This window comes from Lytechinus pictus, chromosome 16, assembly GCF_037042905.1.
Source record: "Lytechinus pictus isolate F3 Inbred chromosome 16, Lp3.0, whole genome shotgun sequence".
Lineage (NCBI taxonomy): Eukaryota > Metazoa > Echinodermata > Echinoidea > Temnopleuroida > Toxopneustidae > Lytechinus > Lytechinus pictus.
Window position 1 is genome coordinate 26,855,941 of NC_087260.1, and position 144,179 is coordinate 27,000,119.

Consider the following 144,179-nt stretch of genomic DNA (forward strand, 5'->3'; position numbering starts at 1 on the left):
TTAACATTTTGGATTTTGGTGTAGTATGGTATCCCTGGAGGGTTCTAATTCCTGAAATTCATTACGGAGAAAGTTTTCCTATTAAAAAAGCAAATGGGTAAATACAAAGGGATGAAATAAACTTTTGTCTTTCATTCTTATGAGACAATAACATAGAAAATCTCTTTGACTTTAGCAAATTTGATCTTAGAAGAGGTAGATAAGGATGACATATGTTTTATTATGATTTGCTCTGATAAAATGTTGTTGACTTATTGAAGGTTGACTTTAGTAGTCTACTGCATATTTTTCAAAATTATATTTAATTGACCAGACCATATCAGTTGACGAGTATACCCACCCGGGGGGGGGGGGGGCAGTCAAATAAATTGCTGTACACAGCGTGACCAAGTAATTTCCAAACACCCCCTAAACGAGTTTTTCTCTGTGTAAAATAACCCCCTATCGCGGGCTTCATTTTACACATTATAGCCCCTAAACAAGTTGTCGCCAAAATATGACATCGGGGAAAAAGCTTGGGAAAAAACATACCCTAAACATGTTTGGCTAGTCTTTAGAAAAAAGCTTTGGGAAAAAACATACCCTAAATACGTCTGACCCCGCGATTGACCATTGACCAGTCTTTCAAAACCACCCTTTTTCTTGAAAAATCAGTGTTTTTGATGCCCTTAACGAGTCCATGCGCGGACCGCGTCCAAAACTGAAAAAACACCCCTTTAAACACGTTTTTTTAGTCACGCGTGTGTACAGCAATATATCTGACTGCCCCCCCCCCCCGGGATACCCACACCCAATCTTACACTAAGTAAATTTCATAGAGAAACAAGATGGCCTAAAGTCACGCCGAAGAGGTTTCAGTCTCAACTATTCTTGAACATGTGCGACCAGAGAGAGAGTTGTTGAGAGATAAAATATGAGTGATGTGATATGTCAGCAAAAAATAAGAAAAAAAATTACATTTTCCCAGAGTTACAAGCCATGGCACGAATCAAGAGATTCATATCATGAATATTTCCTGAGTTTACCACAATATATTTGAGCCCCCCGCCCCACACACACACCCTCCAATGCTTATGCTATAGACCACTTGTTCACTGCTACCATTCTGCCTGTGGTGAATCTACAGGTAGGACTATGGTATGCCAATGCTGTACATAGCACACACTTTAAAAAATCATTAAAATATCACTTTTGTGACCAAAATTACTAATTTTCTCACAGTTGCAATTTACTTTTCATAAGTAAATTGGGAATAATTTTTGTATTCACCTGAGCGCTCAAAAACTTGAATATTGGGCATATTTTTGTGTACGCCCTCTATTGGTGGAAAGTAATATGGCAAGAAAATTTTCATTTTTCAATCTCTATTTTCAATTAAGAAAAAATAATTTAAAGAATCAAATTTACATTAAGAGCCAAGTCATATGATGAATAGCTGTAATGAAAACTGAAAGTGTAAGAAAACCAAGCATTTGTCCCATATTAAAAAGAGAAAATAAGCCAAACATTGCCACCCTTATTTTGCCACACATGGAGATGTAACTGAGAACAAGGTTATATCATAACCTTGTTCATTGAATGAGTGCTATAGACTGTTGCATCGATCCATGGAGGGGGGGAGGGGGTAATGTATGTATGTACAGGGGCGTCAGCACAGTGGGTTATCCTTTGTTCATGGGGGATATCTATTGTCGCTTCCCTCACCCTTAATCCCACCCCCCCCCCAAAAAAAATGATAAAAATAAAAGGTAATCCTCTGCTCTGAGGGGCTGAAGCACGGAAATAAACTGCATGCATACTGCCACAAATAATTTATGTCAAGCATTTATTTCCTTTATTTTTTGCTTTATAAGCGATACCAGTCATTGACATGTACAAGTTGGAAAGGCCATGTAAAGAAAGGTAAGTTTCGCTTCTAAAGTCAAATTTGACAAATTCTTCTTCTTCTTCGTAATCTGGTTTATTTCATAGTACTTTTATGTCATTTCATGAATATATTTTTGATGCATTTGTATGTCTGGAAACGATTGTATGCCTGTCTTTGTATACGCGACCTCTTGTTCATGTTGTTGGGTATCGCCAGCGGATAGCAAGCCAGCTCCCGGCCCGGGGCGGGCCGGGCGTCTCGCATAGGGGTGCGCGCTACATGTATTCGTATCACATCTAGCCAGGAGGCTCTAGTCTAGAGATTAATGTCATAATGTGCTTAATCTCCACTTAGCCAGGGACGGGATGCCATTGCTCTACATGCACTGAATATTTTTCCAACAATAATGTTGCTCCAAAATACTTGGTTTCTTTACTTTAGTTTACTTTAAGTTTAAGTTTAGTGGGCAACAGGGTGACCAGATTTCACAAAATGAAATACGGGACAATCGACAAAGCACGTTGCACGAGCGGACGCGGATCGACTGAGCCAGGCCTTCATAAAACGATCAACAAAGCTTCCAAAGAAGGCTACACAGTGTTAGACTTGTGAATTTAAAAAAAAAAGAATTGGAAGAGAGGGTGAACGAAAGAATGAAGGAAAGAACGAAAAGACGAAAGAAAAGAGATGAATTGAGAAGAAAAAAAATGAAGGGGAAAATGCAGAAGAATAAAAGGATGAAAGAAATAAAAGAGAGAAAAAAGGTTTTCATCATTCTATGAAATAAATATAGAAATAAAGAAAAAGAAAGGAAGGGATGATGAATAAATATGTAAAAGAAAAAATAAAAATTAAAAAATTAAAGGAGAGAAAGTAAAAAAAGAAAGTAAGAAAAAAGGAAGAGGAAAAAAGAATGAAGGAAAGAAAAAATGTTTCCTTCATTCTTTGAAAGAAAGAAACAAACAAAGAAAGAAGAAACACAGGAAGGAAGGAAGGAAGGGAAAGAAAGAATTAAAATAAGGGGAAAAATTAGAAGGAAAAAATAAAATAAAAAATGGAAGAAAGGATGAAAGAGGGAGGAAAGAATTATGAAGGGCGGAGAGAATGAAACAACAGGGCGCGACAAACCCGCTTGCCCGGGGCAAGTGAAAATGACGTGCTGGCAAGCATTTCTCAAAGTCAATTGCCCGATCGGGCAAGTGGTTGTTTTGAAAATGAACAAGATAAATTGACAGTAAAGTTTAATAATTTTTTGATAAATAGCAATTATTGGCCAATTATCACTCATACAATGTCATACCAGTAAAAAAACAGTGGAAACTTGTCAAATCAGCGCCAATTTACCGACAAAAGGCGACAATTTATCGCCAGCGGTCCCGTTCGATGGAGGCTGCCATCTTACTTTCTAAACTACAATGTGCGCATGCGCTATTAATCGACGAAGGAGCTACATGTAGCTGGGGAAACCCCTCTCTCGCCCTCTGAGCGCATGTACGGACGTACACGAGCGATCGCGATCGAGCCAGCCGAGTCTCGAGCTATCTAGATCGCGCTGAATGCATGCAAGCTTCGGACTGACTTGGCCAGGACCAGACGTCCCGTATTTTATTCATTTCTAAAACATTTTAGTTTTTTTTTTATTTCAAAAATATATAAAAGAAACACCAAATATCATTAGGATTTTTGTTATATGATTGGATTGTTTTTATTTGCTTGAAGTTTGAACTTTTTCCTCTTTCTCTCTGTTCATTTTCTTTCTTTCCTTCTTTCTCTTACTTGCCTTTATTACATTTCCTTTTTTTTTATTTCCTTCATTCCTTCTCTCTTCCACTCGTTTTTATTTTCGTTCTATCTCTCCTTCCATTATTTTCTTCTTTTTTTCATTCTGGCTTCCCTTCATTCCTTTCTCCCTCTCTTTCCTCCTTTCTTTCTTTCATTATTTATTTCATTTTGTCCTTATTCTTTTCCCTTATACTTTCTTTCCCTTTCTTCCTTCCTTCCTGTTTTCTTCTTTCTTTCCAAGAATGAAGGAAAATTTTCTTTCCTTCATTCTTTCTTTCCTCCTCCTTTTTTCTTACTTTCTTTTTGTCTTTCTCTTCTTTGTTTTGACTTTTACACATTTATTCTTCTTCCCTTTTCTTTTTTTTTCTTTCTATATTCAATTCAAAGAATGACAGAAACCTTTTTATCTATTTTTATTCTCTCATCCTTCTTTTATTAGAACTTTCTTATATTTTTATTATTTCCTTCATTTTCCCCTTCATTTTTTCTTTCTTCTCAATTCATCTCTTTTCTTTCTCTCCTTCATTCTTTCATTCACCCTCCCTTCCAATTCTGTACTTTTTTCACAAGTCTAACACTGTGTAGCCTTCTTTCTTGATTTTTTTTTTGTCGATTGTCCCGTATTTCATTTTGTGAAATCTGGTCACCCTGGCCAGGACTCGGCTTCAAGTTCAAACCAAATAAACAATGAGTCGTCAGACTAAAATAGGCGACTTTTGTCGTCGTGATCGTCAGCCAGAACAACTTGAACAAGAGTCAAGAAAAAAAATGCCAAGGGCAGCGCCAGTAAATCAAGTTCAGCCAGGACAGAAAAGAATAATTAAGAGCAAAATAATTTTTGAAAAAAATCGGGCAAGTAGTTTTTTCTATCGGGCAAGCAAATTTTTTTTAATGAATTTTTTTTTTGTAGAGGCCTGGAAACAAAAAGAAAATAATGGAAGGAGAGAAAGAACAAAAAGAAAAAGGAGAGGAAGGGAGAAGGAAGCAAAGAAAATATTAAGGAAAGAAAGAATAAAGGAAATTGAAACAAAAAAACTAAAAAGAAGGAAAGTAAGAGAAAGAGGGAAAGAAAGGATCAGGGAAGAAAGATAGGAAATAAAGATAGATGGTACAAAAGAAAAAGGGCAAGCAGGAAGGATAGAAGGATGAAGAAAGAAAGAGGAAAAAAGTTCAAACCTCAAGCAAAAAAAAAAAATCCAATTTATAAACAAAAATCATAATGATATTTGGTGTTTTTTAATATGTCTTAATTTTTTTTAAAACTTAAATGTTTTAGAAATGAATAAAATACCAAAGTGAAACATTGTCAAACTTAAAAAATTAGATGAAACATTGCGGCATTATACACAGGCATCTCTCCCATCCCATTTCAAGTTTGCATCGATCACAACAAGACTCAAAACGAAAGCTGAAACAACCAGATCTAGTTATGAATACTCAATAACTTGTTCCTCCGATTACATCTCCAAATCATTAATCTGAGAATCCATAATATAATTATAAAGGTTTCCCGCTGTTTTTGTGATTATTTTGGTGGAAAAACTGTTTATCATGTGAGATTGTTTGTACCATTGAGAATCTGCTCGGATTCCGATCTTACATGCCTAGCTAGTAGCCTGCCACACACAGGCAAGAGGCCAGATCATTTGCAATGTATTGGGTTAGCAAGAAAATCACTGCAGAACTCGCAAAAGTTTACAGTTGTCGATTTTATTGTTGTCTCTGCTTCGTCATCTGTTGGTTATTTGATGAAAATTCGTCACTTTTATATGTATATTTTGTTCAATATTCTGAAAAACGGGAAGGGTTTGTTGGAACGCCGGGACAAAGGAGCAAAATACGGGACGTCTGGTCACCCTGGTAGGCAATGGCACCAGATTTGTGCTGTAGACATGTGTCAAAAAAGTCAATAGGTGAATTTGCCTCAAATTTTAATTCTATATTTTGAGTGAACAATGTATGTAGCAACATCTTCACATTTTCTGGCAGCCAAGTTGATTATCTATCAATGTGACATGTTTCCATGGCTCCTCACAGAGGCTCAAACAGTCTAGGTCAGCATAAAGACTTAGAAATGCCTATTTTCAGCCACTAGTCCACACAGTATAGCCTATGGGGATGGGCCAAAATGCTGTATGCATTTCCAGACACATTTTATGGAGCATTTAAGCCTTATTTTTCACTATTTAAGAAGTTTTATGGTAAGTTTTGAGCAATGTCTTTGACAATAATGCTAATAAAGAATATATTAAGGTAATGCTTTTTAGTAGAAATGCCGTTTCGTTTTTTCGTTGTCCTACCTACTTAAGGGTTTTGAGCCCAAACTAAATTTCTAAAATGGGCTACAACTACAAGTACCGTATATTTACCCCCGCATGCACTAACTGATGGTGCATGTATTTATTTTTAAAAATTCAAAAAATGACAAAAAATAATTAAGAGCAGGGGCGTTTACTCACAGTCTGTCATTGTCGCCATCTTGTCTTCTTTGTTATGTAGCCTAGCTGCCAGACACGTATAGACTATAGAGGGCGGCAAAATCATGAGCGGTGCTAGATAAAAAAAATGTGTGCGTTTGCTGATAAATATCATGAATCTCACCTCGTTGCTAAATCCCGCTTCAACTGATCTAATGTGCGGGATATTTTTAGCATCGAGGTGAGATTCATGATATTTATCGACAAATACGTGCCCCCCTCCCTTATATATATTTATATGTTCATTTTTTCTGTTTTTTACTTACTCGGTATGTATGCTTTGCCCATTACAGGAGTAGTGAGACAAGGATGGTGATGGCAACATAGATATCATCATGATGAGAGCATTTGTGAGAAGCCCGTTGCGTCACCTACATGTAGACTGGTGTCGTTCCCATCTCCCTTTACGCTACCTTCATTCTAAAGAGGTCCTGAGATGTTCTTTTCAGGGAAAAAGTTGGAACCAGGCCTCTGTATCTAAAAGGAGTCCTTTTTTCACAACTCCAATTTTTTATGTGAATGCAAGTAAGTTCCAGTAGAGTCAGGTTATATTTATTCTCTTTATCTAGTGTGCATGAAAATATTATATCACCTCCAACCATTAGATTTATTTTGTACTTTGTTTGGTTTTAGTATGTACCTGCTATTATATGCTATTATAGAAGTACAAACCAGCAAAATGTAATATAGTGATATTTTAGCAGAAAGTAATTGAGAATTCCAGTTCAAGATCATTTCCATTGTCACTCATTCATAATATACATATCATAACAACAACAAAAATGATTAAAGCCTGTTTAATGCCTTGGTAAAATGTCAACAATGTGAACTCTATTCAAGTATCATCAAACAATACAATATTACAAAAGCGTAGTAGTCATTGTGTTTTTTTAATGATAATTTAAATATGGCAGTTTTCCTGCCGTTTTAAATTCAAAATCTAGCACTCTCTCAGTAATATTTTATTTGTATTTGATCTAGCCTTTTGAGAAGTTTACCATATATATTTAGTAATTAGATATAAGAAAGCACCTGATAAAGATATGTCCTGAATATTTCACCCAATTCCATGCTGGAGAAGGTGTTTTGTAAACAAAACATAAATATACAGATTTTCCATTTCGATTGGCACTCGATCGAATTAAATTCTTATTTAAATCTTGTAAATTTATCCAATACAATACATTTTTAGTTTATGTCCTTCCCACCACAGCTGTTTTTTTTTCATCTGCCTATTTCTTTTATATTTTCTTTGACAGCACCTCATATTGGTCACCTCTACTCGGCGTGTTTGGCGGATGCTGCTCACCGTTGGCAAAGGATTCTGGGAGCTTCCGACACAATCTTTGCGACAGGAACTGATGAGCATGGTCTCAAAGTTCAGAAGGCTGCTAAGGTGGCAGGAAAGGAACCTCTGGCATTTTGTGATGAGGTTTCTCATGAATTTAGAGTAAGCAAATTGTTTTCCATAAAATTATCAATTATTGAGGTAGAGTCAATTGCTTGATGAGGCAAAGACTTCTCTCAGAGGATGCTATTCCATAAATATAAATATATTTAGAGGTATCATAATGAGGCAAAACCTCCTCTTCTTGGGGCTGAGTTTTTGATATGGTTAAGTAGTTGAAAAAAAATTGGGATTCAGTAAAGAGATTGACTGAAAAATGCTATAGTTTTGTTATCAATTTTGTAATAGATCTGGCATGTGAACATGCACTTTTTTAACATAACAGACATGATATGGAATGGCATGCAACTTTCTCTACAAGTGTTCAATTGAAATTCTGTGTAATTTATTGAGTACATGTCATTGAATTTAATATGTGTCTGATAAACTCAGCAATGAATGCTGTAAATCCTAAGACCTGAAGTGCAATGCTTTGTAAATGTCTTATTTACAATGGAATTGCCCTCATCTAACATTTTGCTATCATTTTTGTTGATGCAGAGACTGTTTCAAATGTGCAGTATCAGCTACACAGATTTTATTCGCACTACCGAAGAAAGACATCATAATGCAGTTCATCAATTTTGGGTGAGTGATTTCCATCATGGAAATCAGATTTATGTAGATATCTCTATCATCATGAACATTTCCATCATTTTTGTTTTCAACCCTTATTATCAACAACATCATGAACACCACCATATTGTTATTCATTTCGATTGTCACCATCATCATCACCACCACCATCATCATCATCATTATCACCATCATCATCATCATCACCACCATCAACATCATCATCATCACATCATCATCATCACCATCATCACCGCCATCACCATCGTCATCATCACCATCATCACCACCATCACCACCATCATCATTTTCACCATCATCATCATAATCATCATCACCATCATCATCACTACCATTAGGAGTGGGCTATAAATGGGTGATTTTTGGTTTTACTGTGGGAACAGTTTTTTGTGTTCCTTTTACCTTATCTCAACATGAAATGACAATATTTTTTGTCTCGGGTCCGAGAAAAAAGTGTGCCGGGCCAAAATCCAAAATGGCCGCCAAAACCCCCCAAAATCACAGTTTTGGCCACAACTTTTTTATTTGGTGGTCATTTTCTCTGGTTTTGGTGTCTATTCATATGTTTTAGGGGGCAGGCAATTTGTTTTTCCTATAATTAGTACTTTTAAACCATTATTTGTAGAGTTAAAAGGTAATTATACCTAAATTTTCCCATTTTTGTAGCCTTTTTTCAGCCAAAGAGTGGGTTTTATCATCCTGTGGTTCTGGGATATTAGATGGTACGAGGTCAACAATAGCAAGCAGCTTCATGTAGCTATATTGCTTTTATTCCTCCACTTTGGGTTTTACGGATATTTGTGAAATATATCTTATCAAAATAAAAGAAAATGTCATTTATCCATAGGGGCTATACGGTGTACAATGCACTGTACATACTATACTGCATATATCCATGCATTGACCACCATGGCATATGACAAGGCCTGTATATAAACTATAGTGTCATAGAAATGAGCTTCAAAGGTTTAGAATTAGATTGTGAATTTGATTCCTTGTCAGCTGATGTACATGGTGAAACCAGCAACGTAAATTACACTTACTTGTAAATATCACATACATGTATATATACGTACATCATATTTTTAGCCATATCTTCTTCATTTGGAGGCTTTTTTTAAAACCTGGTTCTGGTGTCTAACTGGCCTATGTTTATGGGGCGGTCAGGTAACTACTAGTATCATGGTAATGCTGATCAACAGCCAATCAGAATAAAGGATTGCATGCAAGTTACCATTAAGTTAAGTTAACATAATGGTAAATTTTTATGCAATGGGGCCCAGAATAGCTACAGTGTAAATTACCTCTCTCCGCCCCCGGAATTAGCATATTTGACAAAACATGTCTTCAATTTCTGAGACAAAACATATCTTCAATTTCTGAGGCATCTAATTCTAAACCTGAGAGCTCATTTCTATGACACTATAGTTTATACAAGCCTTGTTATCTGTCATGGTGGCCAATGCATTTATGCAGTGCAGTATGTATGTACAGTACATTGTACATATGTATACTGTATAGCCCCAATGGATAATTGACATTTTTTTATTTAATAAGATATATTTCACAAATATCCATAAAACCCAAAGTGGAGGAATAAAAGCAATATAGCTACATGAAGCTGCTTGCTATTGTTGACCTCGTACCATCTAATATCCCAGAACCCCAGGATGATAAAACCTACTTTTTGGCTGAAAAAAGGCTACAAATATGGGAAAATTTAGGTATAATTACCTTTTAACTCTACAAATAATGGTTTAAAAGTACTAATTATAGGAAAAACGAATTGCCTGCCCCCCAAAACATATGAATAGACACCAAAACCAGAGAAATTGACCACCAAATAAAAAAGTTGTGGCCAAAACTGTGATTTTGGGGGGTTTTGGTGGCCATTTTGGATTTTGGCCCGGCACACTTTTTTCTTGGACCCGAGACAAAAAATATTTTCATTTCATGTTGAGATACATTACAAGGAATAAAAAAAACTGTTGTCATATTGAAATTACAAAAAAAGTATTTTTGACCAATGTATAGCCCACTCCTACTACCATCATCATTATCACCATCATCATCATCACCATTATCATCATCACCATCATCATCGTCATCATCATCATCATCATGATCATCATCATGATCATCATCATCATCATCACCATCATCAGTATCATCATCATCAACATATTCATAATCATTATCTCCATCATCACCATCATCATGCTCTTTTCTCAGCAAAAGAATGAGGAGGAGGATGCTTTTGTTAACAGAAATTAAATTACAAAGGGGCTCAGGTGAATTTGCTCCAAAATTCCCCCCTCCACCCCCCCCCCCTTTAGACATGGAAAAAAAGAGCCCCGAAATTTCAAAATCTAGCAACGTAGCAAATGTTGGATGTTCAGCTATAAAAAAGTAGCCCTGAAAACAATGTTTAAATCATTAGTATTCAAATAAGACAGATTATGTTTCATAATCTGTATGGCTACCCTGCTCTTCCATAATACTGTCCTGTAAGAATCGTATGCTGCTGAAGTAAATGTTCTGCCTGTTGCTGCAGTCTTTTAAATTTCTTGGTATTTGTTGGAGGTGTCGTGGTGGAGTGGTTCACTCTCTTGACTCTTAAACCAAGGGTCAAGGGTTCAAATCCCACCCGGCGTTAGTGTCCTTTGGCAAGGCACTTATCCACGTTGTCACTCTCCACCCAGGTGTTAAATGGGTACCCAGTAGGATATGAACATCAATGTGATTAGATTGACATGTGTGCACCGATAAACAGTTGCCTGGCCAGGATACTCCCCAGGGAGTGGAGATGGTGTACTTTATGCGTGGAACAGTGATGGATACTATGACCATAGGGTGATATTAATTATTACAATTTAAAGGACTTAGAAACCAATGTATGAAGCGCTATATACATGTAAATGTAATTATTATTATTATTTTTTTTTTATTATGATCAATATTATTATTTATTATTATTATTATTATTATGCTCTCTGTTATTTTCTTTGCAGACTTCATTGACAGAGAAAGGTTACATTTACAAAGGAGAATATGAGGGATGGTATTCTGTGACAGATGAGAGCTTCTTAACTTCCAATCAAATACACGAGATAGATAGAGGAGATGGTACAACTATAAAGGTATTGTGGAGGGAATAATCAATATTTGCTGCATCGGGGAGGAAGTGTCTCTCTTCATTCCAAATACTTCAATTATGTATTGAACCCAACAGCCAATGGTAGTTTTCAAGTTTGTAAGCGTTATTTTTGCAAATAATTGTAACTATCTTTTAAACCTTTTTTTTTTGGGGGGGGGGGGCCAATATTTATGCAGTGTCAATTTTTGTCACAATCACTAAGCAAGGATTATGTCATCAAGTTTTTGAAAAACCTTAACTCAGAAGTAAAAACAGGTAAACAAATTGCTCCAGATAATAGCTTGAACCACACTTTAGACCTATAAAGCTGCCGGTAGTTGTAATGATAACATTGACTGGCGTTAATTTCCTGGTGGTAACATGCATATATTCCCCTCAGTAGACCAATATTGCCCTTGTCAAGACTCACGCAACATGAGACTACTTTGGGAAATATCTCCGTAAAGCCAGTCAGTATTATTTAATTATAACCACTGATATTACTGATTTCGTTTTGAATGATAACAAAATGTTAATATATTTCTCATCTTTTTTTGCAGGTATCTTTAGAAAGTGGCAATGTTGTAGAATGGACAAGTGAGACCAACTATATGTTCAGACTTAGTGCATTCAGGGACAAGCTTCTCAGATGGCTTGATCAAAACCCTACCGGTAAATATTGCTTTCTTATTAATTTTTATGAAATGGTGATGTGGATCCTAATGAAATGATTGGCTGAAATCTATCACATGTCCAGTCATTTATTTTAGCTAATGATTGGTACTAATGGCTAGTTCTATTGACCGGTCATGGATTGAGATGCGGCTGCATGGTTAACTGTAAAATATAGTAGTTGCAGCAAACAATTATTTCATTAGAAAGTCTTTTAAATCAAGGTTAATTGTCAAAATATTATCATACATCAAGATCTGGTACATTAACATAAACTTGTCTTTGTACAATCATGAAATCGAAATTCTGATGACCACTAACACAGAAAAGCATATGTGGGACAGTGTATAAATATTGCTTCCAAAAATACCTGACATTTGATGGTTATTTTGCTAATTTCTCAGCAATTGCACGTTTTCTTCCAAAGCTATTTGGCACATATGTTTTATTCACACATACAAATACTTTGGTGGTAATTTCATTTGATTCTGTTCAAACTCATTTTGAGATCGTTACCACAACTGGTATTTATCTTTAATCAAATAACAAGTATACGCATCACTGTCTTATAAAACACAGACTAATTACAAACACTTGTTCCCTTTCAAACATTCCGAATAAAACTTCATCCAATCCTAAATGAATGCTAATAACGTGAAAGGTGACGATGTATTTATGCTCAATATGTTTGATAAAAGATGTTATGTAATCGTTTACATCCGATGAACTCGTACTTTAAAGCATTCTTGGTACAGTGGCAGATATAAATTTTGACCAACGCGAGTATTGTGTCATCACTATAATGCATAAAAAATGCGTATTGAGTATGTTCTTTTGTCGATAGTTATCGATATCGGTAAGATATTTTTAGCAATATATCAACAGAGAATTTTCTTAACAATAACAGCCCTATATCAGACTCTCTAAGAAAGAGACCAATTGCTTGTGTGTGTTGACCAAGTGAATATTAACCTTTCTTTTTAGCTGTGCAGCCTGCTAAGTTTCATGCCATTGTCAGACACTGGTTGGAAGAAGGTCTACAGGATTTATCTGTTTCTCGGCAGAGAGATCGTCTAGGCTGGGGTGTACCGGTTCCAGATGACCCTTCACAGACTGTAAGTATAGAACAGTCACTTTTTTTTTATTGCCACAGAAATTTATATCATTAAAAGAAATTAAATAAACTTAATCTGTTGATTACTGAATTGCATGAACTCTAGTAGGAGGATTGTATCATTAAGTGTTATTTTCCCATTCACCAACACCTATTAATAAATTTGCAGGAAAATGTGAACGCAACTTTTAAAAAAGTTACTACAAAAAAAATTTAGCATAAATCCCACATACACACTTTTAACCCCCCGGGGAGAGGGGGTACTCGACCAAAAAAGTAGTAAGTATGTGCCGCGGGCGAGACACAAAACGGGGGCCTTGGAGCGGGCTTATTGTAAAAAGGAGGGTCCTTGGAACGGGCTTCGGAACTACAAATGTTTGTGAAAACGGGGGTCCTTGGAACTGGTCGCCTGCGTGTGTGTGCGTATGTATCCCTATGGAACGTGCATGCAGCTAGCCCGCCGGAGCGGCCGCCCGGTGCGCTAGCGCAGAGGCGGTGGTCGGACAGCGCTCTGCAGCCCCTTTTCACCAAAATTGCGGCTCATAGCATATCAATGCGACCGGAACGGCGTACCGGAAAATATGCGAAGCTTTGGAATGGATTTCTTTCTTCTTTTTTCTCGATAAGAAGAAAATGCTATGCTTTGGAGCGGTTTTCTTTGTTCTTTTTCTCAATACGACAAAAATGCTATGCCTTGGAACGGAAATTTGAGTGTAAAAATGGGGGTCCCCTCCGCGGCACATACCCACTATGCATTATATACTGAGTGCCCCCCCCCCCCGGGTTTAACCCTAAAAGGACCCTCGACGCTTCGCGCGTTATTTCTAAAACGCAAAAAGATAGCACCGCAAAATTTTATGACTTTTTTCTTTGAATTCTGGCGCAACTTTTGAGACCAAATTCGCGACATACGGGTATAGCATTGCGACGTCACGTGACTTTTTACGAGACAATGTCATGCCGAAAATGGCTCATTTTTATACTTTGTGTACAAAGTCTATGGGAGATGAAATTCATAAAAGGGTGATTATTTTTCATTCTAATTGGTTTGATTAATTAATTTAGGGTTTAATTTAGTTATTAAATGGTCTGTAATAATTTCCATTGAAAAAAAAACAATGAAAAACAAAAGATGAAAAAACAAAGAAATACATTAGAAATTCTAAAAACAGAGAAGTACAAGGAAAAAATTGGCTTTCGCAATTTTTCTTTGTGGAAACCTTTGAATTAGATTACAAAGAAGAGGTCTGCAAAAAAAGAAGAATTTTAAAGTGAAATTGGGTGTTAATTATGCAAGTAATGTTTTTCATGAATAAATTTGCATATTTTATTCATAATTAATAATAAATAAAAAATAATTATTTTCATAATTTTTTATACTCTCTTGTAGTTTATGTGGTAAGGAATGTGCGTGCCGAACTTCGGCACGATCGCGCAAATCGCGGCCGAGATCAGATGGTTGAAAATGAATTGATTGAAATTAATTTTTATCATTCACTTGGTAGTGTAAGTACATATTCTTCTGTATTTGTATATTTTCAGATCTATGTGTGGTTGGATGCGTTAGTAAACTATTTAACCGTTAGTGGTTACCCTCAAAGGACACATCTCTGGCCACCTACTCATATTGTAGGTAAAGATATTCTCAAGTAAGTCACTGATATTATACAAATAATGCACGTAAGCGCGTGCATGCAGGGCCAAATAATGAACGCTGTGCGAGAAGAGTCAATGGATATACCGCACCGATATATCAATTTGGCGAGTCGAACACAGAGTTCATTATTTAGGTCCTCTATGCACAAGAATGCGTGTATTGTTTGTTTTATACAACCCCCCTACTGAGTTGCCCCGAATGCTACTAGTGTATTTGATCTAAATTCTAGATGATTCCAGAACTGGCACTAACGTCAGACTGCAGGATAGTGCATTTTGGATGCAATAGTGCAATTTGCTGAATATCATGTGATCCGATTTGGACCAATCAGATTACAGAACATTCTTGGGAGTTGTATAATAAATTATAATTAGTCTGCTAAAATCTGCAGAGGGGAGTCTTTCACAAAGATCTAAGTTTGACTTAGTATCACTTGGAAATTTTCATTTCCGTGTGGTGTGATGACGCATCACTACACTTGTCCTGTTACACTTGTGGAATCTCTACCGTATACTACCTAATGGCTCAAATTCACAAAGGTGGTTTTTAAAACCATCGGTTGAACACATGATTTATGCAGATTTTCTGTGTAAATTACGCTTATTTACTGTGTGTATTAAAAAATGTCCAATGCTGATGTGCGCTTTTGTCACAGTGCGCCAAATTGACACCTGTTACCATGGTTAAATATGCTATTTTATTCATGAGTCCACTGTTTGAAGAGTGGACTCATTCATTCAAATTGTGGACTCATGAATAAAATAGCGTGGATAACCATGGTAACAGGCGTCAATTTGGCGCACTGTGACGAAAGCATGCATCAGCATTGGATATTTTTTAATATAAGCGGGGAATAAGTGTAGGCAGAAAATCTGCTTAAACCATGGGTTCAACCGATGGTTTTAAAAACCACCTTTGTGCATTCGGGCCAATGAGATTATGTAAATGTATACAATATCATCTGCATGTTCACTGCATTGGCAGTTAAATCATGATGTTTAGTCAGCCTCAGTCTTGGGAAACATAGTTTGGTTACTTCTGTAAAATGCTTAGAAAAATCATTGATGGTTCAAAGATAAGGTTCACTTCTGAGAGCAAAACTAAATTTGGCATGGAAATGATTAAGAATAGTCTCATAATGTATGAATTTCATGTGAGAGATTCTTTTGTATCCCACTTATGACAAGTGGTGACTTTTTATGATCACATATCAACTTACTTTCTCTGCTACTTTACAGGCATGTGTGCTGGTAGTTCTTTCTACAGTTTTGCACATTGCAGCTTCTGGCACTTGTCACATTGAATAACTCTTATTGGTCATATGGGTACTATGATACAAACTTAATATTTGTTTTATTAATAAATGTATTTCAACAAATCCATATAGACTCAGTTTAAAACAAGGAAGGAATACATTACAGCAGTATTTTTTTTCATCGTTTCCTTTTAAGATTCCATGCTATATACTGGCCTGCCTTTCTGATGGCTGCTGACATACCACTACCAGCCGGTATTATATGTCATTCACATTGGACTCGAGATAGCTTTAAGGTGAGAAAAAAGAGTTATTGGTGGGTTGATGGATGGGTGGATGGACGGACGGATGGGATATTTATTTACTATTTAAATTGGACTTAGATAGCTTTTAAATTGAGAAGAAAAAGTTACGATTGGATGGATAGATACATGTATTGTAAAATGATATAGGATTGATGCACTGATCTATCAATGGATACAGTAGGTGGATATGAAGTTTGATGAATGAATAGGATGTTTCCTTACTGTGTAAATTGATTGGGAAATTAGTGAATTAATGAATTGATAGACAGATAGATAGATGGATGAATGACTTACTATAATTGATTGATTCGATAATTTACAAATCATTTTTTTATTTTTACTGTGTTTATACATTTGCCTTTTCTTTCCTTTGGCAATCTTATTCATTTGATTTGATTTGATTTCAGATGTCCAAGAGTAAAGGCAATGTAATTAACCCTTTTGATAGAGCTGCACACTTCACTGCAGACGGACTTCGCTATTTCTTACTGAGAGAGGGCGTGCTTCATTCTGATGGTGGTGAGTCTGTGCATGATTATTGTTTTAGAATAACAATAGTTGGACAAATACACATGATTCTGCCTGAGATCTCATGATGGCCTTTGCTATTCCGTACTGAGAGGGCATGCTTTATTATTATGGAATTATTATTATTCTTAATTTGTGGAATAACAAGAGTTGGACATATAAACATGATTCCACCTTACATGTAGATCTAATGATGTGTGTGTGTGTATTTGAGTTTTGTCAGACGTGTATCAATCAGATATGATTATTTACGTCTGGGACCGACCTTTAACGTCACCATCCGAAAGACGTGACCAGGGCTCGAACCTCGAACCTCTGCATCAATTTGTAACTTCCCCACATAGCTTGGATTACAGGCGCACGCCACAACGCCCAGTTGATGGCTCTTGTTATTTCTTACCGAGAGAGGGTGTGCTTCTTTCCGGCGGAGGTGTGTCGTTACATCATTATTGTTTGCAGAGTAACAAAGAGTTGGACATGAAAGCATGAATCGTCTATTGATCTCCATCACAATCTTTGGCCATATGCAGGAATATTGTTCCCTAAGGGACTGGGTGCCTGTTGCAGAAATGGTTGTTATCAAACGAAACTTGATTTTCAACTAATAAGACAGGAAAATATTGGGAGTGTCTGATTCAGTGCAAGAACTGTGGAGCATTTCATGAAAGAGGTAGTTCATGATTTTCACCGTCTAGTTTGCTCTGAGCCAATTAGATGCAGGGCTTTCAGTAGCTTATAACAAATAGTCAGTTTAGATCATTGACTATTTGTTTAATTAAATGCTCCTCAGATCACTTATTGTATTTAGAGTTACACGTGAAGTCATGCCTATAGTTGCCCTTAAAGTGGTGTGTAACTTTATACAAGCAGCTCTGTGAAAATCAACCAGATAGCTACTCAAGGTATAAATAACTTGATTGCACTTAAAAATTATATCTTTTCAGATTACTCTGACATGAAAGTTTCTGCCCTGCTGAATGCAGAGTTGGCTGACACATATGGCAACCTCCTCTCCAGGGTAGCTGCACCTACACTGAACCCTCAACAGGTCTTCCCTGTGCTAGATAGCAACCTATTCCCCAGCATGTCTGCTCAGAGTAGTACTTCCAGAACAACGGACGAGGATTATCTGTTGGTAGAGTCCGTCAAGAGGCTTCCAGGTAAATAGAACCAATGAATTTTTAAAAATATGTATTGTTTGTTAAAGCTAAGTACCTGTATTTGCACCATGCATGCATTGATTTTATTAGAATAGTCTTTAAATTTTACCAGAGTCACAGACTTTACACAACACACACACTGAATCAAGTTAATGGGACTACACATAGATGGTTGGTTCAACTGTTTCTGCTGATTGTTCTTGATACCCTTACCAAATGAAGTCTGAAGAAGGTATAGGATTCACAGGGTCAGTTTCAAATATCTATCTCCTCAGTGTCTGCCAAACGCTCATGAGACTTGACACACACCTTAGGTCTAAGAGTAAAGATGCATGAAACACATTTTTCCTGTAGAAATTAATCAAGGAAAATAATTCATGTGTTTCTTGTTGTGAAAGAGCAAGGATATTAATCAACATGGAGAGTGGGCTATACAAATTATATTTATTATTATTATTATTATTATTATAAGAACCAATAATGAATAAGAAGTACATTATAATGTTTGTTTACTTTTTCATTATCCTCTCTCAATTTTTCTTATTCAGATATCGTAGCTGGTCATTACGACCAGTTCTTATTTTATCGAGGCTTGAAGGAGATCATGACTTGTCTTCGCATGGCCAATGCTTTCGTTCAACGTCATGAACCATGGAATCTCACGAAGGTAGTGAATATAGACAATAAATATTGAATATGATCCTCCACCTAAAAACCAACAATATCAAGATGCCAAGCAATGTTTTCTTCAAGTAGTCAACATAATTTTGAAAATGTCCTAACTTTCTTATTTTACATCAGAACTTGATGAAATATTATGTGTTATGCTTTTTCATTTTTTTTTCTATTCAAATCAAATTTATGTTGGGGTGGACTTCCACTTTGATACATGAACACTCAATTGTAAAAGATGTGTTAGGCTCTTGTCTATGTCTTTGCCTTTAAGATTTACTTCTGTATTGAACTTTTTTGTCAAATTTGAACAAAACTTTTTTATTTATCAGCATAGACTTGTAATCATATGCCAGTATCATTGTCCAAATATTACATGTTTCATTCTGCACTCTTTTAACATTGTACAGAATCCAATTGACAGACCATGGCTGGATTCCATTATACACGTCACCATGGAAACACTGAGGGTTTGTGGGATACTGACCCAGCCGATAGTTCCTGACCTCACAGACAGGCTTCTAACCAAGATGGGAGTCGGAACAAAGGAGAGAAGTTGGGATCATCTGAAGTGCTTTGAAGCCCTGGAAGGGGACAGCAGAGAGGGGTATGGAGGGAGGAGGTTAAGCTCAAACTCTAGTGTGCTATTTACGAGACTCAAGACCGTGTCACGCAGATAACGAAAGCTTCTTTATGAGGAAGTAGCATGCAATCTTCATGCGATCGAGGAATACTGCCTTGATGCCTTATGCAGCTTGGGAAACTGTGAGCCTCTATAGATGTGGAAGTCTTAAACAAGCACACCCCATTGACTGCATCTATAGGGGTGATATGGGTGGATCTGTGGTTAAGTGCTCGGACCATGAATCATGAGGACCAGGGGTCAAATCCCACCGCAGCACTAGCATACTTTGGCAAGGCATTGATCTACCTTTGCCACACTCAACCCAGGTGTGAAATGGATATCCAACTGGAAGTGAACGTCAATGTAGCTGACTTACACTTCGAGTGCTACACAAATGCTAATTGGTAGAATGCGTCCCAGGGAATGGAGACTGTGCACAAATTGTGTGTGAGAAAACTGATATATTGCTCTAAACTCAACCTTGGTACTAAAAGGGATGCTCTGGGCTGAAAATATTTATATCTGAATAGAGTACAATTCACAGAGCAAAATGCAAAAATTTCATCAAAATCAGAAAACAAATAAGGAATTTTTTTAATTTTAAAGTTTAGCAATAGATTTTGAAAACATTTATATGCACGTTGTCATGAATATTCATTAGATAAGTTGATGATGTCACATCCCCACTTTCCCTTTTCTTATGTTTTTACATGAAATCATAATTGTTTCATTTTTTCATACATGTGTGAATGATATGTCTCCCTTATAATGAATATCTTATGCACTTAATCAGTTGTTATTCCAATATTTTTGGTTCTTGAAGGAAAAAATTTGGATAAACCTGATTTCATATACTAAAATACAAAAGAACAAGTGGGGATATGACATCATCAGTTTGCTCATTGAATATTCATAAAGACATGCCGAGAACTGTTTCACCGGAGTAATGCAAATCTAAATAATACCTAACTCTGTTATTTCTTGTCCGATTTTGATCAAATTTTCAGTGTTTTGTTTGTCTGATTTTTCTTAATCTGTTCAAATCATATTATTTTCAGTCTGGATACCCAAGAGGATGTTGACATCAGTGTAGACAACTTGCGTCACTCAAATGGTCATTAGTAGAATGCTCCCCAAGGAGTGGAGACTGAAGATGCAGTGTGTATGAAAGGATAACCAATAGGATGTGAACATGAATATAGCCGACTTGTACTTTAATTGCCATGCAGCTGCTCCCCAGGGAGTGGAAACTGTGCATACATTGTGTGTGAGCTAGTAAAAACCCCATGACTGGAGTAGTGATGTAGCTGTAATACCAGGTGGGTGTTTCATAAAGCTGTTCGTAAGTTAAGAGCGACTTTAAGAATGACTGGAGAACCTTTCTTACACGCTAAATAATCACCAAATGGTGAATATCACTTACCACAAGAAAGGATCACCAGTCGTTCTTAAAGTCACTCTTAACTTACGAACAGCTTTATGAAATGGTCCCCTGATGTTATAGGAGTTACGTATTATTGATAAGTCTCAATATAATAATTTATTTTTTATCACCTTCACCATCATTATAATCACCTGTGTCAGGGGGCCGTTTCATAAAGCTATTCATAAGTTAAGAGCGACTTTAAGAACGACAGGTGATCCTTGTGTAACAGGTCAAAATGAACTGTTGAATGGAAATTCATATATTTTCATAACTCTTAATCATTTGTCTGTAAGTGATAGATGCCTTCACAGGAAGTGCACAGGAAGTAGTAGAAAGTAGAAATATTTAACAATCTTCATGCTTTTGAAGAAGTATGATTCACACTCTTTCTGGGTAAGAGTGATGCTGAATGGTCTTTGGGTCAAAACATCACATTCCAGAGCTATGAGCATGTATGACGTAGATAATTATGGTCAAGGCTTAGCATCTGTGAATGGAGAGTGATAACTGCATAAAAAGGAGAGAAGATTTTGCTCCAATTCACTCCTGCACTGCACCCCATTCATGGGGCAGGCAGAGAGGCTTCTTCATTTTCGGGTCAGGATTATAGGTAAGATAATTATCTTATTTTGTCGATTCTGTTAGTTTTGAATAATAGTTTATAAAGTTAGTTCACAATGTATTTTCTATTGTTTTGAACAAGAGGTTAGGTTATATTAAAGAGCTATCTTTGCTAGCATAGCATGTTATCTGTCTTAATTAAAGGGGTTTTGTGAATTAAATAATTTATTAGTTATGCATCTGTCTTTGTTACTTCAGATGATTTTTATGTAATTTTGTTATATTTTGTATTAATCACTTGTACTTGTATACTTGATTGTAGTATGTAGTTATAAAACAGAATGTGTTCGGTTCTAATCTTATAGTGAAACAATTTAGTAAAATGATCTTTAGAGTGAAAGATTTTGGTTAAATTGATTTTGGTTATTGAATTGTTAATTCAATGTTTCAGTTTAGTGTTTTCAGAGTAAAGGGTCACGATGATTGCTTACTATGTGTAATAATTGTTATTTTCCTTTTAAAGGTATTTGACATGACATTCGTGTAGCGGGTGAGGCTCTCACCAGAGGAAATATGGTCCTCTAGGCCAGATTGCCAGGGTGAGTGGTTATCATTTATTAACCACTGTATTTCAATGTTAATTTGTTGGCATATTCTAATTGTTGTTTGGTAAATTTCACTTGATGGATGTATTTCATTTATTTGTTGGAAGAGTTATCCATAACGATGGAGGAACCGAATTAGTGATTAGATGAGTTGAATTCAGGCAATATTGATTAGGTTTTAATGAATGGATATAGACAACATGTTTATCATTGATTATTACGAGTCTACTTGACGTCATATTGATGAATGTTTTATCTTGGAGTCACAAGCAAATATGTGTATATTTCGATTTTGTGCATTTTCAAACATATCATAATTCTATTTAATTGTTTTGTTCTTATCGGTTTTTGCAGGTTTTTTTTATCTTGTGTTCTTGTACTTGGAATTTTGTATGTAACGATCCATCGATATTAAACGAACCGAAACACAAGGAATGGTGTCGTGTGTCATCTTTCTACATCAGTTTCCGCGTGTTACACTTGTGGTAAATGATATTCACCATTAAATCTTCATTGGTGATTATTACGTGCGTAAGAAAGGTTTACCAGTCGTTCCTTAAGTCACTCTTAACTTACGAAGAGCTTTATGAAACAACCACAAGGATATTCTTAACTCGAGTTCTCTTCAAGTGCAAAGGGACCTCATTTGTGATACATGTACTTCACAAGAAATGGTATCATTTTGTCTGGATTGAAAATTATGTACTCCTCCTACCCATATATTTTTGAGTGGATAATATTTACATGAAACTTTGCATTGATAATGGTATCAAAATTAATTTACACTAATATCACAAGACCCAGCTGAAATATATTAAAGGACAAGTCCACCCCAACAAAAAGTTTGTATGAATGAAAAGAGGAAAATCCAACAAACATAACACTGAAAATTTCATCAAAATCGGATGTAAAATAAGAAAGTTATGACATTTTAAATTTTGCTTAATTTCACAAAACAGTCATATGCACATTGTGATCGGTATGCAAATTAGAAGACTGATGACGTCATCCACTCACTATTTCTTTTGTATTTTATTATATGAAATATGAATTATTCTAATTTTCTCCTCATTGTCAAGTGAAACATCGATTAATTCCTCCCTGCACATGTGGAATTAGCATTGTTTATGACTATATGGTTCAGTCAAGTTGGTCTGTATTGTCAAATCTGTAAAAAATGAAATATTGTATTATTTAAACAATAAAAAACAAAAGAAATAGTGAGTGAGGAACATCATCGACTGTCTCATTTGCATGTCACTGAGTTGTGCATATCACTATTTTGTGAAAAATAAGCGAAACTTTAAATTTTCATAACTTTCTTATTTTACATCCGATTTTGATTAAATTTTCAGTGATATGCTAGTTTGATTTTTCTCTTTTTATTCAAATCAACTTTTTTCTGGGGTGGACTTGACTTTTAAGAAGTTCATTTTTCATAGGACTTGAATAATGATTTATAATGATGAAGTTTGTTCAGTTTCAAAAGAAAAACAAAGCCAGGATGCTTTTAGGTTTCTTGTTTTTTTCTTTTTCAAAATGAGTATTAACAAATAAGAGGTACATTAGAAACTATAAAGGCCACCCAACAACCTGGGCCTATTATCACCAAGTGTAAGCTGAATTGAAGGGTATTTATTTTTCATTGGTCATCTTGTGCAATCAACACCATGCTTTGTGTCACTGACCCCTTGTGAACCATTAATCTCTTACATGCAAGAAAAAAAATCTAACACAAAGATCTTACAAGATTGTACATGTTTTTATTCTTATATAGTGGCACTTTTGGTCGAAGTAAATTGTACTTTGCCGTGTACTTGCTTTATACATGGCAGAATAATATTTTCAATATGAAAATGAAATATATAAACGGACAAGAAACTGGCAAACTAATGATTAACATTAATGTACATTTGACTAATTTATAAACAGATCAATACCTTTGTGTATGGACAATGGCAACATTAAATTCAGCAACTCTGTGTCATAGAAAAATAGCATGTTACAAGGAGACATTTGTATGTTACACATCTATTTGAATTTTATGTACAAAGTTATACACACAAGAAAAATAAATTTCATTTTAAATCTCTTCACTTTACATTAAACAAAGTGCACTTATTTTCATATTGCAATATAAATATATAAAATGGAATGTGACCTGTACATGGTATTCTGATTCAGTTGCTAGTCATATGAAAAATATACATTTACATAGTCCACATTTAAATGTGTTTCTGTCATAGTGATATAATTTTCATTTAATTTTTGCAAAATAAATGATTTTTTGATATATTTTATGCCTATGTGATCTATTATTTGCCTGATATTGATTCAATATGCAAGTTACTAAATTCAACAGATCCTCATTCCTCAACCCTTTTATACAGGGTTAAGCCAATCACAGCTCATAATTTATTCCTGTGGTTCAATTATACATGTATTTTATTTCAGACCTGGCATATTGTTCGTTTCATGTGATGTCAAAAAGCTTCAGTATGTCCATGCCCATATCTAAATAATGATATCATTTTGGACTGTACTAGTTCTAAATCACTTTGCAATTCTCAATTATAGTACTAACTTGTCACTAACACTAATGCTACTACCATTTTTAACAGTACATTTAAAAAACTTCATAATAGTACTTGTTCTCCCTAATATTACAAAGATAATTACTACACAAAGAAATGAATATTGTAATCAGACTGATATTCAGCAAAAAATATTCATTTTTATTAGACTTTTTCTTCAAAAATATATTTTGAAAATGATAATCAATATAATTATATATTTCCTCAAGTGACAATTTACAGTGCTTTGAAAGAAAAAAAAGAAACTTATGTACAACATAACAATAAAAAACTTTTGTTTGCATGATATATTTCTTTTTCATTCAAATTATAATTTCAAATGAAAGTACTTTGTAAGTTTAACATTACAGGCCTCTTCTGACACAATGCTTGAAACTTCACAGATCTCTCTAGAAATCTGGATATCTTAATGGCCAACATTTTTGAAGCTGAGTGGCAGCCATATTTCTACCGCCAATGTACTTCCATGAACACATATTTTATTATCCCAGTTTTATCGAAGTACGTCACAAATTCACTTGCAAATACAAACTTGCAGAGTTTTACAAAACTTGATTTTTAAAAATTTCAGTTGGTAACTGAAACCTCCATCATCCCTATAATCATAAGAATATTCTGATTCATATTCAAATCCAGTGAGATCTTGCACTGTAAATGGTTATTATATGTACATGTAGATTACACTTTGCAGTGCTGGCAAAGTCAATGACATATTTCTTTCTGGACGGGACCAGGCCCATTCACACAATGATTCTGGGCTCTGTCTTACAAAGAGTTACGATTGATCCAATCAATTGTAACTCTATGGAAATCTATCCATGTCATAGTTTTTTCTACAGAAAATTTGCATAATGTCTTTTGTAAAAAAAGGAGAACACACCAAATTGTCAAGAAATTAATGAATTTATGGATATACATTTATATCTAGAATTTTTTTTTAACAAACAAACATTTTATATGTTGACGTTGTTGGCTTTCCATAGTTGCGATTGATCGGATCAATCACAATTCCTTGTAAGACGGGCCCATGTCGATAGATGGTGAATGGATATGTTGAACATGCACATAGATGTCTATTCCCATTTTGCATTTCAGTCTTGTATAAGTTTTATGAACAGCTTTGTGAAAACCTCCCCCTCCCCCATCTGAACTCTACAGTTGTCTACCGCATTGAACCAGAATGTGGCCTTCTAGAGAACCAAAGAGTGATGTAAAACACATTTTCTATTTCATTGTTATCTTGAAGGAGCATGATGAAAAACATCCACAGTCCAAATGTTTTTTCTTCAATTCGTCTAATGGCAATTCATCCAATTACCAACTCGTCTACTATCATTTGGTCTATCATCAGATCGTCCACTATCCACATGGTCTAAATGCTATTTCGTCCATTTACCATTTCATCTAATAATCAGTTATTCTAAGAGTCATTTAGTCCATATGCTTGTTCTAATTGGACAATGTGTTAATTAGGCTAAATGAATGAAAATAAAATGGATATTAGACCAACTGATTATGAGATGAAATGGTCATAGACCATTCTTTGGTGATTAGACGAGTGATGATTGGACCAAATGGTTGTTAGATGAAATGTTGACGGACGGAATGGCAGTATACTAAATGAAGGTAGACCATGTGGTGGGTGGTCGAGCTGACAGTAGACAAATTGGTAATTTACGGTCCAAATCTGATGTAAGAATTGGTGTGCATGTTGTTGAGTGTTTGCAGATACGTATCAATCAGAAAGACATGATCAGGGCTTGAACCCCTGTATCAATTTATAACTTTCCAAAGCTCGGATTGCTGGCACATGCCACAATGCCCAGTTAAACCTCATTAGCCCCATTGAAGTGTTTTATTGGCTTGGTATAAGGCCCAGGCAAAAAAATTACTGATCCAATTCCTACCAACCTTCATCTCTTAAAGGAAACCAAAACAAATTTTCAGATTATCCCCTTTATTTTACATATTTCACATCATCTCCTGACCGTTATGAGGCGCCGAATGTACCAATATTATATAGAACAATTATTTGTTATATAATCATTATTTATTAAATAATAACTATTATTTATATATAATTTCCATTTTATTTGTAAATAACTACTATTATATAAAATATCATTTCTAATTATTTATATATAATTCCAAGTAATACTTCATTATTTGTAAATAATAATAGTTCGACATTCCATTATTTATAAATAATGATTATTTGTTTTTCATTATTTATAAATAATGATTATTTGTTTTTCATTATTTATAAATAATGATTATTTGTTTTTCATTATTTATAAATAATGATTATTTGTTTTTCATTATTTATAAATAATGATTATTTGTTTTTCATTATTTATAAATAATGATTATTTGTTTTTCATTATTTACAAATAATGATTATTTGTTTTTCATTATTTATAAATAATGATTATTTGTTTTTCATTATTTATAAATAATTTGTTGAGTTTTCCATTATTTATAAATAATGATTATTTGTTAAATAATGAAAACGTCTACTTCATTATTTATAAATAATTTTTTCGAGTGCACCATTATTCTCATTATTTATAAATAATCATTATTTAATGTTCGAGTTTTCCATTATTTATAAATAAAGATTATTTGTTAAATAATGAAATATCTACTTCATTATTTATAAATAATAATTTTGTTTCAATATCCCATTATTTATAAATAATCATTATTTATAAACAATTTTTACAGTTTGCCATTATATACAAATAATCATTATTTATATACAAATAACCATTATTTATTAAATAATGCCATTATTTATTAAATAATGCCATTATTTATTAAATAATGGAAAACTCGCTATAACATGCAAATGTGGGATCGCCCATGATATGAATATTCATGATGCGATTTCCTTTTTCGTGATTTTTCTTCACAAATTTTTGTCCATTTCCTCTTCATAATGACATTTCTTGAAGCAATTTTCTAGGGATATGGTCTGATTGTAATATTCTTCATTTTCTATATAACTTCGTCTTCGTAGAAATATCAAAAAGTGTAATTTTATACGATTTTTCCTACAGTTCACAATCCCCATAGGCGCGCGTGTACGGTAGGGACAACCGGTGAATCGACGGAGTGCTCTTCATCGAAATACTACGTTGGTTGGTCCCCGGAAGTGGCGGGCGGAATTTAGCCCGAATCCTCGATGGAAGTCGATCAAGTGCATATGAGCTGAGAGAGTGAAATATCAGTGTACTTGTACAGGCCCTTCTACTTTTTATAAATATTTCTTGTTGCTTTTTTTGTTAAGTTAATTTTTCCTGGTGTAGAAATAAGTTTCAGTTCTAATAATGCACTTCAAATACATTTTGGAGTGTCTGTTTGAGGCGTTTGGGGCGATTTCACCCTGGCCCCAAAATGCTCGCAACGACAATACGGGGGCATGATGACCCCTAATTTTTTAAAAACTTATTTTTCTATTGAAAATTATCACAAAATTCACCAAAAGTGTGCACGAAAGCCTTCGTATTTCACTTTTAAAACTCCAAAAAGTGCCCAAATGACAAGCTTGGTCGCTTCGCTGTGTCGTTTTCAACTTGAGAACGTTTACGCGTCTGCTTCCCCCCCCCCCCCCCCCTCCTCCGAAAGAAATTCTGTATACGGCCATGCTCTAAAGAGCCTGGCACATTGATTTATGTATACTTCATTTTCATTATTTTTATCTCATTATCATCATGGCCTTACGCAGAATTTTTTCCGGGGGGGGGGGGGTGGGGGGAGCAGGACGCGCGTAAACTTTCTCATAAAAATCTTGAGAAAGCGAAGCGACCAAGCTTGTCATTTGAGCTTGGTCGCGTCGCTGTCTCGCTTTCAAGATTTTTTTGAGAAACTTTACGCGCGTCCTAGCTGCCCCCCCCCCCCCCCCCGGTAAAAATTCTGTGTAAGGCCATGATGATAATGTGATAAAAATAATGAAAATGAAAAGTACATATAAATCAATGTGCCATATATGCTCTTTTGAGCATGGCTGTTCACAGAATTTCTTTCGGGGGGTGGGGGCAGACGCGCCGGGCGTGTAAACGTTCTCAAGTTGAAAGCGAGACAGCGAAGCGACAAAGCTTGTCATTTGGGCTTGGTCCCGTGGCTGTCTCGCTTTCAAGATTTTTTGGAGAAAGTTTACGCGCGTCATACTCCGGCCCCGGCCCCCCTGGAAAAAATTCTGCGTAAGGCCATGTTGATAATGAGATAAAAATAATGAAAATGAAAGTATACATAAATCAATGTGCCAGGCTCTTTAGAGCATGGCCGTATACAGAATTTCTTTCGGAGGAGGGGGGGGGGGGAGCAGACGCGTAAACGTTCTCAAGTTGAAAGCGACACAGCGAAGCGACCAAGCTTGTCATTTGGGCACTTTTCGGAGTTTTAAAAGTGAAATACGAAGGCTTTCGTGCACACTTTTGGTGAATTTTGTGATAATTTTCAATAGAAAAATAAGTTTTTAAAAATTTAGGGGTCATCATGCCCCCGTATTGTCGTTGCGAGCATTTTGGGGCCAGGGTGAAATCGCCCCAAACGCCTCAAACAGACACTCCAAAATGTATTTGAAGTGCATTATTAGAACTGAAACTTATCTCTACACCAGGAAAAATTAACTTAACAAAAAAAGCAACAAGAAATATTTATAAAAAGTAGAAGGGCCTGTACAAGTACACTGATATTTCACTCTCTCAGCTCATATGCACTTGATCGACTTCCATCGAGGATTCGGGCTAAATTCCGCCCGCCACTTCCGGGGACCAACCAACGTAGTATTTCGATGAAGAGCACTCCGTCGATTCACCGGTTGTCCCTACCGTACACGCGCGCCTATGGGGATTGTGAACTGTAGGAAAAATCGTATAAAATTACACTTTTTGATATTTCTACGAAGACGAAGTTATATAGAAAATGAAGAATATTACAATCAGACCATATCCCTAGAAAATTGCTTCAAGAAATGTCATTATGAAGAGGAAATGGACAAAAATTTGTGAAGAAAAATCACGAAAAAGGAAATCGCATCATGAATATTCATATCATGGGCGGTCCCACATTTGCATGTTATAGCGAGTTTTCCATTATTTAATAAATAATGGCATTATTTAATAAATAATGGCATTATTTAATAAATAATGGTTATTTGTATATAAATAATGATTATTTGTATATAATGGCAAACTGTAAAAATTGTTTATAAATAATGATTATTTATAAATAATGGGATATTGAAACAAAATTATTATTTATAAATAATGAAGTAGATATTTCATTATTTAACAAATAATCTTTATTTATAAATAATGGAAAACTCGAACATTAAATAATGATTATTTATAAATAATGAGAATAATGGTGCACTCGAAAAAATTATTTATAAATAATGAAGTAGACGTTTTCATTATTTAACAAATAATCATTATTTATAAATAATGGAAAACTCAACAAATTATTTATAAATAATGAAAAACAAATAATCATTATTTATAAATAATGAAAAACAAATAATCATTATTTGTAAATAATGAAAAACAAATAATCATTATTTATAAATAATGAAAAACAAATAATCATTATTTATAAATAATGAAAAACAAATAATCATTATTTATAAATAATGAAAAACAAATAATCATTATTTATAAATAATGAAAAACAAATAATCATTATTTATAAATAATGAAAAACAAATAATCATTATTTATAAATAATGGAATGTCGAACTATTATTATTTACAAATAATGAAGTATTACTTGGAATTATATATAAATAATTAGAAATGATATTTTATATAATAGTAGTTATTTACAAATAAAATGTAAATTATATATAAATAATAGTTATTATTTAATAAATAATGATTATATAACAAATAATTGTTCTATATAATAATGGTACGTTCGGCGCCTCATAGACCGTGACATATGTAGGGTGAATTATATTTTCCCCATGACAGGTTATGCTCAGAATGAGGCAATATGCAATTTTAAAGATGATAGGGAAAATCTGAAAAAATGTGTACAAAACAAATGGAGAGTTGTCAACAAAATCAGCCTTTTTGGAGCATGTTTGCCAATTTGAGGATCCCATAGAAAGTACAAGACTTTTTAACACCCATAACTTGCTTATTTCACAACCAACTTTGATGAAACTAGTTTTAAATTGTTCCTCTTGTTTTATTTTTTCCAATAAGATTGCTTCTTATCTTTGGTTTTGGTTTCCTTTAATGCTTGTCATCATGCTCTTCTCAAGATATGATATTAAAAAAAGATGAAATGCAACAGAAAATGTGACATCAAATTAGATCTCTATTGTCATGTTATAGCTTTATTGATGGCAGGATTATGTCTGTGATTCATCGAATGTCGTCCAGACTTGAACGTTTTCCTTTGGAGCATCGTCCCCCGGGTGATCCTGATCCTCCGATTTAAAAAGGGCATTGCTGAAACTATTCCGCTTGGCTGTAAAGAAAGAACAGATATGTGCAAATTTTCAGGTAGAGGATAGATAGTGTAGCAAGCAACATTGTGGAAAATACAAACGGGTCAAGGGCATTTCAGACTGATATGTTTGAAATAGACTCTAAAAGTTGCTTTTACTGGGGTTGCTTCTAGGGCATTACGAAAATACACCGTTTGGGGTTTCACCGCTGTTGGGGTCGCAAACTGCGGTAATAGACCCCATTTTTTGTTTGAAACTCTCATTTCTCATTTGAACATTTCCAAGCCTCGATAAACCCATCTTGGCCAGGTAATCCCCGTTGTCTCAATTTCACCTCCACTGGCCAGTAAAGCCAAGGACGAAATGATAAACAACAGCTGTGCTATTACGTAAGACTTCTCTGCCTGAAGAAGGAACTTCGGAATTAAATTATTGTCTTCGATATTTAATCACGTTTTCAAAGGCATATTGTATTCAGACATCCAATATTAGTCCTTTTTCAATTTCGAACGAAGAAAATCGACCTCGAAATAAGGAAAATAAGCGAATAAAAATTAGGTTATGCTTTGCATGCAGGGACTGCCCTTAAAGCGCTGCGCACACGATGCATTCACCGCGTGTATACACGGAACTCCATAGCAGGCTCTTAGACACGTTGCAATCCATCGTGTGTGACCCCCTGCTGTGCTGGGCTGTCGCGTTATCTTCAGACCGAGGTCAAGAAACAGGTGTTTTGATACTTAAATTTCTTGCTTGGGGGCATGCAGTTCGGGATTATAGTGGTTGGAGAAGAGAATTGGTGAAAACGATCTGGGGTATAGCCTTCTCAAACGGAGGTATTTCGTCATGGATAATTTTGAACTGATAGAAACAGGAATGGTAGCACAATACATAAAATATTTATTTTAAATGAACTAGAAAAACATCTTTGACAAGATAGACTGTCAGTGAACTGGGGTGGGGGCAAAGGGCCTATTTCTTTGAACACTTCTCTTCATGTAAACTACTTGTGAAGCTGAAAATCCAGTCAACCAAAGATATCTAAGTCATGGGGAACATGTTTCATTATTGCTTGAAAAAGGACCGACATCTGACGGGAATGCGATGCTTATTTGCTAATTTCTCAACAATTCAGCATTTTTTTAAAATAATAATTTAGGGCTAAGCAGGCTTAGCTGAAATCACTGGTATATCAAGTTGCTTTCCCCAAAAGATGTCTCTATTGCAGATATTTCAAGTGTTTTTCACAAAGTCTGAAATCAGCAAATAATAATCCACGCTCAATTAAAGCTATTACCCATAAATAAAAACTGGCATACCCTGCGGTGTATCTTCATCTCCGTAAGTTGCTAAATGTTCCAGATCAAAATGATCCATCTCCTGCATCTGATGATATTTTCCATCTCCAACAATACCATCATCCTCATCATCAGTGTATTCATCGGGAGATGAACTGATGTTGGTTAATTTTATCATTGGAATGCTGAGGAGGCGAAAAAATTTGTATTGGTTACATTTCTTGCATTTGATGACAGTATCTAGGCTAGAGTATATTCACCACATCACCACCACATCCCCATTACCATAATCAACATCATCTACGCCATCACCACCATCATCTTCACCATATCATCTTTATCACCATTATCATAATCACCAACATCATCGTCATCATCAATATCATCACCATCAAGATCATTATCATCAACATCATCATCACTATACTAAAAGAGTTTTCACCAGCGGCTGACCTAATGTTTGTTATTGTTATCTTTATCAAATTTCAATATTTCAATATTTCAATCACATTGCCAGTAATGGATTTTAATGATTTTTCTTTTCCTTCAACTTATTTTCAGCAATAAATAATATATTTTTATGCAATAATAATGAGCAGAGTATGTACATATTTTTTTCACTCTTTTGGGGGTATTTTCTATGATTTTTAGGGGTCCACATAACAAAATCACTGGCCACACCACCAGACATCACTTTCCCCTGCAGAAATTCGGTGGATTTGATGGTGCGCCACCTATCGACTGCAGCAAACAGGCCAATTGTCTAACTTCGCGGTCGACAGTAATGTGTCTGTGATGCTTCAAAAATGTGGCAGGAATTCACCTAAAACGGTCGTTTCGCACAGAAATATGCAGGAAAATTTCAATTAACACACCTCCTGGGCAATAGTAAACAGTATATCCGGTCGAACCGTGTCAGCCAGTGCTGAATAATCGAATGCATGCATGCGCTTTAGTACTAGCACGTGCAACAGATGTCAATTTTTTTCCCATGAGGCATTGCAAATTTCGGCCTGTCTGCTGCAACCGATACATGGTGCACCATATTGTGAATCCACCGAATTGGCACTTTAAATAATTCAATAAAGAATGGGTTAAGAGTTAAGGTTAAAGAAAAAAAAGAAATATATATATACAAACTTTGTTAAGGGTTAAAGTTAAGAAATATATATATATATACAAACTTTGTTTGCTGTGACCAATCTGATGCTAGTAAATGCTGCTTCCCATTTTTTATTAGAAATAAGTTTATAAAAGTTGGTGAATGTGAATGGCATGGTAGAACATATAAGATAACAATTGTGCCTGATCAACCCTCAATCTAATTTGTCTATTGGAGCTCAAGTTTTATCATACATCCAAAAAACACTGACTAACCCACCGACCCTAATGTTTTCCCCGTTATTACGACAATCAAAAAAATTTCAATGCCTAATTTCTACTCACTTATCAGAACGTCGCTTCCACAGCACCACAACGATCACGAGAATGATAACGATCAAGAGGAAAAGAACAACGCAGATACCGATGACCACCCCATGACCCAATCCACCCTTTACTTCTCCCGTCTTCCTTCCCGGTGTATGGGGGTGCCCTCTTGTTTGTGTTGTCATGGTTACAGTACCTTTGCCATCAGTTACCATGATGGCAGGAGACGACTTGATGCTCAAGGTTCCTATGAGGAGAGAGTGATGGTACATGTATATTTCATCTGAATTATATTGTTCATATGCGAAAACTGATAGAGAAAGTGCTAAAAATGAATAGAGTACTGAAGTGTGACGTCATCAATTTTCACATTTTTCATATCAGCGTTTTTGATTCCATATTTTGGTAGAGCATGATGAATAACCCCCACAACCCAAATTTGGTGGGAATCGGATGACTGAAGCCAGTGCGTTGTGTGTAAATGTCTCTCCCCTGTTTCATAGATGCAGGCTATGTTCCAGTGGAAAACACTCCGTCCCTCGGATAGGACGTTAAATGGAGGCCCCGTGTAGAGGAGAATCACCACCTTTGCACGTTAAGAACCCACTGCACTATTCGAATAAGAGTAGGGGGAAACCCCGGTGTAGTGGTCCACCTGCATTCCCCAACCAGTTATCGGGAGGAGAGACCTGCGTGTCACAGTTCTGTGTGCGCGCCCTTCTAGGCGACCCAGATTGGCTGGCTCCTCCAATGCGCCTTTGAATGTCTTTGACAGATATATGGCGCTATACAAATGCTGTGCATCATCATCATCATCATCTTATTCATTGTTACACTTTTTTTTTAGAATTGCACTTCTGTTTGTGAAACAGACCCCCAGATTCACCTACCGGGTTGAGTGGTCTCCGATTGTGCATTAGAATCTGTCGGGGTCACTTCTCCGCTAATATCATCCCCTTCTGTTGTAGGGCGTGGTGACGTCACATCAGCAGGATCTGTAAATCAGTTCAATGATTGCTTGCTCATATAAATATCGATAATGATAATACATTGGATTGCACTTTTTAATCCTTTATATTACATCTTTTTTAATCTTATGTTTCTTATCTCATGCTTTAAAGTAGATTTGACTTCAAATATAATGGGGGAATTCCATACCTCTATAGCATGATCATAGATTAACATTCATTCTCTTCCAAATACAGTGGACATAATCTTTACAACCCCAGTTATGAATCAGCCCCCCCCCATCCTATTAGGGTTAAATATGCAAAACCTCTCTAGTCATGAATATCAATCGGATGAAAGGAGTCACTTTTTTTGGGAAATGCCTACTGACTGTATAAAGGTATAACTTCATCCAAGTCAAATCTTTTGAGATCACAGAAATCTGTTCATCTAGGGATGCTTTTTTTTCCTACGAAGAGGTATACAACACATGTTTTGCATATCCAGGGCTCCATCTTACAAAGGGTTACAATTGATCCAATCAATCTCAACTTTACGGAAATCCATCCACACCATAATTCTACAGGAAATTTGCACAGTCTTCTAAGTAAAAAAAAGAGAACCACACTGAATCTTCAAGAGAATGATGAATGTGTGCATATGCATCATATTTAGAAAATATTTTGAACAATGTTGCTGGCCGTCTGTAGTTGTGGTTGATCGGATCAATCGCACCTCTTTGTAAGACAGTGCCCTGGTATAAAATTTGCTTTGACTTGGGTGAATATTTGAATTGCGGAAGGTAGACATATGCAAGTTGACCTATATTCTTTGTCTTGCCTTGTATGGTAAAGTCATATTGTCTCCATGCTTGGACCGAAATTTGCCAAATTAAGTAAAGGAAATTTTGTGATCTGATTTTATGGAACAAAATGCTCAGACAACTGATCTCCAAATATTATATGGTACCATATTCTGTTTCACAAAGTCTATTCCTTTCAAAATATAAACTATGTTCAATAAAAGATAAACTTGAAGATCAACCAACTTTATAGTTTAAGAAAAAATTTTTATTATCTTTCCATGGCACTTTCAACAATTTGGTGGCTGTGAAGACAATTGGGGTTCACTGTTTATGCTGCCAGCAATAGAAATCTTATTTGCGATAGAATGGCATTGGTTAAATTGATAGGTAGGTACTGCGAAATGGAGTAGATGAAATGAACATTTATTTAAGATCAGTATCACATTTAGCTATTCATCATTAAACCACAGATTTATACCACATTTAAAGTTAAACAAGAGTTCAGAAGGGGGCCTTTAAGCCATATACTGACCTATACATGACCTTGAAGAGGAAGCTCCAGGACCAGACGTTGTAGTGTTACCCGAGCAAGGTTCACAGCCTCTCTGCCCTCTGTTCTCTTGGAAGGAACCTCGAGGACACTGCAAGCAGTCGGGTACAAGACCAAGGTAGGAGTACGTCCCAGCCAAACACATGTCTGAAAAGAAATTATTTATAGAATTTATATTTCCAAGAATTTACTACTTTGTCATAGTATTCTGTGTTGTTAGAAATACAGAATTCTGCATCTTGTACTTTCATTAGCATCTACTGGCAAGGCATAATTTTACACTTGACCACTCTACACCCAGGGGGGTGTTTCATAAAGCTGTTTGTAAGTTAAGAGCGACTCTAAGAAGGACTGGTGATCATTTCTTGTGGTAAATTGCATACACCAAAACTCTCATTGGCAATGGTTTATTAGCGCGTAAGAAAGGTTTACCAGTCGTTCTTTAAGTCGCTCTTAACTTACGAACAACTTTATGAAACGGCCCCCAGGTTTCATAGGCTTAGCAATAAGAGTCATGACAAGCCACTGCTGGGATACTCCCCTAGAACTAGTGCAGATTGTGTGCATCCACCCTATGCGAACAGACCTGTATCTAATGACTGGGGTAATAATATATCATCTGTAAACCGCTTAGATAAGTTGTTCAGGGCCCCATTTCATAGAGAATTGCTTTGATAGCTGCAACACTTGCTAGAATGTCAACTTTCACTGATTGATTGACTGAATGGTTTATTTATTTCAATATTCACTGAAAATAGCAGCCAAATGCTGAATTACATTCACTTTACCTTGGAAGAGCCAATCAGGGAGCAGAACTTTCACTGTTGCCACGGTAGTTGAAATTCAAGCACAAGTTTCTATCATATCAACTTTTTATGAAATGAGGCCCTGATGTGGAAAGTGCTATGCATTTATTCCTAGTAAATATTGTTACAAACTATACAGTTTTATCACCTTCACAATGGTCCGCACTGTATGCACCAGTAGCTCGGGTACTCTTTCCGTCAGCACAACGTATACAGGTCGTCTGCCCCATCAGACTCTGATAGGATCCCTTACGGCATCGCTCACAGACGGGCGCCCTCAAGTTCTTGAAAGTGCCAGGAGGACAGTATTCTGTAATGCAAAAAAGATAAGGATAGTTACAATAATAATAACAATAATAATAATAATAATGATAATGACTCAAAAGAGATCATCTTGTCTTCAACAGAAATTTAAGCCTGGCTCACACCTTTGCATTGTGCACTTGCATTCAGCTGCGGAATGCCTGAAGGCACACAAACAAAAGTCAAATGCTTCTCAACACAATGAACTCAACTAATACGAGGTCAATACGAGGCTTTGCATTCTGACTCGGTAGTTTGACATTTTTTCAAATACCCGTAACTGAACGCAAGCAAAATCCACACGAGCAAGGACGAGAAACACAAGCAGCTTACACAGGCAATAAAGCAGCGTTAGTGCTCAAATTACATTGACTACAGTATAAAAATTGTACTGCAGTCAAAGAGGCTACACTAAAAAAAACACCATAACCAGTCATTCAATGGATGTTGTTTTGATATGCAACAAAATATAACAGAGTCTGATTGACTACCGTGCTTTTGACTTTTGGGCCAATCAAAATTCCCTGATTTTTCCCTCATTCGGATGCATTTTCCCCTGATTTGAGGTATTTTTTATAAAATTCCCTGATTTTTCCCTGATGGAAAAAGTAAAATAATTTCCCCTGATTTCCCTGATGGGCTGGGAACCCTGTCTGACGAGCCCATAGGCAAAAAGTGTTAATGCAACTGAGTATTTTGCTGCATATAGTTAAGTTGTGATTGCAACTGAGTATTTTGCTGCGTATAGTTAAGTTGTGATTGCAACTGAGTATTTTGCTGCGTATAGTTAAGTTGTGATTGCAGCTGAGTATTTTGCTACGTATAGTTAAGTTGTGATTGCAACTGAGTATTTTGCTGCGTATAGTTAAGTTGTGATTGCAGCTGAGTATATTGCTACGTATAGTTAAGTTGTGATTGCAACTGAGTATTTTGCTGCGTATAGTTAAGTTGTGATTGCAGCTGAGTATTTTGCTGCGTATAGTTAAGTTGTGATTGCAACTGAGTATTTTGCTGCGTATAGTTTGCTGTGTATTGCTGCTTTCATCTAACGCAGCAATGCGCAGCTTGAAGCGTGAAGGTGTACGTGAACCAGGCATAAGGAAATCAAGATCCCGGGGGGGGCACTCAGTATATATTGCATAGTGGGTATGTGCCGCGGAGGGGACCCCCATTTTTACACTCAAATTTCCGTTCCGAGGCATAGCATTTTTGTCTTATTGAGAAAAAGAACAAAGAAAGCCGCTCCAGAGCATGGCATTTTCTTCTTCTCGAGAAAAAAAGAGGAAAAACTTCCGCTCCAGGGCTTCGCATATTTTCCGTTACGCCGTTCCGGTCGCAATTTTGGTGAAAAGCGGCCGCAGCTCGCTGTCCGACCATCGCCTCTGCGCTAGCGCGCCCGTCAGTTGTGCCGCCGGGCTAGCTGCATGTACGTTCCATAGGGATGCATACGCACTCGCACGCAGGCGACCCGTTCCAAGGACCCCCGTTTTCACAAATATTTGTAGTTCCGAGCCCGTTCCGAGGACCCTCCTTTTTACAATGAGCACGCTTCAAGGCCCCCGTTTTTTGTCTCGCCCGCGGCACACCCCTACCACTTTTTTGGTCGAGTGCCCCCCCCCCCCCGGGATCAAGATCTAGGCTCCAAGCAGCCAGGACTCAAGTTGTGGGTTGTCAGGAGTACTCCAGTGAGATTACCCCTGTTCACATTGATCACCGAGTACTGCCAAGAAAGAAAAAAAAAACTCACCACAAAGCTTGTTGACTTCGACTTGACCACGCCCACAGATGGGCATGAAATCCCCAAGCCCGGATCGGGCGGGGTCAAGGGTTGCTGTCACGCTATTCGGAAGCGAGAGCGAAACATCATCCTGACTCCACATGTTGTTTATGCTTGTGTCGTAGTTACTGAAAAAACTTGGAACCGATGATACATCACTGCATTACATCAAAAAAAGAAATAACATTCGAAAGAAGAGCAGGCACAACTATAAGGTTTATATAATAATATTACAATTTATATGCACATCCTGGCTTATATACAAATAATAGAGCTGGTGATGTCATAATCGCATCACAACTCGATATCCATACTAACTTTAAATCAATCCATCAAACAGTTCGAGTTCTTCAGTTATTGAACAAAAAGTTTGTGGATGGATGAATAATAATGCTTCCAACAACCATCTCAAGTGGGCAGAGGCATAAAAATCAAAAGAGAGTAAAGCCGTGCAAACTAACTCACCATGTGTTCTTCATTTAACAGGAATTATTCAAATTCAAATTCTGTGCAACTGCATAAAGCACATGAACGTACATACATTTTTATGTCCCTATAAAGTAGGCCTATGTCCCACAATGTATGTCCCTACAGAAGGGAACTTCCTAAAATGATCTATCTCTGTCTTACAGTACATGTGAAAAGCTTAAACACTCTGAAATTATCATGACTAAAGCAGTTCATGAAGCAAACTACATGTAAAGTATGGAAGGAGAAAACGGGGGGTCGGGTGCCCTAAAAGGTTGATTATATCATGGAATTGCCCATTTACAAATCATTAGTAAGTGAATACCTTGTCGTTGTCATCCTTAGAGCAAATGTAGCTGTATCTGGCGGTGGTGCGACGGTCCTTGGAGGACTCTCTCTTCTTCTTCTTCTCGGTCCTCCAGCAGGGACGGATGAATCTGAGCGGCAAGACACCGATATGTCGGAGAGTGCGCAGCTGACAGAGTTCTCACGGCTACATGCTTTCTGTTTCATGCAAAAGTAATAGAATTATTCTAATTAAGTTAATAGAATTACGTGTCTCATAATTCGTCAAGTAATTAAAGTAGGGTCATGAATCACAATTGATCGGTTACTAGGTTAAACAGCAAAAAATAAAATTCACAATTTTTTTTTCAAAATAAATTAATTACTGGTGGTGAACAGACCATTTAAAAGTTAAATTGATGTTTGCATCAAATTAATTTCTTTATAGTGTTTGAATCTAATATTCTGCTATCTAACATTTTGTTATACATGTAATTAAGGGTCATCATTTCATAAGGCTACATGTAATTACTTTTTGTTGGCCCCTGTTACTATGAAATGTTCAGAAGTATTTTTGTGAATTATTTATTATTACTGATTATGTATTACAAATTTGAACATAACATTGTATTTGTATGTTTTATATGGAGAATGAAATAAAATGAAACTGTGAACTTGTATAGCAATGATTGGCAGGTACATGTATGTATACATTGTACTTACAAACAGACTACTCGTTTGGAAGAGGGTCTCAAAACTTGTTTGGAGATCATTTCTTTCTGTCGGACAGCGTCCATCTAGGGTGAATACCACGTCAGCAGTCATATCCCATGTCACAGAAGAAGCAACTTGTCCTGAAATACATTACATAACAGAAACACTGTTAAAGACCTGTGCCGGCTGCACAGAAACGTTGATAGCCTAAGAGAGCGTTAACAGTAGGCTCACTCACATTTTTAGATTGTGAAGTATATAACTTCTGAAGGTTTCCATCACGAAGAAGAATAGTGTAGTAGGTTTCACGGTACACCATGTATCTTTCTTGGGAAAATGTTGGTCCTGAAAATGACCACCCAAACTCGATGTTTCGACAAGTGTGTTCTTCTTGTCTTCAGGATTGTGAAGTAAAAATATTTATTCATTATTATTATTATTCATTTGCCCATAAAAACATACAAAAATTGTACAATGTAAATACAAAAATACAATTTGAAATTGAATAATTAAATATGAAAAGTAGAAATGAAAAAAAGAAGAAAAGAGTACCAAAACGTTTTTTCCACGGGCCAGTAAGTAATGCATTGTTGTAACATTAGGCATCACTGCCACATAACCGGTTGTAACAGGGCCTCTGTTAGCGCATTGATATTGCTAACAACGTTTCTATGTGGTCAGTACAGGAATGTAACCAAAGCCGGCCTCAAGGCCACATTCCCAGGGGGGTCACTCTGCACATGGACTGCTACCCACCAACCTCAGAAATGCACCCTAAATGGCGTAATGACATTAAGTAAATTTGCAACCCAAAATTGCGTAACCCATGAGAAAAGCCACCCTAAACGGCGTGAACAGGGAAATCCCCTAATTTGATACCCTAATTGGCGTAAACATCAAAATCGATGTTATACCTGTGGGCGTGTAGGTAACGCATGCTGCCTAGTAAGTATAGAGACTAGCTAGAACTGTATGGGGGGTAACTCTCATCATGGATCTAATAGTAATAGGTCCATGCTCTCATAAGTGCTGCTCTGGCCGCGCCGGCGTGTGGGAGGATTATTTTGTATCCCTTAAAATCGCCTTTCATGGTGTTTATGGCTTATGTCTGCTCCTGGGTCTCCTCAAATTTGCACCCCTAAATGGCATAATTTCCCGCATAATTTTCATAACCAAATTAGCAACCCTAAACAGCGTGAAGAGAGAAAGAAAAGGTTACCCTTATCGGCGATTTACGAGCGAATGGTGCTGAAATGCAACCCTTTTTGCCAAAGACGTCGACGCCGCCCGAGTGCCTGAAACGGGACCCTTTTCGACGCTTTTTCTGGACGCGGGTGCATAGCAGGCCATGTGGAGAGTGACCCCCCGGGGCCACATTATGCCAGCCATATCCTGGCAAAAACTTGTCGTTTAACTATGGAAAGCCAACTGTGAAACATATAGCTACACATGTTCAATTTATCAGCTCTTTTGACAGTGAAATCATTCATAACTCTTGAAATGATGACCAACATAGTTTTCTTCACTATTAAATGTATGAGGAAAGAGCATAATAAACATAAACAAAATACAAATAATAAGAAAAAATCAGCTTCCCATAAATTTGGCGCACAGTTAGACCATGGCCCAAATTGAACTAGACATCAGAATATGGGCTGCCATTAACACATGCACTGACCAACTTAAGTGGATATTTAAATTTGACTTTCAAATTAGAAAAATTGAATAACATTTGAATTCATGGTCAAATTTGAATTTGATTTTAAATTGAGCAACGTTAGGATTTGAGAGTAAAATCAGTAATTGGGTTCGAAGAGATTAACATTGGCATTTGAATGTCAATTGAGTATCATCAACACTTGGGTTTGATTATTCATTAACATAAGAATTTGAATTAATTAAAATGAGCACATGATTTATTCATTTTTCTTTAACAGAAACATTTGACTTTCAAAGGAGTAACCTTTGAGATTTGAGTTAAATTTGACTTGAGTTCTATAAGCTCATTGAATAACTTTGGCATCTGATTTTGAATGGAGTGCCATTTACATTTGACTTTGAATTGAGTAAAATCAGAATTTGAATTTGAAGCGATTACCATTTGAGTTTGATTTTCAGTAGCATATTAAGCATTTGAGTTTAAACTGAGCAACATGTGAGTTTGAATTGAGTAACATTAGCATTTGAGTTTTAATTAAGAAGTATTTGAGTTTAGAGTGAGTGATATTTGAGTTAATAATATGTACTGAGAGTGCATACTGGTTTTAAACTGCTCAGTTTAAACTGAGCAACATGTGAGTTTGAATTGATTAACAGCATTTGAGTTTTAATTGAGAAGCATTTGAGTTTGGAGTGAGTGATAATTGAGTTAATGATACATACTGCGAGTGCATACTGGTAGGAAAGGATTCTTATCCCATTCTGTACTGCTATTCCACAATCCACTACTCTGGCAGCTGAAGACCATTTGGATATCCTCACTGGCCTGTATGAAACCTGCATTACACGCGAGACGACACACCGACCCTGACTCGTCACAGGTCAGTTGGGAGTTGGGCGGGGCTACCAGCTCAGGACATTCCGTAGCTGGAAATAAAGACAAAAATAAATACTGTTGAATCTGTCCAATTCATTCAGTTTGACTTGGAAATAGAAGATGTAAAGAACATGTTTCGCACATTCTGGTCTGAAAAATGCTTGATTATTCAACTAATCTACACATCAAAAGGTTTGTACTTACACTGTATAACTTCAAATTTCAGGTTGCAATTAGCTGTGTTGGAAGCGGTGTCCATAGCCATGAAGTTCAGTTCTGTGTATCCCCATTCAAAAGCAAAATTGTCTTGCCATCGATAGCGTGAATACCACTGCACCTTCCGTTCACTTAATTAAAAAGAAATGAGAACTTATTGAAATCCTTTTCATGAGGCAGTTTTATGCATAATTCTTTGAAAAATAGAAGATATTTAGACATAAAAAACCATTAAAAATTACAATTTGTGGAATCTTTAGGCCTACTAGATGGGGGGGGGGGGGGGCTGCTCACAAGTAACATCACAGAATCAAAAAGTATTAAATAGATAACTTGATTATTCTTCAATGGATGTACTTCAAATTCTCATTGATATTTTGTCTCACTTTCCTGCTTTCAATGAAAAAAACCTGAACGGCATCAGGCTAGACTTCCCCTATTAAAGATATAGCTTAATCAATTTGATTTTGTTTATGTGAGCTGCTAGGTCCCGTTTGATACCTGTGTCTATGATATGTTGAAAAATGAAGCCTGAAAAAAATTCCTTCTGAAAATCGTTATTCAGTCATTAAAAAAAAGTGGACCAGAAACACCATCCCAATTTTATTCCATATATATTAACATGTCTTACAGCTGGAGCCCAGATCAGAGAAATTAAATGATCATTTTTCAGTCACGGACATCATGAAATTGTCTGCAAGAGTGTGATATTTTGAAGTGGAGTATTTTATCCATATGAAAAATATCAAATACAATACACACCACAGCTCAGGATTTTTTTTTTGTAAACGAGACATTTGCAAGCCAATGTTAATCAGATGGCTAGGACTTACTGTGCAATGCCCACGTTGTCTGTAAACAAGGGCGCTGTATAATCCACCCGCACAGGAATCGCGTTTGCCTGGACGATGATCACTTCATCTTCACCAGGACAATTCAAAGCTACAGGAGGCTCAGCATCTGCAATGGGAAAAAAGACCTTGGATTGGTAAAGGATAGTAAACAATATTCGCATTTATTTAGAATCCAGCTTAAAGCTTTCAGAAGTCCAACATTTACTATTTGTTCTAATATAGTATAATGCCCAGTTAGTCTCACTTCCACTCCTTCTACTATTATTTTTTACTTTGTCAAAAGAGAATTTGGTTCATAAACATATCATCTAACCATATATAGACTAGGTAATGTTAGACCAAGAGGAAATTGGATGAAATGGACATCATAGCCAATGCTGAAAATTAGACAAAATGGTAAATTGGCTATAAGTGGCAAGTCAACCAGTAAACCAGTTGTAGACAAACTAGGATTGGACTTAGAGCGATGGAATGATTCAAAAGGGAAAGTAGACAAAGCAGGTGTAAACCAATCAGCAATTTAAGGAGATAAACACAGCCTGAACTCGATTGAGGTTTAACACTACCTATACAATGTGTCTCATAAGTCTCTGAACAACCGGTGTATTACTCAGTTGGTATAGCGTCTGTCTCACAACCGGGACTTCAAACCCTGGTCGCGTGGGACCAAAAGACGTAAAAAGATGGCAGTTGATGCTACCTTGTTTGGCGTTCAACATTTAAGGGATAGAGCCTCGTCGATCTGTCGCTGCACAGCGGCCGCCGGGCCCACGATCAATTGGGAAAAATGAATTTTCAGAATATTTCTGTTCTCAGATTTCCATTTCGAACAATGAAATATGGATTTTTGTCATTTTCATATTAATCTGTAAAGTTATGTTAAATGGCAGGATTAGTTTGCTTACCAACAACAGTGACATCAAAGCTGCATGTTCCTGTTAGGCCCTGTGCATCTGTAGCCGTGTAGGTGAAGAGCTCTGTGCCTGGAGCAAGCTGAACGGGAGGGAATACACCTGGTGACGTGGTATTTACAACACCTACAGAAGGAGAACATACATTCATATAGAATAATCAGCATTTGGATTGAAACAGGATTCATGGTATTTCACAGGGAAGCAATTCTTAAAGCAGACCTATTGAATAGATCACTAACCAACAGTGAAAAACATTTCTAGAAAGAATGGAGAAGGAATATTTGCATCTGGAAAATAATCAAGACAAAAAGGGAGTTAGACATACATTTAAGTTTTTGAAATGTAAATAAAAATGGAAAATTTTTGTTTTGTTCTCTCTGAAAGAAGTTCCGGGGGCACATGCTGATCCTTGAAACAGTTCTTCAGTCATCACAAGAACAAGTTATACGTAGGTATATGATCTCCTTTATGACCTCTGACCTCAAACCCCCCCACCACCAAAATTTTGATCACATCATCCCCCCTCCCATGATCAAGGATGACCCAAGTTTGAAGTTGATTTGCCGAGCAGATCGTCAACAGGACAAACAGTACAAAAACATCATGGGCATTAAAATTAGAAAAAGAAATATACATAGATGAGAAATGGTAGAAGGGTAATGATTTCATTTCCCGAATACTAAGTAAGCAAACTTTCCTAACAGATTCTGAAAAGTAAAAATAAATATAAGATCAAAATAGATGAAAATATAGAAAAAATTAAAAATGAATTATTTCTAATACTTTGTGGACAATAAATACCAGCTGAATGATGATTATATATCTCAAGTATAATATGATAAAGTTGTGCGTTATGATCGAATTAACGCCATTTTTTTTCTGACTGTACATAATATAAAGGCAGGTCAAAGATAAAACAAAACAGATGAAAAAGAATTTTTATTTCAGCACTTTATTTAACAATGTTGAGGAAAGAAGAGAAATAATCACAGGGTAGTGAGTTAATATCTTGAGTGGATAGTAAGTGCATTGTGTGCTGTGATCCAGTCAACACCCTTCTTGGACTGACTGTATGAAATATGAAGGTAGATACATGTATTACAAATAAATAGCTGGAAGAGAGAAAATGCAAACAATGAAAAAAGAAAAGCCAGAAGGATAGTGACTTCATATCTTGAGTAGATATTAAAGGCTTGTTATGAGATTGCATAACAAATCTTAGAATGGAGATTCAGCAATGTGGTGGGTTTAAAATTCAATGAGATATTAAGCATAAAAAGTTATGACGGAAAGAAAGCAACCTTCTATCATAAGACAATAAAAATTGGCCAAATGGTCTGGTCTACAAAATAGTAGCACAAATTAAACAGCCTGCCAAAGTTTTGTGCTGAAAAAATCTTGTAGCATCATTCAATACAACTTGTGGTGTAACAATGAGGTAATTACATCATTATGATGTCACAGGTTTGTGACATGAACTCATACATGTATAATAACATTATTGCAAGGCAGGTCAATAATGGTTTCATATCTTGAGTAGATAACTAGCAAATCAATTGTGTGGAGACAGTTAATGCCTTTCTGGTTTTAAATGAATGACATATGAAGGTAAATATTACAAAGAGGATAAAATGGATAAAGAAAAAAAATGATTCTTTGTTAAAAGTTCATAATGGAAGAGAAATTATGAAAACTGTATAATAATGATTTCATATCTCGAGTAGATAGCATACATTATTAGTCGGTGCCACATTTGCTCTGGGCTTTATTTTGTCTAAGATGTAGGGTTGCAATAGGGTTTTATGTTAGGTTTAGGGTGTTAAACCCAGGGTTGAAGTTGGTCATTCAATTAGTGTGTGGAATTTAGAGCAGAGAAATTGTCGCCAGAGAAAATGTAATAAAACCTATGAGCTAGTCAACATAAAATAAATTTTCATGTTAACTCACTAAATTTATTGAATAAAACACATATTTATTACATATCCTACTTCATACTAGAACCTTTTTTAGGGCATACATAACATCTAGTTAACAAGTGGAATGGTGACATACACTTTTTTTAGGGGGGTCCTATTAATGACAGTATTAGCCTTGTATATTAACTCAATGGGAGGTGTTTCACTATTGCTCTCATTTCGACATTATTCTAATTAATATAAATATCTGTTGGTGTCACCTATATTTGTATAAGCAGAATCCTATCTGGTATCAACACTATGCACATTTACCAAGTCTATTGAAATAGACAGGGGGGGGGGGGTCTGTAAGTATGAGAAGGGCCAGGTTCCGCGGGTTTGGATGCTTGAGGGTTAAATGGGCATGAAAGCATAGGAGTTAATCCCCTCCTTTCAACACTTTAGCCCTTCTGGCACTAAAAAGGCTGAAAGGTTCTTACCAACGTTATCAGTGGGGACAGGAAGTCTCCATCGAACCGCTGCCGTGTTGGCTCCCGGTTGGAGAGATACGGTCATTCCCGGAGGGCAATAGGAGTATACAGGATGGGCTGTATCTGAAAGGGGGGAAAAATGAAGAGGAATGAGCTAGGTACATGTAGTATGTTGTTTTTATTCTGTTTTACTCATTCTAAAGATATTATAAAATATGAAAGTAAACTTGGCTGCTTTGGGAGCAAATTGAAATACCATGGTCAGGGACCTTGAAATAAGATATTATATATATATATACAGTGCGTCCCAGAAAAAACGAAACCGAGATTATGCGACGATTTATCATAACTTAATCACAAATACAATAGACAAATGACCTACCAATGTAAAGCTTAGAATCTCCTCTTTCATTTGATATAACTTAGATTATTCCTCATTCACGCATGAGTGAGCAAAAACAATTTGAGGAAAGGATACCAAAAACTCATTTGGCGGGGTGTATCTGAATTTCAAAAAGAAAATCACATGCCAAAAAGTTCAATATCTGGTTATTCATTTGATACCTTAATCACAAAAAATGGTCAAGAATTAAAAAATGTATGTTCCCTCGAAACAATGCTTGTATTTCCATAATTTCATGAAATAAACGTGTTTTCACCGGTTTCCCACAGAAGCTATCGCATGGTTAACAAAAGACTTAATGCATGGCTGATCGTCAACAAAACGGAGTGTCGAATGAGTTTGAACGCTAGCCTGTAAAACCTCTTCATTTTATGAAATTATTGAAAATTAAGCCTTATTTTAAATAACCAGAACTTTGTTATTTCTTGACCATTTTCTGTAATTGAGGTATCAAATTAAAGAGCAGCTATTGAACTTCTTAAAAATGTGGTTTTCTTTTTGAAACTCAGATACAGCCCGCCAAATGACTTTTTGGTATCCCCTCTTCAAATTGTTTTTGCTCACTCATGCGTGAATGAGAAATAATCTAAGTAATTTCAGGTGAAAGAGGAGATTCTAAGCTTTACAATGGTAGGTCATTTGTCTATTGTGTTTGTGATTAAGTTATGATTAATCATCGATAAATCTCGGTTTCGTTTTTTGTGGGACGCACTGTATATATATATACACCGGTATATATACATGTATATATATATGTATATACACATAATGGGATGAGGCGAGGCCAACTCAACAGATGACGCAGGACACCATTATTTGCTTTAGCTAAAGCAAATAATGGTGTCCTGCGTCATCTGTTGAGTTGGCCCCGCCTCATCCCATTATGTTTAATATTCACAACTCAACAGCGATTGGTAGAAGTAAACTTATCATCACACTATATATATACATATATATATATATATATATATACACCGGTATATACATCTTAAAGATTCACGTATTGGCTTCTGTAAGGTAACAAAATAATGCTGAAGATAATGCTTTCATTGCCAATAAAGTGTTTTATTGTTTACTCGAATTTTCGACGGTCCTCCGTCTTCTTCAGGAGTTTAACAATGTGTGGTATCAATCAGAGAGCGCATCCTCAGACAGATGTTGCTATGATGACTGGCTGAGGATGCGCGCCCTTCACAGAAACAACTCATAGTAACGCTATTTTGTAATAATCACATTGTTACGTAACAGTAAAGAAAAAATAAAGAAAGAAAAGAAAATATTGCGCAATAACATTACTCGTTACGTAACAATAAGAAAATTAAGCGATGAGATGATAGAACGAAGATCAAATTGGTTAGGAGAAAATGATTCTCCCCGAAAAGTATTAAGTACGAATAGGTATTTTTGAGTAATAAGAAAAATTCCTGTGTGATACGATACCAAACATCGTGGCACTTGTCAAAGTAATTTTTCAAAACTAACGAAAGAATAAATATCCGCTTAGGAATCCAAGATCTCTGTTCATACCATCACCCTCAAAGCTCATACATTTAACAATCATTCGTAGTTCAGCGGTTCTTCTCTTGTCCGCTGATTTGTATCCTCCCCCAAATATGCACACTTTCACATCCGCTAACGAATGTCCAGGAAGGCAGAAATGTCTGGCAACAGGAAGGTCGGTACGTTTCTTCTGAATACATTGTAGATGATTTGTGATTATTGAAGCGCATTCGGAATTTTGTGCTGGTTTCACCAATATAGATTGCATGGGGGCAGCGTGCGCAGAGCAAACAGTAAAGCACGTTACTGGCATCGCAGTCATGTCTCTGCGGGTGCAGAGTAACATTATTTGCAATTTTAATTATGGTGTCAGTAATGATGTGTTTACAGATTTGACATCTGGGTTTGTCACAAGGTATGTTACCTCTTGGATGTTCAGGTGTCGGGAGTCTAGTGCTCACGAGCAATTTCCTCAGATTGGGAGGCTGACGCTGAGCATGAAGAGGGTTTTCTCCGACTATTTTCCATAGCTTGGGATCTAGAGCCAATGTTGACCATTCCTGCCATACCTGTTTTACAAATTTCTTGGTATCGGGATGGAAAGTGGTCACTAAAGGGAGTCGTTTCTTCTCATTGACCACACTGTCCTTATTAAGTACATGTAGATCTTTACGAGATTTCTTCTTTATTCTCCGAATAGTCTCTGAAATCAATTTGGGAGGATACCCTCTCCTTATGAATTGTCTCCCTAGTATAATGGCTTCTCTGTCAAACTCATCCTCCTTAGATATGATACGGCAAAAGCGTAGCATCTGACTAAAGACAATTGAGTTGGCTTACGGTGTATTCAAAGTGTTCGTTTCATGGTCGATAGAAACGGATACATCAAGAAAATTTATTTCCTTCTTTGAGTTTTCCATTGTGAATTTAATGCTTTCACTGCATGAATCGAAATTGTTGTGGAATATACATATATACATATATATACATGTACATTTGAAGTGAGCTCCAAGAGCCTGATATTGAAGAAACTAGAAAGTAAAAAAGGGGCCTAAGCTTTCGATCCTAGCAGAATCTTCGTCGGAGGCAAAATGAAGAAACTAGGCATATAGAATTCTTCACAATTGCTACCTATACAGTGCATTGCTACCTGGACAGGGTGGTGCATTAAAAATTGGTAATTTTATCTGAATTATTAGCCTTTGCAATTTCAGAGTGTATTGCAAAATGAGTCAAAATCTAACAGTTTTTCCCCTTATGAACAAATGTGTTGTGCAATAATGTGCCATATTGCACAGTCCAATGAATAATGATCATCAAATTGGATGGCTTTCCTTCATGGGAAACCATAAATACCCATTTGTCAGGTTCAATACTGCACTCATCTCTGATTCATGCAATAATCTCCAACTCGTGAAATAATTCTGTTATCCAACTCTGAGCAATGCAATATAACATGATTATTCATGTTTTATTACCTCTGCACTGTACTCCAGTGATATCCTGAGTCCATGTTCCATTGTTGGCGCACCGGGTTCGTACGTATGATCCGGAGAAACCTCGACCGCATGTGACTTTACAGAATGTTCCACCATTCACTAGATTACTGGTAGAACACGAGCTTGGGATAGCTATGGAGTTGGGTGGTAAGTCCAATGCCGGGCATGTCATCACTGTAAAGGTGGGGAAATCATAAATGGGTAGTATTCTGATGATTAACAACTGACTACATAAGAATTTTAATCCAAACCACTATGGAATGCCAGTGTTAATTCTATATCTTCAATAGTCCAAATGAATATAATTCATAATTCATTGAAATCTATTGTTTACTCATATTATTATTTTCTTCCAATTCTTAAATTTAAAAAATACATGCACTGCCAAGGAGAGGATTTTGAGTCAACAAATTTTTTTTCTTACTGAAGACGTACAAGACATCACAGGCCGTATAATTGAAAAATGAAATAAATATATAACTGAACGATGAATTCCAAGAGGGAATGATATGGATAGAACAGTTGAACTTGTAAATGCGAGATCCCATGGAAAAAAGCATTGTTTAAAAGTGGTTTGTACTGACTTTGAAAGAGAAAAACTGTGATTAATGTACATGTACATGTATGGTGTAGATTACACTATGGTCGTCCCATCTCTCAGAATTAACACGTGGGAGAAACGTCACAATAATGACCCAATTTGCGAGCACATACTATGAAACACAAATTTGATTAATGTTTGGGACAGCCTATCATTGCGGGATAAGAATAATTTGTAACTCATGGATGGATAGGCAATTAGCATTCCATAATTTTGTGTTTAGCAATCCATAAATGCAGTCTAAACTAAATTAACCTAAGGTAAACTAAGCTACTGCTCCAAGAATATCAACCAATATATTTAATTGAACACAATCTTTAGATATAACTGAAAAATGCACTTTCAGTTTATACAGCTTTCATACATTTGGGACCTGAATCATTTGTACCTCATTATAAACACTTTGGTGGTAGTTTTATTAGATTCTGTTCACCATTACTATCAGATTGTTACAATCAGCATTAAGATGAGAAAACTGCACATACTTTCACATGTTGGTGAGGTACCGTTCCACTGCGCATTCTGCTGGCACACACGCTCTCGCATTCCGACGAGGCGCATTCCGGGGTTGGCGCAGGTAAATCTCACTGTGGACCCGAGCAGGTTTCGGCAAGACATGGATTCCACCCTCAGGGATCCCGACCTCCATTCGGGTTCATCTCTACATACAGGTGCTAAAGAAAAATGTCATCAGTCACATTAGCTATGATGAATCTTTATTATATTGGCAAAAAATAGATATATTTTCAGAGCCGGAACCCTCTGGATGAGTAACATAGTAGTCTCTATCTCCCAAATTAGTATTTTTCCATCAATTTCAAATTTCATTAAACTGACCTATTATTTGAATTTTCTATAATATATTGACCATTCTCATGCAGTGTTTTGTTTATTAACGTATTCGTTACTTTAAAACTCGTATTCTTTTAGGGAAAATGGTAACATTATGAAAATAAAAGAAGACGGAGTACATATTACTCTTTCCACATTACCAAAAGAAATAACAAAGAAAATTTACGTTGTCCAAGACTAACATAATGTTTTTACACTTCAAGGTGGGGCTATCGTGATTTTGCATTTCCTATCTCATGTACTGTATATATATTAAACATGTAAAGTTCTTTAAAGACAAACCATTCTAGTTTGTAGCTCTGATAAAAAAGGATTGAAACCAATATCTAAATCTGACAACCTAATCTTACAATACCAACACACTACTGACGATAGGTTCCACGACATTTGCTCTGCCGACATTTGCTGCGTTGCATATTCCACACACTAATGGAATGACCAACCCTGGATTTAACATAAAGCCCTTGAGCAATTGTCATGGGAGCAAATGTTGTGTCACCTGATAATAACCCCATGGATACTCACCGACCACTTTGATGTCAACTTGGCACATGGCTACGTTTCCTGCCTTATCCCGTGCAGAATATATCCTCTGATGGCGCCCTCTTGAGAGCAGAACCGGAAAGGTTTCGTTGGGGCCCGAGATGGAAACATTACTCGCATTATCAGTAGCTTGTGGAATGCTGTAGGTCACGTTCGCCGAGATGCTGCACCGAGGTACCATGACAGTTACATTCAAAGGACAAGGGTTGGTAAACTTAGGTGGTGTCGAATCTGTATGCAAGGATATCACGTGACGATTTAGAAATAATTATTACCATGCAGGGTTTACTTCATGATCCGTTGATACCTTATTGAGCTGGCCTCGATGCCCATTCACCTTTATCATTATTGGTATTCCTTTTAATTTCCCCACATGTGCCATAACATATAAATGTGCCCAATGGAAAAATGATCTTGCCCTAAAATAAATTGAAATATATAAGGCCTGAATATGGTATAACAAGTAATTCGTAAAGGAACAAAAAGAGAATAAGTGTATTTATTCTTTTATTATTATGACTTTTTTGGGGGTTGTTTTGATTACTTTTTCAAAAAAACATTGCTGAAAATGCATGTTTTATTGTTCAGAAATTGAAATCTGAAATAGATATACTGTACACTGTACTCTGGAAATTCATTTTGCCCAGTTGATTGCGGGCCCAGCAGCCACTTGGCGGCGCCAGATCAACTTTGCTCTATCCCTTAAATCATTGAATGCCAAACAGCAACTCCCATCTATTTATGTCTTTTGGTCTGAAACGGCGGGGGCTTGAACTCCCAACTTCCCAGTATTTATAAGATGGATGTCCTAAGAACTGGGCCAACACACCGGATATCTTATCCGACGTAGCAGAACCAAACCTAACAAAAAAGGAAATAGCACCTCTACATGGAACGGGTAACCCAAATCAACACTGGCATATAAAAGGTGTGGCTAAAAACTATAAAAATGTTGATGAATAAGGGGCTCTTGGTGAAGTCTTCGAATTACATTTTCAATTTCGTAGTATTCTGCATTGCACCTCCTAGAATGTACGTATAATACATCCTTATTGATTCAGTTGCTTTGCTTGTGTCTGATTCAATGACAAAGAAAACAGCAAAATCATCTAAAACTTAACCACTGTTGGACTATTACTACATGTACTTCTAGCTACCTGAGGTAGCAGTCAGACTATGTACCTTAAGCAATGTAAGCTATTTAAGCAATGCCACAAGGCAGTTTATCAACCCCCCAGGGCAAATCATGGTACAGCTAGACTTTTAAGTAAAAAATGGTGATAAAATTGCCAACAATTTTGCCATTGACTTTTCGCTTTTCATGATACACCTCCCACCCCCCTCACACCCACCCTCCAAAATACAGTTTTTTCCCCACTTACCAATGCATTTCAATGGAGTTCTGCTATCTTTTCTTAACCATCTTCCATCAGACATGCACCGAGTAATACCAATTACTGTGTTCAAGACATAACCATCTCTGCACCCAAGAAAGCACATGGTACCGGAAGGTACTGGGCCGTCAGTGCAGATGTCTCCCGTTGGTGGCCTACTCCGAACTACCACGTTGGGAGCGAGCTCAAGAGGCGGACAGTATGTTGCTGGAATGAAAATCATTTTATTATTATCCTTATTATTATTATCATCATTACTATTATTATCGCTATCCTTATTATTACTATTATTATCCTTATTATTATTATTATTCCTCTACACAGGATCAAGTCCGTATTTTCGCTTGAATAACTTTGCTATAACAAAAAGCACCAAGTAATTTCAAGTGCAACTATATAAGAACTTCACACTTCTAATGTCGATAGTCTTTCTTATCAATCTTATTATACCCAAGATAGCTGCATTGAATGTCGTACATCCGAAGATGAGGAGAGATCTTGGTTATGCAGGCTTCCATTCACTTCTTCACCATTCCTGAGTGACCAATGATGACTGGTGTGACCTCTGCCTTCACGTTCCACGATCTCAATCATTAGGTCTTGATACTTGAGCCCTTTGCTTCTTTCCTTTACAGCATGTTGATATCATGGGGAACAGAGACCTCAATGATATTTACTACGTTGTTGTCTCTGACGATGATGTCCGGCTTGTTGCAGTTGATGGTTCTATCCGTTAGTATGCCACAGTTCCAATATATGGTGCTGTCATTGATCGTGGTGATCGTTTGTGGCTGATGTTCCCAAGCATGATCACAAGTCTTTTTACCATGATCCTTCAGTAGTTGCCAATCAATGGATAAGTTTGGCAATTTTGTCATGTCTTGTGATGTACTCAGTTCCAGCAAGAATCGAACATCCCTATATCAAATGCATGATTGTTTCGGTCTCTTTTCCACACATCCTGCAAGTGTCCTCTGTGTCTGCTCTGAGGATAGATTTTTCTTAGGCACGGGTCCTCACCACCTGGTCCTGAATAGCATAGATGAACTCTTCAGTTTCACCTCTTAGTCCCTCCAACTTAAGCCATTGATGGGTGTCCTTCTGGTCTACGAACTCCCGATGAGTCTGTTTTTCATGGTGGCCATTAAGTCACTTAGATTTAAGTTGTTCTTGAAGTTTCTTGTGAAATGAGCATTCAAGTCTTGCCTTCTCTTTTTCACCGCAGGGTATTGTCAGTCGATGTTGTGCCAATAAGATAGATGCTTGCTTGTTAATGGGAGTATATTGCTTGACTTTTATCATAATCCAGGGATATACTTGTCAGTATATCACGTGGATTGGATAGGTAGTTGGCGAGGTTCGTTGCTTCCATGTTTCAGACCATCTCAATTTGTTGTAGACCTCTTCCTCATTATCATTATTATTATCATTATTGTTATTATTATTATTATCATTATCATTGTTATTATTATTATTATCATTATTATTACTATTATCATTAATTATTTTCATTATCATAATTATTATCATATCTGAACTACTTTGATCTACAAGGTATAGAATACATGAAATCATACTTACGTCGACATTCAACAGTCGGAGACCAGTTCCCATCCTCGCCACATAAGGAGTTAACAAAGGGTGTTCCCCTTATCAGGAACATCTGCATGGTTGCCATACAAAAGATCTTACATTGTGTTCCATAGCGTTGAGGTGATTGGTTGGTGGGGCTCACTCCACAGCCAAAGACTTTCATTCGCCTTTGATCGACTGGGAAAGCAGGACACGTCACAGCTGCATAAAAGAATGAGAAGATCAAAGTGCAATTTTGGACACACATACATTTAAAATCAAATTAAATTTGATTCTAGATATCAGCTTCAAAGCATCACAATACTATCCTATGTCACTCTCTGCTTTAAAATGGTGCATAACACATTGCTATTGGATTGTTCTCACCAATTTCATATCATCGTCAACATCATCATCATCATAATCATCATCATCTTCATCATCACCATCATTATAATCACCATAATAATCGTCATCATCATCATCATCGTTGAGAGCGTTGTTGGCTCAGTCGACGCGTCTGCCCGTCGAACCAAAGATCGTGGGTTCGAGTCCATCCCAGGCGGCTGACTGAAGCCAGTGCCTTGTGTGTAAACGTCTCTCCCATGTTTCATAGATGCAGGCTATGTTACAATGGAAAACACTCCGTCCCTCGGATAGGATGTTAAATGGAGGCCCCCTTGTAGAGGAGAGTCACCACCTTTGCACGTTAAGAACCCACTGCACTATTCGTATAAGAGTAGGGGGAAACCCCGGTGTAGTGGTCCACCTGCACTCCCCCCAATCAGTTATATCAAGAGGAGAGACCTGCGGGTCATAGTGATTCAGTTTGCTTTTCGCCTCCTAGGCACAGGTTACGCCAAACAAATAATAGTAATAATAATCACCATCATCAACACCATCATCATCATCATAATGATCATCATCACCATCAGCAGTATCATCACCTTCATCATCATCTGAGCATCATCATCATCATCATAACTACCTTGGCAAACTGGTTGGTTTCCCTGCCACTCCCAGTTGCCCGTCGAGCTCCGCTGGTCCCAAACGCACTTCTTAGTAACTGCCCCTGATACATTATACCCAGTCTGACAACCCAACGTACAACTGCTACCAACAAGCTGGGAACAGTTTCCGATCCAGTGAGAATTACTGGGTAGGAGCTCCTGTGGGCATCTGATCACTATGGAATGAATTAAGAAGGACATGGCAAGCCAATGTCCCAAAAAGGCAATAAACACATTATTCACTTCAAGTCTCAAAAATAATAAATTACTTATGACATCATGATCCTTAACCCTTATTAAACTGGGGGGGTCAATTTGACCCCCCCTCAAAAATTTTTGTCACTACGCTGTCGCGTCAATTTTTTTTACTGCACCGCTCGCTTACTTTTTACTTTCAAGTCTTGCCCATCTTTTGAGACCAAATTTGCGACGCCTGGGTACGTGGTTCCGAAATTACGCAACATTTTGTAAGTGCATGTCAGACCCGAAATTGCTCAAAAACGTGATTCCGTGTACAAAGTCAATGCAAATTGTGTTTTTCAACCAAAAATCATAAATGTATGATTATTTTCACTTTTGTTGGTTTTAATGGATTTATTTTATGCTATTTATGATCGCAAAAGGGTCCCTGACAAAGTTCATCGGAAAAAACAATAAAAAACAAAGGTTTGAAAAAACAAAGAAATACATAAGAATAAAAAAAACAATAAAATACATAAGAAATTAATCATATTTTTGCAAATTTTTTGTAGATATTTGTTAGAAATGTAATAATTGATACTCCCACCAAAAATCAGCATTCTTCTAGCTATAGAAATTGAGTTAAAGGCAATAACATACACAAAAACCAAAATTTGGGGCAAATTTCATACCCTTATTTGCATAATTAATTAATAAAAAAATATAAACAATTAATATTTTGAACATTTTTCTATACAGTCTTGTAGTTTACATCCGGCTCTACGCATGTGCAAATTTTTGCGGCGATCGCGCAATCAGCGGCCAAGATCTGAGGGGGGGTCAAATTGACCCCCCCAGTATATACTGGTCCGAAGATAGGGTTAATGCTGTCATAGCTCATGCTAGGTGATAATGATTTAATTACAAAGTTGTGGGTCATGTTGAATGATGCAATCAAAAACCTTTTTTTTTAAAGAAATTTTCGGGGGCTCTTTTTTGACAACCTACTGTTCATCTGCACCATTGAATAAACCTTTAATATTGTAGTGTATGGTAATTCTCTAGAGCTTTCTTGTAACTTTCCAATGCTATTTTTTTAGCATTTCAGGGGTGAAATTGCCAAGACCCCATGTACATGTACATATAACTCTGTAATGGTGTCAATAGTTGCCGTGTCATATCCCATTACCTTTGTAGAAACTAAATGGATTCCTCATCCTTCTTGACGGCACCCAGTTGAAATTTTTGCATCGGCTAAAAAAACACTGCACACCTTCTATTCTAAAATTTTTAAAATAATGGCCTTTGACCTTTGACCCTTGGCCTTGTGACCCCAAAATCTACTCAAAGATCTTCCTTACTTGTATATGCGTACATGAGTCAAGCTTGAAGTTCAATCACAAAACAGTTCTTTCATTATTATGATAACAACATATTTTCAGATAAATAATGACCTCTGTGACATTTGAACTTGATACTCATAAGACTAATAAGATAACTGCCATTCCTGTATGCATGCTTGGACCTAGTTAAGATTAGATCTTTTGGACAATTCTTTGGTTATCGCAGGAATGAAAAACAGGATGGACGGACAGATAACACAGAAACTGTGCAACATCCTAAACATGCCCTTGATGCAGTGTTAGAAAAATATGTTTATATTCTTAAAAGTTTAGGCATTAACAGTGTTTTCGGAATGTTTAAGTGACTAAGCATTGGCTAAAACTTAACACCATTTCAGAATACTAATGATGTCAGCAAGGACCATTTTCATGCTAAAACTTTTTTTAGAATACCAACCCTGGGGACAGAGGGAATCACTTTGAGCACTAGTACTTACCCTGAACTGTGACATAAAACCGACAAGTTGCTGTGTTTCCAGACATATCCGTAGCAGTTATGACGATAGCATGCGTGCCCTCTGATAATGTAACACCAGACTTTCGTGTTGCGGTGAAGTTATATATAGCACCATTAGGGTCTACTGGCTCCGGCAAATCCCACGTAGCGACTGCTTGCGTTGAGCCAGCAGGAGCGATTACGGTTTGATCTGGTGGGCATGTGCCATTGAAATGTGGGGCCAAGGCATCTAAAAGTGACAGATGAGTAAATTTAGAGTAATAACAAAATAACCAAAGATTATCCTTTATCTTGGAATTTAAGAAAAATAAGCTACATTAGCGCATTTTGGATGGAGATTTCTAGCATTTTACATCACCCCCCCTCCCTTATCTCTGTTAGATTATTTTTTAGATATCTAGGGAGTAATAAAACCTTCTTTTTTAACTCTCTTAAAGGTATTGGTTCAGTGATTTGACTTTTAAAAATCTGAACTGTAACATCCCAATTGTTCTTTTTTTTGGGGGGGGGGGGAGGGGTTGGCGTGATATTGACTTACGTTCATGTACGCGTAAACGTATTATCTATTTGAAAGAATACATCCTCAATCTGTAAGTTTTTCCATTTTCGTTTGTCCTTAGTGGTGCGAATGAAATATCTTCCAAGTTATCTAAATAAGGGTTGTTTTATCAGTATAGTAGTATTTGCTACTTTGTAGAAAATATTGCCTTTTTTTTCCTCATTAGAATGAATTTGTTACAAGTATATTCGATGATTTATACCTCTATTCTATCAAAATCCTCATTATACAAGTTCTTGTTATTAGCTCGAATGCTGATTATTCTTTCCTATGATGTTCCAGCCTTTAGATTGCCCTAAGTTTGTTGTACCATCAGAGACTCTGTGTTTGTATCTCCTTTCTTATTCTTCATCATCATCATCATCATCGTGTGTTCATTTCTTCAATCGTTTTTTGTTCCTTATCACCACTTTCTTCTATCTGCATTTGTTATCCATCTACTCGTCTCTAATCTTACTTCATGTGGACGTTGTTCATTCCCCACATCCTCTATATCTTGCTGATAGCGCCATTTTAGACATGATTTCTTTTAATCGCCAAATATCTGTATTGAGAAAATACTTTTTAATCTATGACGATGTCTGATTCGTTTGATAGACAATCATTGCCTTTCCATAGGCTTAGTGATGACGATTTCTTCGAGTTACATCGACCTATTCAATTTAATGATGCCTCTCTTACCTCTACTAATTTACATGTATACAACAATCTTATCAGAGATAACATGAACTCTTCATCTGTAAACTTGGAGTTTGATTTTGATTTCGATGACCCAGCCCAACGAGGAATTACTAATTACATAACCGTCAATCAGTTTTCCAGCATCTTGAAAGAATTTGAATTAAATACATTTTCCTTACTTCACACCTAAATATCAGAAGTTTGAATCAACATTTTGATGACCTTCTTTCACTTATAGATAAGCCCATGTCAAACCCACTTTCTCTGATCGGCCTTACGGAAACTTGGTTAAATCGCGATTTACACCACCCATTTCATATAAAGGATTATGAGTTCATCAATAAAAATAGAAAAAATAAAGTTGGTGGTGGCGTTGCTCTCTACGTTCGCAAATCACTTAACTATACTATTTTGAATGAAACTTCTGTTTGCAACAACATTATTGAATCCCTCTTCATTGAAATTTTGATTCCTCGAAATAAGAATATCATCGCCGGTGTTATTTATAGATACCCTAGCTCTAGTACTCAAGAATTTTTTAAATATTTTTCAGATTTATTAAGAGATATTAATTTTGACAATAAAGATTTTTTTCTGATGGGAGATTTTAATATAGACTTATTGAACCATGAACTCAACAATGTTTCTCAAGAATTTCTTGAGTTGATTTTATCGGCCTCTTGTCTGCCACTAGTTTCCAAACCAACGCGCGTTTCAAATACATCTGCTACTTTAATTGATAATATATTTTCAAATGTAATTCCACATCCTGATTCTTATATAATAATTTCGGACATTACTGATCACTACCCTATTGCAATGCACTATCCACTGAGACAACCTTTAAATACCAATAGTTCCTCACTATTCAGATGTAAAGTTAACGCCGAAAGATTGGCACGTCTTTAATTTGGAAAATTATGATTGGTCGAGTGTTTACATAAATGAAAACATAAATAATTCATATGAAGCTTTTTCCCAAATATTAAGCAATCAGCTGGACATAGTTATGCCGAAGCAAAAAATCAAAACAAATTATAAAAAAACACCAAAACTTCCTTGGATATCAAAATCTATTCTACGCTCAATTAATCGAAAAAATAATATTTTTTATAAATACAAATTAAAAGGTACTGAGAAAGCAAAATTAAAGTATACGTCCTATAAAAACACATTAATCAATATGATTCGTTTAGAAAAAAGAAAATATTTTGTAAATCGTTTGGAAATGTTCAAACACGATACCCAAAACACATGGAAAATCATCAAACAGGCGATGAACTTAACTAAAGGAGTTTCTGAAATAAATAGAATCAGGAATAATAATGAAATTGTTGAAGATCCAAAATATATAGCGAATATTTTCAATAATTACTTTTCCTCAATTGGTAACAATCTGGCTAAAAATATTCCCCCTTCTGACAGGTGTTTTACTGACTTTTTAGGTCCTGCTAATCCAAGTTCTATTTTCCTTTTTCCTACGAATAGACAAGAAGTCACAAACATTGTTTCCAACTTACAAAATAAAAAAAGTTCCGGCTTTGACGGAATCAGTAACGTTATTTTAAAGGCCATTATTCCTTACATTGTAGATCCATTGGTCCATATCTTTAATTTATCACTGCTGCATGGTGAATTTCCTAATTCCATGAAACTTGCTAAAATCATACCATTATTTAAGAAGGGTAACACACTTGAAGTAGGTAGGCCTAACTATCGGCCAATCTCGTTATTGTCTTCTTTTTCCAAAATTTTAGAAAAAATAGTGTTCACTCGAATGATAACTTTCTTGAAGAAAAATAATATCTTTTTAAACTTCCAATTTGGTTTTCGGGAGAAACATAGTACTGTTCACGCTTTAATGACTTTTGTAGAAAAGGTTTCCCATTCATTTGACTCTTCTTCTCACACAGTTGGTATATTCCTGGACTTCTCCAAGGCCTTCGATACGATAAATCATGACATTTTACTTTATAAACTCAATCATATCGGTGTCCCTGGAAAGGCCTTGGAGTGGTTCAGGAGTTACCTCTCTAACAGAAAACAATTTGTTTATTTAAATGAGCAAGAATCCGATTTTAGAAATATTACTTGTGGTGTTCCGCAAGGGAGTCTTTTAGGCCCTTTGTTGTTTATTCTTTATATAAATGATTTTCATAAATCGTCCAATTTACTGTCATTCATTTTATTTGCAGATGATACTAACTTATTTTTTTTCACACAGAGATCCAAATGTTCTTGTTGATGTCGTCAATGCAGAGTTGCGAAATGTTTTAGAATGGATAAGAACCAATAAACTGTCATTAAATCTTTTGAAGACAAATTACATATTATTTAGTAACTCCCTAGTTTCATTACCGACTCAAATTATGTTTGACAATACCCCACTTAAGCAGGTTTCTCATACAAAATTCTTAGGTGTTTTGGTTGATAGCAAACTCTCCTGGAAATTACATATTGAAAATATTTTCAAAACAATCTCTCGAAATATTGGTATCATTAACAGACTAAAATCACATCTTCCACAACGATCTTTACTTATTCTTTATTATTCTCTTGTTTCACCCTACCTAAATTATGGACTTTTGCTTTGGGGAAACACTCATCAAACTCTGTTAGAAAAAAATTATATTGTTACAAAAAAAAGTAATTCGTATAATCTGCAATGCTCTGTGTCGTACCCACTCAGATCCACTTTTCCTTGAACATAATATTCTCAAAGTAAACGATCTCTACTTGTTTCATCTTGGTGAATTTATGCATAAATTCAATTCAGGTGCCCTTCCCTTAGTTTTTCATGACATGTTTATAAAGAATCAAACTATTCATAAATATCCCACTAGACAGTCTGAAGAATTTCATTTACCTTTACTAAAACACTTTCAGCACAAAATACATTCATTTTTGAAGGTCCTAAATTTTGGAATACTTTGCGCATAGATTTGAAAAACTCCCCTTCACTTGCAGTCTTCAAAAGAAAACTGAAGACATTTTTATTGGCTACGTATAAAACCTAGCTCTTCCTGTTGTACTTAGATTGTCCCTTCTTTTATTGTCAATATTATCATTATTATCACTATTATCATGATTATTTTTGTTATTAGTATCATGATTACCATTATTATTGTGATTATCAATATCATCAACATTATTATTATCTCTTTTATTACTGTCATTGTTATTATTGTTGGTATCGAAGAACTCGTCACCACGGCTCAACCAGAAATACACTTTGATCCGTTTCCTTTGCGCGTTTACTTCATACTCGTTATACATCACCTGTGAAACATTTTCTTATTTTAGTCCACATGCAGATATGTTGTCCTCATCGTCTGACGGTCTCTCCTTGTTATTCTTCGTAAATTACTCATTTCATGCATCATGTTATTGTTTATTTCACATTTTTCTTCCCCTCTTTTGGCCAATATCATTATTTTAATTATGTAATTTAATATTAATGAATAATTTGTTTTGAGGGGTTCACGATTTACAAGCACAGCTTCACAGTGGACCTCTCCATTTCCAGCATGTTATTTTCAGCCACAAATATTTCATGATCCATATTAAGTTTCAAATGTATAATTTAGATGACTATATATATACATGTATATACATATTGTGTTACATGTTTCTTTATTACATTTCAATTGTTATAACTGTATTTATGATGGATTTTGTCTACTGTTTTGTTGGAAATGAGAAAAAATAAAACTGAAACTGAAACTGAAATTGTTACATGCCAGTGATATGATAAAAATATGAATTCCTGAAATTTCAAGTGACAAAATTAGCACTTCAAAAAAAATGAAAATGTACAAATGACCGATAAAAAAAAATCCATATTCATTATAATGTATACACTACATGGGCCAGTAAACTTTCATAAGATTGGAATGTTTGTTAATACTAGAATATAATTTTACATTCCTGATCATTTATAAAAGAGGCGGGTCGTGTGGTCCAGTGGTTAGAGCATTAGACTCATAATCGCAAGGTTGTGAGTTCGAATCCCCACTCTGCCATTGTCTCCACTTTGATAAAAGGCCCGAGAGTAATATCTGTCGTCTATAAGGTCAGCCATTACGACTGATTAACCTAGATGTAAAATGTTTTCAGGGTAATTGGTTATATATCACCTTGTCCTGCTGAATTCCTACGAGAGTTACCATAACAGAAACAGAAGATTTAGACAGGCTTTAATATTGATATCAGAATTTTCAATCAATATTAAAGATTGAGGAAACACCTCCAACGTGACCTATACATTTGTAAAGTGGTATTGAAAGACCAAGTTTCACAGTACCTTCACATATATGAGAATCATCGTAATTACTCCATCCTCCTATCTCTTGGCATGTATGTTCTGCTTGTCCTTGATATCGATAACCATCGCTACAAGAAAGTGTACAGACGTTGTGAACCGTTCCTCCAATTGTCACACAAGATGGCGGCTCTATAACACCGTGTTCGAACGGTGCGATGGGATCACACCTCCTACCTAGAAAAAAAAACGTTGTAAAACAAGAGTTTTAATTCATTCTTCCCAACCAACTTAACAATGATAAACTTGAATAATAATATATAGCATTTACAAGGTGCTGAATATCTAGCTGCCTTTTCAATGACGCAACAATATATTACCCCAGTTATAGCTCCAGCTGCTAAACGGGAAATGAAAGTAACACTTTAAACACTGCTTGTCCATCAAAAGCGGGCATTCTTGATACCAGCTTACAGGAGATCTGAGTTGGTTTAAAGCAATACAGAGCAGCATTATGGGTCAGTAAGTAGTGGTAACCTTTTCATAATCAAATATTCGATATATTTTCAATATCGCATAAATTGGATAACATCAAAATATCACCAAGCACAATTATGGCATTGATGGCTTTCCTTAGATTTCTTTAGATTGATCACATCAATTGTATCTCAGTTCCTTACTTTCACAGTAGAAATCCTCCCCAGACCAGGTTCCGTCTTCCTGGCAAGTTCTGAGTGCCGTCCCGTTAACCTTGAAGTACCCAGGATCACACATGAAGGTACATTCTGCATCTAGGGTATAGGGGGCCTCACAGCCAGACTTTACTACCTTGTTTGGTACGACTGGATGCGGACATTCTACACCTAAATATATAATCATCAAAAGAAACTTTTTAAAGGGATGAATTAACATTTACTCCTGGGATCTGTTTTGTTACCCTGAAGTACCCAGGACCACATATAAATTAAGGTGCATTCTTCGTCAAGCCTTGTTAGGTACAACAAGATGCGGACATTCTACACCTACAGACATAATCATCAAAAGGAACTTTATAAAGGGATAAAATGGCTTTGTCAAAATTTTGCAAATTTTGCTTCTGCCAAAATTACTGGCATGCCATATTTTTTCTTGGTGTATATACATCAACAACTCATCTTGTGCATACCCCTCACCCCTGTCACTCCATGTTCATACTTGACACTACAATAACTCACAACAAAAGTTCCTAATAATTTTTTTCCAATTTCAATTTGCAATGGCACAAAAACTGTTACTGGGACACAAGACAACGCTGTTACATGTAGGTTGTGTTATCTGTATTATAGCGCCACCTTGTGTCGCATTGACTTGTCAAAGTTTATCATTCCTGTTCATGTACTTTGGTAGTTTCCCCTACCTGTTGCAGTTGTATTAAATAAAGAGGTAATAGTATTCGTTTTCTCAAAGTGTCATTTAATGGTGCAACATTAGTCTTTTTCACGTACATGTATATCCTGTCTGCAAAAATCTACATTATGTAGCAATCAAAAATTGGAAGAATGTTCATTCAAACTGAGTGGGTGTTGCACGAAAACATTTGTAATCAATCGCAAATATTTTGTTGCAATTTTACAATTGATAGATGAATTTTAGCTCTTGCAAATCAGATTCTACTCCTTGTTTCAAGGAGAAGATTAGCAATCAATCATGAATTTGAAATTAATTGCAAGACATGATTGATTTAGGGACCAAAATTAGACTTGGAATCGATTGCAAGTTTCTTGCAACACCCCATTAGAGATTAAGAACTGAGAGTCTGTAAATATGTGACCATCCCACTCGAAAACCAACTTGCAAGGTGAAATATTGGAAAAAGGAGGGAAATGACATAAATCAAACAAAAAGAAGAGAGATTTAGAAATCTCAGATTTCTGTTTAATTAATTCCTATTTTCTTATTTCTGGATTTAATTTGTAATTTTGAGGGAAAATTTTTTCACCAATCAATGAAGCCAAGAGAAATTTAGAAATCTTACGTTCACAAATGGCTCTCTCGCCGACCCATGTAGGCTGGGTGCCATCGGGGCCACCCATTTCGCAGGTTCGGGTGTCTGATCCGATGAGACGGTAACCAGGGTTACATGAATAATGACACACAGATCCATAGTGATAGCTGCAGTTACCAAAGATACCTCCGTTCAAAGGCACGCTCAGGTAATCACAATATTTCACTGGAACGAAAAAGAATTAGCAACAATTATAATCAATAGAAAAAGACATCACTCATATGTGTTCATCCTGTGGGATGGGTCGAACACAAAGTACACAATGCCATAATAATGAAGAACGCATGGTGTTATTCTATGAAGCTACAAATATACAGGAAAACAAATTCTTCAAATAGATCTTAAATTACAAAGTACTAAATGTATATAACTAGAATACAAAATTGAATCACTCATCAGAATTCCTAGCTTCACTGATCCTATATGATCTATCAATCACAGTGTTTCTAATTCAAAGTGATTACAAACACTACATTTATTTTCTGAATCTCACATATATTTCTACTGATCAATCCTTATCCTTCCTCGTGCTTGGAATTCATCATTCAATTAAAATTTCTTTAATTTTTCAGTTCTTACTGATGACCCATGCTACCTTGCTTGCCTTAACAGAAAAAAGTGGTTTACCCATAATCCTCTCATGATAACGAACGTTGATGGCGCATGTATTATGAAACAAATGTGTTCCTGCGATGCTCTGCTTGCATTAATTGTTACGTACTTATTGTCAGGTCTACATAATTCTAATCTGAAACACAACATCAATTTGTTTTCTCCACATATATTTGCCCTTATTAATAATAGTAATTGTTACTGAGCGTGATTTTGTATAATTTCATAAATATTCATTGTTTGAATTTGAAGTCTTGCATGCTGTTGGTTGTTAATCCAGTTTTAAAAGAACAAAGCCTGTGCATAAATTAAAACAAAGAAGCCACATTTTGGTAAGTTTGATACATAATTTCTAATATTGATTATTGCAAATTGACTATAATTTTTAATACGAATGACAAATAAGTATGACTGATGATGTTCAATTTATGTCAATATCAATCTATTAAATACTTTCTGCATATTTATGACTGTCATTTATGCCTGATTAATTACAGAATGTTATCTGATACTGCTACCGCCACTGTTACCCAGCTGTTAACTGCAACCTGCTTTCTGCTATCTAATGATCTAATAAAGTTCTGCATTATCAACAACAAGACATTTGAATCTTGTCATCTATGAGTCAATCACTTTGGAAACTCCTCTAACTAGAGGCAGCCACAACATGACTTACATACCTGTCAAATTTACTATTGTCTCGCATTTAGCTGTATTATTAGCCTCATCGGAAGCATACACAGAGAGGATATTCTCGCCTTCATCCAATTGGAAAGGAGACGTAGCCGATCGACGGTACGTCACATTACCCTCGGAATTGTCGGTCGCTACAGGGTCGGAGATGTTGAGGAGTATGTAGCTCATGCCGCGTTCTGCCGTCATGTTGCGACTCTCCGGGCAGGTATCGCCAAAATTAGGTGGGGTTATATCTGTACAGGGCGAGTGTAACGTAAAGGTAAATATTAATACAATACTCATGGCTGATCATTAATTTTATCCATGAAAGTAGATTGGTACATGTAGCTGTGAAGAAAAAGTAAACAACTGTTCGTGCATATGACATCATTAATTTCTACATCATATATCATGTAAACTTGACAATTTCAAGTAAATTCATTTATTTGTTATGCCTTCCAATTTGATTCTTTTTAATATATAACCATGTAAAGTGTATACAGTATGGTGCGAATGATCAAATGTACATGACGCTGGAAAACAAATTACAAATGAATAACATCAGAACAGAAATGAATCTAATCAAATTACATGTAATGTAAAATCAAGATTTTTCCTTTGCCCCACTTTTGTTAGTTATGACATCATTGAGGTGGATACCCTAGTAGTTTTTTGCTGTGAAAAAATATATTTTTCTATTTTCTCTCTATTTTTTTACTATTTTTTACTCACCAACTATTTTTTTGCTATTTTTACAGGTGAAATAGAAAAAAATTGGCTATTTTATTTCTATTTTTAGCGCACTTGCTATTTTTTGGCTATTTTTACAGGTGAAATAGAAAAAAATTGGCAATTTTATTTCTATTTTAAAGGCGCATGCTGTTTTTTTGCTATTTTAGGTGAAATAAAAATAAAAAAAGACTATTTTATTCCTATTTTTAAGGCGCATGCTATTTTTTTGCTATTTTTACAGGTGAAAAAAAAAAAATGCTATTTTATTTCTATTTTTAACGTGCATGCTATTTTCTTGCTATTTTTACAAGTGAAAAAAAAATAGGATGAAATAGTTCTATTTTTGACGCGCAGACTATTTTTTTGCTATTTTTCAACCTTGCCACGTTGGCAAGGCTATTTTCTATCTATTTTATTCTAATCAAACAAGTTTGTATCTAGTTTTAAGCTATTTTTCTTACTTCGTGTCAAAAGGCCCGGCTATTTTTTACCTAATTTATTATTTTAATCTATTTTTCATACTTCGTGTCATGATGGCAGACTATTTTACATCTATTTTTTTCATATTAGAAAATTTCCATCTATTTTTAAACTATTTTTCTTACTTGCCATATGATGCCAGGCTATTTTGTATCTATTTTTTCAAATGGTAATAACTATATTTTTGTAATTATTTTTCTTGATTGATGTTATGATGTCAGGTGATTTTTTATTACTACATAATTTTTTTTAAGAACTTTGTATCCAACTTCAATATTAATTTTTCTAACTTTAATGCAAGGCTATTTTTTTCTATTTTTGGGGGAAAAATTTGTAAGAAGTTTGTATCTATTTCCAATCTATTTTCCTTGCTTAAATTAAGTGTCACAAATAATGTCAGGGTATTTTTTATTACCTATATTTTTCAAAGATTGTAGGTTCTATATCCATTTTCAAACTATTTTCCTTACTTGAAGAGTCACGATGTCGGTCAGGTTTTTTTTAACCAGTAATATTTTCAATGCCTGTAATATTATCTCTTTCAGACTATTTTTTTCTTACTGGTGTAGACAAATAATCAAATGAACAAGTATTGGTCATTTCTTTAAAAAAGGAAATCACTGTTTGCTCGTCTGAATTTCTCACCCACTGCCTATCAAAATTCCCCACCCCGCGGCGCTACCTTCATCTAAGTTTTTAATATTTTCTTTTACTCTAATTATTTATGTGAATATTATAAAGGGTGAAGGGACTTTAAAAAAAGGGAATCGCCACGGCCGCGCGGAACTTTTAAGCACATTCATGATTGCTGCATGCGCCAGACCAGTAAATAAAGAACAAAATAAATAATATATAAATAAATAAAAATGGGCAAGCACGCACGCGCATGCGCATGAGATGAAGCAGCTAGATACGCATGCGCACTTCGACCGCCATAAAATATTTGAAAAAGATTGCCATTTTTATGTCTACGAGGAGCTGAAGATGGCCGTCAAGAATTCCCTAACAACTAATAGAATACGGGTCACATTCGGACAACAAATTTGCAGACATACGCAGTAGGCTGAACAGTAAGTCAGATAAACATTTTATATGATTTTCTTCTCGTTGTTTGTTAAATCGATCGACGGCATTCATATTTTTTCGTACTGCCTCTGGCTCTGCCGCCCGGGCCAGACTCCCCATCCCCTTGTTCCTAACCCGCTCACCGACCGTGCGCCAGCGGCCCGTGGACTGCAGGCTATGCCTGGCGTCGGGGCTGAGGCGAGCGCTAATGCTAACCGACGTGCTTGTGCAGCACCTCGCACATAACGAGTGATAATTTTAGCCATGCATACTAGTATTAATGTTTTACGAAGATCTCTGAATATGAATGATTTTTTAATGCTGCTGGTAATATTTCATGTATTGGCATTATCGTGGTTTATGTCACCAGTCCATTCATTGCCGTTTATCTTTCCACTCCCATTGACTTTGTACACAACGATCGCACACACACCGACACACACGACAAGAGAGGTGACAAATTTCACGATAAGGCCCATGTATTTGTAGGCCTAGATTCTATGCCCTTTTTTTATAATATTCTGATGATAAAAAAAAATTGCTGAAATTAAACAAACCTGCCATGCCCAGCATACGATAATTTATGCATTGTGATTTGTATAGAAAAAATGACAAGGAATTCGAAGTATAATTCAGATGAAACATGCACATTTATCTTATCTGAACTAAGCTGAATGAAATTACATTTCCTGAATTTTTCCTGAAAATCGTAAGGACTTGAGATGGCTTTTTTTATCTTTGAAATTAGACCTCTATTTGGTTGATGGGCCTGGTATTGATCCTTAAGGATACTCTAAGACTGAAAGTTATGTGATTTGAACATACATGTATTGAGTACATCAGATCCCCCCCCAAAAAAAAAAATTAAAATTTCATCATAATTGAATGAGGAATTACAAAGGTATGACAATTCAAAAAAATTCCTTTATTGGTGAGACAGTTTAGTGCTTATCCTCATGAATGTTCGTTTTGTTGCATTGCGTTGCATTATATTAAAATTTTATCCCCCAAGCTAGCTTGTAAAAATTCGATTGACTACCTTCTTAAGACAAGAATAATACACAGCTTGTTATGTCTCAAACATAGTTTGTAACAATTTTGATTCATTAAATTCCAATGCAATACAAAATTTATATAATTTTGTCACTCTGATATTTTTTTGGAACAGATATCAAAAGGCTGAGAGACTGATTTTCTAGGGCAAGTTTTGTCAATTCCTGTTGTATTGTTGTGCATGTGGCAATTAACAACAATGTTTCAATACAATGAGGCAAATTTCATTGAATCTTCAATCCTATGTGCAAGGATAATTACTTCACTTTTCCCTGCACCTTGTTATAACAGGAGTGGACATTCATTGTAAAGATACTTAATTCAAGTAACAGCCAAGGGGGAGGGGAGTGTTACCAATTTTCTTATGTGTGTGTGTGTGCAAGGAAAACAAAAGAAGTGATACGAAAAGTGTGAAAGATCAGGAACATATCCATATGATTTGAGACAACAAAAATAGAGGAAACATAGTTCTTCCTTGAAAATAGGGAAAATATATTTATTTTAGGTTATATTTTTAAAATTATTAGAAAATAGCAAAAAAATAGCTGTGCAACTAAGAATTGTATTTTTTTTATATATTTTGCAAAATATTTTAAAAAAATATATTTTGCAGACGGTCTCTATTTTTTATCTATTTTTGTTCCAAATTGAATAGCCTAAAAATATTTTTTTTCCCTAATTTTATTGTATATCTTTGATAATTTTTACATATTTTTACACTATTTTATTTGGGGAAAAAATAGCATAAAAATATATTTTTTGTTATATTTTTAGGCTATTTTTTCTTCTATTTTTTGACTATTTTATTTCGACTAGGGTACATGTACATCCAACATTCACGTTTATTTACAATCGGATAAATAGCAGATTTCTTTTCTAAATGTCACAAATAATTCTTTTTGTCAATAGTAAATTGGTCTTCACCCACACTTTGTCAACTTTCCGTTTGGTCTTGCCCACTAGGTCTAATCCTGGTCTACAAACAGTTCCTATCCTACCATTTTGGTCTAATTACTATTTAGCCCATTACCACATTGTATAATGCCCAGGGAATAGGCTATATCAATATTTTCTAATATCCATCCGTTTCATACAAACTTGTTACAACAACAAATTTGCAATAACAGTTACAAGCTAGGGAAATCCTCCAATCTGATTGGCTGAGACAAAATTTGTTATAGAAATTGTGCATTTGTTATTATAACAAGTCTTTATGAAACAGGAGCCTGGTCTAACATCACTAAACCTGGGGCAGATCCAGGATTTTCCAAAAGGGGGGGGGGCACCAAAAAAGATTTACAACAAAAAATTAAGGACATTTCGTCAACGATAATATTTGACAAGCAAAAGAAAAAAAAAGTCTTCACTTTCAAAAGGGGGCATACTTCTGTTTTAATGCCTATTTTACATTACAGATTTAAATTGTGCCTTTAAAAAGGGGGTGGGGGTGGGCACTGGCCGGTTGTGACCTCCCCCCTGGATCCGCCAGTGAACTAAACGTTCATTCAACAAAGCATTATAAGTAAGGGGGCATGAAACAGTTAGACTAGTGAGAATTAGACCAAATAATGGTTGGACCAAACAAAATTATGATGGTGGTGTAAGAAGATCTGAATGGATTGAAGATCAAATGGACATACACCCTTTTCATCCGTCATCATGCCATCATCATTACATCCATACTTACCAATGCAGGTCGACTCGATTTCTTCATCGGACCATCTCCCATCCAGCCCACATGTACGCCGATATGCGCCAAAGTGTTGATAGCCATGTTGACAAAACAACAGACACTCATCATCAAATAGTCCTCCAACAGTGGAACAGTTGGTTGGTCGGTACATTCCATTGTCAAGGTTATCAAACGGTGGGCAAGTTATTGCTGGATTAATAGGTGGTGGAAAATTTGTAAGGACAGATGAAACAAGTAAATTTCGATAATGATATAAACTTGTTTAAAGCAAAAACTCCAATTTGACTACACTGTACATCTAAATATCTGAGTTTAGGTTTATATAACTCTATGGGTTAGACACGTACTCTGCCACATCTGAAGATACAAATTTAAACCTTATCCTGAGATGGACCCAAGCTTTAGTGCCATCTTTGGGCAAGATAGAATGTGTACACAGACAAGGTGGTTGACACTGAATGCGACGAGATTGTACAAGATCATTAACCCTTATCTAACTGAGGGGGGGTCAATTTTACGCCCCCCTCGACAAGTTTCATCACTACGCCGTTGCACGAAATAATAAATTCTAGCAAGAAATCCTAGATCTAAATGTCTTTTCATCATTTGATTTAATTTGTTCATTTATGGTTTCTGAAATTCAATATCATGCCGATAATGAACAGTGAAATTTATTAGATCTATAAACCAGCCTAGATTTGTCATTTAGTTTTTTTTTTAATGAGTACACCAAGTCCCAATCTGAGGAGGCAACTGTTATACTCATCAGTGAACAAGAACAAAATTAAATCCAAAGACATACTGTATGAATCAAAATTTAAATGAAATGATGTACGGTAGGATGAGATAATTATTTTATGTTTGAACTTGCCAGCACCATTATGAGGCTGCGATGACTGCAAGGAATGCTCCCCAGGGAGTGGAAATTGTGCACTTTTTGTGCGGGATTGAAATGAATCCAATGACTGGGGTAATAATATGTTGTAAAGTGGTTTGAGCCGTTCTGGAAAAAGCGGTATACATGTATAACAAGTGGAATGCCTCTGGCCGTCTCACCTGCATCACGCGATTCAATATAGCAGCAGTGCTGATTTTGAAAACTACTATGACTCGCACAAGATGTTCAGTGATACTTGGTTACTCTTATTTCCACGTTTTATGAACTAGACCAATACACTTAAAGAGATATGATGGCAATTCAACAAATACATGTACCAGCAACGTGGCCAAAGTTCTTTGACCTTACATGACCTTTGACCTTGATCATGTGACCTGAAACTCGCACAGGATGTTCAGTGATACCTGATTACTCTTATGTCCAAGTTTTATGAACTAGACCAACACACTTTCAAATTTATGGCTGTAATTCAACAAATACCCCAATTTGGCCAAAGTTCATTGACCCTAAATGACCTTTGACCTTGATCATGTGACCTGAAACTTGCACAGGATGTTCAGTAATACTTGATTACTATTATGTCCAAGTTTCATGAATCAGATCCATATACTTTCTAAGTTATGCTGTCATTTCAAAAACTTAACCTCAGGTTAAGATTTGGTGTTGACGCCGCCGCCGTCGCCGCCGCCATCGCCGTCAGAAAAGCGGCGCCTATAGTCTCACTCTGCTATGCAGGTGAGACAAAAACTGGCGATTATTATTATGGAATTTCTCCATTCCCTGGGGATCTGCATTTCAACAAGGTTCCAAACTGAACTGCTAGGCATATCCTGCAAGCCACATGTGCCAGAATCAATACTCACCTGTACAATAAAGTGTTGCGCCAGACCATGTGCCATCCTTCTCACAAGTCAGGTGAGCATTTCCACTGCTCCACTTGTATCCAAGCTGACATTCATGAACACATGTGGAATTCTGGATTGGGGGATCAGCACAAGCAACCACTGAAGCATTGGCTGTGACATTAACCACTGGGCATTCAACCACTGTAAGATTAAAGAGATATAATGTCCATAAACAGTCATTCAAGAAGATATGAAACAATACAAAAATTGTCAAATGTGAGCAACATGATCAAAATCAGTGTCTCATCTATGCATATTCAGATTAAATTTAATAACATTTTTTGAGAATTCAAGAAAAAAACCTACAGTATTACTAAATTGAGGTAGAAAAATTAACATTCACCATGCATATTTGCATTATAGTTGGATAAAATGCACAAACATGTAGAATCTTGATCTTTAATGTGCGGGGGGCCTTTTCGTAATTTTTTGTTTTATTTTATAAATAAATAAAAATAAATAAGTCGATAAACAAAACTTCATCTATCTTCTGGGATAGCATCTCAGATAGCTAACATAGTCATGTTCATTGGGTTTTAAAATGAAAAAAAAAAATCATAAAGACTTTCAAACTGGAAAACTTTGCCATTATTGTAACTTGCTGAGCACTGTTACCATGGCTACCATAGTTGACGTAATGGCAAAATCATGATAGTTCTAACTCTTTATGAAATGGGTGACGTACAGGTCCCAAGTGTAATATGTACATGTGACAGAGAGACTATCATGCATTAAAATCAAACACTTCACCAAGAAAGATCATGTGATGGGGGGTAAGAGTTTCAAATATCTATTACTCAATGTTTGTTTCCATCACATCCTTTTAAGTAAAGATTTTAAGGATTCATTCTCACTAAGTGTAAAATTTTCTACACAAGAAAAAGAGCAAACGAACATGCCTTGGGTGTGTCAGAACAGGGCCCCGTCTTACAAAGAGTTGTGATTGATCTGATCAATCGCAAATATGGAAAGCCAGCAAAGTCAACATATACAGTACATGTTTGCTCAATTTTTATTTCTAGATATGGTGTATGTTACAAAAATTCATTGTTTTCTTGACAATCTGGTGTGTTCGCCTATGTTTATATAGGACATTTTGTAAATTTCATGTAGAAAAAATTATGACACTGATGGATTTCCATAGAGTAACTTTTTGTAAGACGGGGCCCTGTTTATAGGGTACCTCGTGTGTATTGAACTTTAGCTCCCTCCTTCTCTTTGTTGATTTTTTGACATAAAGGCCCGAATTAAAAAAGATGATTTTGGAAAAAATCTGTTGAACCCATGGTTAATGCAGATTTCATGTATAAATTACGCTTGATTTAGAGACAAAAACGTCAAATGCTGCCAGTGGAGCATGCTTTTGTCACAATACGCCAAATTGACGCCTGTTGCCATGATTGAGTACGCTATTTTATTCACGAGTCCACTGTTTTGAATAAATGAGTCTACCCTTCTACACAGTGGATAAATGAATAAATTGCATGTTTAATCATTACAACAGGCATCAATTTGGCGTAATGTGACAAAAGCATTCATCAGCTTTGGACCTTTTTTTTTTATTACACGCTGTATATTAAGCATAATTTACACATGAAATCTGTATAAACCATGGGCTCAACTGATGGTTTTCAAAACCACCTATGTGAATTCAGGCCAAATAGTAACAAGCTCTTACCAATGCCCTTAGTAATGTGTATCACATATGTATACTGACCTGTACAGAATGTGCTCATATCCATATCCCATTCCCCATTAGGCAAACAGAGGACATCATATTTCTCCGTTTCAGACCAGTAGCCCGGGATGCACTCTACAGTACATCGTCTTCCGGGCTCAAAGGTGCAATCCTCCATTAGGAAACTACCAAATGATACGTTTGCACTGCATGTCAGATCTAGGAAGGGAACAAAAAAAAGCATTTAAATCACAATAATGGTATAAAAGTAATCCAAATTTTAAATCTGATATAGTCCCCGATTAAAGCGGTGCTAGATTCACCTCACACTCACAGAGACCACCCTTCCCCCTACCTCCACTTGCATCCTCCTCCCCCAACAAAGCCCTCTTACTCTCCTGCACAAATTCTGCCTTGTCTTTTTCATTCGCCCCCTCCCCCTCTGACCAACTACCTCAAACTCAAGTGACCTTCTTGAAACATGATCAACATCCCTCCTCAACACATGGTGATGTCGTGGGTCGTGGGTGGGGGGTTGGACCTTGCTAAGGGACCGGACAGTTCAATAAAGAAACCGGGACACCAGATCTAGGGCAGTTTCATTTAATCGGCGTCATAGGAAACATAAAAAAACCCAAGGTCAGAAAAAGGTCAATCAACTGCTTCAAACTACAGGCTGCCACTACCAGTACAACAGACTGCAACCCACAGACTGCAACCCCTGGACTGCAAACTCCACAGCCACTGCAAGCCCCACAGTAGCTCACTACCAGCCACTGCCACCCACTGCCACAGGTAGACCCACTGCCTATTGGACCAGCTGAAGTCCCAATTCTACCAGCGAAGAAATATCCAACACACGTTTAAAACTTCTCGTGCTCTGCCTACAAACACGTCCGTGCACGTAGATCTTCAAATGCCTTCTCCTAATCAAACCACACCCAAAGGGCTATCACACGTGAAACGGTACGAGTACAACCTAATTAAAGATGCATATATCAATGCGCTTCAAAAAAAAGTAAATTCGGCCTAGTACGATTACGTAACCTAGCGTAAATATTCGAAACACCTGGTTCAGATACGCAGATCTCACCGCACAAATTAAATCCTTATAAATTTCGCCTTCACAAAAGTTCATTTCCCGACAGTGATAATAAGCAAATAATCATTGTTGGTGAAGGTGATGGGCAAACTATCACTTTTGAGGCAAGCTAGATAAAACAATTTTCCAAGGCAAGGCTGAGGAAAGATAGGGTGTAAATCCAGCTTGCCGAGGAAATGAAAGTATGTTTGTCTCGTCACCTTATAAAATCAAAAGAAGATTAATTGCTTTATACACCACATCTAAAATAATTTTATTTAATTATATATATGTTAGAATGAAAACAATGGATGACAATGGCAATGGTCAGTCATGTTAAAGAAAATATTAGTAGAGATTGAATAATTCATTCATTGATAATTGCCTCTAAAATGGAATTGATTAAATAAATAGGGGCACTTTATGTTGTGGGAACTATATTTCAAGTGAATATAAATACAATTCCTGCAAGTCAATCAAACTTCAATCTACCGGGTAAATACTGAAGTGGCTACTACCCTAAATAAGCTAATAATTGGGTGAACTACAGGCATAGCTTACTTGATGTGAGGCATGTTGTATTTGTTTCAGTGTCCAATTCAATGCCATCAGAACACTTGCACACTCTACCAGTAGGGGTAGGAATACAAAGATGACTGCATCCTCCATTTTCTACAGAACAGTCATTGCTTCCTGGAAGATACGGCAAAAAGAAATACATTGCAAGTTTTTTAATGAGACATACTTGGAACATTAATTTGCACACTCTATCAGTGACACAGTGAGTGAATTTCCATTTTGGTAGCTAGCTGCTTTGTATAAATTTTCTCTCCCTTTATAAAGCAATTAACTTTGTAGCACTTTCCGAGCATTTTTTCAAAAAAGGCTAGAAAATGGCAAATTTCTTAAAGAGTTTGAAAATGTGTACCAATTATGAAATTGGTTCAATTCTTTCAACAAATAATACCTTTACCAGCTGCTGGTGGGGGGGGGGGGGTAGGTTCAGGCGCACCCCATAAATATTGCAAGAGAGAGAAAAGATAAGAAACTAAAATGGCTTCATTTTTTTGGGGGGGTGGGAGGGGTGGCTGATAAAATTCTCGGGACAAAATGCATACCTTAAGAAATATCCTTGATCTGCAACTGGCTATAACAGGAAATAAATTTCCTTGTATCCCCTCCAAATTTGCTATGCATTTTGAATGACTGCTATCAAAGATCTTTTTTGTGTAGAAATTTTTTTACAATGGACTGTACATACATTGTAATGGCAGTGTAATATTTTGTCAAAAGACCATCAAATTCGAAAATAAAATTATTCCCTGAATAAAAGATAGTGTCACATTACCTAAGAGTTACGTGACACTTAAACAAATTTCAACAGTATTTATGATAAAATCATGTTTTGACAACATCAATACATATACAGTGTTTTCTATGATATATCATTATAAAAAATAATAAATTCGCAATCCATTTATTCATTTTGTGTAGCAAGTTTTTACATTGAACTGTACAAAATGACATCAAATTTGAAAATTGACATTATTCCCTGAGTACTAAGAAACAGTAAGCATTACTTGACACAAATAAAAATATAATTCCTACCCAATATACATGTAAGTGCATGTTTTGACAGCTGTCAATATCAGGAGATTCATCCATGCATTACTGTAATATATCATCACAGGAATCATGAATTTCTACAGAACTAACTCAAGACCAATCAAAGCTATTGCGTTATTACCAATGACATACCATCAGTCGGTTTGGAGTCAAATTCGTTGGTGTCTTCAACTGAACTGACCTGATTCTCTAGTAGAGTTATAAATATGAATCTCGCTGACCCGTGTAAACGTCTGCGGTCCGGCTTCCTCCATCCCAGATCCATTGTTCTTATTGGCCCTCATTAAACCATATTTCTTCCAGTCGCTCCAATAAACGTGATCTCCGTAGATGGCGACCCCGTACGGGTGTCCCCTCGGCGCCAGATTGACGATCATCTCACGGCCGGTCCCGTCAAGGTTCACCCGCTCGATGCGATCTATCTTGGCATCACCCCAGTAGAGTTTACCGGCTGAGGGATTCAATATTCATCAGAAAAAATACAAAGTAACGCTTTAATTTCATTTTGATAATCAGGTTGAAAATAAAATCCATTATCATTTGTTTGGCATGACCTATGCCTTGGAGGCAAAAAAGCAAACTAAATCAGTGTGACCCAAAGGTCTCTCCTTCAGAAAAAAACTGATTGGGGTGTGCAGGAGGATTCCTACACCAGGGATTACTCCTACTTTTACACCAAAAAATGCAGTGCAAGGTACACGTAGTGACTTTCATCTACAACATCTGAACATCCTATCCAAGAATGGGGTGTTTTCTGTACAATAACCACATCTGCAAAACACAAGAGGAGTATGTTAACACACAATACAGGCTTCCATCATCTGCCCGGGATAGACAAGAACTGATCTTTCGTTGGACAGGCTTAAAAGACCGTGTCAATGCATTTCCTACAGAATGTTTAGTTGACAAAGTCAACTTATTCTATGTAGGTTGTGGGCTTGGTGGACGCTATTAGAGTAACAAGTCATACTCACCATCAACGTCTAAAGCAATACCATTTGGCCAAGCAATTTCCGAGTCCACAATGATCTGTCTATTAGTACCATCCATATGAGCCTTTTCTATCTTTGGTACTGACCCCCAGTCACTGTAATACATGTAACTGACAGAAAAAAGAATAGTAAAGGTTACAAATGGCATACTGAGGGACATTTTAATCCACCAGTCCGTTTTGTATGTGGTACAGCCTAGTGGTTTACAAAGCACTTCACTTTTTTCTCCATTAGATATACATGTACATGTTGAACACTTAACAATGAAAACATTCCAAAAGAGGACAGTCGAACGTCAAAGTTCATGAAAGGAAGAAATTGTAGAAAATCTAAAATGTCTACCCATCAACAGAAATGAACTTGAAGGCTTGTGGTGTTTCATGGGACCTCAAGATTTGATTAATGTATAAATTGATGAATGTGATATCCAAAGTTTTGTCTGACAATAAACAAATGCTAAACTCTGTGAAAGCTTTGATTGGCAGACTTTTGATTCATACATGTAGTTTTATTCATGGGACTTCTCTTGACTTTTAATCAATTTGATTTTGTAATTCAATAATTTTTTTGCCTGAAAAATTGTGTTTCCATGAAATCCTGTGTACTATAAAATGTACTTTTGGTGAAATTCTTCTGTTTTCAATATCACAAAAAATATGGTATTTTGGTCTTGTTACACCCCAACTCGGTGGATGTAGGTGACATGAAGATACGTTGCCAGTGTACATGTAGGAAATACATGATGTGACTGATAATTTTACCCTCACCACCGCCAAAATTTCCCTTAAAACTGGAATGATTTGAGGCAACTATATCCTTTTTTAGAGTCACCCATGGAGCTAATAATAATGATAGGCATTTATAAAGCGCCATCTATCTAGATATAATCTATTCCGAGGCGCATTGTTTATTATTATTATTACCCCGGCTTGAACTCGAGCTGCCTTTCAGCGCTCAGTGCATTCAAGGAATTAATCCTGCTGGGTACCCATTCACCTCATCTGGGTCGAGTGCAGCACAATGTTGGTAAATTTCTTGCTGAAGGAAAACACGCCATGGCTGGGATTCGAACCCACGTCCCTCAGATTGAAAGACAAGAGTCGTAATCACTGGACCACGGCACCCACACCAAAAAAATATTCAATATTTTTTTAAAATCAATATTCTACATAAGGTAGGATAACAATATTTGCATTAACCACATAATCGCTCTCAGCATCAAAGAAAGTATAACACTGGAAATTAAAGTAACCCCCATAATTCAGAAATTGCCCCATTGTGAAAAAAGTAGCCATTAACAAATAGAAATTTCCTATCCTGAAAGTTGCAATACATGAAAGTGTACATATAGCGTTCTAGCATTCTTACCCGCCTACTGGGTCTAGAACTATGGCTCTAGGCTGGTCCAGGTCTGTATCTATCAAGGTCTTGATGGTAGTCCCATCTAGACTGGAGACTGTGATGGTGTTCCGGGCCACGTCGGTCCAATACAGCAAACGGGATATTGGGTCTATAGTCAGACCATCAGGACCTGAAACAGATCATCAAGTTTATATACAAATCAATCAATTCTATCAAATACAGGGACCCCATTTCCTAAAGAATCAATTGTGATTGTCAACTACCATGGTAACAGAGCTCTATAGCCAGTCACAATCAAGGTCTCAATGGCAGTTATCAAAGTTGTAAGTCTTTGTAAAGAGGGAACTAGGTATTTCCTGTTTAACCCTTTCCCGCTTTGGTTAATCACTGCTTTCAACATTGACTTGCTTCTGTCGACTCTGGATTTATTAACAAAATAATTGCCCTTTTTTACTGCATTGATCACACTGTTCATTCCTAAGAGATGTAATATAAATCTTTTTGATACTCATAGTTTGTAAGTTTGATCTACATGTATTTGATAATGACAGTTCTATCTATATAGTATAGAACAATATGTATGTCACTTGTAGCAGTGTGGTTCATGGTTTCACTGTGTGAGATTTTAGGAAAGGAATTGTGATCACCAGGCATTGTGTACTATATACCGTAATGTAAATGTGAATACAAGCGTGAGAAAGAGATTGGGGGGAGGGATGAGTAAGAGTCCCTATTTGGGAATCTTACTCCTAAACTTACTCCTAATGCAAGACATTTGGTATGGGTGAAACACGAATCAAATTACTGAAACTGACTATGGTATTGTACTAGTTTCTATTACAAGAGAGCAATAATAACTATGATATGAAATAAAGTTTGTTACAATGCTGACATGCACCAGAAGAGCACGTTCCAATTTGCATCATCAATCTAACTAAGATATTGATCTACTTCTGAGCAATATCCGCAATAATAACATCTTTCATATTAACATTCATGTAAAAGCCATGAATATTTCTCTCTTGATCTTTGGCTTCACTCACAAGCTTTGCCGCTTAGGGGTCCTAAAATATGTCATATACAGGTAGTTTATGTATCATCTGATCATTAATCTTCATTTGTTCTCATATGTCTGGGTTTTTTTTTTAATAAAATAAACTAGATTTTGAACTTTATTTAATAATTATAAAGTTTAGAACATGAAGTAATGCCTAATTTTTTCCATCCCCCTTTGAAATAATGATGAAATACCAATTATGTGTCAATATTTTTTTTTATAAAGAAGACCAAATGAATAATAAAATAGGAAAAGACTGATATTAAAGGAGAATGAAACTCTTGGAGCAAGTTAGCTTTTGTGAAAGCAGAAAAATCAAAGAATAAGATCAACAAAAGTTTGAGTAAAATAGGATTAGCGATAGAAGAGTTATAAGCATTTGAATGTCGAGATCACTAATGCTATGGAGATCCTCCCATTGGCAATGCGACCAAGATCTATGATGTCACAGATGAACAACTCTCCCCTTTTGGACACTGAAAATATACCCCAAAACATCTCTTTTTGCTCATTCTAATCATATGACAAATGATTCATCAATGATATAATGTTGTGAAACCTCTGTACTTGTCCTCTCATAAAGAGAACACCTCACCTTGTGATATACTCTGTAAAAGTGAGAATATAAGTGAAATAAGTAATAAAGTAATGAGGGAGTTGTACGTGTGTGACATCACAGATCTTGGTCGCATTGCCAATGGGAGGGTCTACATGGCATTAGTGATCTCAATATTCAAATGCTCATAACTTTCTTATTATTCATTCAATCTTCCTCAAACTTTCAACAATATGTTTCTTTGATTTTTCTCTTTGATATGGATTCAGCTGGTTTCAAGGGTTTCATTCTCCTTTAATGATCCCATTTCAAGAAAAAAGTCAAAGTGTAAAACCATCTCATAGTGCAGTGTAACATCTGTTGCATAATACTTCATACAGGAGAAAGTGTTTGGTTGTACCAGTGATTTTTTCCTGCATTAAGAGTCTATCTATTGCAGAAAACTGTGCTTACCTGAAATTTACATTTTTACCCGAGTATTTTTATCATATAAAACTTTTATGTAACAGGTCTCTAAAAGGTGAAATTCTTGTAAAGTTATAGCAAATCTTTCTTTTATCATATGAACTATGAAGAAAACAATGATTCACAAGTAAGTCAAATTTAGGATTAACATTTACACGAAAATTACTTTCTAAATGGGATTAAACATTACTGAAGGCAAAGTGACATATATTAACTAAATAAGAAAATATGTTACAACAAGGTACATGTATGTGAAAGAGGTGCTGCGTATGTACAGTAATGGTGCTCAAAGTGACATTCAAAACACCATCAACATAGGGGAATCTTTCAAGTCGTATTTCTACATTCAAATATGTATACTCAAAAATGATATTCTTAATGAAATAATTGACACATCTAAGTAAATACGAAAATATTATACTATAACAAGAAAAAAACATGATGTGAAAGAGGTGCTGCAGATGAAATGGTGCTCAATATGGAAATTTTACCCCCATAAATGTGTTCTATTTGCATAAATTATGTGTACTTGAAAAAAAGAAGGCAGGTATCTTAGGCAATATATGTAACATGGGAAGCAATAACTTACTTTACACATATATGATACAATATAATGTTTACTGGTTATTATACATTGTACACCAGAAAAAAAAAGATTTTTTTTTTCAAGATACTAGATACAACCGTCATCTGCATGGTGATTAATTTGTCCATTTATTCATTCATTCATTTGTTCTTTCATTCATTCATTCAGTCAGTCATTAATTCATTCATTCCTCCACTCATTCCTTCATTCAATTATTTATTCATTCATTTCATGTGTCCATTAATTTCCTTATTTATTCATTCATTCATTCATTCATTCAATATCCTTTCTTTAATTCATTCCTGCACCAATTCAAATACCAATTTGGTCTCATATATCCACTTGGTCAAACACCACTCAGTTTATATTCAGATCAACTGTGAATGAAACAAGTGCAAAATAATTTGTAAACAAAGTGGAGATTAAACCTTTTGCAGATTTGCCAACCTCTGGAAATGAAAAACTGTATTCAATGATCACCAAAACTGTATTTTGAAATATTGAAACTACAGAGATTTTGGCCCTTGGTAAAGATATATGTAAAATAACATTCTTCCAATTGTCATACTTATAGAAATTCGATGAAAAAGAGACATAATAGAGATGATAAAAAAACTTATGAAGAAAAAACGTAATGATGTAATTTGTGTTGGAAAACACAATTACAGCAACAAAAAAATGGTTGGCAGCTCTGCATTTGTGCATGGGCATCAGACTATTACTACAGGGGGCCGTTTCATAAAGTTGTTGCAAGTTACGCACGACTTTAAGAACGACTGGGGAACCTTTCTTATGAGTTGAACCATCGCCAATGAACATTTTGGTGTATACCATTCACCACAAGAAAGGATCACCAGTCGTTCTTAAAGTCACTTTTAACTTATGAACAGCTTTGTGAAACATCCACCAGAGGTGAATATTGGACCAAATGAAGATTGGACAAAATAGTTAACAGACAAATTGATAATAGACCAAGTGGGTATAGCCATGACATCATTAGCCATGAGAATTAGACAATCTGCTACTAGACCAATTATACATACAATCTCTACATAACCAATGCAGTGCAGTGGGCTTTCAGGAGATGAACAATGGAAAGTGAAAAGGATGAAAAATGGAAATGGATAAGCAAGCGCAATGGCCATTGCAAATAACCTTTTTATTTGAATAATCAACGGATGGTTAATATAACATTATTTTCACTAGAGTTCTTTCTACTGTTGTAGGGCACATATTATGCAGTTTAAACAATACCAGATAAGGATTTTGTCTTTTCCTAATTGGAAAAATTTCTTCCTGATTCTATTAGATCATTAGAAAGTATTCTTTCCGTTTTTATCAAATTTTACAATCCCAAGCCATTCAAACATACCTGGATAATTAATTACATATCATTCTAAACACATTATAGACAATCTCAATAAACTACATATGAGAAAAGGAAGCAAGTTACAAAGCTAACAATTCCTGTAAAATATTTTTTTTTTCTGTCGTGTAATTCAATTCAATTCGATTTCATAATTATTTCATCCAAATGAAAATTTATTTGGGGGTTTCACAACAGTTAAGAAACATGGCCATTGTGTTTTTTCTGAGTTTTAAAAAATATGTCTTTAAAATGATAATAAACATAAATTTTGAATCACCTCAGCAGGGATGCCACTAAGAACTGATTATAAACTCTGAAAATCATCTAGAATGACCCCCTTCCTACATGAAAAACACATTTTCTATCTCCAAAATATGTTGAAAAATTCTAAATTTGGAACTTAGTCCGCAAAGTGGCAACCCTGCTGTAGAGAAAACATAAAACATTACATCAACAATGAATCCGATTTTGGAAGTAGACTGCATATTATTTTACCATCACTTTAGAGGCAAATTATTATTAAGATGTAACATCAGTGGCGGATCCAGTGGTGGGCATAGCTGGCCTGTGCCCCCACACCTTTTGAGAGCAATAATCAAAATTTGTATTAAATGTAAATATACCGTTTTTACCAAAGTATGCCCCCCCCCCTTTTGAAAGTGAGGACGTTTTTTTTTTTTGGTTGTCAAATTTCTTGCGGACCAAATAACCTTCATTTTTAGATTCCCTTTTTTTTGCTTTGTCAAATTTTCATTGGAAAAATGTGCCCCCCCCCCCCACTTTTTTGGAAAATCCTAGATTCACCCCTGTGTAACATGCTTCCTTTTTATACAAACATACATCAAAATGGTTCATAACCCCTTGCTAGTGCAGTGTGCGCTATCTACTGGCTCAATCTGGAAGGAATTCACTCACCATCTAGCATACCAATATCATTATTCACTATAGCTTTCCGCTTATATCCGCAGAGTGTCACAGTGGTTTTAGGGGCATTGGCTGGGAAGATGCATATGGGACAGATATAATGACCTAAAATAAATCTGAACAGCAATACATGGGATACATGTTATTTTCCTAGGTCTTCACAAGAATTGTAAATGTCTTATATTGTTCTTCATATAATCTTATGAACACAAAAAAATGTCAGGTATCGCAAGACTCTGCATGAATGATTGATGAGTTTAATATACCATTACAAGAATCTCCTTCTACTGTATATTTCAAAGAATAGGATTCATCAAACATACATGTACATATATAAGAATCTAATACATTGCATTTTTAAAATCAGTCCCCTTTTCAATCCTACATGTATAGTATCTTTAAGCCATCTTTATCGAATTTTCAACTTCCATAAATAATTATGTCAATACTCTTTTAATACAACAAATAAATCACTGTTCCATACATGTACTTTCAGACAGGATGAACAGAAGCAATTATCCTGAAAGATAGCCCAACAAAAAAAAGGACTTCAAAGTTCATCAATAGCTGAGAGAAAAAATGTATAAGAACCAATTATTTTTTACGTTTATTCCCGTAAAGCCAATTACTTACATATGATGCCACTTATCAAAGTATAAAAAGGGAAAATCCATGTGTGTGGGAGAGTGTTTATGTGGGATGAGGATGAATGTTTTTGTATTACTATTGGTTGTGGGTATGTGACTTGGGTATTGGGTACGTGTGTGGCGGTGAGTGTGGGTGTGTGTGTGTGTGTAGTGTGCACATTTTCATAGAATTTTGATAAATTTTCAGGTGGGATATATGTGCGGGTGTCTTTGTGGGTGTTCAGTGTAAGTTTGTACAGTGAATGTTTATGTGGGTGCAAGTTGAGTGTTTGTGAAGGTGTCGGTGAGTATTTGTGAGGGTATGAGTGAGAGTGGGTGTCGAGTGAGTTTCCGAGCGAGATACGGGCCTTGAGTTCTAGTGGGTTGAGGCATGGGTGAGGGTGAAGAATAGAGTACTTACGAAATTGAGGTGTGAGATTGTGTGGGTTTGTGTACACAAATGTGACATGTGGGTATTTAAAGTAAATTTTTGTTTTCATAACATAGTATGATGTGGGTTTGAGAGTATTACTTGGATAAATAAAAAATAGGTGTCTGTTTTGAGGGTGGGTGACCACTGTGGACTTTGAGTACAGGCTACTGAGATAATACTGAATAAAAGGAGAAATAAATTAAAGTTCAGTTGTGGTAATGATCCCAAAATGAGTTTGAACAGAATCCAATAAAATGACCACCCAAGTGTTTGTATAACATGGATAATTATGTGCCAAATGGCTCTGGAAGAAAATGTGTATAATTATTGAGAAATGAGCAAAATAAGCACAGAATTCCATAGAATGTATATATTTCCAATGAATACACAGTCCCACATTTGCTTTTTGTGATTAGTGATCATCAGAATTACCCATCTTCAGCAAAGATTTCTTGATTTTACAAATATAAGTTTATTTCAATGAACCAGAAGTAGATCTGTGATAATATGGTGGCATTTAACTTTGATTTTAAAGACTTTTTAATGAAATAATCAACTGTTCACTGCCACTACTTTCTTTTAATAAGAAATATCCATACTTGTTGACTATTCATTGAAGATGTTTCATTCTGATATCAAGATACAGTGAGATTATGATATGCCACATTGCAAGAAATGCAGACTTCATATATTATCTCATTCTCAATTTCACTTACTAAATCAACTTTAAAAAAATACTTGGCCTGGAAGAATTACGTTTTACATTTGATTGGAAGTTTTGATCATGAGAAGGGGGTGGGGGAGAATTCAGCAAAGCTCTGTACAGATCTGTGGAAATATCAATAAAGTGTCTTTAGCATGGCAGTCACAGGTTAAAAAAAAGGAATATAAATTGATATGCAATACTAGGAAAATGATTCACTGCTTGATACTTTTTGTTCAGAAATATGACATTTCTTTGTCCATGAATTGTTTTGGTGACAGCTGCTCTCAGATAATGGGTGCAAGTGGATTTCAGTTTAGGGTTAGTTTTAGTGGTAAATCAGTGCAATATTTAGTCCATGTTAGAAAGTATGTGAGTGTGTTTTGAAAACAACTGTCACCAATCAGCTAGGATTGAATCATCATTTATCATTTTCTCTCTATAAATAAGTCTTTGATACATCTTTGTTCCGCAATGGCTCACATGTGTTAGGCAATAAAGACTGATGTAGATCAAATTTAAGCCTTGGATTTAAAGCCTTTTGTAATAATTTCATACCATTGAAAGATTTCCTCATGTCCCAGCTAAAAAAGGTTTTGTTTTTGTATTATATTGTTTAGGAGGACATATGCTCCTCCAACAATTCCACTCTCAATGGGCCAAGAGATGCATTGGACCCCCTTTTTTCCATTTGTGCTGTAATACAGAAATGTGCCCTAAAGAATAGAAAAGAGGTCTTGCACTAAAAATATAGAAATGTAAGGCCTGGCCCCAGAAAACCCCTGATGATTCAAGCTAAGCCTCAACAAAGCATGTCTTAGTCACTGTCTAACATCAAATGAAAATCAGAGTAGAAAACAATGATCGAAATGGCGCAAAGGTGTAGTTACTCACTGTTGTGCACTGTCTTTTTTGTTCAGCTCTATCTATTCTTCAACTCACCAAATTTAACACCGATTTCATTATAATCCTTACATGCCACTATATATTCAGTGATGAGTTCACAGTAATATTCAGGGGCATTTGCTGGGGGATGAATCAATATGGTTTATTTTTATTTTTTCATAAAAAATATGACTATTCATTATTACATCATACTCAAGTGGAATTTTCAATGAAAGAAATGCTCTTCCATTAAAAACACTAAGAATCGGCATAAAAGTTCAAGCATTTCAAAATGGGTTATTGTTAGAGGAATATTTCTTACAAGTTTTCATCACCAACAAGCTGTAGTTTCCTGATATTTCAATGAAATCCTAAGTTTTTAATGACTTATAATTAGAATCACCACGTCTTTGTTTAACAGCCAGTAAAATACAACTTGTCGGTGATGATCAACAATTAAAGTTCATGAAATTATACCAAAGGTACATCAAACACATCACTCAAAACTATGATTGATATGTGTCAAAGATGTTATATTCAATCATCCAATAATCACCTTAGCATGTGAAACACGCATCAAAATTGTCTTCATTCTCCATCAAATATCTAACAACATCCAGAAAATAAATGAATCCATGGACACCAAAACCCAGTCTGTGGCATTTTTGACTGGTCTAAATGCCCCTCCCATTAGTCGGAGATACCATTTTGCCCTTTTTACATGTTTTCTATTTCAGCTGTAGTATAAAAATGTGCCCTAAATGAAACTGGTCTTGCCCTTATAAATATTAAAGGCCTGAACAAGCTTGCATGAACAGGAAGTGTTGATTTACGCTACATTGTTTTTGTTCAGAGTGAGATCATCTTTGAGAAAATGATATGGGGGGGGAGGGGGAGAGAACCAGCATTCAGTGACAACATGTACATATATACATGTAACCCTTCTATGCAATGTCTCATCACTGAATACCAGTTGAGAGAAGTAGGGGAAGTACATAATCCAGATTGCTTTTGGGAAGTACATGTACACATCGGTGTGTCTTGTACACAGATGACCTTCTCTTTGTAAGAGACAAACAAAATATAATAAAATAGAAAGAAAGTCTAATTGGATGAAGAATATTAGAAGGAAGCTGATCACAATATATCGCTAAACTATAAAGAAGTCCGAAGCAACATATACCGTCAAAGCTTAATTGCGCAACTAATTGCAATTTATTTTTACAACTGATTGCACTAACCATTATGCACACTCACTAATAAAATTAAATTGTACCATCAATCACTGATTAAATGTTTAATACAGGGCCAAAATAAATGATGAAGTTGTAAGTAAGGTCGTACTCTACTTCATGTATCATACTCTTTGAGAAGAAACTATGCACACTCATGGTTTTGCACAATTATGACTATAAGCAATAAAGATACCTCAAAACTAAGAATATAGAAACTAAGAGGGGGTCTTTCTTACCATCAACGCCAGATCTTCCAAGAGTCTCCTGGCCCGTGCCATTGAGATGAGCCCTGCTGAACGATCCAAGCCTTACATCCGTCCAATACACCATGCTGTCAATGGGGTCATAGGCCAGTGCGATAGTTCGTACCATATCCTCCAGGGGGATAGCAGCGAATCGTGTCATGGGGGCATCCATGCTGATCTGAAAGATGCCTGGGATGTGGGTGTCGGCTATAAGGACAAAGCTGTCTTCCATGATATCTGTACAACAAACAAAGTACTTCAATTTTTTCTTTTTTTCATGATCATCATATCAGTCAGCATTTTCCATCTTCAAAGAGTTACTGACTCTCATACCATGATGACACTCCCTCCTTCCACTTCTTTCTGTCAGCAAACTCCGAGTTGAGATCAACATTACCGCTTTCCTTCTTCACCAAATCTTTCCATGTAATCTGTAAATGGCTCTTCATACAAATTCCCATGCTTTTTTCACAGGTCCTTCATCTCCCTTCCTCAACACGTCGCTCATCCATCTCAAAATTTTTCTACCAAGAACTAAAACAACTGGATTGACAACTGATTAGTTATTTCTTGCTGCAACTTATTTCATAATAATTGAGACACATCATTTACACATGCATGAAACAATGAAACAATTATGGTTTCATGTAATAACATAAGAAAAAGTAAAGTGGGGATGTGACATCATCAGTCCACCTAATGAATATTCATGAAGACATGCCTAGAACTATTTCACCAGAATAACGCAAATCTTTAAAATTCAATAACTTTGTTATTTGTTATCCGATTTTGATGAAATTTTCAGCATTTTGCTCTGTGAATTTTACTCTATTTATCATATTTTTAGCCGGGAGCATCCATTTAACTATGGATAGCCAACTTTGTCAGAAATTGTTAATTTACCGACTCAATTTATCAGTTCATTTACAAATTCAATCATGCATAACACTCTATGAATGAAAACTTAGTTTCCTTCACCACTGAAGCATGAAGAACAAGCACTGTAAGATACCAAACATAGACCTACAATGTTAACAACATTTTGATATTTTTGGCATCCCATAATTTTAGCAAAGAGTAAGACCATGACCTATAATGTTAAATTGGACTTCAGAAAAGAGGCCAGTGAGTTTTATGACATCTTAATACACATACCAACAGTGCAAGTAACATTGTCATCTGCCAAGGTAAAGCCAATGCTGCAATGACACACAAAGCCCTCTGTTGATCTTGGTAAGCACAGTTGGTCACATGATTCCTCGTCGCAAGCACCTGGAGAAATGGAAAGGAAGTGTCGATCAATACACTGATAACATAATCCACAGAAACAGAGGAAAATCATGCCTGTATTTCCTTGTTTTTGTCAAATTATATTTCCTATAAAACAATTAGAGATAATAATAATAAAAGTAATAATAGTGATAATAATAGTATTAATAATGATAAACATAATAATAGTGATTATAATAACAATAATAATATAATAATGCTAATAATTTTAACAATAAAAAGTAATGATAATAAAGAATAATTAATGAAGCACATAATGAACAAATATCTCTCTATTCAGTATGCACTGTATAAAGTAAGAGCACTACATACATGTGAAATTTATAGACAGCTACCAAGTAATTCTTGGTTTCCTTGAATTTCCAAATCTTAATAAAACAAAGGAAAAATGCTTTTAAAAATCTGTTTAATTTCAAGATTTGCTGTACTCAATGAAAGTAATGAAGGAAAGAGGAGGAGGGGACGTGAAGGAAAAAAAAGTGGGAACAAGAAAGGGGGGAAAGGGATAGGAGGCTAATAAAAGAAGATTAAGGGTTAGAAGTGGCATACATGTATACTGCAATGTACTCAATGAAAGTAAAGAAGGATGGACAAGCGCAGGAAGTGTTTCCTTTAAATGCAAATTTGAAGAAAAAAAATCAAAAGACAAGTCAACAAATACATAATATTTCATTTCATTTATTTCCACAAAATTGAAATATATACAAAGCAATATACAAATACGTTTTAAAATAGTGGTGGACCAAATGAAAGCTTATCAGGCTTGTTTGGATGGCCCAAAATGCTTCTGACTGGCTGACAATCAATTCAAATTTAAAATAGTGGTGGACCAAATGAAAGCTTATCAGGCTTGTTTGGATGGCCCAAAATACTTCTGACTGGCTGACAATCAATTCAAATTTGAATTTTATTATTTGATTTGATTGCAGATCGCATCTGATTGGTTGAAAAATCAAGTTCTATTTGAGTTTTGAAGTTGCATTTGACTGCAACAATCTGTCTTTTTGATAAGCTGAAAATCAAGTTGCTTTTGACTGCAACTATGTCTGCAACCGAATATAACTTACTTATTCCATCAGGTTGTCTGGTATCGTCGTACATGCGGACACCATAAGCTACCTTAGATACATGCATGCTCTTCACTAGTTCTTGCTTGGTAAGACTGACGGCATGCAATCCACTATCAGTACCCCATTCGGTAAAATAGAGATATCCCTGAAATTTACAAGAGGAGATTATATTTAAATAGCTGGTAGTAGTAATAATAATAATATTCCACTTTTATACAGCGCTTACTACATCGGAATGACGTGTCTATAGTGCTTTACAGATATATCATTACCCTGGTAAGCGGATTCAATCAGTCATTCCCGCACACAATGTATGCACACTCTCCACTCCCTGGGGAGTTTTCCAGTCAGTTGCCAGTGAGGCGCACACAGTACTGGACAAGCTACGATGACTTTGTATCCTACCGGGTACCCATTTAGCACCTGGGTGGAGAGTGGCAAAGTGTGGATTAAGGTCTTGCCAAAGGACACCAGGGCCCTGTCTTACAAAGAGTTACGATTGATCAGATCAATTGCAACTATGGACAGCCAGCAACGTCAACATCTATTATACATGTTTGTTCAAAGAATTTTCTCGTTATGATGTATATTCATGCATTCATTGTTTTCTTGAAAAATCACTGTGCTTCTCTTTGTATACAACGGACATTGTGCAAATTTTTTGTAGAAAAAAATTATGACACTGATGGATTTCCATAGAGTTACAATTGATTGGATCAATCGTAACTCTTTGTAAGACGGGGGCCCTGAACACTCTGTTAACAAGGCGAGAGCCAGAACCACGACACCAGGGCTCCAATAGTGACAATCAAATGATTGCAAAAACAAAATCCAATAAAATGACCACATGTTTGTATTTTTTTTTTCAAGCCAGGTGATTCTGGTGGAAAATGGGTAATTTCATTTGAATTTAATTCAATACGCAATTATTTTATCCTTGGCTCATACAAAATTACTTCTAAAAAAAAGTTAAACAGTGAAATGAAATGGGAAACTAGAAAAATACAGCTTCTGGGCCTTTACAGAGTGTAGTTCCCTTACACTAAAGGTTTAAATAGAAAGAAAAAAAACAGAAAATAACAACAACAACAAAATCTTATGACACAATAAAGTATAAACTGAGGAGTAATAGCCCTGGCAGAGAAATGAGCAAAATACAAAGAGGAGTCCAGCCACGTGTCTGGTCTTTTCCATACAATGGTACACTTTCCCACATTTGCCTGTATTTATAGCAATTTTCAGTGCATTTGTTTTTCACCTATGATTAAAAACTTTCTAATTTTAGATGCACCCCTTTAAAAGGTGAAAGTAGCTTTGAAAGAAGCTTGAAAGAAAACCTTGTTGGATTCTTAGGTTTTTGCCATAGAATTATGTCCACTTTGCCAGATCAGATAATGATAATAATAGGAAGTGAAGTAGCGCCATCTATCTAGAAACCTTTTCAAGAAGCAATATCATTATCAATACCCCAGCTTTAGCTTAGAAAAAAAATGCTTCAAGTGTTCAGTGCATTCCAGGAATTAATCCTGCATTCAATATTTTCAACCATATGCCTCCCTTTAACCTCTTTACATACAAACACATGCACAATATATCGGTGGTTAATTGTTTATATTCTACCATACTCTCAAGCAGATATATAAACACCGTGATATCAAGGGTCAATTTCCTTTTCCTGTGGTAAATGGCTTTTTTTTTTTTTTTTTTACCTCATACCAGAATGCCTAATTACCTCATCACTTTGATTGTTTGGCTCACATGAACGTAATGAAATCAGCATGTCCAGGCATGAAATCCATGTCCATCCATGTCATTTAAAGGTTGTTTAAACCTGCAGTGTATTTAAACTGCCACTACAAAGACAAATACTTCCACCAATTCATGTATTGCAATACATAATTGATTAAGAAATATATTCTTCCATTCAAAATTTTCATACTTCCATCATTTTTTAAAACTCTTTTGCCCGAATGTTGAAGTCTCATATATTTTCAACATCCCCCCTACCACGTGCAAAGTTACAATAAGGCAATTGACCCAATTTTGTTAGGAGCCGTTGTAAGCTACTGAAATCATTGTACCGTATCTGAATGGATGAATGAAAATCTCTCAGTGAAAGTCATCAAGAGTCTTTATCAATTCCCAGGTTATACTTACACGGAACAACTCAATGTCGAAGTACTTTGCCCCAGACTTCTGGTATATTCTCTGAGATTCCAAGCCATCAAAATCGACAGAATTGATGACGCCATCACCCCTCGTGGCGTAAAATAACCTGAATTAAAAGCATAGGCGGCAATTTCATGACATTTTTGTCCATCTAGGGAGAATGAGATGACCCTCTCCCATAGGCTGCTATATAAAATTTGAAAATTGAGGGGGTAGGGGGTAGGAGACATGCATGGATATACCGAAACAGGAATTCATAATACAGTACATGCTATCAATGAAGGTAATGGTACAAGCAATTCATAAAATCAACAAGGTACCAACAGGCTTGTAATTGATGAGTTTTTTAGGGTGATAAAGGACATTAAAAATATATGAAACTTCAGCTTTTAACTTATCAATAATGAAGTCTAGAGCAAATTCTTCAAAGAGTTTAGCCTAAAGGATCTAAACAATGTAACTGTACATGTACATATGAAATTATCACATTGAGTGTTAAACACTGTAAATGGGAACTTAGACATGATGGACTAGAGTTTTTAACCTGTCATTGATGAAATCTATAGCAAGTCCGTTGGGTGAGTTGAGACCGGTCTTGATCAGCATATGTCCTGTTCCATCGAGATTAGCTCTCTCAAGTTGTGATGGAGGTCCAAACTCTGTCCAAAACATCAATCTGTTATTCAATGGTCCAAGGAAATGAAGATTTTTCAGTTAACTCCATATTACACGTATGTCTTGGTGAAAACTCACTCTTGATTTCATTTTTAAGTAGATAAAGTCACAAAATGAAGTGAAAGTAAAATAACCTATTAAAGGTCAAGTCCACCCCAGAAAAATGTTGATTTGAATAAATAGAGAAAAATCAAACTAGCATAACGCTGAAAATTTCATCAAAATCGGATGTAAAATAAGAAAGTTATGACATTTTAAAGTTTCGCTTATTTTTCACAAAACAGTGATATGCACAACTCAGTGACATGCAAACGAGACAGTCAATGATGTCCCTCACTCACTATTTCTTTTGTTTTTTATTGTTTGAATTATACAATATTTTGTTTTTTATAGATTTGACAATGAGGACCAACCTGACTGAATCATATAGTATTAAACAATGCTCATTCCACATGTTCAGGGAGGAATTAATCATTGTTTCACTTGACAATGAGGAGAAAAATAGAATATTCCGTATTTCATATAATAAAATACAAAAGAAATAGTGAGTGGATGACGCCATCAGTCTCCTCATTTGCATACCCACCAGGATGTGCATATAACTGTTTTGTGAAATTAATCAAAACTTTAAAATGTCATAACTTTCTAATTTTACATCCGATTTTGATGAAATTTTCAGTGTTATGCTTGTTGGATTTTTTTTCTTTTTATTCAAATTAACTTTTTGTTGGGGTGGACTTGTCCTTTAACTAAAAGGAAATCATATGAAATGTCAAAAAAACTTTGTTCAAACATTACAAATGAATAAGGAAACTGCAAAATTTTTCTATATAGCAAACATGACCTCTCTAGAACTTCAGAAGATCATTTCATCTGCACTTGTTGATAGACAAGCTGTCAGGTCTGACATCATTCCTTGATATTGATTGGCCGAGTGGCACATGCATCTGACTGTTACAATGTTAACTGTCGGATAATGCATACTTAAGACAAAACATCCGACAAGTCCTCAGGTCGACCATATACTTACTTCAAATTTGCGTGGATAACAATACTTCTTGGACGTATGACATCATCTACTATGAGATATTTCCTTCTGCTACCATCGTATCGTGACACCGCTATGTGACGCCTGACCGCATCTGTCCAATATAGATTCTGGTTCAACCAATCTACAGCTAGCCCTGTTTATTATAAGCATTTTTTATAGATAAATGCCAGTTGTACTAACAATTTCAATCGACAACAACCAACACAATATTTTACTATTTACTATTAAAGGCCATTTACAAACTGCAGTCTGGGGGAAAGAAAACTCTTGTATCTGGTGTTTTATTTGGTTCCATGACAATTGCTCCGCCGACATTTGCTCCGCCGACAATTGCTACGCAAAATACGACAACTGCTCCGCCGACAATTGCTCCGGACAGTTGCTCCGCCGACAGTTGCTCCGTCGACACTTGCTCCGCCGATATGTGCTCCGTCGACACTTGCTCCGCCGATATTTGCTCCGCCGATATTTGCTCCGCCGACATCTGCTCCGCCGACATCTGCTCCGCCGAAAATTGCTCCGCCGACAATTGCTCCGCCGATAATTGCTCCGCCGACATCTGCTCCGATTATACGACAATTGCTCCGCCGATATTTGCTCCGCCGAAAATTGCTCCGATTATACGACAATTGCTCCGCCGATATTTGCTCCGCCGACATCTGCTCCGATTATACGACAATTGCTCCGCCGATAATTGCTCCGCCGACATCTGCTCCGCCGTAAATTGCTCCGTTAATGCGACAATTATTTATTTATTTTTTTATTCGTACTTTCATACGCATAACAATTTTAGCACAGGCTGAAGGTGTCAATTTACCATGGAGCATAGCTCCATGAATTTACAAAGTAAACTTAAACTATGCTTGCACGATATATTAAATGTCATACACAGGGGCCGCGGAACGGTTTTCAAAGTGAGGGCTGAGTCAAAAGTGGGGGCTGTCCATGCTAAAAATCACAATCATATGGTCATTCTTACGTTTTTTGTACACGGCTTTGGAAAATTGGGGGGCTAAAGCCCCCGGCTCCGCGGCCCCTGATACATGCATATAGAAAGAAATAGAAAAAAAGGGGTAAGCACAAAGGAGGGATATATATTCTTAATGCTTATTCATGGTGGGGGGGGGGAGCATTTGTGTAAGTTTTATTACGTGCCTGGCGATTAAAATGAAAAAAAAACGCGTTTTCATGTAATCATTATAACCATATAGCTCCATGTTATAACAGTAGAAACAAATTAGACATACCCCATTCTTAGCGTCAAAATCGCTCAGACTGGCAAAATATGCTCCGAAGTGGAGACATTTGCTCCAGGTGAAATTGAACGGTATACCCCACCTTATTTTGTCGAAAACCTGTACTGTAGTCACGCAAAATGTTTACTGTCGGCAAATTTTGTGCCATACAAACATGACCAAGACATTCAGTAAGTAAAAATTAATATTCAAGAAAATACCAACTTGTGAAAGGCTACATGTCGTGTCACCTTCTCGGCACACCCCTCCACTCTGGTTTCCATATCCTCTCGTACACACAGTGCTCTCAGTCTGGTCTCCACATCCACATCATGTCATACACATCGTAGGTTTTTAGATTATGATAATACTGTATATAATAGTGAGTTGCTCTTTTGTTTTATGTTGATCATGATTGTTTTCTTCACTGATAGAAAAAGGATAATTAATTTTTTTTTAATAATCCAAAAATAAAATCCATATGTTCTGTTTTATATAGTTATTAGTCAAGGTTACTTTAGTTCGCATTAGTTCTCATTGTTTATACGTTCTAATTCTTATGCATTATACCGATTGATATTGTACTTTAAATTTGACTATGTATTGTTACTTTGATTCAGTTGTGCTTTGTGAACGGAAAATGAATAAATCTTAATCTAAATCTAAATATGGTCCGCCAATAGTCGAATTATATTCATTATGATGTTATAATGTAAGTAACAATTTGTTGTTGATGGGGGATATAATTTTACACGTAGTTTCAAAAAATAAACAAAATCAATCAAACAAGATTTTCTTCTATAAATGATATACTGTACCTTAATGTGTATATGGCCGCCTATGTATTTTCCAAGAATGAACTACATGAGAAGAAAACGTGTGTTCATGTACTTATTATCATTATCATTGTACCACCATTATCATCATCAGCATCATTATCAGCATCTTCATCATCACCATCATTATCATTGTCGTCGTCGTTTTGCTTATGCGGAAATCAAACAAAAATGATTGTGAAAAGGGTTATGGAGGGAAAGAGAGAGAGAGAGAGACAGAGAAAGAGAAAGAGGGGGAGTGAGTGTGAGCTTGAGGAAAAAAGGAGGTGTATGACTTATTATTTCTGAATATCGCGATTTCTGTTTATTCATGGGATTGAAATAGAAGGATAAACTTAACAAGTTCTTGTCATTATAATTTTTTATTTGATTTACTGATCAGAACATGAGATAAATGAAATCATGAAGACTGTACGTTCTCGACAGTTTTATTAACGTTTTCCAACCAAAACTACACTTTAATGACTGCAAACACCTTCATTTGCACACACTCGCAACTATGGACACAGTATACATGTAATTGAGAGTAGTGTCATTTTCAAAACCTTTCTTAGCTGCAAGGAATACTGAATCTCATTTCCACAATGTGCATCTGAATGCACAATGCCTGTGTTTCTAACATGTACCCAAATTACCCAATTTAAAGAACACATGTTAAGATCTAATGAATCAGCAAAATAATCCACATTCTATCATGATCAGCAGGCATAACAGCCTATATACTCTTCAATACTTCAATTACAGTTTGTCGAAAGAAATAACACAAAGAAAAATAAATATATAGAATTGTAACTCTGGTAAATATATCCAAAATATTAAATTAACGCATCGTGCTCTCATTTCTTTTACGAGATATCCCCCCCCCCCCCCGAGATATGCTTCATGTTTACAACTCGGGGGGGCCACTCCCATTGACGAGTGGATACCATGCGCGACCACGGGGTCTTGAAAAGCACCCTAAACACGTATTTTCCATATTCTGAAAATGCACCCCTTAACAAGTATTGGCGTGTGAAACCTTACCCTTAACAAGTATTGGAAACAAATACTATTGGCAAGTATTCCCAGAACTGAGCCCCTAAACAAGTACAGCGATGTATTTTCCATATTCTGAAAATGCACCCCTTAACAAGTATTGGAAACAAAACGATACTCTGAGCAAGTATTCCCTTAAATGAACCCCTAAACAAGTACAGAGATATTTTATTGTTATGTCACGCGTCCGTCGGTCGTCGGTTTTACCTTTAGACACCATTATTTTGGTTTAGTACGGTCCCACCTTCCACACCTCGCGCAAATCGGACTCTAAACACGTAGTGTTGGGGCAAAAAGGACATCCTTTATAAAACATTTTGATTTTGTTTTATCATCCCCGCATATTTGACCCTAAACGCGTATATTTTTCCGAGCGAAATAGATACCCTTTTTTCAATATTTTTGTGTTTTTGATACCCTTATCACGTTACGTACGTAACGTGCCCTATCTTGAAAAAGACATCCTTTTTACGTGTTTTTTTGGTCGCGCATGGTATCCACTCGTCAATGTAAGTGCCCCCCCGGGGTTTACAATTTAAAAAAGGCGTATAAATGTCCCCTTTCCATGTCAATAACAGCTCGTGCTTTGTGCTCGCATTATTAATTCAGTGAGATGCGTATTGGGTTTCATGAATTTGTAACTATATTATTGCTGGTATATATATTATTGTCTTTTAAAAAAAATTTTTTTGTTTAGACGTAATGAGAGAGATACATACATATATTCATTTATTATAATATATTTATATTGTCGCTTTGCACAGAATAGAACAAAAATACAACCGAAGTCTAGTTTTATAGTAACTCACCAGTAGCGTAATGAGCCAACAACAAAAAATGGAGGGGGCGAGACAAGGATGACATTTATTTTCCTTTCCTTTATTCTTTTTTTTTCATTGGTAGGGAGAATGGGGGGATCCGTGACCCCTAGCACGCCCCTCCCCCATCTGTACGCCAGTGATGATCATACTTTCGTTTGAAACAAATTGAAGGAAAAAAAGTGCAAGGGTAGATAAGGCCGAAGACGTAAATAAAAATTATTGATACAAATATTAATAATTATAATACTGATAAATATACAATAAATCAAGCGGTCACCAATAAAAATAAACAACGTGAAAGAACAAAACGAGAAAGAGAGAGAGAGAGAGCCCGCGCGAATGTATGGTGTATAAGTTGCTGGAAAGCAGAAGAGATATTGTGTCCAGCACCCCCCCCCCCAAATTCTCTCCCCGCTCAAGACCGGAGTGAAACCAATGATAATAATATATGAACAAAAATCCAGATTCACAATTTGTCATTCCCCTTCTCCGTTACAATTTGTCAAGTGGCAGCGGCAGGGAGAACAATTTGTTTTGTTTTTTAAGCAGAAAGCTGTGATGATAGGGGGAGAATAAAATAAATAAAACATTAACGAATAACAAGAACAAAACAATTTGTATCAGGATGAATTTCTTATCATTTAACATAGACCAACTTGGAGAAATAAGATGTTCATGCAATTGTCGTATAATCGGAGCAGATGTCGGCGGAGAAAATATCGGCGGAGCAATTGTCGCGGAGCAATTGTCGTATAATCTGAGCAATTTTCGGCGGAGCAAATATCGGCGGAGCAATTGTCGCGGAGCAATTGTCGTATAATCGGAGCAGATGTCGGCGGAGCAATTATCGGCGGAGCAATTGTCGGCGGAGCAATTTTCGGCGGAGCAGATGTCGGCGGAGCACATGTCGGCGGAGCAAATATCGGCGGAGCAAATATCGGCGGAGCAAGTGTCGACGGAGCACATATCGGCGGAGCAAGTGTCGACGGAGCAACTGTCCGGAGCAATTGTCGGCGGAGCAGTTGTCGTATTTTGCGTAATAATTGTCGGCGGAGCAGATGTCGGCGGAGCAATTGTCGGGTCACCGTTTTATTTAACTTCACAACTTCAAATTTTGACAATATGAAGACGAATTTTTCTTTCAGATCCAATTTTCTAAATTTTACTTTTGGAAGACCAAATAACTATTTTAGGCTTTTTACATGGGAACCTTCCCTTTAGTGACTTACTGTTGGTTTGGGGAGACTGGTCACATTATAAATTGCAAAGTATTAAGGGATATAAGCATTTAACTGTAATAATGCAAATCAAATCTTAACATCATAATAACAACTTTATATAATGGCATTTGTCCAAGTCACACCGAAAAACTTAAATTATGAAAAGTAATTACCTTCTGCACTTCCTACTCCGCCAACGATGGTCTTGATGGAACGACCGCTGTAAAGGCGGACCCGATAAATCTCCCGCTTTCCATAGTCGGAATAGAACATCATTTCCGCCCTGGCGTCCATCTCAATGGCTACCAGGAGGGTGCGATTCGCGACGAGATACTTGTTCTTCACGGTCTGGGATTCCGAGATGTCGGCAAAGTTTGACGGGAAGCGGGTGATTTCATTGCGGGTTACAAACAGGAGCTGGGGTTTGCCTATTTTTTCACCATCTAGAAAGTGAAAAAGATTTCATGTAAAAGATAGATTTGCACAGGCGCACCTTACTATGGCTCGTGTGTTTTTGAAAGGATGTGAAGGTTGTAAGATGCATGAAACAATTAAATCAAATAATTTACACATATCAGTTGATGTTTTGAGCGAATGACCCAATAGACTTGAAAAGTCATCAGTTACAGCATATCTTACATGTAGCTTACAGAACTCAAACCTTTTAAATCTACATTAATGACCTTTTAAACTGACAAAATCACAAGCATCAGATTTCAATATTTTTAGGGCAAGGTAACTCTTCTTTGAGGTCAACATTTCTGTATTTCATCAAAAATGGTAAAAAATGTCAAAGGCCCAGGCGAAGAGCAATGAGGCTCGATGCGTCCAAGAGCACGATGATTTAGGCCCTGATTCAAATATTATTTCTATCAAACTGACCTGATAAACCTTAAAGATCGTAAGCCTGGTCACTACAAATGACTTATTCACCTATAGGCTAATCAGATTCAAGAAAATACCAATACATTCACTTGACCTGATCTTAACAATTCACACAGAAACCATGGAATTCATGCATCCATAAGAAAGCAAGGCATTATTTTATTTTAGCTGTAACTTTCTTGATATCAAAAGGACGAAGTATGTCGTTTTGTAGATTTTTACATACAGATCAAAGATAAATGGGTCAAACTTTATTAGTAAAAACAGTGACACCTTGTTTTAGTTCTACATTGGGAACTCAACTGTTGTTTCAACTAATTTTGGTATCAACTATTTGGCACCTGTTAAATGGCCCTTTGACTTTAAGGGAGCTGTCTTCAATTCTATTTACCTCTGACACAAGATGTTCCATTCTTCGTCAGCTCGTAACCATGGCTACAGACACATGTGAAGGAGGAGTCTGGTGAGCTTGTACAAAGATGCTGACATGGATTGCTTGCACAAGGTGCTGTATAGGAAAAGGAAACAAGAGATTGTATGATTGCTATGAAATTCATGAATAATATTCAGGGCTTCAAAGAACTGTTTATGAAAGAGACCAGAGGGCATCAAGTTTGAAAAAGCTAAGAATTAAGCACTGTGTTAATCTAAACTGATCTATATGAACAATAGCACTGATAGAAGCCAATATCTATCAGGGTTAGGGTCAAGAGTTTTGAGACCACAGGATAAAAAAAATCTTCAATTTTGTACACATGACTCTGCCTAAGGCAAGTCTTGGGTCTGGTCTTGACTTTTTATGGTTTTGACAATTTAGGAGATTGGTTAGATCCTATATTAAACTGGAATTTGGAAAAAATATGTGACAAAAATAAAATAGGGATGACATTATTTGACCATTCAAGATACTTTAACGAATTAACACTCTTTACAAATGCACCACCTGTTTATTTATTTTTTGTTAATATTTATTTATGTATTTACTTAATTATTTCTTCATTCATTTATTTGTATTCATTCATTTATTCAATTACTTATTGACTAATTTCTAAATTGATTGATTCATTGATCCATTCATTCATTCATTCATTCAGTAATTTCATTATTACACTTATTCAATTATTTATAAATCTATTCATTTATTTCATTTCATTCATTCACTCATTCATTTCAATTATTGATTGATTTTATGTATTATTTCAGTATGGTGGGTCCACCAGTAACTTGTATGCTGTCCTTGAAAAACCTAGCTACAACATAAATAGAAATATGAAAATACAATACCAGAGGCATTATTTTTATGTCCTATTGTAGGCCTCTTTATGTTAAAGCTACATGTAGGTCCCCCAAGGACAGTATAGGCCTACTAGTATACTGTTGGAGCCAAATTACTGAAACAAGACTAATAAAATAAATAAACAAATAAATAAATAAATTAATTAATTAATTAATAATGCATAAATGAATGAATGAATGAATACATAGATAAATAAATAAACAAATAAATATATAAAAATATGTAAAGAAATATATAAACGAAAAAATCGAAAAATAATTAATCAATAGATCAATTTAATATAAATAAATGAATGAAAGGTTTAGAATTTAGATAAAATTATTCAAGTAAAAATTTGAAAGCTTAAATGAAAATAATGAATGAATGGATAAATAAATATATAAAGATATATATATAAATAACTGTATATATATCAATAAATTTATTTATTTATTAGTTAATTTAAACACAATCAAATAGATGAATGAATTAATCAATCAATCATCAATAAAAAATGAACATAAATGAAAGAGTGAACTTTAGGAGAAATAAAGGAAAGCTTACAAGTAGATCTATACTCACAAATGACATCAGGTTGATATAGAGGACCATAAAGCGTAATTCCAAACGGCCTTGCACCCAATGAAAGGGTTTCAGAAACACCACCAGTATTCTTATTCACACGCAACATATGCCTCGTAAGAGAAGTCATAAAGATATCATTCTGAAAGAAAGAAAACAATGGTAAGTTTGAGCTGTCAAATGTGACTATTTTAATGCAAGGGGGACAAATAGAAAGTTTTTTAAAACTCCCTTTTGTGTTTGGATTATTCAAAAAAAAAATTGGAGCCAAAAAATTAAATACATTGTGCTTAAGATAATTATCATTTCCAACCCTTGATACAGATAGGCCAATAGATCTAACTATTAGTCCTAAAAAACAGCAATTCATAGAGCCTTAGTGCCCCCCCCCCCCCAAAAAAAAAAAAAAAAAAAAAAAAAAAAAAAAAAAATCATGACCAAGAAAAAAAGAGAAAATGAAAGAAAAAGATATGGTAAAGTAATATTTTTTTCTGAAATTATGTCAAAATCTATCACAAACTTTGATTTTTATAATAGAATTGTCAAAAATTTTGCTTGCTCACTTCGCTCACTTGCAGCTTTTACACGATAAGTCATTATTGAGCCCCCTCAAAAAGTTTTGGCTCATTACGCCACTTCTCGCCTTCATTAAAATGGCCATCCAGGGAAGCCCCGCGGCATTAACCTTCCGAAGGGAAAAAGCTCCGCTGCGAAGAAGTTGTTCGTGTGCGGAGCGGTTCTCGAGTGCCGGAGCCGGGGAGTTCGAGCGACACGTCCACCCGTCCAGGCATAGTTATTCCACCAATCTCTTTATTTAGATGCGATCCACTAAACCTAAAGTTAGTTATTTCTCATTCCTGGGCTTGTTTTACTTGTCTATATAGTTCCACTTTCGTCAGAAAAAGATGAATAAATATACCAGATCAGACAATTTAGTCCCATCAAAGCTGTCATCACCGGGGTCACCACTTGTAAAAACGTCCATCTCGAGTAAGCCTAGGGGGGGGGGGGGGGGGTCGAGTTCCATAGCCTCATCTCGCGCTCGCTCGCTATGCTGGCGCTGGATGGTGGATGGCGTACGGTAGGGGAAGGCGGGGTAAGTTGTGACACTTTTTGCATTTTGCATGTTAGAATTGATATGACTAATAATATTGTAGAAATAAGTACCTTGCCTTTAAATTTGATTCTTGGGAAACATTTTTCACCTTTATATAACTTTCTACCCCCACACTGAAATTAATTGTGATCTTTGAAAAAAGCGATGTCAAATGGCTCAACTTGCCCCATCTGTGGGGTAAGTTGTGCCACCATCTATGCTCAACCTACCCCGCCTTCCCCTACCTTAATCTCAGGCCCTGATACCACTAACATCGCTCCCGAATGCGTATGGTCAAAGATACTACAACTTTACAAGGGGTAGTATCTTTGGTATGATCGATCGCCTGTGTCTGGTACAAGACAGTAAATCGAGGTTCTGTTTCGTCGAAATAAAACTTGCATTTCCATAATTTCATTATTTTTCAAATGCGCTTTTTAAGAATTGCCTACAGTAGCCGGCAAAGTTCACAAAAGTTTTGTCAGTTTTTATGGCTGATCGTCACCACAACGGAGCAGATCAAGCTATAAGAATATAAAACGTCTTCATTTAATGACGTTCTCTTGAAAGCATTTTTTTTCCATAGCTCATCTATTCTTTGATAATTTCTTTGAGTGAGGCATCCAATAGAGCAGATATGAAACTCATAATCATCATCACCACCACCGCTATAGCTACCATTATCATCATCATCATCACCACCACCGCTATAGCTACCATTATCATCATCATCATCATCATCACCACCACCGCTATAGCTACCATTATCATCATCATCATCATCATCACCACCACCGCTATAGCTACCATTATCATCATCATCACCACCACCGCTATAGCTACCATTATCATCATCATCATCACCACCACCGCTATAGCTACCATTATCATCATCATCATCATCATCATCACCACCACCAGCACCACCGGCAGCAGCAACAGCACCGTTACCATCGTCCCTATCATAAAGTACATCATAGGGGAAAATCATCATCAACCTCACCACCAGCACCATCACCATATCAACAACCTCACCACCAGCACCATCACCATATCAACAACATCATCCCCACCACCATCATCATCGTGATCGATATCACCACCACCACTATACCACTAACATCATCACTACCACCACGACCATCACTATAGCACCACCATGACCACAATCATCATCACTACCGCCATCATTACCAGCATCTTTGCCACCACCACCACCATCTATACCACCACAGCATCATCACTACCACCATGCACCATCATTATCTCTCATAACGCCATCATTATCTCTAATAACACCATCATTATCGGGCACCATTTTCATCGTATGCCATAGTCAGCGTAACATTCCTTCATTTAGTTCGTTATCATCATTTTGTTTTATATTTCTAATTCATGATTTATGATTTTCTATCTTGAATATATCTCTTTTCTTCTTTTTTATAAAGGCGTAATATATATATATTTTTTGCCTTTATTATGTATCATAATCCCGCAATTGTCATTGTATTTTTCTTCATGCTATATATTTTACCAGTAGGCCTATTCCCAGTGCATCGGTTGGTTGGTAGGAGGGACCATCAGGTCACAGTGATAAAGTTTGCTCTCCTCTTCCCTGGCCACCAACCGATGCACTGCAGGGGCCGCGGAACGGTTTTCAAAGTGGGGGGCTGAGCCAAAAGTGGGGGGGGGGGCTGACCATGCAAAAAATCACAATCGTATGGTCATTTTTGCGTTTTTGTACATGGTTTTGGAAAAAAGTGGGGGGGGGGGGGGCTGAAGCCCCCCCTCCCAGCCCCCCGCTTCCGCGGCCCCTGCACTGGGCAAACTGCTATCAAAATATTGCACGTACCTGTATAATTTTCTATGTAATTTTATGTAATGATTGATATTGCTTTGTAATTTTGAATATGTTTGAAGTGCCGAATAAATAATAAAATAATAGATAAATAAATAATCATCACCATCAACAAGTCTTACTCTTTCAGTCTAATGAAATATAGCCAGTATATTGTCTTACCCCGTTGATGACAAGATCGAAAAGATGCGTCACCTGCCGCTGCATTTGAACCAGAAGAGTTCGGTTTGACCCGTCAATATTGCACCACTCTATCCGACTCCCTTCAGGCATGGCATCTACCCAGAAAACTCTGCAAAATGTGGACGGAAATTTCCAAAGTCAGTATCATAATCACGAAAGATTGGTTGATTATAAGGGACAGGAATTTCTGTTAAACATTTTCGTTGGCTAGTTATAGCGCCAAAAAGACAGTATTCGAGTTTGGAAGTCAGTGGGGGATCCAGGAGTGACGCCTCCACCCCCTTTCCAGTCGAAAAAGGAGATGGAAGGGTAAAGAGTGAAATGGAGAAAGGGGAAAGGGTAATTTGATTAGGTGGTCTACTGGTCTTGTATATTGAGTACTTTTTTTCTGACAGAATAGACCATGACATAATACAGATCGGCGCGTGGGGAGTATAGTAATAATAGAAGGACAAGACAAACAAAAAATATGACGTCATTTTTTAATCCTCAACGAAATAAGGGTTTATAAAGTTTCACATTCCTCCTCATTTTAAATTCAGTTTAGAACCTTCTTTCTCTTTTTTCATAATCATTTTTATTACTTTAAAACTTTGCCCCCCCCCCCCCCCACGGCCCCGTGGTATCCCTCGAAGACAACATCCTGAGAGGTGTCACAACAGCACTCTATATAGATACTAAACATAACACCAAAGTGTTTAAAAATAACAACCAAGTGTTTAATTAAAACCCATAGGTGTTGAAATAACACCAGAATTTAACATCGGAGTAAATTGACTGATGTTTGTACACCAGTCAATACAATAGAGTGTACCTACCTTTCTGATTCGGTGTCAATGGTAATCCCATTTGGATAGTGAATACTGCTGTTAACAAGAGTAATTCTTCCTTCTCCTGCAAGTGTTGACCTCTCAATTCGCTTTTCCTCTCCCCAATCTGACCAAAATAGATATCTAAAAACAAATAACATTCATAGGGATTTAAATTTTTTCACTGTTAAGATAACAATTTTAGGTTTATTTGATAATTATTTCACTTTTCTAGACCTTCATACCGTTTCATGAATCAAATGAAAAGTTAAATACCAACTATACCGCCATCTGTCAACGTCCCGACAGATGTTCGTGTGTTCGAATCTCAGCCATGACGTAATTACCTCCACCAATAAATTGATCCACATTGTGCTGCACTCAACCCAGGTGAGGTGAATGGATACCGGCAGGATTAATTAATAGTACACTGCATTGGGAGCTAAAACGGCAGCTCGAGCTATCGAGGTTATATACTAATAGTGCGTCTCTGAATATAATATTTGTAGATAGATGACGCAATGTAAATGCCATTTTATGTATCATCAATGTTATTTTCATTGTGATTATTTTTAACATTATTACCTGTATCATTATTACTATCATCATCATTACTACTACTATTTCAACGACTAATACACATCTAAAAGTCACATAAACGCGCGTACGTATAGCCCTACTCGTGTCTCTGAGGGTCTTGAATAAGGGCTACATGCAAAACATTTTTTTTTATTTATAGGCTACACATTTATCGTTCAACTAAATCAGCAGAATGGTGTCCCTCAAGGATTCTTCTTATATCCATAATAAAAAAGGAAAGAAAAAGGTGTCGGTAAAGAAGAAATATATCTTACCCTCTTTGGGGGAAAGTCGCAATTCCTCGTGGTTTTTCTAACCCAGTATCAATTAGGATGGTAAAATAGGTTGCATTGTAGTCCGAAACCATGATCCAATCGTAAGCACTGTCCGCCCAGTACAGATTCTTGGCCATCCAATCAACGGCAAGTCCTTCGACCGATGTCGATGTTCCTACGAACAGAGCGGATGCCTCCGAGTCGTCATCCAGACCACCTTTGTATATTGTTCTATTGAGTGTCGATGACCAGAAGAGGGTTCTGTTGGCGTAGTCACCAGCAAGGCCAACGAACTGCGCCTCGTTTTCTTCGTAGTAGTACCTCATCGAAACGGCTGCATTGCTGCCTGGGGTGTTGCTTGCTGAAATACTGCTGATTCGAGCTCGCTGAGTCGGGGAGGTGAGGAGCTCTGCCCACACTATTCTGTCTTCAGATGAAAACTCGTTTCTTGTTCTCGGCTCACTTCGACCTGGAAAAAAGATAGAGGGAATATCATCAGTTCAGGTCCCGAATCCTTACCCACAGCCATAACAATGTAATAAATTGATAATATTGTATCATATGCTTATAATGCTTGATATAATATTTGACCTTCTAGAATGATGCTCTTTGCAAAAAAAGAATATTGCCCATTTTTATGGACCAAAGGATAGTTCAATTCAACTATGCTTAAAGGCGACCACACACCTTACGATTGGTCTGCGACCCGATTTCAGAATAAAATGTAGAATTTGATGCTAATATGAGACTTGGAATATCTTACTGTGTAATGGTCTAAATCATCGTAGGAATACCTGATCACACCTGTGACTATGCTACCATCCTTCTTAGAATAAAAGCGAATTTAATATCTAGTCGTAATGACGTCATAGTAGTCGTACGATTGGCTGCGATTTGAAACTAATTTGGCCTTTACTCCAAAATAAAGGCTTGCAATCTTTCAAAATGGTTATGTATTTTTGCAATTAATTTTAACCTCAAATAAAATGATATGTTCCATTCACATTTTCAGAAAATGAGCAAAATTCGATTTGTTCCAAAATCAGATCGCGAACAGTCGTAAGCAGGGGCCGCGAAACGGTTTTCAAAGTGGGGGGGGGGGGCTGAGCCAAAAGTGGGGGGTTGACCATGCAAAAAATCACAATCAAATTGTCATTTTTACGTTTTTGTACACGGTTTTGGAAAAAAAAGCCCCCCCCCCCCCCGCTTCCGCGGCCCCTGGTAAGGTGTGTGGTGGCCTTAATAGATTAAGATTTCAAATATTCATACCATGTTTTCTTTAAAGTTGTATTAAGAAAAGTAGCTGGTAATTACGATTTTAATTCATGAGGAAAACAGAATAACTATAAAATCGAATTCGAATTTTCTATAATGAAAGAAACTACAATTTCTTATAATTGGCTTGATTATGTCCTCCATATTATTTTTGATTAATGCATAAAGTCCATGAGGGGAGGGGTAAAAATTGATTAATAAAATAAATCCAGATCGTGTTTTAAGGATTATTACACGGCTTTGTGACGCTCACTTATTCTTAGAATTTTTATCCAACTGACTAATTTCAATTAAACCGTTATAAGAGTGCATCGCTATTCGTCGAAGTGCAAAGTCATTTACTCATGCAAAACAGTTGTTAACAGTTAACTTTCTTTCTATGATACGAGCATTACTAAGGAATGCAAAAAATGCCAAAAATATAACTGTTATGGTATTAATTGAATGACATATATTGACATTTATGATGTTTATTATCATTTCATTAACTTGACTGAAAAATGAAATATAAAGCAAAGTGGAAAACGATAGGTGCTTGAATAAGAAATTGTGATTCCGTCCATATTGAATGTGTTTTGTAAGGGCCTTAATTAATGACGCATTCACATTTCCCCTGCGGCCTTGCGGTCGTACGGCGAGTCAAAAACAGGCGTATACAAAAATGTTAAAACGGCTGTTTCCGACTCGCGTATACTTACTATTATACGTCCGCCGTATAGGCAAAATGTGACAACCTCATTACATGGACGTTAATGATCTGTTATAAAGCTTGATCTACTGCGTACGTGTTAATTTCCTTCTCTTTCTGTTGTTGGTGTCGTTTGTTGGAAATTAATGGCGACCAGTCATATTTGACTATTACCGCCTCATTAAGGTCTTACCTCATATCAGGTTTATTTGAATAGCTAAAAATAAAATAAAAGCGTTAACGTTTAAACATAAACTTTTAGAGGATACGAAATTTGAAGGAATTGAAATCTTAATGATTGGAAATTTCGGGAGAGATTGTCGTCCACTTTGAGCGACACTGGAGTTTACGCTCCGAGCCGCACGACGGATTCAAGAACACACAGTAGATGTATTGAAAATGCATGAACAAATGACAATGAACAGCTGGGAGGTCTTTGTCGAAAATTAGTGAACCGGAACGGCAGTTTCGTCGCATAAGTTTAGGAGCTGACGAAAAATTGCCAATTTGTCGTTTGTCCAGAATCCAGTATGACACTGCTGCTTTGATTCACCGATTTTCGACAAAGACTTCTTGCTTTGGCTGCTGGTCTTGTTATGTCTTGAATCAAAATGACGTTCAAAAACCTGATCGGGGCGCAATCCAAAGAGTGCAATCGTTTTGCAAGGGATGGGTCTCTATCAAATTGAACTTCATAAACTCGACCTTCAACAGATGGAAGGAAATGGACTTGAAACTTCCTTTGTGGTAGAAATTATTTTAAAAAAGTACTGAACTTGATTTTTCTTTTGGTCACTTTGACCTCTCGAAAAAAAAAAAGATAAACCGACTGCCACGTTATAAATTGTGAATAATTCATATTTTCCCCGAATGCTTTTTTTCACTTAATCATCATTCATCATTCCTCTCTTATAGCTCTATCATCTCTCCTGACCATTTGTCACTCCTTGTTATCATAGGGTCTTTCCACACGTGAATCTTGAATCCTCATTGTAATGATGGTTGCAATTCGTCTTTAGAATCATCGGACCTTTCACACGGAAAATTTGTACCGAAATTTGAGTACAAATTAAACTTAACTGGAATTCACCTCCGGAGTACAATTTGAATTCGTAATTGTGATTAGCGTTCGTGAATCTAGTTTGGTTTTACACGTGCTAAAAATTCGTCATTATCCTTAATTTTCACAGGAATCATCATTCAAATTACTTAATTTTTTTAACCGTGTGAAAGGGCGGATAGTTTTGCAACATTGCTTTGTCGGTTCTATTCATCTTCTCAGAATAAAATCAAGAGTCAAGTGCACAGTAAACTTCAGTCCAATAAAATTACCATGAAAGAGTCGTTCCCATAGCAACTGCTGCAGGTTGAATGTGATCCAATTCTAAATTTGCCCTACCATAGCAGCCCCCCCCCCCCCGCATATATCTTTTTCTCTTTCTCTCTATGAATACAGAAACAAACACGCACAAAAAGAAACGCACACAATCGTGGAAACAATAAAGAAAATGAAACAAGAACAGATGAACATACCGACAAAGAAGGAATCTCTCTAGCAGTCTGGTATAAAAGAAAATCAATCGAAACTCACACTTAATTTACAAAGGGCTCGTGTTACATGAGTTTACCATTCAATAACTGTTTCAAATGTTACTTTAAACTAAAGAAACTTATACGTCCTACCCTCATATTCAGGAATTAAAGCAATGAATAATTCGATACTGTCGAATTTGCCTTCCATCGGCCGCGAAACATTTTTTTTTCCACTAATTTTTTTCCCTTCATTTCTATTTTCTTTCTCATAATGTGAGTCAATATTCATGAATGAGCCTAATAATGAGGCAAAGAAATTCGAAAATAAAATCCATCTATTTTCATTTAATTTGTTTAGCTTAGTTTTCAGTTGTTGTTTTTTCAATAGAGAATATCCACTTTGTAGAAATTAGATCTCGCTGCCACGAAATGGCCATGGATTTTCTAACAGAAAATCTGACTATCAAAAAATCGTATTACAAAATCGATCATTATTTTCCTTTAAAAAAACTGACAGCGAAACTCCCTCTTCAAAATCATATGTACACTCCTAATGGAAATAAGTAAAATTAATCCAAATACATCTTAAAAGCATGTCTATTTTATCCCTTTAAGGTAAGTAACATGCTTATCAGAGTACATGCTATATCGAAACGGATATTAAGATCAAGATATGTATGACCTATTTCTGAAGGTCTACTACGGGAGAGGTTTTGCAGCGTGAGAAGTTTTTCATCAATAATTTGTGTTCTCACGAATACCAACTAGAATCAGTTATGTTTTTATTCTATTATTTATCACTATTGTGCCCTGTCACATATCAGATACAATAAATATGATTGAGCATAATTATAATCTATGTAAGAAAAAAAATGTTTGTAAAAAATACATTCAAATGTACATGTAAATATTTAGAATTCTTATTTTCAAAGGGCCGGGATTTGTAGTAATGACATACGAGATTTATAAGAAAAAAATTATGTTCTTGTACGTACTTTGACATAATCTTCCAGTTACGGCCTTGATTGTGTGGCATGCTAATAATTTTAAGAAGTAATGTAATATACTGCAAATGTACTAATTTAATATACTATACCTCAACAGGTATGTGTAATGAGATAAACGAGGGGCTTATACAATGGATCAAACTGTTTACCCAACAAATCATGCGAAAATTATAGAACAAAATCTCAGAAAAGTGTTAAAGGCCTCCTATGGAAGTTCAGTTAATCTTTAAAGAATTTTCAGTCTTTTTTCAGATCTAACATTTCTTTATTTTCCCCTTCTTCTTCAAATCAAATGTGATGATACAAGCTACCAGTCTTTGCATTAAACATGTTTACAGTTTATATAAAAATTCCACCGTTTTCACGAAATATAATTGTATCCAATCTTTATTTTTTCATCAAATCGAAAATAAAAATGATGTGTGGGGGTGGAGGAAAGAAGTGATGACGTTTTATTAATCTAGAAGAAAAATTTCAGAAAGTGCAACCTCCTCGATACGTCATCAAAAATAAGTACCAATAGAAATTCCATGAGAATAAAACCTACCGATGCCTTCCACGTGCCGATATAGGATATGGGATAGGCCTGTATCGGTTTTCTTCCTTTCTCATGGGAAAGTGGGGTAGGACCAAGGGCGGCGCTACATAGGGGCCATCCCTAATGAGGTTTCAAAAAGTGCAAAATATGGGGAAGGAAGGGACAGAATAAGCCAGTTCGTAGTTCCACTCTGCGCATGATCGGAAGATTCTACGCATGATCAGACGAAGGTCATTTGTACAAAAGTGACATGGTAGTTTAAAATTTAATGATAAGCACCAACTTTGATTTTTGATTATTCATGTATTCTTTTGAATTGTGTTTTTCATTTACATCCACAAAGAACAACAATGCGTCCACGGACGACTGGTATCTCACAGTTTGAAAAGTACATTGTATAACATGCTATGATATGCATTCAAATTAGAAATGCAACAAATACCTTCATAGGGTGTTGAATGGTGTGCTATTCTAGTCACCTGGTCTATTCAATTTCTTCATCCTGCTATGTAAGGCAAGCTTACCTAATATCTTTCTTTGAAATCTGCCTATCACAATGAAAGAAATGAAGGGTCATTTGATCAAAATTGCCCATGATTAACTACGAACTGGTCTATAGAGAAACGGTGAAATATACACTGGAAGACAGAAGATCATCTAAAGAAGAGGTATAGATCGGGTAACATTATGTTACTCATGTATGTTATACATGCACTACTGAAAAAAATACGTCAAATTTAGAATCGTCTTACCCTCACCCCCGCCCCCCCCCCCCCCCCCTCCGCTCAAGGTATATCTTGGCGCCGCCTTCTGTACCGAAGCCCTTTCTTTTCTAAGAGAAAAGTTGGTTAGGCCAAATATTGGGTATAATCGGCCTATAGCTTAGGCCTATATCATGTTCTTCAAATGGGTAACGGGTAGGCCTTTCTTTTTCCAATAAGATCAAACAGAGGAAGTGATCTGTTATTCTCTCGTTCAATCGACCAATTCGACTTCATTTCCAAGGAAAGGAAGGATCTCGATGGCTCATGACATCCGTATATGATTACTATTGCCTTGGTAACGTTCATATACCAGAAAATACAATTTCCTCTTATGTTATGATGTTTAGTCTCAATTTGACTAAATGCTGGGAAACACCTCTGTAATATTCATGTTGATTTGCATCTGAAATCTAAACCCACCCAGAACCCCGTCGCATAAGAGTACTATAGGCCTACACAATATGTTTTAGTCGAGTCAGATTGACCAGTAAAACTTGGGAGCGTTTCTTCAACGTTTGTCGTATATAAGTTGTCAGATCTGACAAAATTCATTGGTATTGATTGGTTGACAAGCACTTTTAGAAGGGAAACTATGATAAAACATCCGACAGGTCCTTCATGAAATGCTCCGCGGGTATGTTGGTGCATAGTCTGCTGTGCAAACCCTTCACTCGAGTAAAGGGTCTGAATTGCCGCCTACTCATGCCTTGTGTACTGAAGGCCCCTCGCTCAGCAAGTTTTGTATCTGCTAGTCTTTGCGTGGAGACACACTTGTTGATCAAAGTTTCAATCAGGGTCTGTGCCTGCAGACTAATTGGTGCATGCCACCCCTCGTTCCGGGTCATTTTACCTAGAACGGAGTGCACCACATACTGGCGTATAGATGAAGGACTTTTGAACATGCGCCCCCCCCCCCTACTCCAAAAAAATAAGTGTCACGACCAAGAAAAAAAAAGGAGAGAAGGGAGCGAAATGCGATATTCTGGATCTCAAAATCTATCACAAAATCAAATTTTTGTATTAAAAAGATCAAAAAGTTTTCAGAATATGTTTTTAGAAATGTGGCTCCATACACAATTTCTGGCCCCTCAAAAACGTTGGCCAATGACGCTAATGGGCCGTACCTCGAAAGACCCGTTTCTGAGTCATTCTGACCAGGGATCTTTTAAGAGTAGGTCTATATTCGACATCCAATACACTGTTAAGAAACCCGTGATTTTACAGGGGGGAAAAGAAGATTTTGCAGAAAGCAATAACAGAATCATTCTGTAAATTCATAAAACAGGAATTTTTCTGCAAATTAACAGAACAGGTCTGTTTAAAAAGGGGAAAGGGTGTTTTATTTAAGGAAATTTGTAAGATTCCATACACCAAATACCAATTTCCTGTAAGATTGCGCAATCTGGTAAGATTACAGGTGTTCTCGAGACTCTGCTGCAGGAACTTCTTTTATTTTAAGGATAAATTTTCTAACAGTGTAGCAAATTCCATGAAATTCTCGATTCTGATTGGCTGATGAGCATTGTTACCATGGTTATTACCATCAAAGGACGAAATAACTGTTAATGCATAAGGTAAAAAAATTACCGATTTTATAATGGAAAGTGCAGATGGCAAGGAAAGTTAGTACAAAGGATCTGGGCAAGCCATAAAATATTTATTCATGTGCTATTTCATTATGACGGTGGTGGGTCAAGGTGGTGGCTTTCGAAAAAAAAATGTGGCCTTGTAGTATTAGTAGTAGAAAAGGTTGTAGTTGTAGTAGTAGTAGTAGTAGTAGTAGCAGAAGTATAGCAGCAGTAGTACACAGTAATAGTGGTAGTAGAAGTAGTAGTAGTAGTAGTAGTAGTAGTAGTAGTAGCAGCAGCAGTAGTAGACAATAATATTGGTAGTGGGAGAAGTAGTAGTAGAAGTAGTCGTAGTAGTAGAAGTAGTAGTAGTAGTAGCATAGTAGCAGCAGCTGCATTAGACAGTAGAAGTGGTGGTAGTAGTAGTAGTAGTAGTAGTAGTAGTAGTAGTAGTAGTAGTCGTAGTAGTAGTAGAAGTAGTAGTCGTAGTAGTAGTAGTAGTAGTAGTAGGAGTAGTAGTAGTAGTAGTAGTAGTAGTAGGAGTAGTAGTAGTAGGAGTAGTAGTAGGAGTAGTAGTAGTAGTAGTAGTAGTAGTAGTAGTAGTAGAAGTAGTAGTAGTAGTAGTAGTAGTAGTAGTAGTAGTAGTAGAAGTAGCAGAAGTAGTAGTAGCAGCAGTAGTAGACAATAGTAGTAGTCGTAGTAGTAGTAGTAGTAGTAGCAGTAGTAGTAGTAGTAGTAGTAGTAGTAGTAGTAGTAGTAGTAGTAGAAATAGTGGTAGTAGTAGCAGCAGTAGTAGGCAGTAGTTTTTCCTCGAAAAAAATAATATGCTTTACAGAAAACAACAAGTAAACTGAAGTAATATTATACCACTATAAATATAATAATAATCTGCAACATTAATATAGCGCTCAATACAAATGTTTATAAGCGCTGCATACTATTACCCCGGCTTTAGCACGGCTTTCCGGACCAGACGCTCAAGCAATCAAAGAATTCCTTCCTACTAGGCATCCATTTACTACACCTGGGTGGAGAGTGGCAAATGCAGACAAACGCCTTGCCAAAGGACGCGAGTGCTGCGGTGGGGTTTGAACCCCGGACCTTGGGGTTCAAAGTCCGGAGACTTCTCCACTGAGCCACAACACCGCTACCAAAATATAAAATATAAATTATCCGGGAATCATTTTTTAGCTAAGTATATCAATATCATAAACATTACCAATATCATCTTCCTTTTTCATTATAATTAACACCTTTACCATTATCATCATCATAAATGCACTTAGTCCATTTTGAGCAGAAATCTCATTGTGCAAATAAGAAACATGCCTTACAGGGTGGCATTTACAACATTAAATATGACTTACACAATGATACAATGGACTTAACAGATTGGTTCTAGTAATTTCTCAGATGTGGATTACAATTATCATCTGTTTTTTAATAAAAATCAAATGAAAATTGTATTTCCGGGTGGTTACAATATCAGGAAATGCTTTTGACCCAACTTGACTAACCTTTCATCAACTCATTGGTAAACTCGTGTACTATAAACTGAAACTCAGTCGCACCAACGACTCACGACTCCATACCAACAATGATCTGTCATTGGAATAACGATATTTTTTGTCGATCTGGGGCCCGTAACACAAAGCTTAGCAGTGATCGTAAAACATTTTTTTACGAATGATTCCATCGACTACAATGTACAATCAATCGTGAAAATCGAGCGCGCGATCAGTCGCTAACCTTTGTGTTACGGGACCCTGGGCTACGTAACGCAAATATTAGCGATCAATCGCTAAATGAACTGACCAATCAAGATCAATTTTACACGCGCATTTGGCTCAAAATACTGACTAGGAACAAATCAGAAGTGTTCTTTCATATTTGCTATTCATCGCTAAGCTTTGTGTTACGGGACCCTTGAGTTGGTTTCCTCGGTGTGGCCGTACCCTTAAAGGGGAAGCCAACCTGGGTCCCGTAACACAAAGGTTAGCGATTAATCGTACGCTTGTCATTCACGTTTAATTGTACATTGTAGTCAATGCAATCAATCATAGAAAAATTGTTCTATACGATCATTGCTAAGCTTTGTGTTACGGCCGGGCCCCAGGGTCCCCGTTTCAAAAAGACTTGAACATTATTAATGTTACAATACCACATTTACATTATCAGTTTAAAGCTACTGAAATCCTTCAATCTGATTGGTCGATTGTAAATTTGCTATAGATATTGTATATTTGTTATTATAACAAGTCTTAGTGGAATGGTGTTCACTTAGATTTACAGTAATCGAGCAGATGAATCATGTTTCTTGATTCATTCTTCCTATCATCATTTGAGTTTTCATATAGTTGTGTTTAAAAAAATATGCCCGATTTCAAACATTTCTATGTAAAATGATTTCGTTTTCTTACACAAAAATGGCAGTCATTGGAATTTATTGACCTAGGGAACTGCTCTGTTCTGAGCCAAAAGCTGCAATTGGGGGCTGAGGTTGACTATGGAAAATCACAATATTGTTGTCTTTACATGCAAAATTACTGGACAACACAAGGAAGTGGATTTTTATTTAACATTAGTGATGTTTCATTTTAAAGGTAAACTCAAGCACTGCTCCATGACCATGAAAACACGCAACCCGGCCGACAAACAGACTACCAGCTTATTTCATCATTGTGTGATAAAAGACACATCCGCAAACCTAAATAGACATAGTGACGTGATTTAATATTCTTTTACATTTTGTCCACTCTCAAAACTAAATGAATCTTTTTGACGACGATCAAATGGCTTACATTTTAGTGTCACCATAGATTATGCTCATCTACTGTGCCGTATTTTAATAATATCATTTTCATGGCATGATAAGTTTATTAATCGCGCTAGAAAATGACGATGAAAGACACACTTTGGGGATCGCACCACATATCCAGAGCCGGACCCAGAGGCGCCGCCACGGTGATCGGGGAGGGCAAGGGGGCGATACCCCCTAAGGAAGAATTAAAAAAATGAAGGAAAAAAATAAAGAACCAAAAAAAGTATCGTAAATAAGTGGGGGGTTATGAATTATAAAATAATAACAATATCCTTAAACAACGAAGGTCACCTGTTATCTTGCCCCTCCCTCATTAAAATATCCTGCCGCCGCCAGTCCACGTGCCTTTAGTTTTCAAAAGTCAAATATGTCAAGTCTTGTGCCAGGAATGAAAAAAAAATTTCTTCGTTAGATTATCTGCCCCCCCCCCCCTTTCTCTCTCTCTCTCTCTCTTTATAAGTGCAAATACCGCTTCTTCGATCCCTGTAACATTTTTTCCGTAGACGTGGCGTCAAACTATTCCTTTAACTTGTTACTAGTTAATAAATTCATATAGTTCTCTTCCAGTTTGCACTAACTAGGAAGAAAGCATGTACATGTAGGCTACTGCACTTCTCTCTTAGATACATAAACATGATTATAAAACGCGAACGCCCTGATCAAGCAAACGCTCAAGCTGCTCTGACGGAGCTCCAAAAAAAAAACTCTAGCAAATACTTAAACGCACATGCAAAATGTACGCTTTATGTATACGCTTTTTAGCAATTAAATAGCTTACTCGTGATACAAAATGCTAGCAGGCAGTTAGCGATTGCTTGAGCCAGTGAGCTTACTAGCAAGAGCTTTGCTCACTTATATACATATAACGGAATCAAGCAAATGCCAAACAAAAGCCTAGCCAAAGCAATTGCTACTTTTTATGCATCCGACCCATTGTGATGATGTGATACACACCGTTTACTCAAACGCTCACATTTAACAATGTTGAGATAAATTTCTATACACTGTGGACACCTCTTCAGCGTGATATCCAGTGTGTGTTCACATATAGTGGACTCTGTGAAAACATAATTCCCCGCATAACTCACACTGTTATAAACTCAAATTCAACAACATAAAGATGGTTTCAAACTGTGCACACCTTGCTTTGACGTGAAGTGCAGTATGCACTAAGCTATGTGAAGATGTGCGACACACTATTAAAAAACAAAGTTAAGATGATTTCATGCTGTTGAAATCTATACGGTGTAAATGTTAAAAGTGTGTTCACATATGAATTCTGTAAATATCAGATTCATGCTGTAAAATGCTCAAAGTTAACCTTTTAAATAATATCACAACATGGACACATTTCCAGTGTAAATTAGTTTTCACAGTGTTTACATACATGTAGGAGACAATGTGAAACCCTAGCCTGTCTTCAACAGTGCAAATAAATATATAGTTTGACACTGTGGACACCTATACAGTGTGAGCATTCACAGTGTCTTCATGCCATGGTGGACTCTGTGAAAGTGAGCTTCACAGTGGTATATTTAGCCCTCACACCCAGTGACACAGTGTGTTACACATTGTGTGTTACATAGATCCTACTCTGTCACATAATTATGCTATGTGTCCTTGTACACAGTAAAAACGCTGTTTAAGATTTTATACAACGCTGTTTACTATATGAACTTTACAGCATTTGTTTAACCGTTTAAACAATCATGTTTGATTTATTGAAGATTAGATATTGATAATTAAACTTTGTTGCTTAAGATTTAAACACTTGTTTAAACTGTTTAAACAATTACTGTAAGGTTCATATAGTAAACAGCGTTATATAATTATTTTTTTACTGTGTACTTACCAGCAGGGATAGCTACCGGCCATTTCTCTATCAAGAGAGAGGGCGTGTATAGATTTCATTCAGCAAGACAAGTTTGATAATTTTGCCACTCTGGACCCAGGTGAAGCACATGCACTTTGTATTGCCTAGTATACCACCCCCACCCCCCTATCGGCTTCACTCATCAATCATGACATTAGATTACATTCTTACAGTGGCGTATCTAGGACAAACGGCGCCCGGGGCAAGTGCTAAAATCGCGCCCCTTTCAAAGTGTATATTATATCAATGCTAGTGCTAACATTTTTCAAAAGACTTCAAGACGGAAAATTCTTTGTTTTTTTTGTAATCATAAACATGATTCGTATCTAACTTAACAATAAATGCGAGCGCGAGTTGCGAGCTGAACATTATTAATCTTCGGACGAAAAAGGAAAATTCATAATAGATAAATTATGATATGGATCTCATTAAATAAATCGACCTAATACGAGGGCGAAGCACGCGCTAATTTTTTTTCAACATTAGGATCTTAAGACTGAATATTCAAAACAATTAATGCGATCGCGAAGCGCGAGCCGAAAAGTATCGATATTTAGACCTGAAATCTGGACATTTTAGGGAGAAGCAATCCCAAGATGCGGATCTAACCTAAGCAATTAATGCAGGAACAAGCGATGAGCTGAAATTTTTGATATGCTTACCTGAAAGGAGAAAATTTTAAGAGGTATACTTATGAATTCATGAACTTCATTACACTTATCTCATCGGCGTAATGCGAGCCCGAGCTGATTTATTTATGTATACCCTCTCCTAAAAAGGGACGATTGTACGATTGTATGTTAAAATTAATGAAGAGTGTTTGTATCGCCCTTATCAAATCAGCGCGTGATTAGCGTCTTTGACAATTAAACCAGAAAAATATGTATTTCAGAATTATTTGTAAGAATCAATAAAGAGTAACGTATCAAAATGCTAACACGCAGCTAGAGATGAATTAAAAGTTATATGCGTTTGAGAAAAAAATATTTTAAGGACTGTTTGTTGGAATTCTTGAAAAGAATAAGTATATCACTAATCAAAAATTGGCCCGAATATTCATCCTTGGGTAAATATGCAAGATTCATTTTCTGAATGAGTTGGAAACTGCGTAACCATGGTAATAGCATAGGACAAGGGTAATTAATTACCTTCAGTGGTATTCCTTTTCTGTGCCTTTATTCCCAATTTTGCCTTTTCTGTATACAAAAAAAGTTTCCATTATCTGTTCATTTTTTTCCTTTTCTTTATTTGCGCCCCCTTTCCCTTTTTGCGCCACATGAAAGTGGCGCCCGGGGCACGTGTCCCCCTTGGCCCTCCCTAGATACACTACTGCATTATTATACATTCAACATACAATTGACTGGTATATCGAGTGATTTCTAAACTTACCTAGAACGAGAGGAAATAATACCACTCCTAGTGCTACGATGAAGTTGGTACGGGGAGCCATATTAGATCAGCGACCGTCCTGATTTCAGCACACAATTAGTGGTGTCCAACCATCTATTCGAGCTGGTCCTGACCAAACTAGATATTAAGGAGTCTAAGAAATCAGCATTGAACATTGACAATAAAATGCGAGGCATCCATTCCTCATGCAAACGAAACGCTTTTGAAATTCAGTGTTGATATTATGTTTGTATTCACTCTGCGATTATGTACGACCGAAATCTGATTCGTGCTCCATGGACTTTCACACTTTACCCTTTAAAGCACGTCGATGTGTTGTTGTGAGCGCTCTCAAAAAAGGTTATCTGATACCTTGTGTTTGGTATTGAAGCCTAAGAAAATTCCCCCACCGTCTGGTAACCCTTTCAAAGCGATTTTCGGAGTTTAGTTTTTGGTGGTGTTAAACGGCATAAGAACAAAGAGCATGGAATCTCGGTTGGTAAAACATCGATGAAGCCGGGAAAGGAACTAAGTAACACGTACTCCCATATTGCGCTCGGTAGATGCCATTGGCAATGAAAGTAGTGCTGTAATGGATTCAAATCGAGATTTGCGATGTAAGAGGAAATGGAGGAAGTTCCTCCATTTGTTTTATCCCTGGCCTACACTCAATCCGGTCTCAACTTCCTGAAAGATTCCATAAGTTATTTCGTTATCATGAACAAGCGCGGTTTACCAGTGATACCATTCCCCCACGTTTCGGTGGGTTGGGTATTGTTTGACCTCTAGTTATATCATTTCTTTTACATAAATACTTATTGTTTAATTATTCAATCACAATTATAATAACTGTGTATGATCAAAATTAATTCTTGGGAATAACTGAGTATATAGATGAATCCAACCTCAGAGCACGTTTTTAAGGTAGGGGAAGGCGGGGTAAGTTGTGACACTTTTTGCATTTTGCATGTTAGAACTGATATGACTAATAATATTGTAGAAATAAGTACCTTGCCTTTAAATTTGATTCTTGGGAAATATTTTTCACCTATATAACTTTCTACCCCCACACTGAAAGTCATTGTGACCTTTGAAAAAAACGACGTCAAATGGCTAACTTGCCCCATCTGTGGGGTAAGTTGTGCCACCTTCTGGGGTAAGTTGAGCCACAAAAAATATGTACAACATGTATGCGGGAAGAACCAGCATGCCAATTTTTTTAAAGTCTTTTCACTTGCTTTTTTTATAAATACTTACATCCTCTAAAAGTAAAAATGAACTGTCGTGTGAATTTGCTCCTTTCTGCCTGCATATCAATGACTTTTTTAATTATTGTTATAATACATTACAAGAATTACCATGGCTCAACTTGCCCCATGTTGGCTGGCTCAAATTACCCCAGTCCGAACTTAATGCGATATTTTCAAATCCACCAATTTCTTATGCATCCATCATGTAAAAGACTATGACAAGAATGAGAATCCATACCTGGACTAACAATATTGTTCTTATTTCTTTATTATATTTAAAGACGTGTGTGGGTAAAAAGCACTGATCTATTTCACACCCCTTTTTACCTTTTTTGCTGAAATTTGTATTTTTCCCTCTAAAAAAGTATGTTTTGTTTCAAAGTTGAAAACAATGTGGTGGGGTTGAAGGTTATGTAATGGGTCATCAATACATGACACCACCACAATGTCTGACTCATTCGTTATTGGCCTGGGGGTGGTGGCTCAACTTGCCCCTATGCCAGCGGCGTAACAGGGGTCGGTGGCCAGGGGGGGCAAGAGCCAAAAATTTCCCGGTCATATCATGGAACAGGCATTGGCGTCATAAGGCAAACATTTTGAGGGGGTGATATGGTGTATCGGGCAATAATATATATATATATATATATATAAGCGATCGAGCGAAGCGAGCGAGCAAAATTTTTTGACATTTTTATTGCAAAAATCCAATTTTGTGATAGATTTTGACATAATGTGAAAAAGATGATATCATATTCACCCTCCTCTCTTTCCTTTTTTCTCTCTTTTTTTGTACGCCACGGTGAACAGGATTTTTGTTATGATTGTGAGCATCAGGGCGAAGCTCTATATGCTCGAGGCAGGGACCTGAGAAGCGGGGGTGCTGGGGGTGCTGAAGCACCCCCAAAAATTATCCTGGGGGTGCTGCGTGTATTATTTTCCATAGGCAGCACCCCCACGAAATTAGGTTCCCCCTGTATTTTTTTAATATGTTATAATGTACATAATTATCACATCAGGCAATCGCAAATCATTTATATAGTCTTTCACATATTCCAATAACATCCCTCCTATATAACGCGACTCAATCAAGCTCCAGCGGGGCAGCCACTCCACTCCGATACAGACGTAGTCGCGCGCAATACGTGATACACACTGGGGTGGTTGAAACTTCCAGGTTTTATGTCGAATCAAGTGAGCGCGCGCCCGACCGCCCGTGTATTGTATACAAAAATTACAAGTAATAGAAATCAAATTTCACAGTCTTTTTTTCGCCCTGCCCCATGGCCCTACGGGCTGGGAAGCGGGGGTGTTCGGGGTGAAGCAACCTCAAAATTTGGGGGTGCTGCGTGTGTTATTTTCCATATATATAGGCAGCGCACCTCCTGGAAATCTAGTGGTAGGTATGATAAATGACAGAAATGTAATGAAAATGAACGACGTTTTGTAGAACCCCCCCCCCCCCCCACTTCAGAATTTTCTGACACATTACTTGAAATAGTGTTTAAATTCACCCTCTTTCAGATCGGAATATCAAATGTTTTCTGCTCGCGCTTCGCGCTCGCATTATTGATTTTTATCATAAAAATTGTATTTAGAATGCCCAGATACTATATAGGTCTAACTCTAAACACGCGCACGCATGTTTTATTCAGATACGCAGCTTCACCAGCTTGATTTGGGGGGGGGGTACTCCGGGCTGAAAATATTTATATCAAATACATTTTATCAAAATAAATAAATTTTATCAAAATCTGATAACGATTAGTTAAGTTATTTAATTCTAAAGTTTAGCAATATTTTTATGAAAATGGTGATATGCATGTCGTCATGAATATTTAATAGGTGGGCTGATGCTGTCACATCCCCACTATCCTAGCTGTTCCTTGTGGAATCAAAATTGTTTCATTTTTTTCATACCAGAATGAATGATATGTCTCCCTTATAATGAAATAAGTTGCAGCAAAGAATATCTAATGGACTAAATCAGTTGTCAATTCAACTGTTTTGGTTCTTGAAAGGAAAATATTGAATAAACCTAATTTTATATAATAAAATACAAAAGTGGGGAATAATGCTAATCTTTAAAATGCAATAACTGTGATTCCTTGTCTGATTTTAATCAAATCTTTATTCTTATGTTCGTCTGAGTTTTCTTTATCTGTTCAAACCATTTTACATTCAGTGTGGAGTTTCAGATCAGAATATCAAAAAATTTCTGCTCGCGCTTCGCGCTCACATTATTAATTTAAGAATATATCCAATTACCCATCATTTTCTTGATTTACAAAACATGAATGGAATGTCCCGTTTTCAGGTCTGAAATCTCAATTTTGTTTCCGCTCGCGCTTTGCGCTCGCATCAATTGTATAGTTATATACCTATCCTGTTCATGATTAGAAAAGTGCATAAGATGTCTCGTTTTTAGGTTTGAAATCTCATTTTTATTTCCGCTCGCGCTACGCGCTTGCATCAATTGTATAGTTTTATACCTATACTCATCATGATTAGAAAAGTGCTTAGAATCTCTCGTTTTTTTTGGTCTGAAATCTCAATTTTGTTTCCGCTCGCGCTTCGCGCTCGCATCAATTGTAAATATATCTATCCTGCTCATAATTAAAAAACGTGCTTAGAATGTCCAGTATTTAGGTCGGAATGTCAAATTTTTCAGCTCGCACTTCGCGCTCGCATTATTTGATTGTTGATATATGTATCGTCTTCATGGGTAACTGCAAAACAGTCCTTATAACACGTCCCTTTCGATCAGGCCAGAGCGTATATAAAAAAATATCTGCTCGCGCTCACAATTATTATTTGTTACATACGCATCTTGGACCACAAACATTGCTCAAAATGTTCAATTTTCAGGACAAAATACATGAAATTTCCACAAAAAATAGCTCGCGCTTCGCGCTCGAATTATCTAATTATATATTTATGTTCTTTTATAAGAAGAAAGCCAAGAAGTGACTGCCATATATATGTATATTTATATATATGTGTGTGTGTGTGGTATGTGTAATTATGTTAAACTCAATTGTGTCTGTCCCCCCCCCCACCTCTGAGGAGAGATTTCAGCACCCCCACTGAAAAAATCGTTCCCAGGTCCCTGGCTCGAGGGGGCCGAGTATGGCGCTTCTGGCAAGAAGTAGCTTAATATAGGTCCCGAGCGAGCGAAGCGAGCTAGATAAAAAAAATCACCTATTCATGAGAATCTAACATGAAGATAGGTTTTAACGTGATATTCAGAAAAATACAATACACTTTCCTTTCTTTCCTCATTTTTTTTTGTTTAGTTGTAGAACTTTTGGGGGCCATGGTCCAAACTCATCCATATAACAGTGCTTTATGGGTGGGGTCCAGGGCAGAACCCCGGAACCTCATGATATCAAAGCCATTTTAAACCTTACAGATTGGCCACTCATTTTAATCAAATTGCGTGTATATTTATATAGCTTTAACACAACACATAAATTCAATGCAGTTGTGTATCGTAATCATCCAAATATTGTGAGGGGCACACCATAGCAAATGTGGGAAAATTTGTAAAAAGTCGCCAGCGAGCGAAGCGAGCCAGAAAAAAAATGGCCTGTTAAAATGAAATTCGAATTATGTGATAGATTTTTACATCATTATAGCAAATATCATGTCATATATTTTTTTTCATTCATCTCATTTCGCTGCCTCCTTTATTTTTCTTATATTTCCCCTTGGCTGTGGAACCACCCCCCGGTACGCCAGTGCTTCAACGTGAAGCTTAATGCAGGAAGGGTCCATATAGGGGCCCGTTATAGAACCCATTAACGGTTACAGATGAAGAGCCCCCGCTGCACGGGGTCTTGACTCTTGAACAGAGCCTTTGGAGATTTAGCAAGTTTATGATAGACTTTCATACGACATGCTATATACCATCCATTTGTCTTCCCGCTCGTTATCTCAATCCTCGGCAGCCCGGTAGTGTACGTTATCTTGTCCCTTTTCTTTATTTTCCAATTTAGATTTTGGCTAATTCCATTCTGCCTTTATTTCCCGCTTTTGTTTGCCTTTTTGTAATCTTTAATTTATTTCCCTGTCTTACTAATCATGCTAATGTATTTGTATATCGGGGCGAATTGTTCTTTCTCAGTTGTTCTTTTTTCCTTCCTTTTCCCGTGATCTTTCCGTTTTCCCTTTTTTATGTTTTTTCTTAGTTCTCTTTTCCCTTTTCCCTTCCCTTTCCCCTTTTTTCTTTCCTTTCCCTTTCTTCCCCCCCCCTTTTTTTTTATTTTCCCCGTTTTTTTTAATTTTCCCGGTGAGCTCCGCCAGGGGGGGCAGCTTGCCCCCCCCTGCCCCCCCCCCCCCTCCGCCTGTTACGCCACTGCCCTATGCTCAACTTACCCCGCCTTCCCCTACGTATAATGGCGGCCACAATAAATTGGAGCCTTCCAAAGAAAAACAAAATCACTTCCAATGGATTATGCAATGAGTCAGATGTGTTGCTATGTCGGTTCATAAATGATCCTTTGTTAACTTTAAGCCTCTATAGTTAGAGATTAGCATAAAAATAGCAGCCAAATGTGATCGGTCGAAATACCACTCCGATGGTAAAATGGGTATTACGGGTATCACAGAGGCATGTTTGGCTTTTATATGATTTATAGGTATTCAGTCATTTATGTGACTCAATCATCTCATCTGAAATAAAGATTCTCCAAAGCAAATGCCTGACAAGGTTTTCTATTGTCAGCGTCTTGTTCATGCAAGGAAATTGGTTTGTTTACCCACTCCATCCATTCACTTTATTGTAGTTGAATTGTACTTTGCTGTAGTAACACTAATTAAATCGAATCCAGATAAATCAATTCTAATACATTACTTGGGAAGGCATATCGTCTAATGCATTGGATTTGGTATTGTTGGTGTGACTGAACATCGAAGCAGGGAAGTGGTTCAAGCACTTCCTTGGTCGAAATGGATACGTAATGTGTCGTCGGGGACTCGGTTTATTTCCAATTCGTCTAATGCCAATTCGTCCAATTGCCAACTCGCCTACTATCATTTGGTCTACCATCAGTTCGTCCACTATCCACATGGTCTAATTGCCGATTTGTCCACTCACCATTTCGTCTAATATACAGATGGTCCTATAGCCATTTAGTCCATATACCATTTGGTCTAAAGTGTTAATTGTACAAAATGAATGAAATGCATATCAGACAAAATGGTTAGGAGACGAAATGGCCAGAGACGAAGTGTTGATTGGACCAAATGATTATTGTACCAAATGATTGTTAGACGAAATGGACGGAATGGCATTAGACTAAACGAAAGTAGACCATGTGGTAAGTGGATGAGTTGGTAGTAGACGAATTGGCAATTTACCGGGGACTGGGGGGGGGGGGCGTGGAATTTACTGGATATTTTATCAGTAAAAGTGTGTTCATCCAACGGTTATCAAAGAGACCGATATTAATTCTTCTCGGCCAATCAAAATCAATGAAAGTTGTCAGACCTGACGTTATTTTTATCGGCCATGAAGTATAATGGTGATTATAAACGCTCTCCTGCAAGCATGTATTATGTTTGCGCTAGATGGTATAAACTAATATTGCACTTTCCTCATTCTCCTCATGTAAACGCTGTTCTTGACCCATTTACAAAGAACATACAACAGATATTCTCATTACAAAAGCATGTTTTGGGCGGGTTTTTTCTTAGGGGGGCGTGGAGTTTGTGAATGATCAAAATCTCTGGATGACCGTTAAAAATTAGCGTAGGTTAATTGGTACAAAAAAATTAATAAAATAGAGGTCTCACTTTTTCGTTATTAATTGTAACAAAATGGAATTAAACAACTCAAGAAGACGACGAGTTCATCACACATCACAATATCTCTACGTGCATTCACAGTTTTCTTTTTCTTTCATTTTTTTTTTTGGGGGGGAGTTGTATTTTGATCTGCCAGTACATTGCGGATGTGTAGTCAAATGAAGCACTTCCTTTAAAGAACGTTAAGGTCTTTAATATTAAAAAAGCATTAATGAATGGCATGTGTTTGGATGAGATATGATTAAACAACAAACACTTCCTGAAAGTTTGATTTTCTTATTTAGATTGATTAAAAGAATGTGTTTTTTATATATAAATATCCTTGCAGGGCGTCGTCTTGCAAGGGAGTGGTATTAATCTACTCAGTCCCAACTATGATAAGTGAGCAGCGCCAAAATAATTTATTTATATGCGTATAATATAAGCATTAATTAAACCAAAACGATCACATCATGCGTTTATCTCCAGTATCTTGACGCCTCTCTTCGACTTGAAGAAGACATGGTTGACCAATAATATTGGCAATGCACATCTAGCCTATTTATTATATATTAATTTGGAGGACATGATTTGAAAAAAAAACCAGATATCCATTTAGCATTCTGGGTGATGACGTCGTTGGCCTTCCATAGTTTGGATTGACTGGGTCGATGGAACTCCACGATCTGTGAGACGGGGCCCTCATCGTTGATGTCATAGTCACACCACCAAATCGACTCCAAGACCGATCACAGCGAGTGAAACATTGGTTGATTTAGGAGGTCCATGCATGAGGACATGAAAGCGAGCCACGGGTCTCACAACAATAAAACCATCTGAGCCAAGGTCACTTTCGTTGAGCCCCGCTAGTTCCCTTACTTTTCTTAATTCTGTGATTAAGTGTTATTATGATACAATGATACAACTCGGTGATGTATTTGACTCTGTTCTGTTATCTTTATTCTACTTTATTCTATTGCTGTGGACGGAAATGAAATGAGTCTCACATCTTTAAAATATCATGCAGTTCCAAGTAAGTATCTCCCATATTCTAGTTTGCGTCACACAAAAAATCAAGGCTATTTTGTATTTTTTTAAATACCGTGAAAACCCAAAACATGGAGTGTGGTAGCATTCAATATCATACGAATCTACAGTTCGCAATCACCCTTCTTATAATTTGTTAATATTTAAGGTTTGTGCATCTGCAACAAAACATTGATATGTGTTAAAGGTTAGTAGAATTCATGAGGGCCTATTCATTACCTGAATTCATACACAGTTCAGAATTGTTATCGAGCGCTGTTGTAGGCAGAGTTTCTGAAATATAAACCATTCCGGTCAGTAATGCAATACACACAATACTTTCTTTCAAATATCAGTTTCGATCATAATAACATTAAACATACCACAATCCATTCTTAATTGCCTTTGCAAGTGCGTAGTCCTTGAAGCCAAATGTCTCGTCTAAAAGAAAATAACCAATTATAAATCTTGGACAAAGAACAATTGTGGAAATGAATATGAAACTAAAGAATCAATGGGTACAAACAAAGAACCTATAAACTTTTATGAAATAAATAGCTATGATTATGGTATTTCAAAACTAATTTTAATTGGGACCACAATTGCTGTTCAAACAAAGATTGACCTAAAAGTTCATACTTTTGTTTATAACACATTCAAAACAACTCAGGCACCACTACCACACTCAGACACACAACCTCACTGACAGCTATTTCTTTTGATAATTGTGCTTTACAAAGTACTTCTTTTGAATGTTAATAAAGAACTTAATTGAATTGTGGACGTGCATGGATGTTTCTTTCTTATTATTACGGTCATCATTGACAAGTTGAATAATAAAAATAAGCCATTACGATAGTCCCCTTCTCATCTTAATTCTTTCTTGAACGGGTTTCCCCTAAACCAGTTTAGTACGATAGTTTATAAGATAGCTTTGCTAACGTCCGGGCTAACGTCCTCTTCACCATCTCCTGAACTGGTTTCCAAATCCCCTCCACATAAAGCGGCCTTGTTTCTATGGAAACACTCTCAATGGAGGCACATGTTTCGCGCGAAATTTGAAACCGTAGCGTAGGCATTCTAGACAGAATGCGTACTCACACTTCTGCGCGAAGATCGCTTTCCAAAGAACGGCCCGTTGTGTCTAAACCAATGTAAAGAGACTAAAAAACCACATCACAAGGTGGAATTCAAAACTGGTTTGAGCGTCCCCTTAATACGTAAAACTGGTTTCTACTTATATAATTAGTTTAAGGAAGTAAGTACCTTTGCCTGGCATGTACATAATTCACACCTAGGCCGCCATCTCCCAGCAAAGTATTAACTTATCTAAACTACAAGCAATCTGACTGGGCGTGGTCGTTCACCTACAGTTTAAGGGGCAGGGCCTGGTAGGCACATAATTCACAGGCCACCATCTCCCAGTCAAGAATAATGAAAATATTACTTTTATCAAACTTGATGGATAAACTTGAATGATCGAACTTCATCACCCCCCCCCCCTCCCCCTTGCAACTATCACAACAAAATATCTAGCTCTGACTGTCTGGGCGTTCCTTTCACTGGCCTTTCATCTATAGTGTGAAAGGCCCTGAAGACACATAATTCACAGGCCACCATCTCCCAGTCAGTTATTAACTAATCTAAACTACGAACAATCTCACTAGGCGTGGCCGTTCACCTACAATTTAAGGGACAAGGCCCGGTAGGCTCATAATTCACAGGCCACATCTCCCAGAAAGTTATTAGTCTAAACTACAAATAATTTGATCGGGCGTGGCCGCTTACCTACAATTTAAGGGACAATGCCCGGTAGGCAGATAATTCACAGACCACCATCTCCCAGTCAAAAATAATGAAAGTATTACTTTTATCAAATTTGATGAATGAACTTGAATGATTTAACTCTTACTACCCCCCCCCCCCCTCCCCGGGGCAACCATCCCAACAAATCAACTCGCCTTTCCCCTATGGTGAGCAAGGTTTCGTAGACACATTGTTCACAGGCCACCGCCTCCCAGCAAGTTATTAACTAATCTAAACTACAAATATCAGATTGGGCGTGGCCGTTCACCTACAGTTTATCGGGCAAGGCCTGGTAGGAAAATAATTCACAGGCCACCATCTCCTAGCAAGGTATTAACTTATCTAATTTTTAATGTATCTCCTAACAAGACTTGGTATGATGTTCTCCAGTGGCTTCGATCCATGTTTCAGATTAGGGCGCAGTGATATATTATGATGCACATTATTGACAGTTTTGTTTAATAGTCAATTATTAGGTTACTTATCAATTTGGTTGCCTTGCCACCCGAATATTTTCATTGGGAAGAGGGCGATCCCCACTATCAATGCCTCTGTAGTTCAGCTTTAATTTAATGAAGACGGCACTGCTGGCAGATAAATCACAGGCCACTATTTCCTAGGCAATTAACTCACATTAACTACAAATAATCTGATTGGGCGTAGCCGTTCACCTACAATTTAAGGGACAGGGCCCGGTAGGCACAAAATTCACAGGCTACCATTTCACAGGAAGTTGACTAATCCTAACTACAAGTAATCTGACTGGGCGCAGTCGTTCACCTACAATTTAAGGGACAAGGCCCGGTAGGCACATTATTCACAGACCACCATCTCCAAGACAGGTATTAACTAATCTAATTTACAAGTAATCTGTTTGGGCGTGGTCGTTCACCTACAGTTTAGGGGGCAAGGCCTGGTAGGCACATAATTCACAGACCACCATCTCCCAGCCAGGTATTAACTAATCTAATCTACAAGTAATCTGTTTGGGCGTGGCCGTTCACCTACAATTTAAGGGACAAGGCCCGGTAGGCACATTATTCACAGACCACCATCTCCCAGCAAGGTATTAACTAATCTAATTTACAAGTAATCTGTTTGGGCGTGGTCGTTCACCTACAGTTTAGGGGGCAAGGCCTGGTAGGCACATAATTCACAGACCACCATCTCCCAGCCAGGTATTAACTAATCTAATCTACAAGTAATCTGTTTGGGCGTGGCCGTTCACCTACAATTTAAGAGACAAGGCCCGGTAGGCACATTATTCACTGACCACCATCTCCCAGCAAGGTATTAACTAATCCAATTTACAAGTAATCTGTTTGGGCGTGGTCGTTCACCTACAGTTTAGGGGGCAAGGCCTGGTAGGCAAATAATTCACAGAGTACCATCTCCCAGCCAGGTATTAAGTAATATAAACTACAAGTAATGTGATTGGGCGCAGCCGTTCACCTGCAATTTAAGGGGCAAGGCCCGGTAGGCACATTATTCACAGACCACCATCTCCCAGCCATGTATTAACTGATCTAATCTACAAGTAATCTGACTGGGCGTAGCCGTTCATCTACAGCTTAAGGGACAAGGCCCGGTAGGCACATAATTCACAGACCACCATCTCCCAGCAAGGTTGGGCGTGGCCGTTCACCTACAGTTTAGGGGGCAAGGCTTGGTAGGCACATAATTCACAGAGTACCATCTCCCAGCCAGGTATTAAGTAATATAAACTACAAGTAATCTGATTGGGAGCAGCCGTTCACCTACAATTTAAGGGGCAAGGCCCGGTAGGCACATAATTCACAGACCACCATCTCCCAGCAAGGTATTAACTAATCTAAACTATGAGTAATCTGATTGGGCGTGGCCGTTCTCCTACAATTTAAGGGACAGGGCCCGGTAGGCACAAAATTCACAGGCTACCATTTCACAGGAAGTTGACTAATCCTAACTACAAGTAATCTGACTGGGCGCAGTCGTTCACCTACAATTTAAGGGACAAGGCCCGGTAGGCACATTATTCACAGACCACCATCTCCCAGACAATTATTAACTAATCTAAACTGTGAGTTATCTGATTGGGCGTGGCCGTTCACCTACAATTTAAGGGGCAAGGCCCGGTAGGCACATAATTCAAAGGCCACCATCTCCCAGCCAATTATTAACTAATCTAAACTATGAGTAATCTGATTGGGCGTGGCCGTTCACCTACAATTTAAGGGGCAAGGCCCGGTAGGCACATAATTCACAGACCACCATCTCCCAGCCAGGTATTAACTAATCTAAACTACAAGTAATCTGATTGGGCGTAGCCGTTTACCTACAATTTAAGGGACAAGGCCCGGTAGGCACATAATTCACAGGCCACCATCTCCCAGCCAATTATTAACTAATCTAAACTATGAGTAATCTGATTGGGCGTGGCCGTTCACCTACAATTTAAGGGGCAAGACCCGGTAGGCACATAATTCACAGACCACCATCTCCCAGCCAATTATTAACTAATCTAAACTATGGGTAATCTGATTGGGCGTGGCCGTTCACCTACAATTATTTTAGGGGCAAGGCCTGGTAGGCAAATAATTCACAGAGTACCATCTCCCAGCCAGGTATTAAGTAATATAAACTACAAGTAATGTGATTGGGCGCAGCCGTTCACCTGCAATTTAAGGGGCAAGGCCCGGTAGGCACATTATTCACAGACCACCATCTCCCAGCCAGGTATTAACTGATCTAATCTACAAGTAATCTGACTGGGCGTAGCCGTTCATCTACAGCTTAAGGGACAAGGCCCGGTAGGCACATAATTCACAGACCACCATCTCCCAGCAAGGTTGGGCGTGGCCGTTCACCTACAGTTTAGGGGGCAAGGCCTGGTAGGCACATAATTCACAGAGTACCATCTCCCAGCCAGGTATTAAGTAATATAAACTACAAGTAATCTGATTGGGAGCAGCCGTTCACCTACAATTTAAGGGGCAAGGCCCGGTAGGCACATTATTCACAGACCACCATCTCCCAGCCAGGTATTAACTGATCTAATCTACAAGTAATCTGACTGGGCGTAGCCGTTCACCTACAGTTTAAGGGACAAGACCCGGTAGGCACATAATTCACAGACCACCATCTCCCAGCAAGGTATTAACTAATCTAAACTATGAGTAATCTGATTGGGCGTGGCCGTTCTCCTACAATTTAAGGGACAGGGCCCGGTAGGCACAAAATTCACAGGCTACCATTTCACAGGAAGTTGACTAATCCTAACTACAAGTAATCTGACTGGGCGCAGTCGTTCACCTACAATTTAAGGGGCAAGGCCCTGTGATTCATAATTCACAGGCCACCATCTCCCATTCAGTTGTTAACTAATCTAAACTACACATAATCTGATCGAGCGTGACCGTTCACCTACGATTTAAGGGCAAGGCCCGGTAGGCACATATTTTAAAGGCCACCGTCTCCCAGCCATTTATTAACTAATCTTAACTATGAGTTATCTGATTGAGCGTGGCCGTTAACCTACAATTTAAGGAGCAAGGCCCTGTGATTCATAATTCACAGGCCACCATCTCCCAGGAAATTACCTAATCTTAACTACAAATAATCTGATTGGGCGTAGCCGTTCACCTACAATTTAAGGGACAAGGCCCGGTAGGCACATAATTCACAGGCCACCATCTCCCAGGAAGTTACCTAATCTTAACTACAAATAATCTGATTGGGCGTAGCCGTTCACCTACAATTTAAGGGACAAGGCCCGGTAGGCACATAATTCACAGGCCACCATCTCCCAGGAAGTTGACTAACCTAAACCTACAAGTAATCTGACTGGGTATAGCCGTTAACCTACAATTTAAGGGGCAAGGCCCTGTGATTCATAATTCACAGGCCACCATCTCCCAGGAAGTAACCTAATCTTAACTACAAATAATCTGATTGGGCGTGGCCGTTCACCTACGATTTAAGGGCAAGGCCCGGTAAGCACATATTTTAAAGGCCACCATCTCCCAGCCATTTATTAACTAATCTAAACTATGAGTAATCTGATTGAGCGTGGCCGTTTACCTACAATTTAAGGGGCAAGGCCCGGTAGGCACATATTTCACAGACCAAAATCTCCCAGCCAGGTATTAACTAATCTAAACTACAAATAATCTGACTGGGCGTAGCCGTTCACCTACAATTTAAGGGACAAGGCCCGGTAGGCACATAATTCACAGACCACCATCTCCCAGCCAGGTATTAACCATTAACTTATCTAAACTACAAGTAATCTGATAGGGCGAACAGTTTCACCTATACAATTTAAGGGACAAGGCCCGGTAGGCACATAATTCACAGGCCACCATCTCCGAGCCAGGTATTGACTAATCTAAACTATGGGTAATCTGATTGGGCGTTGCGGTTCATCTACAATTTAAGGGCAATGCCCGGTAGGCACATAATTCGCAGGCCACCATCTCCCAGCCAATTATTAACTAATCTATACTGCAAGTAATCTGACTGGGCGTAGTCGTTCACCTACAATTTAAGGGACAAGGCCCGGTAGGCACATAATATACAGGCCACCATCTCCCAGTCAGTTGTTAACTAATCTAAACTACACATAATCTGATCGAGTGTGACCGTTCACCTTTAGTTTAAAGGGCAAGGCACGGTAGGTTCATGATTCACAGGTCAGCATTATCTCCTAGCCGAGTACTAACTGATCTAAACTACGAACAATCTGACTAGGCGTGTCCGTTCACCTACAATTTAAGGGGCAAGGCCCGGTAGGCACATAATTCACAGACCAAAATCTCCCAGCCAGGTATTAACTAATCTAAACTACAAATAATCTGACTGGGCGTAGCCATTCACCTACAATTTAAGGGACAAGGCCCGGTAGGCACATAATTCACAGACCACCATCTCCCAGCCAGGTATTAACTTATCTAAATTACAAGTAATCTGATAGGGCGTAGAGTTTCACCTATACAATTTAAGGGACAAGGCCCGGTAGGCACATAATTCACAGGCCACCATCTCCCAGCCAGGTATTGACTAATCTAAACTACAAATAATCTGATCGAGCGTGATCGTTCACCTTTAGTTTAAAGGGCAAGGCACGGTAGGCACATAATTCACAGACCACCATCTCCCAGCCAGGTATTAACTTATCTAAATTACAAGTAATCTGATAGGGCGTAGAGTTTCACCTATACAATTTAAGGGACAAGGCCCGGTAGGCACATAATTCACAGGCCACCATCTCCCAGCCAGGTATTGACTAATCTAAACTACAAATAATCTGATCGAGCGTGATCGTTCACCTTTAGTTTAAAGGGCAAGGCACGGTAGGTTCACGATTCACAGGCCAGCATTATCTCCTAGCCGAGTACTAACTGATCTAAACTACGAACAATCTGACTAGGCGTAGCCGTTCACCTTCAATCTAAGGGACAAGGCCCGGTAGGCACATAATTCACAGTCTACCATCTCCCAGTCTGGAATAATGAAAATATTACTTTTATCAAACTTGATGAATAAACTTGAATGATCTAACTCTTACTACCCCCCCCCCCCCCCCGCCGTGCGCGAAATTATTTTTCCCACCGCAGTTCTGGACCAACATATGAATATTCATGACTTGCGTCTTCGGAATAAGAGTACGCATGCGCGTGGACTTCTCTCCATCTTTGCCTCGATCGATCAGTGGCGGTCGTTAGCATTCACGTTGCATGGCCAGAATGAATTAGCATCCTCAAATTACCGGTACCCTTACATAGTTACATATATAGGCCTTATAGGCTTAGATCTATATCTATATCCAATTCTTAAAAACTTATCAAACTAGCTGCCGTTAATGACAAGACAAACTGCTAGGCTAGGGCTATATAGCGCATTAACTTTACCTCAAATATGGACCTGTCTAATGCCTATATTAATACTAGGAGCCGACTAATGCCATGGTTAACTTCGAACTGGTTAATCCCGAATTTACGTTTAATTAAGTTAGACCAATATTAGCCTATTTGCCATGGTTTAATATGTCTAGTCCGTATACAGAACCAGTCCTAGATCTCTAGATCTTGATAAACTCTTATCTACGCTGTATCAGCATGGAACGTATTCTAACGTTAGGCACAAATTAGCGTCAGTGAGCAGAACAACTGTTTAACGCACGCGGCTCTGCAATCGCAGAGTAAAACTCTCGATCTTGATCCCCGTCTTGATCAACAATAGATCGATCTGCTTTTTCTATAAAAGTTATTAAGCTTTTAATTTCCCGTGCTCCAAATCGGCGATTGTGTTATTTTTAGTTCCATGCTGATACAGCGTAGATCAGAGTCTATCAAGATCTAGAGATCTAGGACTTTCTGTATACGGACTAGAAATACTAAACCATGGCAAACACATACACACACACCGGAAAAAATGGTGCCCCCTCTGAAAAAGCAAGGTCCCCCCAGTGCCCCCCAGGAAAAAAATCCTAGCTACGTCACTTTATTAGTCGGCTCCTAGTATTAATATAGGCATTAGACACAGGTCCATATTTGAGGTAAAGTTAATGCGCTATATAGCCCTAGCCTAGCATTTTGTCTTAATTAATGGCAGCTAGTTTGATAAGTTTTTAAGAATTGGATATAGAAATAGATCTAAGCCTATAAGGCCTATATATGTAACTACACTACTCAAAAAAAGTTAAGGACCACTTTTTAAAACGTACATAAAGATTTTATACAAGGTGTTTTATTTCTGGAAATACCTCAGTACAACTGTCCTAAATGTCCTTAAACACGCTGTAATCAATTTCACGCATGGGTGGTTTCAGTTGTTGCACAATGCCTACCGGGCCTTGCCCCTTAAATTGTAGGTGAACGGCCACGCCCAATCAGATTACTCATAGTTTAGATTAGTTAATAATTGGCTGGGAGATGGTGGCCTTTGAATTATGTGCCTACCGGGCCTTGCCCCTTAAATTGTAGGTGAACGGCCACGCCCAATCAGATAACTCACAGTTTAGATTAGTTAATAATTGGCTGGGAGATGGTGGGCTGTGAATTATGTGCCTACCGGGCCTTGCCCCTTAGACTGTAGGTGAACGGCTACGCCTAGTCAGATTACTTATTGTTTAGATTAGTTAATAACTGGTTGGAAGATAGTGGCCTGTGAATTATGAACTACAGGGCCTTGCCCTTTAACTTCAGGAGAACGGCCACGTTCAATTAGATTATTTGTAGTTAAGATTAGCTAATAACTTGCTGGGAGACGGTGGCCTGTGAATTATGTGTCTACCAAACCTTGCCCACCATAGGGAAACGGCAAGTTCAGCCAGTTGAATTGTTGGGATGGTCGCACGGGGGGGGGGGGGGGTAGTAAGAGTTAGATCATTCAAGTTAATTCATCAAGTTTGATAAAAGTAATATTTTCATTATTCCAGACTGGGAGATGGTAGCCTGTGAATTATGTGCCTAGGGGAACGGCAAGTTCAGCCAGTTGAATTGTTGGGATGGTTGCACGCCGGGGGCGAAATTATTTTTTCCACCGCAGTTCTGGACCAACATATGAATATTCATGACTTGCGTCTTCGGAATAAGAGTACGCATGCGCGTGGACTCTTCATCTTTGCCTCGATCGATCAGTGGCGGTCGTTAGCATTCACGTTGCATGCCCATAATGATTTTTAGCATCCTCAAATTACCGGTACCCTAACATACACTACTCAAAAAAAGTTAAGGACCACTTTTTAAAACGTACATAAAGATTTTATACAAGGTGTTTTATTTCTGGAAATACCTCAGTACAACTGTCCTAAATGTCCTTAAACACGCTGTAATCAATTTCACGCATGGCAGGTATTAAATAATCTTAAGTATGGGTAATCTGACTAGGCGTTGCCGTTCTCCTTCAGTTAAAGGGGCAAGGCCCGGTAGGCACATAATTCACAGACCACCATCTCCCAGCCAGGTATTAACTAATTTTAAGTATGGGTAATCTGACTAGGCGTGGCCGTTCACCTACAGTTTTAGGGGCGAGGCCCGGTAGGCACATAATTCACAGGCCACCATCTCCCAGCCAATTATTAACTCATCTAAAATGGGCAAGGCCCTGTAGGCACATAATTCACAGGACACCATCTCCCAGTCAGTTATTAATTTCATCTAATCTACAAGTATTTTTTTTGTAATCTGACTGTGCGTGGTTATTCACTGAAAGAGCCAAGGATATCAATAAATAGCACCTGTAATAGGCGTAACGTTAGCACGTAAAATAAGAAAAATTGTGGGAATGTTTAATGTTTGCATAATAAAAAGATTGACAAAATCAGTAATACAATGATTCTCCACATGTGTTGCCGACATGGCTAATGCAACAACAATATTACTAGACAAAATTCCAATCACTGACCCTTTAAAGACCAACCCCCCCCCCACCCAACTGGCCCCTTCCCCTCCATCTCTTCCTCCTCTCCTCCAACTACCCCTACAGCCCAACCCCCAATTTCTACTTCTTCTTCCTCTTCTACAACATACCCCCCCCCCCCCACGCCACCAACCTCTGGCCTCCCAATCTCCACTACTTCCATCCCCTCCACAACCACCCCTCCTATATCACACCCCTTCCTCAACCACCCCTACCCCTCCAGCAATCTTCTCCCACTCCACCTACCCCTTCACCACCACCCCCCCCCCTCGCCAACCCTATCCCAATGATATCATATTTACCTATGATGATCATGATGATGGCGCACTAAGTAATTCATTACCCCTCAAAATTGAGTTGCATAATTTTTTGAGGGGTTTGTTTAATGAGGGTTGGGAGGGGAGAGGCACCGAATGCTCAAGTGCCATACATTTTGAAAGATAGCAATAATGAAAAAAAAAGTGCAAGTGTCGTTTATTCCTATATCGGAACACTCGAGCTTCGATTTGGTATTAAGTACTATAACTTTAAAAATCACCAATAAATGAATGATGTACAAAGTTAACAAATTCATCTTTGTCACCATGAAAATGTGCAACACTCTGGTGATGGATATAACCAAATGGCAGGGTGATGATTGTGGTCTTTGGTAACAATTATTTATATAATTAATTCAATGATTCCAGTTATGAGAGAAATAGATAGTTTTAACTATTATTTTGTCGATGTAGAAAGGAAAAACCGTGGCCGCCCTCATAATGGATTTTATTTTTTATTTTGGGGCCCTTTTTCGTGTGCCGATATTCATATTCATCATAACTCCAGTTAGGATCAATCATATTCTCTATTTGGTGTCTCCGTAAAACTAATAATAAGGGTAATATTATCAGGGCTATTACAAGCCCAGAAGTTATTAGCTTATATACATCCAGTTAGGATCAGTAGTATTTTGAAATACCTGCGTTTAACACATTGCCAAATTTTCCTAACTACAAAATAAAAAGAGATGTTCACTCACCGATAACTGCGAGGAGAATCCTGAAATATATTAACATATATATATATATTTTCAATGCCATCCTTAATGATCGGGCTATTGGTATTCACATGCAGATTTGTATGCACACATACATGTATATTTTCGTTTAACACCTTCCCTAACTATACAAATTCAAAAGACGTTAACTCACCCAAACGCCCCACCCATTAAACATAACCACTGAACGACAGAGATCCAATTGATTTAAGGACAATCTTATTAAGGAGCTTAACTTGCTATTATAACATTGCTTGTCATTGTAAGCCCATTGCAAGACTCCTTCCTATTCATGATAGGTGTCACCATTGTCCACTTTGGAACGGTCTAGTCTTACCAAAATGCATCCAAGGTACATTTGGCAGAATTTTTCTCTTTATTTATACAGAATTCTTATATTTACTGTAATTTATTATAGTTATCCTCATTACTATCACTAAAAATAATTATACCAAATTTAGATGTCATTACATGAAGTTATGACAGAATAGTGGAATTCCAATATGAATAGTTCTTCATCGTGTAATTTTTTCCGAATTGTGTCATCCCCTTTACTATCTATAAAAGATTGAACTTTTAGACAATGCATTTTGTAAACAGGGCGGTGCCGGTATATCTTTAACCTTATCTAGGCCGGGGGGCCTCGGAGGGCCCCCCCCCCCTCAACAAATCGCGCGATATTTTTGCCGCGCGAAATTTTTTGACCGCGCCCCTCGCTGACATTTTACTTTAAAGTCTTGCGCAACTTTGAGACCAATTTTGCGTCACCCGGGTACGTGGTTTCGAAATTACGCAACATTATGTAAGTGCATGTCAGACCAAAAATTGCTAAAAAACGTGGTTTTGTGTACAAAGTCAATGCAAATTGTGTTTTCAACCAAAATTCATAAATGTATGATTATTTTTAGTTTTGCTGGTCTAAATTTATTTATTTTATGCTTTTTATGATCTCAGAAGAGTCCCCAACAAAAAACAATGAAAAACAAAAGGTCAAAAAAACAAAGAAATACATATAAGAAATTGCAAAGACAATATAATACATACTTAAGAAAATGATTTGATATCGCAATTTTTTTCATGTACACTTGCTAAGAACACCTCAAAGAGTTTCTATACCCAAAATTAGTACAATTGGAGCTTTATTTAGGGAGTTAGAGGAAAAAGTATGATTTCGCATACTAATTACGCATAAATTAGCATAATCACTTAATAGCGATTCACATTAAATAAATTACTATGCAATTTTGTAGATTATGTCCCAGGCAACCCGCGTGCCAATTTTCGGCGCGGTCGACGGCCGAGATCTCAAGGGGGGCCTGGAAGGCCCCCTCCCAGCCATATGAACTCCCAAAATACCCCGGCCTAGATAGGGTTAATGGGGGGGGGGGGTAGGTCAAGACAACATAAAAGCGACCTGCCAACTAAATAACAGAGGTAATATTGACTTACACGACACAAACTTCCAGGTTCAAATCTTCTTTTTCCATTTGTTATTCCTCTTTTTTTAAAATTCTAATCCGCATTTTTTACTACTAAAAATATGGGTGCAGGACTACCATCCCATGCTCCCTGGCAGCAAGTGCCCTCTCTGTCTGCGTGGACGTTTTAATTCGTGGTAGAACTTAATTGTCTTTCTATATCAGTAAAGAATGAAAACCCGTCTTTTAAAGGACTATACATGAATTGAATTGAATTTATTAGAACTTCACTGGCAATTGCCAGTATTTTGTTCATAACAAGAAGTACAAAATGATACAAGACAAATATACAATGCAAGGAATATAAGCAAATAAACAAAAACAAAATAGTATTTCGTCAAAAAGAAAAAAAAAAGAAAAAAGAAACAACTTGTAAATTATATACAAATATACACAATAAACATAGGAATCATTCGGATAGATATTTTGACAATGAATATAGAGACTGATATCCAAGAAAAGATAAAGAAAACATAAAGAAAGTGAGAGAGGAAAGGGAAAATAAAGAGGGAAGAAGTTCGAAAATGGAGAGAGCGGGAAAGAGAGGAAGAATGAGAAGAATGGCATTACATGTAAATTCATTGTGTAAAAATATTGCGAATATTTTACTTCAAAGTGTTTACCGGTTGATATTTCTAGTACTTAGAAATCACCCCTAATAGCAATTATGTTTTGGATAAAAGAACAAAACAATTTAATCAAGGCTTCAGTTTCCAATTTCATGATGTAAATAAATTTTTCCTGGCACTCCATTTCAGTAAACCTAATATTGAAGGTAATTATCTTTTCAAAAAATTCTTTACGCAAATCTTTATATTTGTTACATTTCATTATAATGTGGAACTCATCCCCGACAAAATTCAAATTACAATCTTCAC

The 144,179-nt window shown here is 36.8% G+C and overlaps 2 protein-coding genes across 4 annotated transcripts; one reads left to right on the forward strand and one right to left on the reverse strand.

The window, feature by feature from the left end:
* The first annotated feature begins 1,828 nt into the window (after window positions 1-1,828).
* Window positions 1,829-22,316, forward strand: LOC129279443 (methionine--tRNA ligase, mitochondrial-like). Of its 3 annotated transcripts, none has more exons than XR_010296039.1 (14): window positions 1,829-1,902; window positions 6,420-6,651; window positions 7,386-7,576; window positions 8,075-8,161; window positions 11,182-11,310; window positions 11,867-11,978; window positions 12,963-13,093; window positions 14,635-14,741; window positions 16,201-16,300; window positions 16,717-16,828; window positions 17,782-17,997; window positions 18,546-18,664; window positions 19,080-20,613; window positions 20,879-22,316. XR_010296039.1 is itself a non-coding variant. In XM_064111179.1 (13 exons), exons 2-13 carry the CDS (start codon window positions 6,462-6,464, stop codon window positions 19,347-19,349), a joined length of 1,764 nt encoding a protein of 587 aa, XP_063967249.1. In that variant the 5' UTR covers window positions 1,829-1,902; window positions 6,420-6,461; the 3' UTR covers window positions 19,350-22,309. The 3 variants fall into 3 exon arrangements, 1 of the variants encoding a protein (XP_063967249.1); XR_010296038.1 differs by having other exon boundaries at window positions 20,770-22,309; XM_064111179.1 differs by having other exon boundaries at window positions 19,080-22,309.
* Window positions 22,317-30,681: 8,365 nt separating this feature from the next.
* LOC129279442 (sushi, von Willebrand factor type A, EGF and pentraxin domain-containing protein 1-like) lies at window positions 30,682-109,534 on the reverse strand. The gene is made up of 44 exons (XM_064111244.1): window positions 109,066-109,534; window positions 108,221-108,355; window positions 107,382-107,511; window positions 104,266-104,407; window positions 102,799-102,915; window positions 101,696-101,965; window positions 96,355-96,508; window positions 95,194-95,325; window positions 94,638-94,755; window positions 92,478-92,625; window positions 91,276-91,392; window positions 90,112-90,357; window positions 81,043-81,205; window positions 79,657-79,784; window positions 78,864-79,133; window positions 77,618-77,749; window positions 76,015-76,194; window positions 74,256-74,438; window positions 72,489-72,683; window positions 67,477-67,725; window positions 66,155-66,349; window positions 64,821-65,003; window positions 64,183-64,377; window positions 58,620-58,868; window positions 56,578-56,775; window positions 55,599-55,811; window positions 54,006-54,224; window positions 52,606-52,854; window positions 51,714-51,902; window positions 50,607-50,801; window positions 47,235-47,348; window positions 44,831-44,962; window positions 43,905-44,031; window positions 43,060-43,202; window positions 42,702-42,905; window positions 40,329-40,459; window positions 39,646-39,824; window positions 38,823-39,010; window positions 36,921-37,082; window positions 35,949-36,113; window positions 34,554-34,658; window positions 33,682-33,910; window positions 32,257-32,420; window positions 30,682-30,957 (listed from the first exon to the last, which is right to left on the reverse strand). Exons 1-44 carry the CDS (start codon window positions 109,389-109,391, stop codon window positions 30,839-30,841), a joined length of 7,782 nt encoding a protein of 2,593 aa, XP_063967314.1. The 5' UTR covers window positions 109,392-109,534; the 3' UTR covers window positions 30,682-30,838.
* Window positions 109,535-144,179: the final 34,645 nt, after the last annotated feature.

Bases quoted from the DNA above. Each gene is read 5' to 3' on its own strand.
- LOC129279442 (XM_064111244.1), bottom strand. From the start codon at position 109,391: ATGAGGTACTACTACGAAGAAAACGAGGCGCAGTTCGTTGGCCTTGCT. The intron at 77,750-78,863 runs GTCAGTTCAGTT...CGTATCTTCCAG, and splicing joins TAACTCTACTAGAGAATCAG to GAAGCAATGACTGTTCTGTA. The intron at 42,906-43,059 runs GTAAGTACAAAC...CTTTATTTCCAG, and splicing joins GAAATTTGAAGTTATACAGT to CTACGGAATGTCCTGAGCTG.
- LOC129279443 (XM_064111179.1), top strand. From the start codon at position 6,462: ATGATGAGAGCATTTGTGAGAAGCCCGTTGCGTCACCTACATGTAGAC. The intron at 6,652-7,385 runs GTAAGTTCCAGT...TTTCTTTGACAG, and splicing joins AATTTTTTATGTGAATGCAA to CACCTCATATTGGTCACCTC. The intron at 8,162-11,181 runs GTGAGTGATTTC...TTTTCTTTGCAG, and splicing joins ATGCAGTTCATCAATTTTGG to ACTTCATTGACAGAGAAAGG.